Source organism: Vigna unguiculata, chromosome 5 (genome assembly GCF_004118075.2).
Source record: "Vigna unguiculata cultivar IT97K-499-35 chromosome 5, ASM411807v1, whole genome shotgun sequence".
Lineage (NCBI taxonomy): Eukaryota > Viridiplantae > Streptophyta > Magnoliopsida > Fabales > Fabaceae > Vigna > Vigna unguiculata.
This window is the reverse complement of record NC_040283.1, coordinates 44,704,865-44,822,299: the sequence shown is the minus strand read 5'-3', so window position 1 is coordinate 44,822,299 and position 117,435 is coordinate 44,704,865. Positions and strand designations below refer to the sequence as shown.

Sequence of the window (117,435 nt, the reverse complement as noted above, 5' to 3'; positions counted from 1 at the left end):
TTCATGTAGAATTATCTAAATTTGAGTTTAAATATAGTTTTGACAGCTCTAATATATATTTTTATTTATTGTTTATATTTTGTTTAAACTTTATTTACTTGTGTATTATTCTTAATTTTTTTAATTTTATTTTTAATAAATATGGAAACATAAAACAAAATAAAAAACATAAGTTAAATATAATTATTGAGTATAAAATTTAAAAAACTGAAAGTAACAAAACCACACAAATAAAAAAAGAACTTCGATATAATTATTAAATAATTTAAAATAAAGTATAACTAAAAACATAACAAAATTTTAGAAAATTTTGACTAAGAACCCTTTGCATACCAAATTTCAAAATTTGTTGTATCAAGAAATAGATTTCACTAATGTATTTTGGATTTTGAAATCCAAGTTGTTTTAAAAACGGATCTCACTTCCTATATCGGATTTCAAAATTTCATTAATGTTTTCAATGGATTTGGAAATTTGGTTACACTTGTTGCCGTAGTTTGAAATTTGATTAGTTAAAAAAATGACTAAGAATCTAAGCATATCGGATTTCAAAATTCGGTACGTCCAAGAAATGAATTTAACTAACGCATTCCAGATTTTAGAAACGAATTTTACTTGTATCGGATATCAAAATCCGATTAACGTTTTCGACGAATTTGGAAATCCGATTAACGTCATTACTGGATTTTGAAATCCGGTTTGTACATTGTATTTTTTTAACTATTTTTATTATTTTTAAATGTTTTATAATTATTTTAAATTTATTTTTTAACTTTTATGATTTTGTTAGTTTTAGTCTTTTACTTTTAATTGTTTAAAGTATGTGTTTTTATTTATTTATTTTTAATTTTATTAATTTGTTATATATTTTAATTATTTTCTTAGTTTAATGTTTATTGTTTTATTAATTTATTGTATTTTTTTTGTTTTAATTCTGTTTTTAAAGTTGCTTTTATTTTATATCATTCAATTTTTATATCTTTTTTAAGAAAAAAAATTAATTAAATTTTAAATATTATACATTTATAATTTTAAAAAATTTTGTTATGTAATGTAATATGTGATTATAATCTTTGTATCTATGACAAAAGATTTTCCTTTAAATTTTTTAAAATCACAAGTAAATTTGAGTTAATGTCAGATTTCTCTTCGTTTATTAATATGTGCATATGGGTGGCAAAACGAGTCAGCCTTGTCCGTTTTGGCCCACCACGCCTTTGGCCACCATAAACTATAACATGTCCTGCCACATGATAGATCGGCTGGCTGGGTTGTCACTTTTTTTTATTTTAATTTTTTTAATATTTATTTATAAAATTTGTTGATAATATATATATATATATATATATATATATATATATATATATATATATATATATATATATATATATATATATATATAAAGATATTGGAAAATGAATTTGTCATAATTGTTATTTATGTAGATGACATAAACATGGTTGAAATTCCTAATGAACTCATAAAAACAATTGATTATTTAAAGAAATAATTTGAGATGAACAATTTTGGAAGGACAATTTTTTGTTTGGGACTACAAATTATGCACTCCAATGGTGGTAAGGTCGTTATATGTTGATAGAATCCTTTTTAGACCTCAAGAAAATGATGAAGAACTTATTGGTCTGGAAGTACCGCATCTTAGTGTTACAGAAGCACTTATGTATCTTTTAAATTATACTCGACCTGATATATCATTTGCTATAAATTTATTAGAAAGATATAATTATTCACCTACAAGAAGACATTAGTTTGAATAAAACATATACTTTGTTACCTTAATTGTATTACGAATATGACTTATTTTATCCAAATGATTCAAAATCATATCTAATGGGCTATGAAGACGCATCTTATTTATCAGATGCTCACAATGATTGATCACAAATATGATATTTTTTCACATGCGGTGGCACAACAATTTTATGTCACTCTACGAAACAAACCATAATAGCTACATCGTAAAATCATGCAAAAATTTTAGCATTATATGAGGCAAGTCGTGAATATGTTTGGTTAAAGTCTATAATTCAATATGTGCAACAAACTTGTGGTCTATCATCATGATAAAATGGAATCAATAACCATATATGAAAACAATAGTGCGTGTATTTCTCAATTGAAAGAAGGATATATTAAAGGTGACAAAACAAAATACATTCTTTCAAAAAACTAAAAATTTACTCATGATCTTCAAAGAAATTATGATATAGAGATCCAAAAGATTTGTTTATGTGAAACTCTGACAAATTTACTTACAATGTCTTTGCCAATAAGAACCTTTGAGTAATTGGTTCACAAGATTTGACTCTATTACCTTAATGATGTAAGTATTCACGAGGGAGAGAAGTAGAAGATGAATAAAGAATGATGTGGTATTTTTTTCTTCAATAGGTTTTTATCCCAAAGGGTTGTTCATAGTAAGGTTTTAACGATGCACAATCAATGGACACTCAAGGGAAGAGTGTTATGAAATTAATGAATGTCCATTTACTTGCTAGCAGATGCTCATGATTGATCTCTATTGATATTATCATTAACTATTGTAATCATTGAGTTGTATCCTTTGGGTTGGGTTGTCTATTGTACCCATAAATAAGGACTTTTCCTAGTCTCTACTATTTCTTCTCCTTTATTTTGTAACACTCTATTAATTGTAAATTTATGTTTGGAAATAAAATTTAATTTAATTATTATTAGTGTCTTTAAGTTTTATTGATATTAAAAATGATATTTAATGAGTTAAAACTTTTTTTTAATAAATTATACATTTGTTTTAAAAAAAATAGTTATCTTTGTTTTTTTGTAGTCATTTTTTATTATATTTTTTTCCTCTTATCTCTCAAAGACTTCAGTTTTGATTTTATTTTATTTTCTTATCTCTATGTGACTTTAAATTTGATTATATATTTTTTTATCTCTAGGTCAATTAAATTTTGATTCTATTTTTTTATATTTTGATGTGATTTAAATTTTGATTCTATTTTCTTCTTTTATCTTTCCATGCCTTCAATTTTGATTTGATTTTATTCTTTTATCTCTCTTACTTCTTATTTACTAATTTCACTCATTGTATCTCATCCCTTTCTTCTATTCTAGAATTCTTCTTGTGCGAATTTTGACAGATTTCATTTCTTGAATTGAATCTCATATTGTTTCTATGTACCAATTTTTTTATTCTCATTTTTTGTTAGTATGTTTTTTTTTTTTCTATTTGTGTTGATGTTGTTTTTATTCTATTTTTTGAATTTGTATTAGGCTTAGAAATGTGTTTGTTTTGCCTATTATTGTTTATGGATTAAGGTTTATGGTTCAAGCTGAAAAATAATAATTTATTTTATTTTTTTATTAATGATTATTCTCAAAATAAAATTTTCAAGATTTATGAAAGAGTTGAGAGTTGAGAAAGAGAAAGAGACTTCAAAATATACTTATTTTTAGTAGTGTTTTACATATTAAAATTTTTTATTTCATATAAAAATATATATATATGTCAACTAGAAAATTCGAATGAGACTATTAAAATATTCATAAAAAAGAAAAAGTTAAAACTTTAATTGCATCACAAAAATGAGTTATGAATAAATTTATAAAAATAAATTAAAAAAAATTAAAAAATACAATTAAAATTTATAAAAAGATTAAACAAATTAACCTTATTATTTATTAAAAATAAATATTAAATAAAATTAATTTAGACAGTTTAATAAATATTTTACATAAAAAAATTCAAAATAAATTTGAAATAAAAAATATTATTCTTAATTTTATTTTATGCCTCTGAAACTCTTGATCCCACCCTCTAAAAAATAAATATCAGTAACAATTAGAAGTATAACAAAATTATAAGAAAAAGTTTCCAATAATTTTAAAATCAGAAATTTTATAGAAAGAGAAAACGTTGATCACGTGCATGCTTTTATCCAACGAGTTATCTTTCTTCTTCTCACTTTTAATTATTATAGCAATAGATATTTATAGGTATGGACAAATTTATTTTGGATTATCATAATATAGTATTATGTGAACGGTGTAATTTTTCTATTTTAGGTCACTTCCATTTATATAATAGATTTTCTACACTTCGAAAATTCTTTTTATTACGAGTTAAAGTAATTTATTCCTACACGACCTACTCCAGTGGGGATGTGTCTAAAAAATGGCTAATAACTATTTTGTTTTAGGAAAATTATGGTGCAGTAAAGTTTTTTTTAATAAATTTTGACAAATTATCTATTTGGATAAAAAAATATATTTTATTACTTCATTTTGATTGAAATATAAAAAAATATTTATTTTAATTTTATTTATAGAAGATTTGTCAAATTTATCAAAAATATATTTGTGAAAACATAAATTTCCTTTGTTTTAACATGTAGTTTATTTACTTTCATATATCAGAAGCTCTATTTAACATTAAATTTCCAGGAATTAACTCCCCCACTAATATAATTTTAACATTTTCAGAATAAATAAAATATAGGAGTCGAAACCATGAATGCAATTTTTTTTTATTTATTTAAATGAAGTGAAAAAAATGTTTGCTTTAAAATATAAATTATTTATTGAAAGTTGTAATGGACAAGAAACTATAAACGTTATTTAAGGATAAGAATCTAGTTTAATTAAGGTTAAAAGTATATTTCTTTTTTAACATTTTATGGGTATTTTTAATATATATAAATAAAAGAATAAACATTATTTAATCTATCATTCCAATCACTCTTCAATAATTTATTTTGATTTTTTAAAGTAATGTGATGTGATAACTTAAGTTAAAAAAGAGAGTTAAAATATCACTATTCTATATATAAACTTATTATAGTGTCTATTTTCATTGCAAAATAATTAAATAAATGTTTGTGTAAAAACTATATGCATTGATAATATATAAATTACACTCCATTTTCATTCGGCATAACTTATAACTTCAAAGTAATGAAATTTATTTACGTATTATGGTTTTGTCCTGAAAAAAGATATTTTGCTACCTGTAAAGACAAAAAAAAAAAATAATAAAATCATATAATAGAGAACAAATTATATAAGTACAAGTTACATTATCTTTTGTAGTATCAATAATTTATATATGATTTAACTTTTATTAATTCATGTTTTAAATTATAATTATACATTACGTAAGTGCTGCGTTGATTTTTATTAAAGTTGAATAACTAAATATATTATTTCTTTGTAATTTTTAAAACTGTATAATTGAATTTGATTTACTGTAAGAATAAGATTTAATAAATATAATTTTTAATGCTACAGTAAATTTTAAAATAAAATTCTTCAATCAATATCAAATACTGCAAATTACTGAAATACTGATCGTAAGGTATCTACACGTGCTCCTGGACCCATCCAGGCTGTATTTCTTCAAAAGAGTTAAATATTTTTTAAAAAAAATTAAAATTAATTTCTCTTTTGAAAATTTTAATTCAATTAAATTTTTTAATTTTTAAAAGATATGAATTTAATAATTTTTAATTATGTTAAATTTATTTTATATTTTAAATATATTTTATAATGATATTTTAGTTTATTTATATTATTTGATATATTTTTACTTTAATATTAACGAAAAAATTTGTTTAAAATCTAAAATAAATATTAAGATTTTGACTTAAATGATTAAGTCCACACATTTAAAGAAATAACAGATTAAATTAATTTAAAATTTACAAAAGGAACTAATTATAATTTTTACTAAAATTTAAAAAACTAAAATTATATTTATCCCTCTTCAAACTTATAAAAGAAATATTGAAATTTATTTTAAATTTTTTTATGCTAATTTTTTTTTATCAAATACTATATTTCATTAGTCTGAAGAAATGGTCATTCTGTATGCTACAGTAAATTTTAGAATAAAATTGACTAATCAACGTTGTCACATGCTGCAATTGTGGAAACATGGGTTGAAACTAAGCTATCATACACGTGCTGGACCACATCCAGGTTGTATTTCTTCAAAATTATAAGAAAAATATTGAAATTTATTTTAAAATATTTTTATGCTAATTTTTTCATCAAATACTATATTTCATTAGTTTGAAGAAATGGTAATTTTTTATGCTACAGTAGATTTTAAAATAAAATTGTTCAATCAACATTATCAAATACTGCAACTATAAAAAAAATTATGGAAATATTGAAAATAAGCTATCCTACACGTGCTGGAGCCCATCCGAGTTGTATTTCTTCACAATTATAAGAAAAATATTGAAATTTATTTTAAATTGTTAGCAAATATATTGTATACATACAAAAATCAGAAATTAACCATCTAATATTTTATTTTATACAAATGCATATATTTAACTGTGAAGTGGTAAATTTTCTTTATACACATACATATTTAAATTTTTGTTTAATCCGTTTTCGCTTTATGGCTTAGTTTTTTGTTATGTGTAATTAATTTTACGTATTTTATTTCCTTCCACTACAAAAAAAAAATTATGCTGGAGAGTTTTTTCTTTTAATTTGTGAAGGTTTTTATCCTACAATAGACGTTTTTAAAATCTTTGCAGGAAGAATCACCTCAACCTATTTGTAAAATTTTGGTCGATTTGTGATATCTAAGTTACATTATGAAACTTTTTGCGTAAATGATTTTAACAAATTTTATTGATGACTATTATTTTGTGGAAATTTAAAAACTTCTTTTATTTAAAATTATCTTATTATAAATATTTAAATCTCTATTTTTTCAGTTTTTTTTTGGTAATTCCCTCTTCAATAATTTTGCTTTAAAAATATTAACTAAAATAAATTACGTTATGAGAATGATTAATTATGTTAGTAGATTAATTGTTAATTAATTCATTCATGTATTGTGGCTTGTAAATTTTTCATATAAGCAGTCAATTTTAGAAGTTACATGATCATTATATCGAGATCAAGTTTTTTCTATAATAATATTAGTAAAGACGATGAAATTTTAATAATTAAATTTTGAGAACTTTTTATTATTATTTGAGATAAAATTTTTTAGGTGGTTTTAAAATATAAAAAAATAAAAAAATGAAAAAATAAAAAATTACTAAAAAAATGTCACCATTAAAAAGAAGTTATCAAAATTTAAATTGTTAAAAAATAATTTTCTATTAGCAATTAAGTGAAAAGGTAAAAGGAGAAAAGTTTCTTCACAATTGAGTTCATATACCTTCTTTCTTTTTTCATCTCTTCTATTCCTTTAAACTAAAACCCAACACTCTCCCTCTCTCTCTCTCTTTGTTCTCGCTAAGTTTGATACAATAAACCTAATTAATATGTTCATTCCTTTCACGAATTGTCATTGACTACAAGAAAAAAAAGAGAATAATTGTGTGAAAGAAATTGTGTAAATAACTGCATAGTTGTGTTCATATTGCAAACTCTTAACCAGAAAAACATAATATCCTAATGCCAACAAAATGATGTGGAGTCCTGCATCTTCTACAATCTATGCTAATTAACACTCATCACCAACTACAACTTCTGAGGCTAAACGTTAACGATGTTACTGCACCTTTCAGATCATGGTCTTGATGAGCTTCTTGCATTCATCACTGCAAAATCATTCAAATCACACACACTATTAAACAACTACAATCATAAACATCACCCATAGTGAATATTCAGCACTTTTTCACTTCTGTTACAGAATTTACCCCTTTACAGATATGATATAGCCCTTTGAAATCACAATGTGAACACATATATGTACGTACTACTAATAGCCACAAGTAAATAAGTAAATATCTAATTGTTGTACTTGTCAAAATTTTTAAGACCTTCGTGTGAACATGTGAACATGTGAACATTAGGTATTCTAACTTTCTCTCTCTCAAATTGAATCATGAAAAAAAAAAACTAAACTAAAGTTTTAAAATGAAAAATGAAAAATATTAAATAAAATTTTGGTCAGAAATGTAGAAAATAATTTGACATATAGATATTTTTAGATAGTATTCATTTTCAGAAATCCAGGACCACACATCCAAAGTAGTCAATGAAGAGGAACTTATTTTGTCTTTAACTTCTTCCTTTTCTCCCGTGGAAGATTAAGGACACGTGAAAAATGAATAACATTATGATTCATGAAAGTGTAGAATGAAACGTTGCATTGCACCGGAGGAGTATATAAGGAGTATCTTGGGTATGCAATCTTCCACACCAAAACACAAAGAAGCTGCAACCTTAAAGTCTTTCCTTCCTTCACACAATGTTGTCCATTTTCCGTCAATACACCTTCGACAACTCGTTCGAGCAAGTGTACTTCTCGAACACGGTCCTGAAGGAGTATCAGATCGCACTCACCTTCGCCACCGATTACGACGAACTCGACCAACCCACCAACGGCATCTTCCGCCCCGTCTGGAACCTTGCGCAGGTGACACCAGAAGCCATCAAGCGGTTCAAGGAGAAGGCCGGGAGCATGGACGTCGAGGTGAAAGTGTTCATCTCCATCGGCAACCGAGGCAACCGTCACCCCTTCAAATCCCTCGACAGAGAAGCATGGATCGTCAACGCCACCGACTCACTCACGCGCCTCATCCAGGAGGTGAACCTCCAAGTGGACGGCATCGACGTGCTGTACGAGACAATCGATGCCTCACCCGATGACTTTATCTATTGCGTGAGAGGTCTGATAAAGAACCTGAAGGACAATGGGGTAATCACCGTAGCTTCCATTTCCCCCACCTTTAGCCTCAACACCGACTTCTACTCTACTTTGTACACTTCCGTGCCGTCCTTGTTTGATTATGTGGATTACCAGTTCCAGACGGAGCTTGATCGTGTTCCAGACCCTACTGCGCTGGCGCAGAGGTACGATGAACTCACCCAGATTTATCCCATAAGGAAGCTCTTGGCTGGGTACAGCGCAGAAAACGCCGACTGGGCCACTGTTTCACCCATCGTCTTCTTCCTCGGTGCCATGGACATTCTCCAGCAGAAAAATGCTCCTGGTGCTTCCATTTATTACCATAATTTCTCTGCTCCTCAATGAACATCATCTTATTCACTATTTACACCATCTGCTTCTTCACTATTTGCACCCTCATCGTCTTCTCACTATTTACACCATCATCTTATCCATTCCCCACCTATATATGAAATAAAACGACATCTTTTATGTCCCTCTCTTTACCTTTTTTTTTCTCTCTCATTTAAATATAAAATGAGTTACTCATTTTTATCCATAAATAATTGAATTAAGGTTATTTTTCAACTAAATGACCCGATGTTGATCCGTGAAAGAGAAGTTCAAATAGAACCCAAACCACATAATTAGAAACACATCTATTATTACTGCAAGGTAACTCTGCTTTCTGATTGTTTTTTCTCTTCAGAGATTTTCATGATGCATTTGGTTTTGTATTATGTGTTAACTTCACAGTGTGTAATGTGTTTGAAAAGATAATTTTAAGAGAATCATTTGTTTTTAAAGAGAATTATAAATGTTTCGTAAGTACTTTCGATAAGAAATTAGAATTTTACAAGAGATATTAAATTACTTAAAATCATATATTATTTAAAATTTAAAAACATAGAATTTTATATTTTTAATTTTTCAACTTAATTTTAGTCTGGTGTCCATCACTTAATTGTTGGTTTTCCATTAGAGTTGGTGTGACGTATCTTTTAAATAGAATAAATCTATTAAATAAAACATCACATAAATATAATATAAAAGAGCACACGACATGAGATATATAGATACTAACCATTAGAGTTATCTCGATATACTGGAAGGAAAAGTTAAGGCACAACACAATGTCAAAAACATAACACAAAAGTTAACAGTTGGCCAGAAGGCTTGCTCATAGAGCATTGAATTACAATTGTTCTTCAAAAAGAGCTCAATAGCAAGCCAAACACTAACTCTTGACCAACTAACTGTAGCATTCTCATCATTCTGATGACTACTAGGGGTTTCCATATTTGCTCACACCAATAAATTGGTAATCATTGCAAAAGTAAAAATCATATAAGAAGACAAACACATGCAAAAAGGGTAAGTTAGAGTAATAAGAAATTTTGAACATGTTATAGCAAACACATCATTAAAACAGATTATAAGCATGCAAAACAGTAGGCATTCAATCATGTGATAATAGCCAAACATGACTCTATGACTTAATTATTCAGATACATATAATAAGATCGAATTCACTGGATGTTTGCACTTGTGGTGGTCTCTACTGCTATGCAGAACCATTGCGAATGGGTTTCATCCTACCACGCACAAGATTAGCCTTCAATCATCTAGGGCCATTATCCTGCCAAAGATTAGGACCTCTTGCTACTCTCACCACTTGAATCAGTCTGCTCTACGTGAGACTAACTGATTCTTTAGAGCTTCAGGATCCAACCTTACTTGAATCCTTATCTAATTATATACACTACAAGACCACCATGAGATCTCCCCAAAAGGCCCATGGAATTACGCCTATCTCATACCACAACCATATTCCTCACACAAGATTCACATGATATCTCAACACATTTCATTCTCATGTCCAAGACCAACTAACCAACCAATCCATTTATCATTTCACACCAAATATAGTAAAATTTCGGTTCCATTAAAGCATACACAACATGCATGATCACATACTTTGAGCTTGAGAGGTAAATAAACAATCAAGGAACAATTTCAGCCAGTATAGTGTTTTCTTCACAAGTCTGAGTCCCACCCAAGCTAGAGGTACTCACTCGGGCGAAAGAGAATCTCTCGCTCAAGCGAGCCCATCTTGCCTAGGCGAGGGCTCGAACAGTGAACACTGCAGGTTTCTACGGGTTCTCGTTTAGGCAAAACCTTCTCACTTGAGCGAGATGACTTGTCGCTCAAAACGGAAGCTCGTCGCCTGAGCAAGAGTTCGAGTAGAAACTAGGGGCGAACTTCTGCTATTTTCGTCTAGACAAAAGTTGTTTGTTTGGGCAAAAACCACATAGTTCTTCCCTGCTCATGCATGCAAAGCAAAAAAATAGTCCAAAGCAACATCCAGTTCAGTCTCATACAAGCACAAACATCAACCAGGAATTTTAAGCATGAAATAGAAGCAAAACCAAACAACATACTTCAAAAACGTGAAAACTCTAACTTTCCTTACCTGGACAAATGCTAGTAAACAAAAACAGGCACCTAACAGATGAGCAGCACAACTCCGAGAACATATTAGTGAGTTGTAAATATTAACACAAGAACGAAAACATGATAACGAAGATGAACTCTAAACAGAACCGAGGCAACAAAGTTAGAAAGGAGTAAAAAAAGAGTTGAGGTTTAACTTACGTGGAAAAAAATGAGCTCAACTAGCTCAAAGGGAAAAGGAAATTATGCCCTAAAATAGCTCTCTATTTCAACACTGTTAGGAGGAAGAGAAATTTTTTTAGAAAATAAACAAAATGAGTGTTAGAAACTAGATAGAAATTCTGAAGTACTAAGTGGACCGTCTTTGGCCTTTGAAAATGATAAGTCAAATCTTTTTAAAGCAGAAAAAATGGCTTACAGTTGGTTAAAATTAAAATATTTTCGGTTGATATTAATCATAGTTTCAACCAGTTTCGATAAGAGTTATTTATTTTATAGGTCAAGATTCTATTAATTAACAATCAAAGTTTGGAACATTGTTTTCGGTGATGTCAAATAATATATATTTTTTATACATGTTAATAAAAGTTATATTTTATTTACATTGTTAGAATTTTTTTGGTAAATCGATGATATTCTCACTTTTCATTAGATAAAGTTTTTTCAGCTGATATGGATGATATTAGTTTTTTTAGGTGTGAACTAAATTTCTTATTATATCGACATATGTCGTGATTGTTTTTTTTTTTTCGATGTCTATTGTAATTGATTTTATTAAAGACATTAATGTTATTAATATTATTTTTTATCAATAATTTATTAGGATTTTTTTCCACGTTGATAAAAAACTTGCAATCAAAGTCACCTAGAGTTATTTTTATCAGTGATGTATTTTTTAACCTGCATCAATAAAAAAATATAAATAACTCTCACATGGATGTTAGTCTAAATAATTAAAATATTAATTAATATTAAATAAAACCAATATATAAATTAAGAAGACTTAAATAAAAACATGACAAACATTGATAAAAAAAGATAATATCAATAAAGATGGATCATAAAATCATCAATTTTATTACTTATTAACTATTAATACCCGTTTAATATTTAAATATTTTTTTGTATTAGATGATACAATTTATCCAAAAAATTAATAAGAAAATGTTAGTTTAATGAAATTACTATATAGACCTTACCAATTGATTGACATGTATTAAATTGAGGGTTTTTGGTCTTTCTTCCGCTCATTTTACATTTAATGCCTGATTGACGTTGGTGAGAGAAAATTAGCATTCTTATTCTCCTCGAAGTCAAGAATTTGCATTTTTCATTTTTCCATCAAAGAGCAATTTGAAGAGTAGAAAAAACCCTTCCGGTTGAAGGTTAGGTATGCTTTTCTTTTATGAATGTTTGTTCGTTTTAGTGGTGTTCTTTATTTATTTTTTCTTTATTGTAAGTTTGGATTTTTTTTTCTTCTTGGGTGTCAAAGTTTTCTTTTTGTGCTTATTTTTCATTATCCTGTGGCAGAAATCATTTTTAATTAGTCGCGAAACGGGTTTGCTGTTTCAACGGAAAGGAAAACGATGACAACGAGCGGTGATGGTTCCCGTCGTGAGCGATGGTGGTGGCAACGACATCAGTCGCTGTTGATGGCTTCGACGTTGCGGTTGGTGGCTGGTGGAGAGACCTTGGTTCTATGGTAGCAGTGATCCGAAGGGGAAGAGAAGAAAATCCTAGGTTTCTGATTGAAAAATTTGTGATTTTTATTTTGAGAAAGAAATATGTTCTTTTCGTACTATTTATTTCTCTAATACACCTTTTCTACTTTTATTTTAATCGAGTTCGGTTTCTCTTTAGTCTCTGCAGGTCTCCTTCATCAAAGGTATTAAATAGTAAAGATATGAAACCAAATTGAGAATATCGAAGCAAACTATAAAGCCGACGAGAGATTAAAGGCAAGAATATTAAAGGTAATTTAAATATATAAAGCTTTAGATAAGATATGTTATTGTGTTCTATGTTCTTTCCAAGAATTTTTATGCCTGTTGGTTATAATGTAAGTTGCAACTTATAGGTGTTCTGTTAACTATAATTATTTGTATATTTTACAATCGGAAATGCTTTGCACAAGACCTATTGTATCTATAATATGTTTGTTTTATCCACTCAGATAAATATATTAACGATTTTGAAAGTTGCGCCATAATAAGGGTAGACTTAGAAGACAACCTAATATCCTCAAGGGAAAAAATTGGAATCCAATGAAAATATGGACAGTTGCTTGACAATGATTTATAAGGAATGAAAACAATTGTAATTTGGCAAGGTATAAAGAATGTCAACATGGCTTTCCTGCCTTCTCATTTGTTTTTTCTTCTTATTTGGTTTTTAATTTCTAACACGGGGAAGTATGTTGTACAAGGAGAAGCAAATAAGGGCAGTCAAGGAGAGATTATTGGAGTTTTATGTATCTAGAACAACCAATGAGTTTAAAAAGTTGTTTCAAAGCTCACCCAAGTTTTATCTGGATCAATAACATGGATTTCATGAAAATTTGTTTTTGTTTTTTACTTCTTTAGGGTTTTTTTTGGAGAAGTTATACATATCATAAATTAGTACATTATTATACTTTATAGTTATTTTGTGACTTTATTTTTTTGTTGGGTTTATTGTCGTCTGATTGTTTGTTCTATTAAATTTCCTTGATGTGTTGTATTCCAGATATATTAGAAAAGCTCATGTTTTACATTAAATCAGCATTTGAGGATTCATGTTTGATTTTTCCAAAGCTCAACTAGGGCAACTGATAACGTTGTCGTTGACGCGATCAAATTAATACTACTTATCTATAACAACTGTAATATTGTTAAGAAAATAGTCAACAAAATAGTAAGGGTAAACTAACCTAAAGTCGTCTCCCAACGAACACGGAATTGATTTTTAACAAATTAGTTCTTATAAAACTATATAAGAGTTAGTCAAATAAAATTATAAAAATATGAGGGATAAGGATAAAAAGATAAAATAAGATAGAAAAATAGTAAAGAAAATAGATTGATTCTATTGTTTTTTCAAAATAGATTCATCATCGGTTATCTAAATATTATTGCTCAATTAATTATTGTTGTAGATTTACAAATTAATCAATGTAAAGTCTCAATTAATTTGCTGGCGTTCTCACTTTTAACCAAAGTACAATCTCAATTAAAAGTGAGAAGAACTTTTAGATTATCCACTTGTAACCACAGTCTCAATCAAATTTCACTGTGTCTAATTATGTCTATTCTTTTATCTCTTCACAAAATAAAGAGCTTAATTAATCAAAGTAAAGTCTCAATTAATTTTAGTTAGAGTAAATACGGTTAATCAAAGTAAAGTCTCAATCTCAATTAGATTTAAAAACCCTTGATCTCATATTATCAACATGTATATAGATTTAAAATCATTACTTTTTATATTATTCAAAAATAAAAGACATAGATGAATTAAAACTTCATGAATACAAAATAAAAATAGAAGGATGGAGAGAGAGAAATGAAACGAAATTAGACCCCTTAAAAGTTTCCGAGCTTTTTTTTTTTTTTTACTTTTCCCTTGGTTTCTTTATATACTCCTCTTTATATATAGGAATTGGACTTGGACTGTACTTCCGACAAGGCAAAGATGCAGGGTGTGGTTTAGGGGTTGAGCTACAGCAGGTGCGAGTTACACGTTTTCTGCATCTGTGGAGGTTGCAGGTCCGATCTGGTGGTTCTCGCATGGTGCAGATGCAGTGGTGGCTCGTCAAGCATGGCGGCTACCGGCGAGATCCAGAGCTGACGGTGGTGGCGCAATTTCGCTGGCAGCTTGGTGGTTCAGTTTTCCGGCGAAGTTGGAGGTGATGGTGGATGCGCTGGTCTCGCGTCTGCAATGGTGATTGGATGCGTGATGTTGCTGTGATGTGCAGATGCGAAACGGAGAGGCTGGTTGGTGCGCGTCTCCTCCCCTCTGGCTCGCGCTCTCTGACTCGAAGGTGCAGGTGGATGAATGAAGGGTGAACACTGCTGGAGGATGGCCGCGCCGCTGCTGGTTCGTGAAGTTGCTGTCATGGCTACTGCACTGCAGTTGCGTTCGTGAATGGCGCAGGCATGGAGGTTCTGCTCACGGTGGTTTCCGGCGAGAAAAAGATGGTGCGTTGTAGTTCGTGGTGCAGATCTCGCTGATGGTGGCGCGGTGGTGCGGTGGCTGCCGGCTCGCGTAGGAGTGGAAGGAGGCTCGAACAGTGGTGCGGCGCAGATGAGACTGTGAATGGAGATGGTGTTGCGAACAGGTGCAGGGACGTTGGTTGAAGATGATGGAAGCTTGCAGGTTGCAGGTGCGTGGTTCGAACTGCTGGAGGTGCTGGTGGCTCGCAGTGGTCGGAAAATTTGCTGCCGGCAAGGGTGGCGGCTGCCATGGTGATGGAAGGAGAGGAGAAAATTAGGTTAGGGTTTCATGTGAGAGATGTGAGAGATGGAAGAGATGATGACGTTGTCTAATTGGTGCATACGTGTTTACAAAGATTAATGACACGTGTTAGTTTATGGTTGGTTTGATTTGAAAATTGAGGATTAAGAGGTAGGAGGGGTGTAAATAGACATATTTGGGGGTGCATAATAGGTTTTTGGTGAGACCCATTTAGAAAGAGATGAGTGTATAAGTAATGTACTGGGTGCAAAAAGTGATTTTTCCATAACTTCCTCATTTTAACCTTATTTAAAAGTGTTTTGTAATTTCAATCAATTTATTTTTCCACCTTTAAATAAACTTAATCTTAACTTCAGTTCCATCAACAAACGTTAAAATATTTAAAAATAATTTACACAGCTAAAAATTACTTTTTAAGACATTTTTAGCATAAAGTTCAAATAGTCTAATTATCAGAATTGTTAATTAAATCACTCTTTAAACATATAAATTCAATTAAATACCCAGAATTAAACGAATGAGAACAACAATACACACTCATCACCTCAGTTTTTCACATTCATACAGAAAGAGAAAACAACAATAATTTTCAGCTTTGTATGCATACTGTTTTTTTTTTCTTTTAATGAACATTGAGAAAAGAAGTTGATTTTCTTTTTTTTATGAAAATCAATGTTGTGGTTTGTTACTAGCACTCCAACATTTACTTTAGAAAAAGAATTGTGTGGCACTCAAATGATACAGCCACGAATACTTACATTCAAAAAGAAAAAACTACCTAACATTATTGTCATCAATAATAGATGTCATTTAAATGAGTGATAATATGATGTAACAATTGTATGGAAGATTCACAGGCATTACAATGGATAAAAATGTACATGAACAATTTAGTTTCTGAAATTGTGATTTATTATTACTTTTAGTGCTCTGAAATAGAGAAAATGCACTCTTTTACTCACTTTAATCCAAAGTTATATGAATCAATGTGATTTAAATGATAATATTAACATGTTTTAAGACTTTTTTTGTATTTTGTTGAATCTAAAGAATAAAGTGATTATTAAATTGACCATTTACTCATCAAGAAAATTGGATATTTATGTGAAGGTAGATCAAGAACAGATAAGGAAGATCTGTACCAATCTCTGCTGTGAACATTAGGATCAATCCATTAGTAGTTCATTCAAACAAGTTACTTCATATCGAAAATAAAATTCCCTAAAGTAAATACTCCATGGAAATTTTAGCTATCCAATTTGTACTATGATCAACATTATGCAGAAAGTGTTCAATTCCTCGTTTGTTGATTTGATAGGAGCAACCTTAATGAGATGGAAAAAGTTATTTAGTATCCTTATCCAATCTCATCAACAACATTAACAAATTTGTCATGATTATTTCATTATTCAACCCTTTCAAAGAAAAAAATATTATATAAGAGAGTACTCTTACTTGAGGCATCAAGGACAAGAACAGTCAAGAGTGTATTCACCAATTGTGTGGCTAACTTTTCCTTCCATCTCTATATGTGAACTGTACACTGCAAATCCAGAGCAATCAAGAAAAAGTCCAACTTGAATCATAGAGTTCTCTGTATTCATTCTTGAGAATTTCTTGAGAACCCCATTTGGAGAAAATGAGTATAGGAATCCATCCAATGAACCAATAGATATCCATCCTGTTACATCAACTCAAAAAAGAGTGTGTTTCTGATTCTGTTAGTAGCACTTGTGTTGGTTGTACTGATTTTTAAGATTAATGCAGAGGTTTATACATGATACACACTTTAAATAATGAGGGCAAGTATGAGGCAATATGAATATATATAAAAGTCTAATTTAGATATATAAATTTTATAAATTAGAGCCAATATGATTGCATTTACTAATTGGGAGACCGCATTTAAAGGTTTAAATTAATGAAGTTTGATTTTCTAGGGTAAGGCTTCAAATAATCCAACTTTGCGTAATTGCCCTATACTTCTCTGTCATAAGACATTACCTGAAAAGACAAATAGAGGCAGAACAAGAGTCTTGTTGGAACTGTTACACAGATGATTGTAGTGTATCTAGAGATGTCAAAATGTGTTTCAATCCGTGAGCTAATTCAGTTTATCACGGGTTCGAGCCAGGTTGGTTTGAAAAAGAATCAATTCTTTTTAAAGTGGGTTGAATTCAACCCGGCTCACTTAACCCACGAGTTAAACGGGTTCGAGTCGGTTTGAGGGTGGGTTGACCCACTTAACCCACCAACATTTGTTTACAGTTTTTTTTTTCTAATAATTATTTACCACTACTAATTATATATGTTCACAATTTCTTATTTTTAAATACTAGAATGTTGCTCAATAATATTTGAATAGTTTGACTGTTTAATTAATTTGATTATCAAGTTATACACATTGATACTTACTTTAATATTTAATTATAATCTTTATAGTAAATTACTCAAGCAATTGACTTATAAACAATTTTTTTAAAATTAGCATGACAAAAATGTGAAGTTTTATTTATTTATATTTTCTTGAATAGCATGACAGAAAATGTGTAATATTAGTCATGTTTTCTTGGACTATAGAAACACTTTCTTGAAAACAATTCATCATATATTGGTGGTGAGCATGATGAAAACAATGATTCAGTTGCTTAAAAAATTTAAATACTTAAAAATAAATATATAAATAATTTTTTTATTTGGGTTAAACCCACTTAACCCACCAACCCGTGATGGATTGAACCGGGTTACAAAATTTCTGACTCATTATAAAGTGAGTCGGGTTGGATTCACTCATTTTCAACCCGACTCATAGTGAGCAACCCGTAGTTCACTTTGACATGTCTAGGTGTATTCATTCCTCTTTGGATTTGGATTTATTTATATTATCACCAAATAATTTTTATACAAGTAATATTAAAAGGGATCAATATGATTTAATAAATTAATTTAATATAATAAACCACTAGCCTTAATAAAGAAAAGTTAATGACCAAATTATACGATAAAAAAATCACAAACAAAATTATAATTTGATTCTAATGTGATGAACTTTGAATTTATTTATTAGTAATTAAGCAAATTAATCAAGAATAATAATACATAATACTCTGTTACCGAAACAAACTAAAATTACTATCTTATACAACTATATATAGTTATAATAAATTAATACATCAAATTAAAAAAAAATCTATTTTTATAGTTTATAGTGGAATGACAATAAAATTTCAAAAAACATAAAAACAATTGACTGATGAGTGCTTACGAGATTATATTGCACATATGTTTGAGTTTAAATCTAATAATGACATATAAATATACATTCCATTTTAATAAATTATATGAGTACAATATTTAATTATAAATTTCAATAATATAATCATTTTATTTTATTATGTATCATTAATTAATTGTGTCAATAGAGATTATTTAATTTTATTATTATTAGTATTTGTATTAATTAATTTAACTAAAATAAATTTATAACTAATTATTTTCCAATATAATCTATATTTAAATATTGCATTTATGATTATACATAATTAAACCAATAATAATAATCATTTAAATAATTTTCATATAAATAAATAACAATAATATTTCTTTTTAAAATAAAAATAAACCAAAAAAATAATATATATATATATATATATATATTATTTTGTTTATAATATTTTAAATTTAACTTTTTTTTAATTTCATATAACCAATTCATTTTAAGTGTTTGGCTTAACTTTCATATTTATACTTCGATATTTCTGATAAATAAATTTTAACATCAATTTCCTTTTGCATTTTTTGTTTCTCACAGAATTTAGAATTGTCACACTAACTACATTTTATTTTAATAATTATTTATGTATAGACATTTCATTTAAATATAATATAACTCAAAAGTTCAATGGTATAACAATATTGTTTTACTACACCTAATTATTAATATATTATTCTTTGTATTATTAATATTATTCGTATTAAAGCATATTTATAATTTATTATTGGTAATACTATTATAATTTTATTATTAATATTATTTGTATTATTATTTATTATTAATCTCTCTATACTATTTGTTTTATTATTATTAGGAGTTATGTCATTATTTTACATTATTAATTTCATGTTTATATTATTAAATAATATTCATGTTACCGTAATTTTACCATCTATATTTCACAAAAAATAACATGATTATTTTTAAAATAAGGTTCAAATATACATTTAGTTCCGATGTTTGTTGTTTTTATTCAATTTGGTTCCCATTTTCATTTTGTGTTCAATTAGGTATTTGAATTAACGGTGTTTAAATAATCAACGTTTTTGAACAGTACATATCAGTTCATGGTTTTTTTGATTTTTGAAATTTTTTAATTATTTTAATTATTTTAAAAAAAATATTTTTTTTTAATTTCAAAAAAATTGTTCACGTGTCAGGTTACAATTGTGTCAGGTGTCAATTTGTGTGGTTGTATTATTTCTTTTTGTTTAATGTAGCCCTGATATTCGTTATTTTTGTTCAATTCAGTTTCTATATTCGTTATTTTTGTTTAATTTAATCCAATTTTTTTTAAATGAAACAATTTAATTTTTAAATTGACATTATTATTAGTTATTTTTGAAATTCAATTATAAATTATTATATTTAATTATAAATTGAATATAATTTTTAAATTCAATTGTTAAATAGAATATAATTATTTAAATATTACTAAAGTATAATTATTAAAATTTTAAAAATATATATTAATATTTGTAAAATTGATATTTAAATCTAAAATATTTAATATTTTTATTGCATTGAAATCTAAAATGTTTTATATTTAAATGTTAATTTTACGAATATTAGTGTATTTTTATTGCATTTTGAATATTTTTCCACCTGTTTATTATCGCGTCTATTTTCATTGCAAAATAATTAAATAAACGTTTGTGTAAAAACTATATGCATTGATAATATATAAATTACACTCCATTTTCATTCGGCATAAGTTCAAACTAAGGAAATTTATTTACGTATTATGGGTTTTTCCTGAAAAAGATATTTTGCTACCTACGCAAGTGTAAAGACAAAAAAAAAAAAAAAACTCATATAATAGAGAACAAATTATATAAGTACAAGTTACATTATTTTTTGTAGTATGAATAATTTATATATGATTTAACTTTTATTAATTCATGTTTTGAATTATAATTATACATTACGTAAGTGCTGCGTTGATATTTATTAAAGTTGAATAACTATAAATATATTATTTCTTTGTACTTTTTAAAACTATATAATCGAATTTGATTTACTGAAAACAAGAATATGATTGTAAGATTTAATAGATATAATCTGAATGGTAATTTTTTATGCTACAGTAGATTTTAAAATAAAATTGTTCAATCAAATATCAAATACTGCACTTATTGAAATACTGATTGAAACTAAGCTATCCTACACTGCTACTGGACCCATCCAGGTTGTATTTCTACAAAATTATAAGAAAAATATTGAAATTTATTTTAACATGTTTTTTATGCTAATTTTTTATTTTTATCAAATACTATATTTCATTAGTTTGAAGAAATGGTCATTTTCTATGCTACATTAGATTTTAAAATAAAATTGACTAATAAACATTATCAAATGCTGCAATTATGGAAACATTGGTTGAAACTAAGCTATCCTACACGTGCTGGACCCCATCCAGGTTGTATTTCTTCAAAATTATAAACAAAATATTGAAATTTATTTTAATTTTTTTTATGCTAATTTTTCATCAAATACTAAATTTCATTATTTTTAAGAAATGGTAATTTTTATGCTACAGTAGATTTTAAACTAAAATTGTTCAATCAACATTATCAAATACAACAATTATAAAAATAAAAGTTATGGAAATATTGAAAATAAGCTATACTACACGTGCTGGAGCCCATCCGGGTTGTATTTCTTCAAAATTGTAAGAAAGATATTGAAATTTATTTTAAATTTTTAGCAAATATATTGTATACATACAAAAGTCAGTAATTAACCCTCTAATCTTTTATTTAATACAGATGCATGTATTTCACAGTGAAGTGGTAAATTTTCTTTATACACATATGTACTGTATGGCTTTTCGGCCCATCGGCTAAGCGGACTAAGATCAAGCAGTCACAGACTGCCTGTTACAGACACACCTTACCTTGGACATGCTAAATCAGCTACCCGTCGGTCAGACGGGTTAAATACTTCCTCTGCTTTCAATTCCATTTGAACTTTGTCTCCATCTCCATGGAGACCCTCACCCATAAGGACACCCGCTAGGCCGCACGACCCTTGGTCGGGCGGCCAAGCCAAAACCGAACCAGTAAGTTAGAAATAGATTAAGATAATACAAGTCAATAATGAAATTTAAAAAGCAATTAGGCCATGATTAAGAAACCCTAATCATAGGCCCACATCGAAAACTATAAATAGAGGCCTAAGGTAGGTTGGTGAGGATCTTTAATTCGCATTTATTACAACAGTTACTACTACCTACTGATCGGCCTTAACTAACTTAAGGATCAGAGCCTTTTAGACATGTACACCTATCGCCCGCTTGACCGAACGGAGGAGGAGAAAAATTGTATTGAACGAAGGATTCGACGAGCTAATTGAAGAGAACACAGATAGTAAAGGTTGAAGAGTAACTTGAGTGTTGACAGTAGGTGCTTGATCCCTACACCCGAAACAACATACAAATTTAAAATTTTGTTTAATTGTTTTCGTTTTATGGCTTAGTTATTTGTTATGTGTAATCTAATTTACGTATTTCATTTCCTTCCACTACAAAAAGAAAAGTTTAAATTATACCTTTGGTTCCCATTTTCGTAGCAAAATATCAATTTGGTTCCTCAATTTTTTTTATCTCAATTTGATCCTTATTTTGGAAAATTTAATGCAATCAAGTCTTTTCCGTTAATGGTGTAGTAACGACGTTAAATGGAGTGACATGTGTCAGTTCTTGGATTTTTTGATTTTTTTGAATATTTTTGAATTATTTATTTATTTATTTAAATTTTTTAAAAAAAATTAAAAATTTAGCCACGTGTCAAGCTGACATCGTGCGATGTGGCATTGATAGTGTCACGTGTCACTATTATGCCATGTGTCATTCCCCTATTCTCAATTTAATAAAAATGTTTGTATAACATTTATATAAAAGTTAATTTTTGTTTTCATTTGGAGGAGACGAAATTGCATAATTTTTACAAAAATTGAGACTAAATTGAAACAAAAATTAAAATGATCAAATTGAGAATGAGAAAATGACACCTGCCATAATAGTGACACGTGACATTGTCACTGCCACATGGCAAATTTTTTAATTTTTTAAAAATTTATAAAAAATAAATAAAAATAAAAGAAAATTCAAAAAAGATATAAACAAATAAAAATAAATAAAAAAATTCAAAAAAGCCAGAAACCAACATGTGACACCCCATTTAACACTGTTACTACATCACTAACGGAAAGGACTTGATTGCATCAAATTTCCCAAAATAGGGACCAGATTGAGATAAAAAAAATTGAGGGAGCAAATTGAAAATAGGGACAAAAAAATATAATTTATAGTTTGTTACGGAGGTTTTAAAATTTCCACATTTAGAGTTGTATCAACCAATTTGTAAAATTTTGGACGATTCCTATTACATGAGTTATATTGTGAAGGTTTTTGTGTGGAGAGTTTTAACATCTCCTATTGATGATCATTATTTTGTGGATATTTAAAATTTATTTTATTATAAATATTTAAATCCTTCTTTTTCTTAGTAATACTCTCTTCAATAATTTTATTTTAAAAATATTAATTAAAATAAATTTTGTTATGAATATGATTAATTATGTTAGTAGATTAATGGTTAAATGATCGATTCATTTATGTGCTGTGATTTGTAATTTTTTTTTTCTATAAGTACTCAGATTTTAGAAGTTATATAATCATTTTATCAAGTTCAGGTTTCTTTTATAATAATACAGGTAAGGATAATGATATTTTGATAATTTTTTTTTATCATTTGAAGTAACATCTTTTAAGTGATTTTGGAATATAAAAAATGAGAAAAATAAAGAAAATAAAAAATCACTTAAAAAATATCATCTTATAAAATAAATTTATCAAAATTTAATTGTTAAAAAATAATTTTTCTATCGACATTTAAGTTAAAAGGTAAAAGCAAGAAAAGTTTCTTCAGAGTTGAGTTCATATACCTCTTGTTAATCTCTTTTATTCCTTTAAACTAAAACTCAACACTCTCCCTCTCTCTCTCTTTGTTCTCCCTAAGTCTGATACAATATTTGAATGTAAACATAAACCTAATTAATATGTTCATTCCTTTCACAAATTGTCATTGACTACAAGAAAAAAAAAAAAGAATAATTGTGTGAAAGAAATTATGCAAATAACTCTAGTTGTGTTCATATTGCAAACTCTTAACCAGAAAAACATAATATCCTAATGCGAACAAAATGATGTGGAGGCCTGCATCTTCTACAATCTATGCTAATTAACACTCATCACCAACTACAATCTAACTTTCTCTCTCAAATTGAATCATGAAAAAAAAAAAACTAAACTAAAGTTTTAAAATGAAAAATGAAAAATATTAAATAATATTTTGGTCAGAAATGTAAAAAATATTTTGACATATAGATATTTTTACATAGTATCCATTTTCGGAAATCCAGGACCACACATCCAAAAGTAGTCAATGAAGAGGAACTTATTTTGTTTCTTAGCCAGAATTATTGAAATCGTAGCATCACACTAACCCTAACTTTGTCCTTAACTTCTTCCTTTTCTCCTGCCTCAATTCAAATACTCACTATATCTACTCATATATATTTTTAATTCTACAATAATAATAATAATAATAATAATAATAATAATTTCATTCTTATAATTTTAATATTTGGAAGATGAAGGACACGTGAAAAATGAATAACATTATGAAAATGAAGAATGAAACCCTGCACTGCACCAGTATATAAGGAGTATCTTGGGTATGCAATCTTCCACACCAAAACACAAGAAGTTGCAACCTTAAACTCTTTCCTTCCTTCACACAATGTTGTACATTTTCCGTCAATACACCTTCGACAACTCGTTCGAGCATGTGGACTTCTCGAACAAGTTCCTGAAGGAGTATCAGATCGCACTCACCTTCGCCACCGATTCCGACGAATTCGGCCAACCCACCAACGGCATCTTCCGCCCCGGCTGGGACCTTGCGAAGGTGACACCAGAAGCCATCAAGCGGTTCAGGGAGAAGGCCGGAAGCATGGGCGTGGAGGTGAAAGTGTTCATCTGCATCGGCAACCGCGGCAACCGCGGCAACCCCTTCATAAACCGCGACAACCCCTTCAAAATCCTCGACAGAGATGCATGGATCGTCAACGCCACCGACTCACTCACGCGCCTCATCCAGGAGGTGAACCTCCAAGTGGACGGCATCGACGTGCAGTACGAGACAATCGATGCCTCAGCCGATGACTTTATCCATTGCGTGAGAGGTCTGATAAAGAACCTGCAGGACAATGGGGTAATCACCGTAGCTTCCATTTCCCCCACCTTTAGCCTCAACAAGGAGTTCTACCCTCCTTTGTACACTTCCGTGCCGTTCTTGTTTGATTATGTGGATTGCCAGTTCCCGAAGCAGCTTCATCCTATTGAGGACCCTACTGCGCTGTTGCAGAGGTACGATGAACTCACCCAGATTTATCCCATAAGGAAGCTCTTGGCTGGGTTCAGCCCAGAGAACGCCGAACCCTTCGTCTTCTTCCTCCGTGTCATGGACATTCTGCACAAGAAAAATGCTCCTGGTGCTTCCATTTATTACAATCATTTCTATGCTCCTCTATGAACATCATGCTCCTAGTACCATCATCTTATTCACTATTTACATCATCTGCTTCTTCACTATTTGCACCCTCATCGTCTTATCCATTCCCCACCTATATATGAAATAAAACGACATCTTTTATCTCCCTCTGTTTACCTTTTTATCTCTCTCATTTAAATATAAAATGAATTACTCTTTTTTATTCATAAATAATTGAATTAAGGTTATTTTTCAACTAAATGACCCGTGAAAGATAAAGACATGGGTCATAGAACCCAAACCACATAATCAGAAAGACTTCTATTATTACTGCAAGGTAACTCTGCTTTCTGATTGATTTTTCTCTCCAGAGATTTTCATGATGCCTTTGGTTTTGAATTTTGTGTTAACTTAGCTGTGTATAATGTATTTGGAAAAATAATTTTAATAGAATAAAACGTGCTTGAAATTTCAAATAAACTTAACAAAATATTATTAAAAAGATTAAATTTACACATTTTTAAAGATAAATAATTAAATTAATCCAAAATTTCAATAAAAAATTAATTTTAAATCTCACTAAAACTGGAGAGACAAAAATATATTTAATCCTGATATAAATAACTCTCACATGGGTGTTAGTCTAAATAATTAAAATATTAATTATATTGAGTAAAACCAATTTCAACCTATATAAATTAAGAAGAGTGTTAATTAAACAAAAACGTGATAAAAATTGATAAAAAAGTATAATATCAATAAAGATGGAATAAAAAAACATCAATTTTATTATTTATTAACTATTAATACCTGTTTAATATTTAAATATTTTTTTTGTTATATCATACAATTTATCCAAAAAAATAAAATTCAATAAAGTTGAATTATCTTATTCAATTCAATTAAATGTAAAATTTAAAATAAGTTGAATTCAAGTTAAGGTACTAAAAATTATGAAATTTCTTATTAATATTTTGTTAGTGTTTAATTGGACTAGAGAATTAGAAATCATAAAGACATAAACAAAAAATTTCTTTAATCTGTAATACAAATAACGGGATCCAGGAATATCCTAAATAGTTTTATTTTGATACTCATAGTGTAGTGGTATATATATATACCCTTTTCTAATTCATCAACATTAACAAAACTATTGAATTGTGTAACGCTATAAGTGTAACGTCCCATTTAATTATTAAGCGAAATCAAAGGAAACGTCACACAATAATAGTACTGTAGCGTAGTCTTGGGATCCTGAACACAACCCCTACAGTCTGGGCACACCACGATGCCGACGGAAACCATATACAAGTCTAACAAAAGAGAAAATAGTAGAAATGCATAAAGCGATACATGGGTCATAGCCCTAAAGAAATCATGAAGTAAAACTCCAACCCAGATGGCTAAGCAGCGAAATCACCATTTCTTTGTTGACCACGAGAACCTCGCTCATATGCTCCCATCAATCGAATTGATGATCATCACAAGAAAGAACAACCACATACAATACAACCATGCAACAAAACGGGTAAGTTAGAGCCGATAACATATTCATCATACAGTCAAATATATCTTCATCATCCCATATCCATATAACAACCAAGCATGTTACGACTCTCAATCAATACACTGCGACTCGACTCGACTCATCCGGATACGCATAACTTGATCGGATTCAGCGGACGCTTGCACTTGTGGTGGATACCTCTGCTCACCCTCGAGCTGCTCACCCCCGAGCTAAGTGTTACAAGTGTTACGATGAATCAAATTTCCCTCACCACAAGGTTAGCCCTTAATGAATTTCAGGCCTCTTGCTACTCTCACCACAGGAGTCAGTCCACTTTAAGTGAGACTAACTGGCCCCTTAGAGTGTCAGGATGTTGTCCTTACCTTGAATCCTTACCTAGTTATACAGATGGGGCACCACCATGAACACCCACTAACAGGGGCCATGGAATTACGTCCCGACCACTGAAGCGCGACCCTGAAAGTCTCACCTAGAGACCCCAAGGAATTATGCACTGACACCTACAAAACATAACCACGCAGCCAAAATGACATTCACCATGCATGTATACGTTAATTGTACCAACCATTAAGCCAACGCCTTTCATGTTCCAGGCCCAACTCATTTCATCTCATCATAAACCAACTCATTTCATCTCGCCCAGCACCTCGCTCAGGCTGAAGGGTCTCGCTCAGGCGAGATAGTCTCGCCAGGCGAGCCCCCTTCGCCTAGGCGAGGGCTCGAAAAAGGCAGCAGGAGCACACGCGGGATCTCGCTTAGGCGAGACCCCTCTCGCCTGGGCGAGATGCTCGCTCGCTCAAAAAGCCAAGCTGATCGCCTGGGCAACCTTTCGCGCAAAAGTCCTGGGCAAGCTCCCTGTTCATCTCGCCTAGGCGAGACTGGCTCGCTTGGGCGAGATTAACAGGTCTCGCCACTGTTCTCCTGTAACAGTCATGCTTCTCAACCAAACAAATCATACAAGACATTCACACACATAAAAATGAAAGATCAAGCCATAAGATCAACAACCAACTCAAACGCAGTTCAAAACGACTCGAAACTAGAAACCCTAACTTCCCGTACCTGGAAAAAGGCTAACAGAACTTCGACGCAGGACCTCGGAGCACGACAACTCGAGTGATGGACTTGAAGAACTGGTGAAACAGTAGAACAGTGGAAGAAAACGGGATTAGTTCGAACCCTAAACGGTGAAATGCGAACAACTTAGGAAGTAAATACGGTAGGGTCAGAATCACTTACGTGGAGTTGGAATCACTACTTGAGCTTTAGGCAGACTGGTTCGAGGTGGGAAACGAACCCTAGCAGAGCTCTAGCGGCACAGTGGAGAGGAAACGGCTGAAGGTTCTACGAATGCAAGGAAAACGGGGCATTAGGGTAACTGAAACAGGTTTTATCAGTTGGGCCAGCTCTAAGCCCAAGCACAAGGGGCAACCCTTTACTCTAGGGCAGAAAAATTAGTAAGCCAAAATTAATGGGCCTTACAATAAGTAATCTAAAGTGACACATCATCTATGTGTGTTAGATGAAAAGTAAAACTTAACATAATTATATAATTTTTAATAAATTTCATCTTACAATAAAAGCTGTATTCGAAGAGTTTTTTAGATGTCTTCCTTTTCTAAATATTAGAAATAGTTTTAATAAAAAATATGTATGTTCTTTGTTATTATATATGTGTACTTAGCTTGAAATAATAATAAAAATATTGACAAAATTATTTCTCTATTAATAGGGTGATGGTAAGGGATTTTTTCCAATAATTGGAATTAGAGTTAAGGTCACGAGTTTGATTTCTGGTGGGCAACTGTTAAGAGAGAGATTGTTGTGGGTTGCACAATTGTCCCGTGGTGGAGACCAGATGAGCCAAGTCAAAATCCAAGAGTAAGATTCCCTAGTAGGACAATTGCTTCGAATTATGGTACTTTGGCAGTTACACTCTTAAGTAAACAAAATTACGATCTAACTAATGGTTATAACATTTGGCATACTGATAAACGCTTGATCCTAACACTTCCATTATTTCATTTAGGTTATTCCGCACAGGTATGTATAGTTTGATGTTTTCTACATAGTTCATATAATGGTAATTGATGTTATATTGATGCATGGTGATATGTTTATATATGAATAATTTCATTTTCGTAAAATAACACTAAAAAAATGAAAAAAGCAACAAAAAAATATGAGAAAACATTTATCGGATTTAGACATTTGGTTAAGAAAGTCAATGAATTTCGAAAATTGGTCAATTAAATGACGAATTTCGAAATCCAATTAAATAAATGACATTTTTAGGTATCAATTGAATATCAAAATCCGATTTTAAATTTATTGGATTTCGAAATTCGATTAAGGAAGCCAAATTATTTTGAAATGCGGTTCTCCCCTCCAACAGATTTATAAATCCATTTTATCCTCTTACATATCTCATTCTTGAATTGAATCTTATATCGTCTCTGAACACCAATATTTTTATGTATGTTTCTCTTTTTATTTGTGTTGATATTTTTTTTATTCTATTTTTTTTGAATAATATTAGTGAGCATTATAATTGAAACTGCACATAGAGTAGACTCCTGATAAATGTTTTAGCAGTAGGAACAAATAATTGAAAATGCAACATATTTAAAACCTCACTCTCATTTCAATACCTATTAAGTACAAACGATTATGTGTTTTATGTCACTATCAAACATAATGAAAACAATTTAAAAATACGAAGGTTCCAACAATACTATCAAATGTCATTTCTCTACTTTATCGTAAGTATTATTTGTGATGCAACCAAATTCTTCCACTCAAGGAGCACAAATTTCTTCATATTTTCTTAAAAATCCATGAGAAAAAAAAACATGACAAGCGATTATTTAACTACAAAAGGTTTAATAAATTTACAACACTAAAATATTAGCAACAAAGAAAACGTTACATGATGTGATGTTGAGAGGAGTAGCAGAATGTCAGCTTTCTTGCCAGATGACCACAATCTTATATTTCTCTAATGCTTCTCTCTTTGTATTTGTCCCTTCCATAGAAACAACAGAACAATCTATACATGTTATGAGATAAAAGAAATAGAAGTAAAGGAATGATTTTAGTATGAGTCAAAGTCACATATTTTACAAAGTAGAAAATTTCAGTTTCTTTAGAACATAAGAAGACATGTTAATTTTGACTGAAATCGTAACCTGATTCAACTTTTACTCATTTCTAATCACAACTATTTGGTATAAACAGACACAAATCAACCAACAATTAAAAAATACTAACTACAAGTACAACAAAAATTATATTTAACTTCTACTATTTAAAAAATCATGACATATATTTTAGAAAATATATATGAAAAAGTTTAAATGACACAAATAAGCAAACAATTAAAAAAATGAACTACAAGTACAAAAAGATCATATTTAACTTTTACTATTCAAAAAAAATCGTATGAAATCATATTTAATATATATATATATATATATATATATATATATATATATATATAAAGTTTAAATCCGTACAAATTTTAGATAAATAAACTAAAAAACGTACAAATTTAAATTGAAATATTGAAGAATCCAAATATATTTTAGAATAAAGAGTACAAAAAACATCTAAATGTTCCCTATTCATAGAGGTTTGAGATAAATCTCACTTATTGTTTTGCTCATAACTAAACTTGCTAACCTGAATAAACAACTACAAACAGAAATGAATAGCAAATAGAAAAATAAAAGTCATTTATCAATTAATATCTACAATTTTGTTGTCTGATAAGGAAAAAAATAACACTAAAATATAAGTCAAAATATACCTTCAATAGGAGAATAATTAAAGATCACTAACAATTATTTTCCCCTAAACAACTAACTACCTTACATTTTGGCAAACATATGAAGCATAAAACAAAATAATCAAACTTGGTAGAAGAGTGTATTATATAATTGAATAATATATTGATTAAAAGCTTCACAACTATGTATACAATAATGTCTCTCTTGAAAGACATCATGTTCTATTCGTCGTAAGATATTATATTAGGCTTAGACATGTAACAATAAATTTCTTATCATTATTATATTATCATCAAACTTTCATGTTAAATTTTAATGCATAAAAATAATGTCTCCTGTGAAACATCTAGAAACAATGTCTAACAAAACTGCAAAACTTTTTAAAACATAAAAAAAAATTTACAAACCATATTTACTAATCATGCTCAAGAGATTAGATTGGTCCAGTTTTCATCCCAACTACAACATGGAAAAACATATAGAACCATGAAACATAACAATATACCAAACAATGCAAAATACACTAACAGCACAACTAACTACTAGTAAAATAACTTTAAAATCCAAATAGCTTCCAAAAGTTAAATGCGTACAAGTTTTAGATAAATAAACCAAAATACGTATAAATTTAAATTGAAATCTTAAAAAATCCAAAGACATTTCAGACTAAGGAGTACAAAAAGACAATTAAATGTTCACCATTCTTAGAGGTTTAGCACAAATCTCACCTCTTATTTTCTCTTATTTTTCTCATAAGTAACCATGTAACTTGAAAAAACAAATACAAACAGAAATCAATAGAAATGAATAGAAAATAGAAAATAAAAGTCATTTATCATGTATACAACAACAACAACCTATAACTGACTCAACCAGAATATTTATTGTATTTTTGTCCGTTAAGAAAAGAAATAACTCTAAAATATAACCCAAAATATACATTTAATATGAGAATAAATAAAGATCATAAACAAATTCTTAACCCTCAACAACTAACCGCATCACATTTTAGCCAACAAATGAAATATAAATCCGAACAAACAAACATGTTAAAAGAGTCCATTAGGTAATTGATTAATAGTTCTACAATTTCCATCAACAAGATTATGCTTTTATAAGACAACAATAAGGAGATAAAATAAGAATTGAAGTATCTCATCAAGATAGGAAATAACACTGAAGAGAAACAAAATAAAACCCTCTTAATAAACAAATAGAAAACAACAAAACACTAACACACAAAAAAGATTTAAACTTCACTACCACAAAGAGGAAATAACACAAAAAGCAACCAAAACAACATCGTTAAAAAAGAAACAAAAGAACAACTACACACAATACACAAATAAACTCATCAACGCTGACAACACAATACATCACCCATAATCATGTACATATTTGTTTCGCAAAAAAAATAAAACAAATAAGATAAGAATAATACCAAAAAACCTAGCAGAAGAAAATCAAAAGATGGAGATATAGGACTTAGAGATTACAACATTGACATCCCAAAGAACACAAAAACACGAAAATCCTAGATGTTGAAAAGAAAAAAAACTTTCAAAAAGAAAATAAAGAAAAAATTCAGAAAAACAACTAAAGAACTTGTATCCAAAAAATCAACCAATAAATAAGAACAAGGGAAAACAAAAGACTTGTATGACAACAATATACAATGAACTGATGAAACTACTTGAAAAGAAAAATAGAACCCAAACAATATGAAATTCATAGATCTGAAAACGAAAAAGAAAATAATAGAGATAAACACAAAAAAACACGATTATGTTAGATCTCAAAAAGAAGAAGAACCTAACCTTCATCCTTAATCGAAAATAAGGAGAAGAACACCAACATAAATAAGGAGAATATCACTAAAAACAAAAGTGGGTTAAAACAATCTAACTTGAACCTTATATGGAATGAATAAGAAGCATAACACCAACAGAAAATAAGAAATAAGGAGAAGAACACGAAAAACAAAAATGGGTTCAAAAAGACCTAACCTGAACTGGGACAAGTTAGAAGTAGGATATATGAAGAAGAAGAAGATGAAGGAGCAGGAAACTAAGTTGGGCACATCCATCATCATTTCTTTCTGTCCATCGAGTACAGTGATATCAAACTCAAACGGGGAAAGGGAAGAAGCGCCAAATATTAAAATACAAAAATACCACCACAAATAATGACATCAGAAACGCAAAGGTGAGGATTAAATGGTCCATTAGCTGGGAAACATTGAGATTGACAGAAAACTCACACCTAAAAACAAGTGTCACAATATTAGAATAGATATTAAAGGAAAACGAAAATTGGAAATGAATTAAAAACCATTTATTTGGACAGCTATCCAAATTTTAAGAAAGGGTAGTTAGATATATTAATTCATAATTGTTTTTCTTATATCGTTAAAGATTGATATTTATAGACATGGACAAATTTATTTTGGATTATCATAATATAGTATTGTGTGAAGGGTGTAACTTTCTATGTTAGGTCACTTCCCATTTATATAATTAGATTTTCTACACTTCGAAAATTCTTTTTATTACGAATTAAAGTAATTTATCCCTACACGACCTACTCTAATGGGATGTGTCTAAAGAATGGCTAATAACTATTTTGTTTTAACATGTAGTTTATTTTCTTTCATATATCAGAAGCTCTATTTAAGATTAAGTTTTTAGGAATCAATTTCCCCACTAACATAATTTTAACATTTTCAGAATAAATAAAATATAGGAGTCGTAACCATGAATACAAATGTATTTTTTTTAAATGATGTAAAAAAATGTTTGCTTTAAATTATAAATTATTTATTGAAAGTTGTAATGGATAAGAAACTAGAAACGTTATTTAAGGATAATATAATCTAGTATAATTAAGGTTAAAAAGATATTTTTTTACATTTTTTATGGGTATTTTTAGGGAATCACTTTAACAAAGTTTAATTCAAATATATATATAAACTCTATTTTCATTGCAAAATAATTAAATAAATGTTTGTGTAAAAACTATATGCATTTATAATATATAAATTACACTCCATTTTCATTCGGCATAACTTCAAACTAATGAGATTTATTTACGTATTATGGTTTTATCCTGAAAAAGATATTTTGCTACCTACGTAAGTGTAAAGACAAAAAAAAAATCATATAAGAGAACAAATTATATAAGTACAAGTTACATTATTTTTGTAGTATGAATAATTTATATATGATTTAACTTTTATTAATTTATGTTTTGAATTATAATTATACATTACGTAAGTGCTGCGTTGATATTTATTAAAGTTGAATAACTATAAATATATTATTTCTTTGTACTTTTTAAAACTATATAATCGAATTTGATTTACTGAAAACAAGAATATGATTGTAAGATTTAATAGATATAATCTGAATGGTCATTTTTTATGCTACAGTAGATTTTAAAATAAAATTGTTCTATCAACATTATCAAATACTGTAATTATTGAAATACTGATTGAAACTAAGCTATCCTACACTGCTACTGGACCCCATCCAGGTTGTATTTTTACAAAATTATAAGAAAAATATTGAAATTTTTTTTAACATGTTTTTTATGCTAATTTTTTATTTTTATCAAATACTATATTTCATTAGTTTGAAGAAATGGTCATTTTCTATGCTACAGTAGATTTTAAAATAAAATTGACTAATAAACATTATCAAATACTGCAAATATGGAAACATGGGTTGAAACTAAGCTATCCTACACGTGCTGGACCCATCCAGGTTGTATTTCTTCAAAATTATAAGCAAAATATTTAAATTTATTTTAAAATGTTTTTTATGCTAATTTTTTCATCAAATACCAAATTTCATTAGTTTGAAGAAATGGTAATTTTTGATGCTACAGTAGATTTTAAAGTAAAATTGTTCAATCAACATTATCAAATACAACAATTATAAAAATAAAAATTATGGAAATATTGAAAATAAGTTATCCTACACGTGCTGGAGCCCATCCGGGTTGTATTTCTTCAAAATTGTAAGAAAAATATTGAAATTATTTTAAATTTTTAGCAAATATGTTGTATACATACAAAAGTCAGAAATTAACCATCTAATCTTTTATTTAATACAAATGCATGTATTTAACTGAAGTGGTAAATTTTCTTTATACACATACAAATTTAAAATTTTGTTTAATCCGTTTTCGCTTTATGGCTTAGTTATTTGTTATGTGCTGCAAAGTTTTTTTTTTTTTTTTTTTTTTTTAATTTGTGGTGGTTTTCATCCTTGCAAGAAGGTTTTTAAAATTTCCGCAATTAGAGTCGTGTTAACTTATTTGTAAAATTTTGGACAGCTTATGTTATTTGAATTATATTGTAGAGGTTTTTGTCTGAAGAGTTTTAACGTCTCTTATTGATGATCATTATTTTATGAAGATTTAAAACCTATTTTATTATAAATATTTAAATCATTCATTTTTTCACTTTTTTTTTTGTGGTAATACTCTCGTCAATAATTTTGTTTAAAAAAATATTAATTAAAATAAATTTCGTTATGAATATGATTAATTATGTTAGTAGATTAATGGTTAAATGATTAATTCATTCATATATCGTGGCTTGTAATTTTTTCCTATAAGCACTCATATTTTAGAAGTTACATAATTATTGTATTAAGATCACATTTCTTCTATAATAATATTTGTAAGTACAATCATATTTTAACAACTAAATTTTTTCAATTTTTTTATTATTTGGGATAACATTCTTTAGATGATTTTAAAATATAAAAAAAATGAGAAAATAAAAAATTATTAAAAAGATGCCACCATTTAAAAAGAAATTATCAAAATTTAATTGTTAAAAAATAATTTCCTATAACAATTAAGTCAAAAGGGAAAAGCAAGAAAAGTTTCTTCAGAATTAAGTTCATATACCTTCTTTCTTTTTTCATCTCTTTTATTCCTTTAAACTAAAACTCAACACTCTCCCTCTTTGTTCTCCCTAAGTTTGATACAATGTTTGAATGTAAACATAAACCTAATTAATATGTTCATTCCTTTCACAAATTGTCATTGACTACAAGAAAAAAAAAAAGAATAATTGTGTGAAAGAAATTATGCAAATAACTCTAGTTGTGTTCATATTGCAAACTCTTAACCAGAAAAACATAATATCCTAATGCGAACAAAATGATGTGGAGGCCTGCATCTTCTACAATCTATGCTAATTAACACTCATCACCAACTACAATCTAACTTTCTCTCTCAAATTGAATCATGAAAAAAAAAAAAAACTAAACTAAAGTTTTAAAATGAAAAATGAAAAATATTAAATAATATTTTGGTCAGAAATGTAAAAAATATTTTGACATATAGATATTTTTACATAGTATCCATTTTCGGAAATCCAGGACCACACATCCAAAAGTAGTCAATGAAGAGGAACTTATTTTGTTTCTTAGCCAGAATTATTGAAATCGTAGCATCACACTAACCCTAACTTTGTCCTTAACTTCTTCCTTTTCTCCTGCCTCAATTCAAATACTCACTATATCTACTCATATATATTTTTAATTCTACAATAATAATAATAATAATAATAATAATTTCATTCTTATAATTTTAATATTTGGAAGATGAAGGACACGTGAAAAATGAATAACATTATGAAAATGAAGAATGAAACCCTGCACTGCACCAGTATATAAGGAGTATCTTGGGTATGCAATCTTCCACACCAAAACACAAGAAGTTGCAACCTTAAACTCTTTCCTTCCTTCACACAATGTTGTCCATTTTCCGTCAATACACCTTCGATAATTCGTTCGAGCAAGTGTACTTCTCGAACACGGTCCTGAAGGAGTATCAGATCGCACTCACCTTCGCCACCGATTACGACGAACTCGACCAACCCACCAACGGCATCTTCCGCCCCGTCTGGAACCTTGCGAAGGTAACACCAGAAGCCATCAAGCAGTTCAAGGAGAAGGCCGGAAGCATGGACGTGGAGGTGGAATTGTTCATCTCCATCGGCAACCGCGGCAACCGTCACCCCTTCAAATCCCCCGACAGAGAAGCATGGATTGTCAACGCCACCGACTCACTCACGCGCCTCATCCAGGAGGTGAACCTCCAAGTGGACGGCATCGACGTGCAGTACGAGACAATCGATGCCTCACCCGCTGACTTTATCTATTGCGTGAGAGCTCTGATAAAGAACCTGAAGGACAATGGGGTAATCACCGTAGCTTCCATTTCCCCCACCTTTAACCTCAACACCGACTTCTACTCTACTTTGTACACTTCCATGCCGTCCTTGTTTGATTATGTGGATTACCAGTTCCAGACGGAGCTTGATCGTGTTCCAGACCCTACTGCGCTGGCGCAGAGGTACGATGAGCTCACCCAGATTTATCCCATAAGGAAGCTCTTGGCTGGGTACAGCGCAGAGAACGCCGACTGGTCCACTGTTTCACCCATCGTCTTCTTCCTCGGTGCCATGGACATTCTCCAGCAGAAAAATGCTCCTGGTGCTTCCATTTATTACCATAATTTCTCTGCTCCTCAATGAACATCACTCTCCTAGTACCATCATCTTATTCACTATTTACACCATCTGCTTCTTCACTATTTGCACCCTCATCATCTTATCCATTCCCCACCTATATATGAAATAAAACGACATCTTTTATCTCCCTCTCTTTACCTTTTTTTTTTTTTTCTCTCTCATTTAAATATAAAATGAGTTACTCATTTTTATCCATAAATTGAATTAAGGTTATTTTTCAACTAAATGACCCGTGAAAGATAAAGACATGGGTCATAGAACCCAAACCACATAATTAGAAAGACTTCTATTATTACTGCAAGGTAACTCTGCTTTCGGATTGTTTTTTCTCTTCAGAGATTTTCATGATGCCTTTGGTTTTCTATTATGTGTTAACTTAACTGTGTATAATGTGTTTGAAAAGATAATTTTAAGAGAATCATTTGTTTTTAAAGAGAATTATAAATGTTTCGTAAGTACTTTCGGTAAGAAATTAGAATTTTATAAGAGTTATTAAATTACATAAAATTATATTATTCGATCATTTATTTAAAATTAGAAAAAAAACACAGAATTTTATATTTTTTATTTAACTTGATTTTAGTCTTAATTGTTGGTTTTCCATTAGGATTGGTTAAAATTAAAATATTTTCCGTTGATATTAATCATAAATCTCAACCTGTTTCAATGAGAGTTATTTGATAGGTCAAGATTAACCGTTAATTAACCATCGAAGTTTGGAAGATTGTTTTTGGCGATGTCAAATAATATATATTGTTTATATAGATGTTAATAAAAGTTATATTTTATTCACGTTGTTAGAATTTTTTTGGTAAATCAATGTTATTCTCACTTGTCATTAGATAAAGTTTTTACTACTGATATGGATGAGATTAGCTTTTTGTAAGTGTGAACTAAATTTTTTATATGGACATATGTCGTGGTTGTTTGTTTGTTTTTTGTCCGATGTCTATTATAATTGATTTTTCTAAAGACATTAATATTATTAATATTATTTTTTATCAATAATTTATTAGATTGTTCTTTTTCCTTGTTGACAAAAAACTTTCAATCAAAGTCACCTAGAATTATTTTTATCAGTGACAGCGGCGGACCTAGAGGGCCATGTCTCCCAATTTTTTTTTTATCTATATATTTTAATATATATAATTTTAAATATATCTTTTTTTAAAATTTAATATTTTTAATATATTTTATATTTAATTTTTTTATATATTTATATTTATAAAAAAAGTTTTTTTTTCACATTTTCAATTATATTTTTTTAATATTTTTTTAAATTTAAATAATTATTTTATTAATATTATTTTTTAAGTGATTATTTGTTTAATTTAATTTTTTTTATTTGACTGTTTTTTAAACTTAATTATTATAAATGAAAATTAATTATAGTAAAATTATAAAAATTATTTATATTTAATTTTATAATTATAATTCTTTTATTTTTTTATTATGATGAAAAAAGTAAATATAATGTTTTTATTAGTGTATATAAAAAATTTGGATATTATTCTATTGATTTTTATTTTCGTTCAAAAATATTAAGTTGGTCTTCCAGTTTTTTTAATCTTAATTTGATTTTTTTTAAATGATGCAATTTTGTTCTTTTTTTGTTAAATTTGTTTATGAGATCAAGGTTTTTTATCAAAATTTAAAATTCTGACTAAGGATGATTTGTTTTGTTTATGTAATTAACATAATCCTAGTATCAATTTTTATGAAAAATATTTGCAATGCTTTAAGAAATTTAACGAAAATGACTAAATTTCATCAATTTTTAAAAAATCAAGACTAAATTGAGACTAAAAAAACTAGATAACCAACTTCACTTTTTGGACAAAAAAAAAAAACTAAAAGAAAAACTAAAAGAAGGAATTCAACTAAAATTTTGACAGCCCAAAATATTGGTCGAAGATCCCTCGTGAGTTAATATATTTTTTAACCTGTATCAATAAAAAAAAGTCATTAGAAAAAACAACTAACCATGGTCATAAATAATTAAAATATTAATTAATATTAAGTAAAACCAATTTCAACCAATATATAAATTAAGAAGAGTAAAATAAAAACATGACAAACATTGATAGAAAAAGGATAATATTGACAAAGATGGAATAATAAAATCATCAATTTTATTATTTATTAACTATTAATACCCGTTTAATATTTAAATATTTTTTTGTATTAGATGATACAATTTATCCAAAAAAATAAAGTTCAATAAACTTGAATTATCTTATTCAATTCAATTAAATTTAAAGAATAAAATAATTTAAGTTGAATTCAAAGTCAACGTACTAAGGATATTAAAAATTATGAAATTTCTTATTAATATTTAGTTATATAGTGTTTAATTGGACTAGAGAATTAGAAATGATAAAGGCATAAACAAAAAAAAAATCTGTAATACAAATAATGGGATCCAGGAATATCATAAATAGTTTTATTTTGATATGTAGTGGTATATATAGACCCTTTTCTAATTCATCAAATTAACAAAACTATTGAATTATGTAACGCTATAAGTAATATAAAGTGACACATCATGTATGTTTGTTAGATGAAAAGTAAAACTTAACATAATTATATAATTTTTAATAAAGTTCTTGCATTATATATGTATTCGGAGAGTTTTTTTTGCTGTCTTCCTTTTCTAAATATTAGAAATAGTTTTACTCAAAAATATGTATGTTCTTTATTATTATATGTGTACTTAGACCCAAATAATAATAAAAAATTGAAAAAAAAATATTTAAAATTTTATTAAAATATTTGCAAACTATCAAATTTCTTGATATCCATAACATAGAAATGAAATTTCGGTTATCTTATTTTAAATATTGCAATTATTATATTAACTTCTTTATTATTAGGGTTAAGTCATCATTTCCATTTTAAGTGTGTTCATAGCTATTATGCCACTATAATAATCACCCATGAAATAGATGTTATAATTTCTATAATTATTAGTATTAACGTACAGGTCTATACTGATTGCTATTATTAGATACCACTTTCTTTGTAAAACTTTATACAGTTATTTTCAAATGAAGAAGAAAAAAAAAAGTTTGAAACCACTTGAATAATAATTTATAGATAAGATCGGTTCAAGAATAAAGTGATAAAACGAGTGAAACACTTATTTTAGGTCTAAGAAAAAAAAACCTTAAATTTTTTTTATTTTCTGTTAAATTAATTTTAAAATTATGTTTAACAAAAAAGCCTCAAAAACCTTTTCTAGTACTAATTTATCTATATTAAAATAATTATAAAATTATGTTTAAGATAAAAAAGGACTCAAAAGTATTTTATTACTAATATATCTCTATTAAATTAATTATAAGTTTATGTACGAGAATTAATAAAATTATTATTAATGTCTCTTAATTTTTATTGGTATTAAAAATGGTAATTAATGAGTTAACACCAGTGTGGTAAGGGCTTTTGGCCCGAGTTTTTTTTATATTTAGCCAAGTTTTTTGCTTCGGGTCTTTAGAACCGAAACATATAATAACTTTTGACACCGATTAATTTTTTGCTTCTGTTTTTACTACAAGTTTACTATCGAGTTTACTTTCTTAACAACTAGAGATTTTAATTTTTTTAATTTATTCATTTTATATATTTATCTTTGGTAGTGTTTTATATATTATAATTTTTTATTTCATATAAAAATATATAGATACGTCAATTATAAAATTTGAATTAGATGGTTCAAAATTAAAAAAAAAAAGAATCAAGACTTTAATTGCATCACAAAAAGGACCTACGAATAAATTTATAAAAATAGATAAGAAAATTGAATTACAAAATATAAATGGGTGCTCTTCGAATGAATAAGATAATTTGGAAAATGATAAACCAATTGACATTTTTAATTATATAAAAATAATATATTCTTTTCCAAATGCAATGCATGTATAACTTATAGACTAATATTAATAATTATAGTGTTATTTGCTTTAGGTGAAACATCTCTCAAAGCTAAAGATAATAAAAATTTATTTAACATCAATAATCTATGGAAAAAGAACCAACAAATTAGTCCAATTATCTATTGAAAAAATTGTTAAATGAAATTAATTATGATAATTGAATAAATAATTTTGCATAAAAGAAATAAAAAAAAATTAAATAAAAGGCCTTATATCTTAAATTTATTTTAAGTCTTCCAAATTCTTGAGTCACTATTGTCTTTATGTCTCTAGATTAATTTAATATTTTTTTTATTAAACGTTAGCTTATTTTGTAAACTTTGCCATATTGTTAAGCTTCAGAATGCATTGAATTAGCAATACCCACAAAACGTCAGAGAGAATATAAATAAAATATAATAAAAACAAAACAAAAATGAGATGGGTTTGATGAAAAAAATAAAAAAAAATAACAACGCATTGTAATAGATGGACACCATAACATACTCAATATAATACATTAAAAAGAAACAAAAACTTAAATATTAATAGCATTTAATCACTTCACAATACTCCTACAAAATAATAAAAATTAATTACATCGGTTTTCTCTTTTCAATTTGTTCGCGACCAAATTATTATTAGGCATTTCTTCCCGCACCCCTCTTTTTTCTTCCACTCAAATAATTTGTTCACCACTCAAATTTTCAACCTTATATTTTTAGATAGTATTCCATTTTTAGATAGGCAAACTAAAGGTTCGGAAATCCAGGATTACATATCCAAAAGCAGCCAATGAAGATGAAATTTTTTGTTTTCACTTAGCCAGAGTTGGTGAAATCGTAGCATCATCACATTGCCGTTTCATTAAGTTCCATATCATTTCACACACTAACCCTAAACCTTGCCTTTAACTTTTTCCTTTTCTCCCACCTCAATTCAAATACTCATTATATCTCGACAACAGCAACAATAATAATAATAATTTCCTTCGTATAATTTTAATATCTACCTATATTTGAAAAATTAATAACATTATGAAAATTAAGAATGAAACCCTGCATGCAGCAGTATATAAGGAGTCTTGGGTATGCAATTTTCCACACCAAAACACAAGAAGCTGCAACCTTAAACTCTTCCCTTCCTTCACACAATGTTGTCCATTTTCCGTCAATACACCTTCGACGACTCGTTCGAGCAAGTGTTCGTCTCGAACAAGTTCCTGAAGGAGTACCAGATCGCACTCACCTTCGCCACCGACTACGACGACGACGACCGCCCCACCAACGGCATCTTCCGCCCCACCTGGGACCTCCAGAAGGTGACACCGGAAGCCATCGAGCGGTTCAAGGAGAAGGCCAGAAGCATGGATGTTGACGTGAAAGTGTTCATCTCCATCGGCAACCGCGGCACCCACCAGCCCTTCAAATCCCTCGACAACAACACATGGATCGCCAACGCCACCGAGTCGCTCGCGCACCTCGTCCAGAGCGAGGAGCTGAACCTCCACGTGGACGGCATCGACGTGCTGTACGAGGAAATCGATGCCTCCCCCGGTGACTTTATCCAGTGCGTGGGAACTCTGATAAGGAACCTGAAGGAGAACGGGGTAATCACCGAAGCTTCGATTTCCCCCACGTTTAACCTCAACACGGAGTTCTACTCCCGTTTGTACAGTTCCGTGCCGTTCTTTGTTGATTTTGTGGATTACCAGTTCCAGAAGGAGGTTAATTTTGTCATGAACCCTAGTGTGCTGTTGCAGAGGTACAATGAACTGACCAAGGTTTATCCGAGAAGGAAGCTTTTGGCTGGGTACAGCGCAGAGAACGAGGACTGGGCCACTCTTTCACCCATCGTCTTCTTCCTCGGTGGCATGGACATTCTCAAGAAGAGAAGAGCTCCTGGTATTTCCATTCACTACCATAACTTCTCTGCTCAATCTTCTCCTCCACAATCAACACCATGATCATCCTGTTACCATATCATCGTATTCACTATTTACACCCCTGTCCATTCCCCATATATTTAAAATAAAACCACGTATTTTATTTTCGCTCTGTCTATTTTTTTTTTATTTCTCTAATTTAAATATAAAATGAATTACTCATTTTTATTCTTCAATAATTAAATGATGGTTATTTTTCAACTAAATGACCCGATGTTGATCAATGAAAAAGACAAGGACATGGGTCATAGAACCCAAACCAGTTCATAATACAAGTTCAGATATAGAAAGAAAGTGCTTCTGAAGCAACTATACCAGATATGGAAAATTCTAAGGCAATACAACATTGTCCATTAGAAAGACTTCTATTATTACTGCAATAACTTTGCTTTCTGATTATTTTTTCTCTTCAGATATTTTCATGGTGCCTTTGGTTTTGTATTATGTGTTACTTAACTATGTATAATGTGTTTGGAAAGATAATTTTAAGAAAATAAATTGTTTTTAAAGAGAATTTATAAATGTTTCATAAGTACTTTCAATAAGAAATATTAGGAGTTTATAAGAGTTATTCAATTACTTAAAATTAGATTATTTCATATTTTATTTAAAATAAAAAATATAGAATTTTATATTTTTAATTTTGAAATTGATTTTCTTCTGGCGTCTTTCATTTACTTGTTGGCTTTCCATTGGGGTTAGTTAAAATTAAAATATTTTCAGTTGCATTAATCATAGTTTTTTTTTTTTTTCAACCAGTTTCAATAAGAATTATTTTATAGGTCAAGATTAACTTATATTTTATTTACATATTGTTAGAATTTTTTTCGGTAAATCAATACTTGTTATTAGATAAGGTTTTTTCAACTGATATTGTCGGGATTAGTTTTTGGTAGGGGTGAACTAAATTTCTTATTTCTTATATTGACATATGTCGTGATTTTTTTTTTCCAATGTCTATTGTAATTGATTTTTTGAAAGACATTAATGTTATTAATGTTATTAATATTATTTTTTATCAATACTTTATCAGGATTTTTTTTCCATGTAGACAAAAAACCTCCAATCAAAGTCACCTAGAATTATCTTTTATCAGTGATGTGAGTTAATATATTTTTTAACCTGTATCAATGAAAAAAAAAGTCATTCACAAAAACAACTAGCCATGGTCATAATATAAAAAATTCTCACATGTTAGTCTAAATAATTAAAATATTAATTAATATTAAGTAAAACCAATTTTAACCAATATAAATTAAGAACAGTGTTAAGTAAACAAAAACATGACAAACATTGATAAAAAAAGGATAATATCAATAAAGATGGAATTAAAAAATCATCAATTTTATTATGTATTAACTATTAATACCTGTTTAATATTTAAATATTTTTTTTTGTATTATATGATAATAATTTATCCAAAAAAAATCAATAAACGTGAATTATCTTATTCAATTCAATTAAATTTAAAGAATAGAATAATTTAAAATAAGTTGAATTCAAAGTTCATGTACTAAGTATATTAAAAATAGTGAAATTTCTTATTATTTACTTAGTGTTTAATTGGACTAGAGAATTAGAAATGATAAAGACATAAACAAAAAAATTTCTTTAATCTGTATAATACAAATAACGGGATCCAGGAATATCCTAAATAGTTTTATTTTGATATTCAAAGTGTAGTGTATATTTAGACCCTTTTCTAATTTATCAACATTGACACAGCATCTATGTTGTTACATGAAAAGTAATACTTAACATAATTTTATAATTTTTAATAAATTTCATCTTACAATCAAAACTGTATTCGAAGAGTTTATTCTGTCTTTCTTTTCAAAATATTATAAATAGTTTTACCCAAAAATATGTTTGTTCTTTATTATTATATATGTGACTTAGCCCGAAATAAATAAATAAAATAGATTGAAAAAATTATTTAAAAATTTATTAAAATATTTGCAAACTATCAAATTTCTAAATATCCATAACATAGAAATGAAATTTCGGTTATCTTATTTTAAATATTGCAATTATTATATTAACTTTATTATTAGGGTTAAGTCATCATTTCCATTTTAAGTGTGTTCATAGCTATTATGGCCACTATAATAATCACCCACTAAATACATATTATAATTTCTATAATTATTAGTATTAACGTACAGGTCTACACTAATTGTTATTATTAGATCTTTGTAAAAAATTATAGTATAGTTACTTTCAAATAAAGAAAAAAGTAGTTTGAAACCACTTGAATAATAACTCTAGATTAATTTAATATCTTTTTTATTAAACGTTAGCTTATTCGTAAACTTTGCCATATTGTTAAGCTTCAGAATACATTGTATTGTCATCTATTTGATAACGAGAATATGAATAAAATAAAATAAAAATAAAATAGAAATGAAAAGGGTTTGATGAAAAAAATAATAACACATTGTAATTTATGGACACCACAACATACACAATATAATACATAAAAAAAAAAAAAAAACAAAAGGGTTTGATGAAAATAATAATAACGCATTGTAATTTATAGACACCATAACATACTCAATATAATACATTAAAAAAACTTAAATATTAATACGAATTTAACCGCTTCACAATATTCCTACAAAATAATAAAAATTGATTTCATCGTGTTTTTCTCTTTTTAATTTGTTCACAACCAAACAGTTATTAGGTCATTTCTTCCTCTACTCTTTTTTTTTTCCTGTACCTCTCTAGTTTAGGAATTTTAATATGTTTTATTCAAGAGTAAGATAGTATAAAATATTTTATGGAGCTGCAGGAAGAAAAAAGATGGTGCAGGAAGAAATGCTCTGGTTATTAATGTGAGTTGAGTTACAAAGGGAACAAAGTCCAAAGCCTAACAGAAGAAAGATAAAAGCCCCAAAGAAATGAAGATTTTTTTCTTACAATAATAGTGTTATGGGGCTTTTAAGCTCAAAGACCATTGGGTGAGATTTGTAAATGATGAGAGTGTTCTTTTACCCTTTAAGTTTCAGAAGTTTCGAAGGTAATAAATTTAAGTACTTAAGTCACAAACGCTCATATTAATATAATAATTTGTAGTCACATTAATTTTATAATTTTTAATTAGTTTATTAAAAATGTAATATTGTCATTAAATTTGTCTTGCCACTACTTTAGTCATGGGTGACTTAGAAAATAGTTAGCGTGTTGAACGAAAAAAAGTTATTATGAGAATATTTTTTAAAGATTAAAGTATTTGTAAGAGTAATGCTAATTGACTCTAAAATAGTGTTATGCTTCTATAAAATTATTATTATTATTAATGCCCTGTGAAGGCCATGAAAAATGTTTTATATAAAAGCAATAACAAAACTATTGCATGTAACGTTGGTTTACCTTTTGGTCTTTGCTTCCAGGTGTTATGTGAAATATCTTGATCAGTACGAGAAAAAAGAGAGCATTATAAGTACCTATTGTAATTTGATTAAATGTGCATGAGAAAAATTATAAAAAAATATAAATCAGTTTTTAAGTTAAAAATAATTTTTACTTTAGAATTCGTTATTTAAAAACATACTTTTCAACCATTCATTTTATTTAATTTACCACGGCCTAAAACTTTTAGTTGAGAAAAACACTTCAACATTGGTATTTAAATTAAAATTCTTAAAATTTGTTGAGTTAATAATCATCATAATAATGTGAGACTAGTGTCCAGTTTAAAAGAAATTCAAAGTAAAAAATAATATTAAAAACATTTATTGTAAAGTAATAATTTTGTTAACACAATAAGTAATTAAATATTTATGTTAGCCTAATATATATTACTACCTTATCTCTTTATTTAATGCCGGCAGTTGACGGCGTTAGGAAAATGAATCAATTTAATTTTAATTGAAAAATTGCAAAATGAGAAAAACGAATTCATTTATGTTTCTTCTCTCTCCAAACTAAGTGGTTTGCTATCAAACTCTACACTTAACATTTTATTTTATATTTATTAATTTATGTCATGTTTATTACTAAAACATAAATAAATTTCACCTATTTATAATTGAAGCTTTTCATTGAATTTAATTATGTTTATATAAATATAGGGAGAGAGATAGATAGATGTATACTTTTATATTTCTGAATTAAAATTATTATTGATGTTACTCTTATTGGAAATTAAGTGTTATGGATTATGATTAATTTTTTTAATTAATATAAAATTAGTTAACCTTTAAATGTAATTAGTTCATTGTGAATTTATTACTATAATACAAATAGTTTTAATTGAATTACATAATTAATTTCAACCAAAGATAATGTGTGTGTGGTAACCTAGAATAGCAAGCCTTTTCATGTAAAAATAAAAAATAAAAATCAGGTGAGGGTATAAATTGAGAAAAAAAATGGGACCAATTTTTCTTTAAAGTGTACATTCTGTGTGTTAAAAAGATGTTAGCACATGGAGCACCATTACTCAATTTACATATTTGTCCCATGAAACCCATGCTTCCAACTTCATCAACTTCTTCCAAACCAAAATAATTGAACCAATACTTTTTTTTTAATGTTACTTATTGTGTTTGTGTGTGTCCCTTCAATTGCAATTTACCTGGTCAATTTCAAATAACCCTTCGATTCTATTCTATACACCAAATACTTATTTTCAAATAAAATATTAAACGTTTGTGCAAAGCCTATTCATGACATTAAATTTTAACATTACTTTTATTATTTTTAATATTTTGAACGCTACTAGTATTATTGCTCCACGAAATAATATTTTCACAGTATTTGTGATCGTGCTGTTGCCATAACAGAATAAAGTTCAAATAAATAATAAAATCAAAGGCTTAGTTTCCTTGTATTAAAAGTTTTGAGAAAATTCTAAGGAGTCCTAGTTTATTCTTAGAAATATCTCTATGCATTCTTTTGGGGTGTATTTTTAATTTTATTGGCAGGTTATGAGAATTTACGTTTGTAGTACGGTTGAAGTATTTTGGAAAATTTACTTAATAACTATCTTGCGTAATTTGAAGGAATACGGGACATTGTGGTTGTTGGTATTGATTTGGGAACTTTCAGAGAGCAAACATGACATTGAAAGTTTGGTTATGTTTGCAAAAATGGCAAAGGGTAGAGACCAAATTTTGGAGGAGGAAACAATGAGAACCTGGTCATGTGTTCATGTCAGAGAAGAAGCATCTACCTCTTCAGCATATTAAAAGGAACAACGCCGTACATACCAAGCATAGACACAGATAGAGTATGTTTCAAGTTTAAATATTTAAGGATAGTATTCTTATACATAATCGTATCACTTTAGTACTTTGGTTGGGAATAATGGACCATGTTCTAACCAGAAAAAGTGGTGGATTCTGCATCAATATATACACACCTTTAACTACACATGAGATAACTTTATGCTGTAACTTTCCTTTTTTTCACATGATCTGATTTGATTTTTGTTACAAATGGTATCAATTATTTTGTCACAAAGATCGAGTGGAATATAATTGTAGCGTTTGAACTCTTAGACTCTTACATTATATTCTGATTATTGATTATAATTTTTAATTTAGTAATAATTACTGGACTATAATAATTTCTTCGACCGATATTTATATATTTTTTGTTCTTTCTCGATCTCTGTATTCATAAATTAGTTTTATAAAATTTAGTTAGGATTATAATTTGAGTTGAGTCAACCTTAAAGTTTTTGGGACTTTGAATCAATCTTAATCTTAGGTGTGAAAATGGTCCCTCCCTTGATGGTTTGGAGTCATTTTCGGGATAAACAACGTTGCAGGCCGTGTTTTTCTTTTGTAGGATGCAGGCCATGATAATGTCAAGTTAGACTGTTACAATAAGGGGTGACAGTTGTTCGATAAGCATTAATTTCATTCATAAATTAAAGTATTATAAAGTGAAATCAATAAACTAAGTAATATTTATTACTGAATAAATAATAAATAAAATTGTATACATTCTTAAATCATCTATTTAATATACCGAGACAACTAAAAATATATAGAAAAGTATTTAGTGTGCATTTACCAGTTTAGTTGTGCCCATGTTTTCGAGAAAGGGAAAGGGTAGGATAAAAGGGAAGCCATAATTGTGATTTGTTTGGACGATGATTTACTTTGAAACATAGTCTGAACATTGTGAATGAAAGAAACATCTTTTTCTTTAAATTTTTATCTAAATTTTCAAATGATGTGCTAGCTAGACACAAAAATCTTAGTGATTGATATGAATTTGGTGTGAAGCAACAAAATTAGAAGGAAGTATAAGAAACGAAAAGAAGAAAAAAGGAATGGAAGATGGAATCACATAAACCAAATGGCATGTGACTCACTCTATCAAGTGGGGCAACTTGTATCACTACTATACCTCAATACTAACCCCACTCTGTCTTTTCTTTCCTCACTCACCAAACTTCCTTCTCCCTCTAACATTTTTCACTTTATCTATGCATTCAAAGACAACATTTCAACATTATCAATTACTTAATTATATTTTACTACATTATCTCACGTTAATTAAAGATAAAATCAAATTCATACTACATAAACAAGTATAATATATCATTCTATAAATTTGTTATTCCACTTACTATAAAAAACATCAATAATATTTATAAATATATGACTAAGTATAGACTTCACCTTCCATTGATTCTTAACTTTCATATTGCTATAATTAATGAAGTGAATTAAATATATGAGGTGCAAAGAGGATCAATACTTGAATAATGCACCATATTACTTTCAGTAGTGGAAAGGGTTAATAATTTAGTTTCCTACTGCTACTTTTTTACACTTTAATTTGGTCCTTCGTGTAACAAGTGTATCAGTTACATTGAAAATGAATGTTTTATGGTCTATAATATTATGTTTGAAATCGGATACTTTCTCTTCAATTTTGAAAAATAATCACTGGGTAATTTAATTTCCTTGTAAGCAACCAATCATGCAGTGGGTCCATGCGCATGTCGCGTGCTTTCCTCCTCAGTGATAGGAACATTTTTTGTAGAATCATATCATAATACTAATAATAACTTCACGCAATAAGCGCAAGAAAAACCTACTTCTAAAACACTGATTAAGGGACCTACTTCTTCTTAAAGCAATTGTAATCCCCAATCTAAGCGCACTTACAAAATAATTAGAAAGAGAAATTTGTAATTCAAAAAAATTCAAAAGAAAATGTTAATAATTTTTCTCTCCTCTTTATAACGGTCGGATGATATGATACCAGAAACGTCCCACATAGACGCCGTCATCCCCACTCTTCCCCCGGTAACTTTCCGTCACTTATTTTCAAACGCCCCTTAACGGTCTTCAAATTCAATTTCCATTTTCCTTTTTTTAATATAAATAGTTTACTTTTGTTTAATTACACCACTTTTTTTTTTTTTTTTTACTCCCAAAATAGATACTCTCTCTTGATACTATCAGATATATACATTAAGCATTAAAAAAATAGTAAGAAATATCTTAAAGGCATTGGTTGTGTTGTGTGTTATGTGAACAGTCTTTGACTCCACGATTTCTCACGTGAAGTTCCGTTTGAAACAGAACACACTAGAAGGCCGGCACACTGTAAGTTCCGATTTCAACTCCGCAGCAGATTACACTTCCTTCTCGATCCGCACATTTCACTCTTCTCTTCGCAGCCTCACTCTCACACATTCACTATTCCGTCTCGCGGATCGCACCGGAAATCGCACGAAGCGAAAGGACGCCGGGAGAAGTGTTTCACTGATCGCGATTCGCCGCGCCGATTTAGAAGGTGGAATTGCAATGGAGGCGCAGCAGAGAAGGGGAGGAGGCGGAATGATACCGTTGTCGCCGTCGCAGACGCCGCGTTCCAGCGATAAGCCGGTGCGAGATCTGCGATCTGCGGATTCGAATTCCAACAGTCACAACAAGTATGATAAGGACAAAGGCGTCAATGTGCAGGTCCTCGTACGGTGTAGGTGAGTTTGACTCGCTCTAACTCGGCGCCGACTCGGTCATTGAGCTTGTTTAGCGTTTTACGACTCCGAGAGTGAAAAATGAAATAAAATGGAATCGATGTCGTTTTTGTAGGCCGTTGAGTGAAGATGAAATGAGGCTGCACACGCCGGTTGTAATATCGTGTAACGAAGGTAGACGGGAGGTTTCAGCTGTTCAGAGCATCGCCAACAAACAGATCGACAGAACCTTCGCGTTTGACAAGGTTTTCTGCGTTTTTCTTTTTTCTTTAGTTATTGTTATGTTCTTTGAATTGAAGATAAGAAAGTGTTGTTGTAAATTGAATGGCTTATGAATTGAAGGCTCGAGTTAGGAGAGAGAATTTCATTAAATGTACTTTCAGATTTCCATAAGACAACAACGTTCAGGAATTAAATTTTGATTTTGAAGTTCTTTAATTATTGTGACATTATTATGCTCCTACTCTCTTATCAATCGTAATCATGATTCATGATATGGATAAGATTCTACCGTGCGATTATACTGATTTTGGTTTATTTTGGCGTAGGTGTTTGGTCCTAACTCTCAACAGAAAGAACTGTATGAGCAGGCCGTGTCTCCTATTGTGTATGAAGTGCTCGAGGGTTATAACTGCACTATTTTTGCGTATGGACAGACCGGGACAGGGAAGACTTACACAATGGAAGGAGGTGGAAGAAAGAAGGTTATTCATGTCACCTAATAAACTCTATGTTATTTTCTCATTGATTTGTATTGAAATCTGTTTCTTTCTTTGTTGCTTGATTCTGCAGAATGGTGAATTTCCGAGTGATGCTGGTGTCATCCCGAGAGCCGTGAAACAGATTTTTGATATATTGGAAGCTCAAAATGCTGAGTATAACATGAAAGTAACGTTTCTAGAGCTTTACAACGAGGAAATAACTGATCTTTTGGCCCCTGAGGAGACAACAAAATTTATAGATGACAAGTCTAGGAAACCAATTGCTCTAATGGAGGACGGGAAGGGGGGTGTTTTTGTTAGGGGTTTGGAAGAAGAGATTGTTTGCACTGCAAATGAAATTTACAAGATATTGGAAAAGGGTTCTGCAAAGAGGCGTACAGCTGAGACTCTTCTCAACAAACAAAGCAGTCGTTCTCACTCCATATTTTCTATCACAATTCACATTAAGGAATGCACGCCAGAGGGGGAGGAAATGATTAAATGTGGGAAGCTAAATCTTGTGGATCTTGCAGGCTCTGAGAATATTTCACGATCTGGTGCGAGAGAGGTACAGATGATTAAATGTTGGCACATGCATATAAATGGTAAAAATGTGAAAAACTCCTTATTTGGCATACTTCATGCGAGATAACTTATTGTTGTCAGGATGTAAGAATATTGATAATGTCATAATTGTGTTAATATTGCTTCACTGTATATCTGAAGTTGAATTACCATTTGGGCCTTGTCTATTTATTTAGTGTTTTTCACTGCTGGCATCACCTCTGCCTCTTCGTTCTATGGCATTTGTCTGAAAAATCATAAATTTGGAGCTTCACTATGAAAAAACAAAATACTTGCAGAGTAGAGCAAGGGAGGCTGGGGAGATTAATAAAAGCTTGCTTACACTTGGTAGAGTGATTAATGCTCTAGTTGAGCACTCAGGTCATGTTCCATATAGGTATGAGTAACTGCAACTTTTCTAGTCAAATCTCTTTCATTTTTTGATTATTTTTGGTTTTATTATTAAGATATATCTTACTATATCAGGGATAGCAAATTAACCAGATTGTTGAGGGATTCCTTGGGTGGTAAAACCAAAACATGCATTATTGCAACAATATCACCTTCCATTCACTGTCTGGAAGAAACCCTTAGTACCTTGGATTATGCACACCGTGCAAAAAATATCAAGAACAAACCAGAGGTGATCTTTTATAGTTGCTCCTTCGTTTTTTATCAACCTTTTGCTCCTTTTAGCAGGCAGCAGATAATTTCTAATAGTTTAACGTTGATTGTTTTTTCAGATTAATCAGAAAATGATGAAATCTGCAATGATTAAGGATTTGTATTCTGAAATTGACAGACTAAAACAAGGTTGTTGACTGTTCCATATTAATGTAGCTTATGTCTCTTTGTTTTTTCTTTGTGCTCTTTTTCTCTAAATAGAGAAATAGTCTGCTGGTTGTTTCTCTCTCTTTCTTTCCCTATCTGACGGTTCAGTGCTGAAATGTAATGTTTTTTCTTTCTATGTTAAACAGAGGTGTATGCAGCAAGAGAGAAGAATGGAATCTATATACCACGTGATCGCTACCTTCATGAAGAAGCAGAAAAGAAGGTTTCCTTATAAGTGTTTAAATATGAATTCTGTTATAATTCTGGAAACATTCCTAATCTTAAATTTTTACTATGTTTTCTAGGCAATGGCTGAGAAGATAGAACGCATGGAACTAGACGGAGAGTCTAAGGATAAGGTATATGCCATTATTAATTACACTACCACATTTGTTATGTCTATTGATTACTTAGCTTTTGAAGCATGAACTGGCCATATGTGTGTAGCAATTGATGGAGCTTCAAGAACTCTACAATGCTCAGCAACTTTTGACTGCTGAATTAAGTATTAAACTTGAGAAAACTGAGGTAAAAGTGACTGTGCTTAACTGCATTCTTTAGTTCTGGACTTTTTATCTAATCAAGAATTGAACTTACTTCTGACATCTGTATTTTCAGAAAAGTCTAGAAGAAACTGAGCAGTCGCTGTTTGATCTTGAGGAGAGGCACAAACAAGCAAATGCAACAATTAAGGAAAAGGAATTTTTGATATCAAATCTCCTAAAATCTGGTTAGTAATTGTGCCACTTGTGTTCTTTACGTTTTCTGGGTTGGTTCAAAATGCTACTTGTTTCATGCCTTCAGTCATAGTTCCAATCTTTCAATACACGTGTAGAGCATTAGTTGAATATTGTTACACGTGTAGAGCATTATACTTCCAATCTTTTGATTTTAACAACTTTTCATGCCTTCTCCAGAGAAAGAACTTGTGGAGCGTGCTATTGAACTACGAGCAGAGCTTGAGAATGCTGCATCAGATGTGTCAAACCTGTTTTCTAAAATTGGTGAGTACGATTCTCTAGTGGTTTTCTAAAATTGGAGAAGCATGTGGTTCTGACATCAGGGATGAAATTGCCTTTTCCAACCTTCAGAACGGAAGGATAGAATTGAAGAGGGAAATAGAATACTTATCCAGAAATTCCAGTCTCAGTTAGCTCAACAACTTGAAGTTTTGCACAAGACAGTTTCAGCTTCAGTAATGCATCAAGAGCAGCAACTGAAGGACATGGATGAAGATATGCAGTCTTTTGTATCAATGAAAGCAAAGGTGGGTTAACAAAGGATGCACTTGTATTCATTTGCTAAACTTCAGTTTTCAGATTTATGAATTTCATTTTGGTATGATTTTGAAGGCTACTGAAGATCTTAGAGAACGAGTAGGAAAGTTGAAAAACATGTATGGTTCTGGTATCAAAGCTCTGGATGATTTAGCTGAGGAGCTTAAAGTAAATAACCAGTTAACTTACGATGATCTGAAATCTGAAGTAGCCAAGCATTCATCTGCCTTGGAGGATGTAAGTTGTCTTTGACCTTAAAGTTGATTAATTAAGATTTCTGGCCCTTTTTAACTTAAGTTATGTGGTTCAGCTTTTTAAAGGAATTGCCTTAGAAGCTGATTCGTTACTAAATGATCTTCAAAGTAGTCTTCACAAGCAAGAGGCCAATTTAACAGCTTATGCTCGTCAACAACAAGAGGTTTGTTATTTTTAGTTTTTTGACTGAATTTCTGTGACAGAGATCCTGAATTTTCTGCTATTTTTAATTCAGGCGCATGCTAGAGCAGTAGAGACTACACGTGCGGTTTCTAAAATAACGGTGAAATTTTTTGAGACAATAGACAGGCATGCATCTAGTCTGACGCAAATTGTGGAAGAAGCACAATTTGTAAATGATCAGAAATTGGGTGAACTTGAGAAGAAGTTTGAGGTGATTGCAGCACCTTCTTTTCTGAGAATTGCTTAAAGCATGGTTTGATATGGTTTACACTCATTTTCTTTTCCAACCTTTGATGATTCTCATTCTTTGCTGGGTCTTAGGAGTGTACTGCCTATGAAGAAAAACAACTATTGGAGAAAGTGGCAGAAATGCTAGCAAGTTCAAATGCAAGAAAGAAACAATTGGTAACCTTTGCTTTTTAAACATGCTAAATTTACCTGTTAGGACGTCCACGAGTACTTACAATGAAACGTCTCTTTTGATATTTTTCATGCCAGGTTCAAATGGCAGTCAATGATCTTCGAGAAAGTGCAAACTGTAGAACCAGTAAACTGCGGCAAGAAGCATTAACCATGCAGGATTCCACTTCTTCTGTGAAGACAGAATGGAGAGTTCATATGGAAAAAACAGAATCCAACTATCAGGAAGATACATCTGCTGTAGAACATGGGAAGAAAGACCTTGTGGAGGTTCTTCAAATCTGGTATGTATGAGCTAGCAGAATGCATATTGTATTTCCAGTCTACAATTCTCTTCTATTTAGCGATTCCTGTACTGAACAAAAACTACTGCAGCCTCAACAAGGCAAAAGTAGGTTCACAACAATGGAGAAAAGCTCAAGAGTCTTTGCTTGGTCTGGAGAAGAGAAATGCTGCTTCTGTGGATACTATTGTTAGGTAGGTCTTGTATTCCCCAATAAAAATGTAAACAGTCAAAAGACAACACATTTTTCTAACCTATTTTGACATTGCTATATGGCCAGGGGAGGAATTGAAGCTAATCAAACTCTACGTTCTCGTTTCTCAAGTGCCGTGACAACTACACTTGAAGATGCAGGAATAGCAAACAAAGATATTAACTCATCCATTGATCGTCAGTATTTTGCGTTATTAATGCATCATCATTGTTGCCTAGGTTTAGATAATACCATAAATGTCATCTGACAAGTTAAAAACACTTGCAGATTCGTTGCAACTTGATCATGAAGCTTGTGGGAATCTGAACTCTATGATTATTCCTTGCTGTGGTGATTTGAGAGAACTGAAGGGTGGTCATTACGACAAAATTGTAGAGATAACTGAACATGCAGGGGAATGTCTTCTCAACGAATACGTGGTAAGAAAGAGACTTAAGGACCCAAGTATAGTATGTTTTAGCATCGACAATATTCACTGGTTACTTCTTTCTAATTTTTCATGTTTAAATAACTGCCATACAGGTCGATGAACCATCTTGTTCAACACCAAGAAAGAGACTCTTCAATTTGCCTAGTGTTTCTTCCATAGAAGAACTAAGAACCCCATCGTTTGAGGAGTTGTTGAGGGCATTCTGGGATGCAAGATCTCCAAAACATGCAAATGGAGATGTTAAACACCTCGGGGCATATGAAGCCGCTCAATCAGTGAGAGATTCCAGAGTTCCTCTTACTGCTATTAACTAGGGACAGTCGGAATTCTGTAAATAGCATATTGTTCAGATGTAATTGCATACAAATATATATTCATTTATTTTATTTTTTGAAAAATAGATGAAAAAGGAAAAAAAAAGAAGCCGGAATATGTAAAAGGTTACCCTTTTCTACAGTAACCTATGTCATTCATGTCATTTTGAGATTGGTACGCACTACATTAATATGATTTTTGGGGGTGTTTGTATTAGTTTTTGACATTGGCACACCGATGGATTTTGTAATAAATTAGTAGTGGGAGACACGCAGTACACAAGAGTACGCTGAGACAAAGCAGGATAAGATGAGCATGAGGGTAACATTTCATATGTGGGTGCCTAAACAGATAAGGGAATTTGCTTTGGTGGTTGGCCTAAATAGGGTTTTTGTCAGGAATGAGAGACAAAAACCAAAGCTAGGGCTTGTACAGGCTGGTAACATGTGACCAAATAATTCTCTTCATAATTGAGTGTACGGTCAAGGGAACAACTAACTGTCCAAGGTTGTGTTGGGTTTGGTACAGATAACTGGGTCCCAGATTATGCCTGTCTGTGAAAAAGCTGCAGCTTCTGGTTGGAATACTCTGTACCTTTTGTTTCAGGTTAACAAACTCCACGTTACCTTACCAAGGTCTACCACAGTTAGTAGTAGCTGTTTGTTTTTAGGCATCTTGTGTTCATTCTGTTTGTGGTCAGTTAGGAGAAGACTTTTTGCTGGAAAGAGTAAAACTTCTTTGGTTAATCTTTATGTTACGGAAAAATTAATTTCTATCTACGGATTAGGAAATATTTTTATGAAACACTGATTAGCCCTTTTTTAACACTCCATAGAACTTTAGTATATATACTTTTCTATACCTCTGTTTTTCTTTTTTAACACTCGTTCATTTGACAGGTGTGGTAATCAACTAAACTAATTGGTGTGAGAATTATACACGGACAGCATATTCACTTATATTTTGAGGCATCGTCAAATATGCTTAGGTAAACTATTGTCAAATATTGACTTATATTTAATTTGTAATTGATATTAATGTTATTTAACACTTAATGTTCCTTTACATATACACGATGGCGTCCTTCTCGTCATCCTTCTTATTAGAGCCTCACATTCTTTTCACTAGAGCTTAACACTTCACGTCAAATACCCGCAAAAAAACTAGTTATGATTGCTTGCTTCCCTATAAATGCGTCTCCTATCTTTCAATAAATAAATAAAGTTATTAATAATAAATTAATATAAAAAACGTTATTTTCTTAAAACAATCTCTTTTTCTTTTCAGTTTCAATTACTTCCTGACCCTCTATCTTTTATCATTACCACTTACACACTAGAGAAAACAAAAGATTAGTATAAATAACTTCTTTCGAGTGACGAGTAGCTTGATTTCTCCTTATATTATATACAAAATAAAAAAAACATAATGTTGTGGCAACTATTTAGCTTCTCAAATTCGATAAGAATTGTTTTTCGTTTGTAAATTACCATACAGGTCAACGTTTTAAAATTAATTGTAATCAGAAGCCCATGATAATTCAACTATACATTAAACTTAGATCTAAGCAAAACATGTTCTACAAACTAAAGCATCCGTACCTTTAATAAAAATAATGATATTTTGATCATTTTTTTTAATCACTTTTAATTCATCACTCCAATCACTTTTCAATTATCTATTTTAATTTTCTTCAGTTATCTATTTTAATTTTTTGTAATATTATGATATAATGATTTAATAATAATTAAAATAATAAATTAAAAATAAATCAAAATATCATTCATACAGTTGAATTTGTGAACAACCTAACACGAAAAGTTATTATCCCGCCATCTCTACTTGGTAATTTGAACGGCATAGAAACTATTTACATTCATATGGACACCTGAGTGCAAATACCAGTGTTATATTCAATATGTGAATCTCAAGACAAAATCATCCAAGCAATGAAAATACGAATCAAGCAATGAGAAATAACGTCTTATGTTTTCGATCTGAGTGTAATTAATATTTTGTCCTGTTCATTTTGATGAACAGATTTATTGGATGTTCTGACATCATGTCTTAATTGAGTCATATCTACAGATAAAATAAGAATACTGCGATGCAATACAACAACGCCACATCGCGCTCCTTGATCCATCACACAAGAAGCTAACTTTAAATCATTAGAAATTTAAACCCAAAAGGTATTATTTATGGGGGATGTAAAGCCGTTAAAAGCATCCAACTAACCTAACCAATTCTACGATCTTCAACAAGATCACATTCTATTCTATTTCTTTGCTATCAAATCAATATACAAAGATACTGTGCCTGCATTATATACAAGCAACAGTGCTACAGCCAGGATGACCGAACTCAAGTGCCGGAGGACCAAAAGCCTGCACAAAGAAAAAGGCATAGATGGATGAATATTTGAGGAAAAAATTGAATATCCTTTATGTAACAAAAAATACCAAGAAACCGTATTCTATTTCAATTTTATTTCTCTCAACCAACCCAATAAACATCTCTAATGTCTTTTATCTTTAAGAATAACTAATGTCTCAGTGTGCCATAGACAAGGGAGTTATGATATTTCAGAAAACAAGTAGCCAAAAGGCAAAGAGGAATATACAACCAAAATAATGTCAAAACGAGGTAAACAATTACCTGTATAATTCTTCACAACAAGCTTGCACTTAATAGTCCAACAGGCCTTTCTCTACCAAAGGATTCATCATCAAAATCTTCGTTTGTTGAGTTTTCTTGGCATAATTCTCGAGTAGGATTTAAACCAAGAGACTCCCAGGCCATTGAATTACCATCGCAAGCGTTGCCTTCTTCAGAAGCAAGATTGACATCAACATGGGCCTCTTCATTCAGCCTTGCATCGGCAGACAAAAGTTCCATTCCCTTATCATCATCAGTGCATGGTGGTGGATCCACATTGAGATCTGAGCACAAATCATATCCACTTTGTTCCGCAATCCCTTGACAAGCGACAGTTACTGTTCCTTGATCAGATTGATCTGCGGTATCCTTTTTCTGCCTCTTCCATTTCTTTGTGGATGAAGTCCCATCATCCTCAAAATCTTCTTCTTCTCTTTCTCTATGCAAGTAAACCCATAATTTCCTTTCCCCATCAAATTGTACGCAAGGATCACGTTCATAATGCAATCTATCCAAGGCTCCACTAACTACTTGGTTAATTTGAGCATCAGAAACATCTTCAACAATGTATTGAGAATCTCGAATCAAAGTACAAACATCTGCTCTAGTGCCAATACTTCCAGGTAACCTAGCTGCTGCATCTCTTACAAGGCAAAGAATTGTGACATGGGGTGGGCGATCACGTTTCAACATAAAATGGTCTCGGGCTTTTGATGTTGGCTTACCACCACCTCTTTTCAAAGGTGCCACAATAGATTTTTTACCATCAGCTGCTGTATAGGAAAATGCTCTGTCGGGAATCGAGTACCTAAGAACCTCCTCCTTACGAAAATAAGCCCTAACTTCCTCTGAACTAGGGCTTATGGTGTTGAGACTCTTTTGAGCCCTCAGATCCCTAAACCTTTCCTTCTCATCAAGGTTGACTTGCATCAATGCCAAAGGTGGAGCTGGAAGACTTCCTATTTGTTGAAGAGTTTCCTGACCACATTTCAACCAATTGGCAAAGGAATCAACCAACTTGACAAGCATCTTATGAGGAAGACCCCAAGCTTCGGGAGAAGTCACCTCCTCAATGGTATCATGGTCAGCTGAATTATGAATAACTGGGCCAGTCCATGACCAACTTTTGGAAGATTTTTCATAAACAGCTAAGACCTTCCAACCCTTTGCTCCCAAGGGTGCTGTTTTTGAAGAAAATATCTTCAGAACCCCTCTGACCAAATCCTGAAGTGGTTCTTGTGTCTCGAGAATGCAGGGATCACCAGGATTTGATCTCACACGATTAACAATCTCCTGAACAGTAAGAGACAGCATGCTCAGAGGGTCACCAGACTCACCATTGGCATCAATCTTATTGTTAGAAAGATCACCGTTCGCAGTGCCTTCCTGTGCTTTGTTCAGTTCTTCTCTAGGTTTCCCAACTTCTAGACTGTCTTCAGCATGTGGACTAATCATTGCCAGGCGAACTGCTGAAAGAAGATGTACGATAGAAAACGAAAATCCAGTATGCACTGTTGGTGTGATCAAAGTGAATGTCTTTTTCTGTGGCTTGGTTTCCTGTTCTCTCTCTGCTGTCCCCATATCAGTAAGACGCAAATCAGAATTATCCATTTCTGAACTAATCCTCTCAACCTCTATTTTTTTCTTTGATTTTCTTTTTGAGTATGTCAAATCATCTGTTAGGGTGTTTGACAGAAAATTGCCATCTTCATCTCTTCCACCAATATCTACATCATCCTTTATTTTTCGCTTCTTTGATGCTGAGTTGCAACCAAGCAATGGTGCCTCAGATCGCTCATTTTGATCACCCTTATATGAAGCAACATATTTCTGTCCTTTTCTTCCATGCCTACTTTGTCCAACTTCATTACTATCCACAACCAACCGTCTTTCAAATGAGTCATCCTCATCACCAACATAATCGTGCAAATATTTAGATCTCACAATGGAATGATCGAGGTCGGTTCTTCCTTTTTTCTTTCGCTCAGCTGCATATGGATTTGATGAGGGCATGTCAAACCTTCCAATAGGATCCCCTCGTATACGGCCATTTTTGCCTGCTTTGTATGCCTGCCTCCAATCATCATCACCATCATCAAGCATGTCTGATCCTAAGGGATAGCTCTCTTCAATAAATTTACCAGCCTGTTTATGAAAAGGGCCGCCGTTGCGTATTTCACCCTTCTTCTTTGCTTTAGAAAGGTAATTATCTACACCATGCATCTGCCCCCGCTCTGTAAAGCCACCCTTCTTTTTGAAGGGTGCTACTACATTTGGCTTCAAATCTGTAACAAATTTGGCCTTCTTATCTAGGTGAGACTTCAACAATTTTGAGCGAGAGCCAGCAGCAGTACCCACCATGTAAGCATATTTGCTGTGTAACAAAGGAGTGTCATCCTCCTCGTCACCCAACTGTTCTGATGAGTCTGATTCAGTCTCTTCACTTCTTAAAAGCATCTGGTTACCCCTCAAAGGCATTGTCTCTTTACCTCCATTCTGCATAGAAGCCCCCCTGATCTTCTCCTGCAATGATTTTGCCCTGAAGTCAGATGATAGAAGTCTATCATTAACCTGTGGGGAGGATGATCTGAAAGGAGTGTAACTAAGATCAGGAGACTCTCTCCCTGCTTTCCATTTCTTGCCCTTTTGATACCAATCATCATATTTAAATGAAGAATCCATACCAAATTCCTGTCCCGGTGTTTCATTGCTACCAAAAAGTTCATCATAATCTCCTGAGTCAACTGTACTGCCTTTAAGTGGTAACTGTGAACTCCTAAATCTGGACTTTGCCTGTTCACTACCAACAAACTGTTGAACATTTTCTGGATACTTAGCATTTCTAGAATATTCATACAAACCTCTCTTAGAAGATGGCTTTGCAGGGAAGACTTTTAAATCAGAAGTTTGGTGGGCATTTCTAGTGTATCCATGCAGATCAGTCCTTGAAGACAGAGACAGACCCATCAAATTGTCAGTATCCATCTCATCACCTCTCAGAAGGTCATGCCTCTTTCCCATTTTCCGGAAACTAGATTTTTCAATCATGTTGCTACGTAATAAATTGCGATCTTGAAGGGCAGTTGGTCCATGTGACATCTCCTCATTGTTGTCACCATTCCACTGCGGATCTCTCATCCTGAGCATTGACCCTGAATCATAACCAGCTGACTTGTTCTGATGAGAAAGAGCAGAAGTTGAACCATTTACACCAGGGTTCACATCCAAAGCATGGTAGGGAGAAGATATGCGACCACTTGGGTCCTTGACTGAAGGTGGCTTTGAACCAGCCAACTTGAGTATGCCTTTTGGGTTTTGCTTCCCAAACTTCTCTTGTTCAACAGCAGCTGACCGCACTCGTGGATGGATATCTGAACCAGAACCCACCCCATGAAAAGGATAGCGACTCATTTTCTGTGAAATTTTCCTATCCTTGTTTTTCCTGTTCCATATACCTTCACCAGACTCCTCATCTGAAGATTCAACTTCCAAATCTTCCTTCTCGTACATCAAACTCTTTTGACTTCTCATAATGTTCAGGACACGGAGCCTTTCTTCAATACTGTATCCCCTACAGTTAAGCCAAGCATCTCTTATCTGACAAAGATTGCTGACCATGTTGTTCTGATGCTTCCTCAACAGATGATAGTGTCGTCGCTTCTGAAAAGAATTCATGCCCTCCCTGTAAAGCGCAACTCTCGGCTCACATAAGCCACCCTTCAACATGTCAAACAACTTCTTAATGGGACTCCCAAAATGCAAGTTACAACCAGTGAAAACATCTTTCAAGGTCCGCACAAAAGTCTCTTGATCCATGTCAGGAAGATACTTAGCAAGTTCAAACCTCTCCTCCTCACTCAAGAAGTCATTCCACACATCCACCGACAGCACATCTTCAAGGCCAGTAAGATCGTACAGTTCCAACGGAATGCTGCAAGTCTGGTTCCCAATCTGACAAAACTCCGCCCCAGTCTCACCCAATTCCAGCAAATCAAAATCATCAGACCCCGCCCCAGAGTCAGCATCATCAAACTCATCGTCGTCGTCCGATTCCACGGCAGAGTTACGCCGCCGAATCACCTCTTCGTCACTGGACATACTTTCCCTACTTCGAGGAGAACACTCGGAATCAAGCCTGGACACCTTAAAGCTGTTCTTCTCAATTGCCATGAAACATAACACCACAGTGCCGCCAAAAACGCGTTCACGAACCGACCCAAATTCAAAAACTCGAACCCCCGACGGACAAATCTCAATCAAAACCCTAACAATCGCAATACCACAAATTCAAAAACAAAAAACAATAGACCAGTCTCGACTTTTCCAAAACAATAACACCACCAATAACAACAACAATCAAACGACAAACACATTTGAGAGAACCTAAATTAGAAACAATAATCACGGAACATGATAAGCAATGAAACACGAGGGCGAGGGACAAAATACCTGAATCGCGATAGAAGAAGCGCGGGAGGATAAATTGAGGCAGAGGCGGAGACATGGTGGGAAACGGAAGAGGAAAAGGGAAGGTTGCGCAGTGCGATATCGAAGAATGGCTTTTGGAAACCCTAAAATTGTTATATAGTGAGAAGAAGGGGAAGACAGAGGAAGGTGGAGAAGGTACGAAGAAGACGTAGATGACGTGGACGGAGATGAGCCGTGTGATTGAGAGATTGATGATGGGGCTGCGAAAAGACCAAAATCTCCCACCGCACCAAACAGGGATGAACGCAACTCAACGCAGAGAAAGAGGCCGCACCAAGAAAAAGTGACTCAGTGAATGAGTTACAAAAAATAAAAGGTTTGGTTTAGTTTTTGGTTCGGTTTAGGAGATAGAAAGAGAAAGAGAGAGAGTATGTGTGTAAGAGAAGATGACTGAGTGAGTGAGTCAGCGAGCCAAGGAACCAGGTAGACCGTTGTATTGTGTTGTGTGTGTGAATGAGTTGCCACTCTATCATGGGCCCACGCCACTCCAATTTCTCACCGTTCGATCATTCGTGTCAGATCCAGATTAACCACTACAATCCTCTTTGCATCCGTCGTCGTTTACCCCCGCGTCTTTTTCTTTTTCCTAAAATGTCCCTTAGTGTAAATACCTGAAACCAAACGGAACCTCACTCAATTACTATAAACTGCAAAATGCTAACTAACACTGTTTTTTGCGCCGTCTTCAACACACCTATTTTCTGTTTATGGTTCTTTCTCAGTTCAATTAGGTTTCTTAAAATTAAGTATTTTAGGTTTTTCAAAATTAATTATTTTATTTTGTTAAATTTGTTTACTTGGTATTACGTTATTAATAACAATGTGAAATATTATTTTTTGATATGTAGATAATGGACTAACCGGTCAAGTATTCAACGTTGTTGATTGATCGATCAATCAAATATTTTTTCTCACACTAGTTTTCATAAGACCAACATACTAATCAGAATGTCACGTACTAATATAGTAAGGTTGAACAGTGAGATATTAGATACAAAACATGCCATGAATCAGGGTTAGATTAGTAGTTATGTTTAAGCATGTTTGACTCGTAATTAGGTCAACTTTAAACAAAGGTTTATTATGAAAATTATAAATGCATGTCAAAGTTATTGATTTTTTTTAAATATAAAAGATTTCAAAGAAGGAACATTATGTTTTAGAATATTTGTGTTAACGGTGTACTAACAAAGTTAAAAAATACAATGTGTCACTTCGTGATTTTTTTAATTTTTTATAACATATATGTATTTTTTATTTAATTTTTTAAAATAAATTTTTTTGTCACGTGTCAAATTGACGTTGTGTCACGTGATAGTGACTGTGTGATGTGACACTGATAATGTCATGTGTGATGTGACACTGATAATGTCATGTGTGATGTGACAGTGTCATATATCATTGTCTCGTCAGGTATCATTACCTTAGGGTGTGTTCCCTTGGAGGGATGGATATGAGAAAGAGTATGAAGATGAATTTGTGTAGATTTGGGTGGATGAATTTTTGTATTTTTTTGAGTAGATTTAGAAGGTAAAATGAATGGATTTGGAGATAAGTTTTATGAAAATTAGTGAGAGATTTGATTGATGTGATAGATAAAATAAATTGTAAAACTAGATAGAATTGAAAAATTACCAAAATACCCCTAATAAAAAAGAATGATTTTGTAATTTGATGTTATAAAAATAATTATAAATAATTAAAACAAATTAAAAAATATATTAAAATTATATGAATTTTTAAAATAAAAAAGCTTAAATTTTTATGAATGTGAAAAAGGTTAAACAATTAAATTTAAAAAAAAAGTTATACAAAAATTAATAATGGTAATTAATATAATATTATTATATTTTAATAATATTTTAATTAATATTAATTATTGTACATATTTATATATAATTTTTATTATTATTAATTATTATATACTTAAAAATAATAATTATTTTATATTTTAATTGTGATATATTAATATATTAATTAATATATTTTTGACAATATTTTAATTATTATATATTTATATATATTATTAATGATAATTATTGTTATAGATAATTAATAATATATAATAATTATTAAAAAAATGATAATTCACATTAATAATTTAGTGGTTTTTTATTTTATATATATAGGAATATATTTGTAAAATAGTGATGAATGCACTCAAATATCTGCTGTTAAGAGAGGATGAAATAAAGAGATTATTTTCATTTTCTGAATCCGTTCCTTCGTTCTCTTCCAATTTAGTGCATGTGAACATGATTTGACTCACAAATCCGTTGCAGCAAATATGTGTTAACAGTACTATCATCAAAAGTGAACACAGTGTTAGTCTCACTTTGATCGTTATATCTTTATTGTCTTAATTAAATTCAAATTCTTTTAAATTTAAGCAATTTTATTACTCTTCCAATTAAAATCAAATTTAATTTTTGTATAAATGTTACATAAATATTTTTAACAAAATTAAATTTGTTTATATTTATATTTAAATTTAAACTTTATTTAAAATTATTTTCAAATTGTAAATTTGTTTGTTTTAAATTGTTTAAAATTTGTTTAAAATTATTGAATTATTGAATTTTGTACATTTTAAAAATATACAATTATTTAAAAAAATAAAAAACAATATAAAATATAAATTTAAATAAACTTAATCTTATTAAAAATATTTAATAAAAGTATTTTTATAAATTTATACAAAAATTAGATTTGGTTTCATTTTGAAGAGAAAGATAAAATTGTTTAAATTTAAAAGAAAAAAAAGGACTAACTAAGACAAAATAAAAAGTAAAGACTAAATAAGAACTAAATTAAGACTAAACATGAACATTTGACAAGATATTATCACGTAATACGATGTCAGTTTGACATTACAAATATTTTTATTTACAAAAAATCAAAATTAAAAATTAAAAATTAAAAAAATTACAAACTAACACACATAAAACCTCATTGCCGATTGACAAAATTTTCAAAATAGAAATCAAACTAAACCAATAGAATAATTTAACGATAATAAAGCAAGCAACACAAAAACACTATTTAATGCACGGCGATTAGATTATAGCTTAGATTTATGATAATAAACGATTAAGTAATAGTTTGTTTGGTTTTTTAATATAATATTATTTATTCACTATTAAGAAACAAATACACTTTTTTCTCTACAAATTAATTATATTCAAGAACTTTTAACGATTATATTAACTTAAAAAAAAAGATCATTGAGATATATAAGAGAAACACTATTTTTTTTTTCAAAAAATCATTTAACAATACATATTTATTATTATGTTACAATGCATGTTTTTAAATTATTCTTAAAATATACACAAATTCCCACACTAGACTAGACTAATATAATTTGCTTGATGGTTTCAGATCCTAATCCCTCCCTTGATGGAAGGTCAAACAGCTTAAATCTACTAAAATTACACTAATTTTATATCTTCCATTGGTAAATCTCAATGATCATGATCAAACTTTGAACCACTGAAGGGAGGGAATGAATTCCTTTAGTTGTTCAAAATTGCAAAGAATTCATCATTTCTTCAATGCCATATCATATATAACTTCATCTTCTAATCCTACAGGCCACAGTATACAGTCAATAGTATGAAATATAACCACAACATATACACAAGGATGAAGACAATACCTTTCAGAAAACATTTGTCTGTAAATCCTCCATATCTTTGTCTTCTTTTTCTTCTTCAGTTTTCGATAAGAGAGGAGCATCAAGTTCAGGAGGTTTCTGATAAGATAATCACAAGTTTAACTAGATGTTGAAGTAAGCATTGTCATAATAATCCAGATGTAATTTCTTAAATACCTTTTGATGTTTATATTCGCTAATTAAGCAAGAACTTACATTGAAAATTAAAAAAAAAATACTAAGATGAAGCTTTGACCTTAACAAGTGATCAGCTAAATCACCTAAAGAAATATATTTAAGTTTTATTGAAAGTTGAATTAGTATGTTACCATGCAACGAACCAGTGCCCAATTTACACCTTTGAAGAAAGAATGACGTTTAATTTCATTTGCTCCTTCACGTGACCCCAATCTGTCTTTGGGATCTCTCTGCAATAACCAATAAATTAGCTGCTTTCCCTGGAGACTTACCTGCATCAACACTTTTTGCATGTTAAAACAATATTCTCATTCATTCCATTTGTGTTTAGAGTGCAAATTCAGCATGTTAACACCAAACTCTGGGTTTTTAAAATTTGTCCAGAAATTACGAAAAAAAATAGTAAAAAAGTAATTACTTGTCATGGACTAAGTTAACTGACTCAACAACGACTTCAAAAGCAAAATCATTAGAAATCTACATTCGTGAATTTTTGAAAAAGAGACGTTGTTAGGAGTTATGACAATTTCGGTGTTAATATTTTATACTGTTATGACTCCCGATAACTTCATTATAAAATATATAATTTTTTATTTTATACTGAAGTTGTTATGACTCCCGATAACTTCATTATAAAATATATGATTTCTAATGTGACTTCACTTTTTAAAAAATTAATATTAGCAATTAAAATTTTGAGAAATTTATGAAGAAGTTGTGTGGAGTTTCACGATTTTACTTTTGAAGTTATCATAAATACACACGATTTAATTCATGACCAGTAATTATTTCTTGACTTGTCTATTTTTGTAATTTTTGAACAGAATTGACTGAGATATGTAAAAATCCCCAAACTCATATACGGGCGGAGTAAGATTTTATTAGACTTTTACGTGAGTATGACTTATCCTGTAATTAGAGACATTTGAATATACTAGCATAAATATATATTTATCATTTTTTTTATAAATGTTATTAGTTTAAAGTTCCATTTCCCAATTAGATCACAATTGAAATCTAGCTAAGGAGAACACTTACCGGTTTACTTTTGGGAAATTTAAGATCCTTGTGAAGAATATTTGCAAATGTTTTTTGTCTTGTCTTTCCCCTGAATGGAGTATATCCATAGAGCATTTCATATATAAGAATACCTAAAAAAGAAGACTTAAGCCGTGTGAATTATGTGATATAATTTAAATTTGGTTTCACTATATCCATAAATTATGATGTTGGTAATGATTTAAATTAATCACAATATTTTAACATGGGATATAGTTATGCTTGACTTGTTAATCAACAGAAAGACAATTAATTTTTTTTGAAAATAATAGAGATCTAACGACATAGAGATATGCATAAAAACTGATTAACACTTATTTTGATTCACAGTTTTTTTTTTTTTTAAATCAGAATTACCTAGAGCCCACCAATCAACAGCACTAGTATGACCAGAACCAGTTATAATTTCCTGCACAAGTTGAACTATCAGTTACAATAAAATCTAATCAATGCATCAAAATTTCCAAAGTTCAAATTCTATGAATAACAATAAAATAAGACTCTGAATGTCAGAAGAAAAAAGTTTTACTATTTTATCCAATAAAGCTTTTTCTAAACAAAATGCGAATACAAAATGAATCTAAATTGATAATAAAGTATAATAATAAAGTACATTCAACACAAAATGATGTATTTGAATGAAACATATATTGAACCATAGTTTTTGGTACTCAATAATATAAAAGAAGTGGAGTAATAACAAACCGGAGCTATGTACTCTTCTGTGCCAACAAAAGAATTTGATGCTCTCATTGGTTCAGCCATAAACACTGGAACCTCCTGACTTCTGTGTTTCTTCTTCTTCTTCTTCTTTTTTGAATTGGAAGCTGGAATTATAAGCTGCAAAGAGACAGACATAAATACAAATATAAAACTGTTTGAGATACATGAAATTAAACTTAAAAAAGTATTGTTTCTAATCAAAACTACAGTATAAAGTCTTGTCTCTGATATACCTGTGGCTTACTAGAAGTTAAACATGACAAATCAAAGTCTGTTAGGGACACATGCCCATTGCTCTGGATTAACACATTTTCAGGCTTCAAATCTCGATATATTATCCCTGTTAATACTCACCAAACAATGTCATGTTAAACTTTGTTCTAATGAAAGTGTATTATTTAACTGGCAAGATTTCTTTCATGGAAAGAAATTTGAGTAATAATAATATTGCAGTAAGATAAGTTCATCGATGTGATTCTGAAATATTTTGTTACTAACCTCTCCCAGGTTGCAAACAGTTTAAAAAATTAGAAAAGAAGACAACAATGGTTATATATCATGATGCTGTATACTATATACGTGTATATAAGGCGAATAAGAGCCTACCTTGGCAGTGAAGATACTCCAATGCAATCACTACCTCAGCTGCATAAAATCTAAAAGAAACATGTAAAAATAAATTTGATCAAAACTCTTTTCCATTTCCTTCATTCCATCATCTTAAAAGAAACTCTAATGGCGCCCCATATGTATTTGTATAAATTCAGTATGAAGTAGTATAGTATACCTTACAGCGTCTTCCTTTAGAACCTTAGTTGGTTGCTGGTCAAGAACCATGAATAATTCTCCTCCAGGACAATAATCAGTTATCAAACAAACGTGTGTTTTGGTCTGTAAGTTAATCAAGTAAACATAATCACGTGAATATCCTTAATACTTTGCAATTCATGATTAGATGTAACAGGAAATGAAGATATTAATTCAGGTTAAGACAATGTAATTGTTAAATTACTATCCCTTAAACAATGATCCCATGGTAAAAGGTTGATATGACGTATTTTAACTTATGATAGTTGATAAAAAATAATCAATATGCTTCTTATGTAAAAGTACTATTCAAGTTTCTAACCTGAAAGGAAGCATATAATGCAGGTAGAAAAGGGTGGTCCAGCTTGTCAAGAATTTCTCTCTCTGCGCAAGCTCTATGCACCTGTGGAAAGTGTATAACGGTCAATCTATTACAACAACAGGGGTAAATGCTGCTATAATATTTACACAATTACAATTAATATTTCGATGCTGAGAAATCCTTATTCACATAGTAGAAGTTAGATACCAAAAGGAAAAGAAAACAAAGCCAATACAATATGTAATTAAGGCTGGACAAAATAAACTAAACTAAACTGCACTACACTACCAAAAACTGCACTAAACTAAAAAACTGTTCGCATGAACTGCACTGAACTGGAAAACAATTCAGATGAACTGAACTGAACTCTTATTCTTAAAAATAAACTGGACTGAACTGCACTGCAGTATAATATAAACTGAACTGAACTGTATAAACTGAATTGTTTTATGAACTGCACTACGTCAGAACTGAACTGCACTATTTTTGGACTGAACTACACTAATTTTTAACTTAACTATACTGTTTTTGAACCATTTTTGAACCGAATTGCACTGATTTTGAATAAACTTCACTCTTTTTGAACTGAATTGTACTATTTTTGAACCAGATTGCATTGATTTTGAATTAAATTGCACTATTTTTGAACTGAATTACACTATTTTGAATCGAATTGCACTAATTACATATGATTGTACTATGCAATAATAATCTAAAGTTTATAATTTGAAAATACTTAGAAAATAATACTTGAAATATGCATCATACTTCAATACACCAATTAACATTTTTATAATTTTTTTATTTATATTAAAGTTTTTCGTAACTTAAAATGTAATTAAAATATTAAAATTAATATAATAAATATAAATATCGGTATTAACTTATTTTTTATATTTTAAAATCTTATGTAATATTACTTTTTAGTTTTACAATGTTTATTATGTTGCGTAAAATTTTTTAAAAGGATTTATTTTAGAAAATTCTCAAAATTAATATTTTTTTTTAACATTTGTATTCATTAATATTTGTGTGAAAAATGTTATAGAAATTTTATGAAGTTCTAAAATTAATATTTTAAGAATTTTTTAAAATAAATTCTCTTTAAAAAAGTTGATGCCACATAATAAATATTTTAAAACTAAAATATAATATTACATAAGATTTTAAAATAAAAAATACGTTAGTACCAATATTTATATTTATTATACTAATTTCAATATTTAATTTACAAAAACTTTAATATAAATAAAAAATTATAAAAATGTTAGCTGTCATAATTTAATTTTTAAAAATAACTTCTGTAAAATCATAACATAAAAATAACATTACATAGTAAAATTCATTCAAAATAAAATAAGATATTGAATTAATTTATAATTTTTTTTAATAAATTAATTATAAATATTTTATATTTTTCTCAAAGAAAGAGTAAAGAAAAAATTAAGACAAAATAAAATAAATATTTCAATATGAAAGAGAAAGAATAGAAGGTAAGATATAAAATACATAAGTCCGATTCTTATCCTAATACTAATATTTTATTTGAGGTATTTTGCTCTTTCAACCTACTATAGTTCAATAGTTAACTTAGTTAACTAACATAAGTTTAGTTTCTTAAAACTGAACTATTTTATAGTACAGTTCAATTATTATTATGAATAGTTTAGCATATTTTAGTTTAATATAATACAATTAACTATAGTTTAGTATAGTTTAGTAAATTATGTCCAGTCCTATATGTAATGTTTACTTTTACAGAAAATATGTCGGTATAAATAGATCCAGAAGTTAGAAAAGAGAAGCTAAACGGAAACTTATGTTAATCACAAAATTCATATCAGAACAGAACCTTGTTACGATTGAGCATAACACTCTTATCCATAGCCTTCATGGCAAAATATTGACCTGTTCCACGTAGCTCCACCAGATGCACACTGTAAGCCAATAACATATAATAATATCAATGCCAGAGAAGCTTGCTTTGTAAAAATAATGGAACAGAAATGAATAGTCTATCATACAAATCAGCAAAGAAAGTCTAATGAACATCTTACATAATTAGCTCACTTTAATTTTCGGTTAACTAAAGAGAGTAATGAATCCATAAGGTTTTTTTTATATATATACAGAAATGACACCAGTAGATCTGACGAAATCTTCAAATGGTAAGTTAATTAAATGTGGTCAATTCATTTGATACCTGACACTTAATTTAGCCCCCATGTTACGAGTACAACTGTGAAAGAGGGAAATGGACTAGAGGAATAAGAGAAAAACCTGCCAGTATCTCCTGATCCTAAAGGTTTAATCGGCCTAAAGTGCTTTAAGCCTATCTGTTCTCCACTTTGTAGGACCTGCAAAAACATGGTAACAGAACCATTTCAAAATCAACATAAATTCCAAAAAATTGATAAACACGACGCATTCTCAAATATGAAAGTAGTACCTTCTGGATAGATTTCCATGCAGGGTTATCCTTCCTATGAGGTTTGGGGTAAACTGCTTTTGAATGATTTGTCCATAAATCATCTGGTTTCTGGGGAGTGCCAAAAGGGTGATCATTTCACCATTGAAGTCAAAAGCTCTTCGGAAGAAAAAGATAACTAATAGCTGTAGATGTTACCGTATTAGCATCCGGAAGATCTCTCACTGCCACATCAACATTTTCTGCAGTTTGTTTGACCTGAGGATGGATTTCAAATGTACTTGTTATATGGACAAAAGAAAGATCTCATAATAGATGATGTAAAATGTATGAATTCGTGTAAGGAATTTAAAGCCTGACTTTTTGCATTGATGATGACTTGGGATAATGTATGAATTCGTATAAAGAATTTGAGTAGGGACCTACCATTTGTTCTCCCTCCTTTGCAGTATCTTCCGCGATGCAGTTCTGAAGAGGCTCTACATGTTGACTACCATCTAGTTGAACACCAATAAAGTACTGCACTTCTCCCTGTTAAACCAAGAAGGAAAAGAGACAAAAGCTAACACTCGTATTCTGTTATGTTAAAATACAGGTGAAAAGAATACGATCTACTACCCAAAACAAACTTTGTAGGCCAAGATCTAAAGGATGTAACATCTTCAGAGGACTATCATACGATGTACCTTCTGATCACGCATAGGTTGCAAATGAAACAGGTTCCAGAACTTCTTTCCTGGGTTGAACAGAGAAATCTTCAATAGCAAGTGGAAAGTGATGACAAAATTATTGATCTTCAAGTTAAATATATTTCTACGTATCCTTTGTACTCTAAGAAAAGAAATCAGGATTCTAGAACAGGAACTTTATCAAATGTTGTGAACTTTTTTTTGAATGACCAGTACTAGAGCAGATAACAGTAGTTTTATTTCTTTATAATTAAAAGTATGATATTGAATACCTTATAGCAAACATTCCTTATCATTCGAAACTTAATTAGATACAATAGTTACAATCCAAATCTATAAGAAATTAGCCCAAGGAAATTGTTTTCCTAGGAGAGAATCAAACAAGCTTACCACTCTTTGTATAATTAATCAGTTGCACAGTAACTTCTGTTTGGTTGTCAATTGCCTCTCTAATTTTTCTCACAGTTGCCGGATCAGTTTCAGGTCCTTGTAGAAACCTAAATAGCCAAATAGCACATTATGTACACACATGAATCGTCACATGATAAAACGACTTTTTGATCATTTCATGCTGGTAAATCAAAATTATTAAATTTGAGTCACCAGCAACTATCTAGCATAAGTATACTTGGCGTGTAATAACATTCAATTCAAAGCATACCTGCAGTTCCTTCCCAAGATTTCTTCACGGCTATATTCTGTAAGCTCTAAGAAGCTATCCGATGCAAAGATCTGAAAAAGCAAAAAACAAGTACAAACGTTACAGTGTGACATGTTTACCTACAGTACAAGAATCCAACGCAGAAGGGAAACACTTTTTTCACTGTAGTACAAATGATACAGAGAATCTTACTATTGGATTGTCTGGAAGCCTTGGATCAGTAATGACAAAGTTTTTCTCAATACGTTCAAGCGTGGTAGCAAGATCAAGACCTTTTCTCTTTTCCCTCTGCTTTTCTTTCTCATCTACGTCAAAACTATCAGGCCTCTCACCATCCTCACTGTCAGAGCTCACATCCTCCATAACTTCATTTTCCACGCTTTCGTCGTTGGACTGACTTTTCCGCCTGAACCTGTAGCATGCAAAATATGTCACAGTGAATTGTGTTATGGGATGGATGAAGGTTTTAAGAAACTGTTCGCAATCACAACTGTGACAACTTTGGAATCTCAGAAAACAACAGTATTGTTACAGCAATTGCAACCACGTTTGTCTAACTTTTCTTTTGCAGGGCTAAACTCGAATACAGTTTCATAAGTATTTTTTGTGTTCTTCTCTTGTCTGAATTTCGCTTCGGTAATCTACGTTGACCTCTAATAAAATCATTTATGGCGTGGATTAATACTAAAGTGAAATCTCAATTCTAATTAAAAAAACTAAATCACAAGTACTTACACAACTACATTCAAGTTTTGTTCTTTTCTGCACTATCAAGGATCATGGATGGATGAGACATTAAAAAATTAGAGAAGAGAGTAATAATAACATAATTAAATAACAATATATACCCCATGAAAGAACGGCGCTGAGATTTTTTCAGTTTATTTTCAGCTACTTCACTGATTCGTTGCATTGAAATTCTATTTCCTCCTTCGGCTTTGCGTCCAAATGAAACTCCACTCTCAGATCTTCTTCTCAATATTTTTTCTGCTTTCTCTTTCTCTTCTTCCTCCTCCTCTTCTTCTTCTTCTTCATGGAGTGACTGTTTTTCTTCCTCAGCAAATCCTGATTTTCTGATGGAGGGTCGGCTTGCGGATTCACTCAATGCTCGGGGACGCTTCATGATCTGCACCAACTCAGATAATGAGTTTGTAGCCTTCTCTTTCTGGCGTGCTGCAATGCAAAGCAATCCAATGCACTAGCTGTTAGAACTGTTACTTAAACACATTGAAAATTCTATAAACATATTCAGAATTTCACATTGCAAATTGGTGCATGCTGAATCTTTATTACCATTTTTTGTTTGTTGTGTACGTCAAAAAAAAAAAGTCCGTTTCGTTTATAAGCGTCGTGTATCTGTAATAAATGATATTCTCTTCCTTGCAGTACCATAATTTACTTTTTTGAAGAATAATATAGGTCATTCTTGACTTCAAATGAAAGTAATCCTTTTAAATTGTATATATTTTTTATTGATATTATTTTATCTTACATTAATTATACATAAAATTTAATAAATATTTAAATCTATGGTTTGAATTTGTATAAATTTAAAATAGTCATGCAATACATACTTAATATATTTGTTAGATAAATTTAACACTGTCTATTTTAAGATGTTCGTTGTTGATATCATATTTTTTTACATTAAAACAAAGTTACTTCCGTCAAATCATATGAGTAATTCACACATTATTTTAATTCAATACTAAAAATTAAATCATTTTTACATTTTTTTTGTATTTTCACTTAATTTTGTTTTAAATTTAAAATTAATTTAATATTTTTAATTAAAAAAATTGAAGCAAACATGTATTACAGAAGATACCAAATTTATTTCTTAAAAACCCTTCTTTATCATATACACTTGATCAGAGAAAACCAAAAAATTAAGATAATGTGTCTTAAAATAAATAAAAAAAAAAACATGAAAATACCGATGCTATTAGTATATTGCTATTGATATTCTAGTACAGTTTCTTAGCTTACTTTTCCACTTCTATTCTCTTTTTAGTTTTTTTTTTAATGCCAACGTGTTTTCAAGCAAAATTAAAATTTACATTTTTCCGGATGATTCATCCTAATGTTATTATATAAAATAAAGGAGAAAGTGAATTATTTTCTCTTATTTTTTATCATTTTATTTTATTTTTAAGAATATGTATTCTGTAGATAATTTTTTTTTAAGTGAAAGCTATTGAAATATTAATTTTTTTTCGGATATTTTTTTTTTATCAATCAAATAATGTTATCATACTAATAGATACATTTATGTACAATAAAACTATACATATTGTAAAAATTGTAATTTAAAATATGTGCTATATTTTAAATATTCATCTTAATTTGTGTATACGTGTATAATGTACAAAATATTTATTTAAAATAAAAAATTATGTAAATTAAATATATTTATTATTTGATTGCAATGCTATTTTCTGATAGGTAAGTTAGATTGTTGATGTATCTTCTTGTCCTGTGTTTTTCATTAGTTATGTGTTGTTGACTTCAGTTGAATTTATTTTCATTGAATTATTGTATGTTTTGAGTGATGTTTGAAGTATGATGAGTAATGTATGTTTTGTTGTAATGGAAGATGTGTGTATATGAAATAGCATACCATCGTATCGAATCAAGGATTCCGGCAATCCATTGGGACGTAGCGTCTTCTCCTTCAACCCTTCCGTGTGCTTGCTAACCTCCACTAGCATCCTGCGATCATCCTCACATTAACAAACATTCCACAATCAGAAACTACTTTCATAGTTTACTTTATCAAAAGTGTTCCGATCCGACCCAAACCACTTCGACGATCCGATCCAAGTCAGTCTGACAGGATCGTTAAGAACAATTACTCTCTTCTTAAGAAATTTTTGGTTTTGGAACATAGAACTTCGTCACAATTTTATCTTTTAAAAACACATAGAAAAATAAAAGAAAAAATGAGTATTTAAACCATGTTTAACATCGACTCTGAAATAATATAAAATTTGTTGGATGTACAAGAAAAAAAAAATACAAAGATGAGTTATTGGATTTTCAAGAAAAATTATTTGTTTACACGTACATTTTGATAATTCATTTTTAAAAGTAATATAATTATTAAAAAAATGTAAATTGTTATATTTAAAAAGAAAAAGAAAGAACAGAAGATAAAATAATATACAGTCAATTCTCATAATTTATATATCTGGAGCATTCAATTGAAAGACCAATCTGCGTGATTTTAATCCCTCAAATTGATTTAGACCAAATTGATTAGTGTTTTGAACAAATATAATAACAGTTAAGCTTAGGCTTCCACATAAGACAATTTTTAAATGCAAAGAGAGAGTGGTCCTGTGAGTGGTGAGAAAGGAAGGTGAAATGCATGCAGGTCTCACGCCCCACGCTCTTTTTTCTCAAAATGTGACGCAGACACCACGGGTGCCATCAACACAATCTAATGACTCGTCAATTTCGGTCCCAGCCAACTAAGATGAAGGTGACAACAACACAAACTTACACCACAAAAACATTACACATGTTAATCTAAAACCAAACAACAACAAAGGTAGCTTACCCGATAAATTTTAGGACCTTCCCATCTTCATCCTTAATCGGTGAAATCGTCAGAAGGTTCCAGAAAGGTGTTCCATCCTTCTTGTAATTTAATAGCCTTCCGCAGTAAATTTTCCCAGCTTCCAATGCTTCTCTTATCTTTGCCACATCAACAGGATCAGTATCTGCACCCTGTAAAAATCGACTGCACATTTTTTCATAGTTTAGTCCAAACAACAACATGGACTTTCTTTGAATCAGTTATAAAATTAATTTAATTAAGACTAATTTTACTTAAAAATTAAAAGGCTTAAAAAACGTTTCATCATTTTTTTTTCTATAGTTTTGAGTTAAAATATAATTTTTTGGTACAGAATCAATTATTTTAAGTATGTTTTGTGCCTACACAAATGTAATGTAAAATTTGAAAAGAATTTAAATTATCATGAAAAAATAAGGTGCTTACCAGTTTCTCCCGATAACTTCCTTCGACGTATAACCCGTCATTTTAAAGAACCCGGCACTCGCATACAGGATCGGGTAATCGGGTCTGGTAGCATCCGAGACCACGAAAGTTTGTTGGAAAGCCGACAAAGCCCCCATCACGTCCTCCGAAATTCTCGGAATCCCACCCACGACGCCGATTTCGCCGTCGGAGTTGGAGTCGCCGGAGGTTCTGGCGGAGTTCTGAGAGTTCTTCCTGGAAGACGAAGCAGCAGCGGCGGCAAGTTTGGCAACGTTGGGTTCCTCGCCGCCGGAGTTCCTCACCGCCACGCCCTGCGGCTTGCCGGTCTCTGTGTCGGTTCGGAGCACCAATCCCCACTCCGCTGCCCGCTGCGCCGCCGCGCCGCATTCCGAGTCCGCTTGTGGTGCCGGATTAATGGCCATCCACGACGTGGCGGTGATTTCATTGCGCGGCTCCTCCGACTCCGTCCACGGTTTCCAAAGCGGCTGTGAACGCACGCGCGAGTTCGTAGCAATTGAAGTGTTTGGGTTGAACACTTCGAGTGAGCCACGTGGATCTCTCGGAAATGATGATCTCACTGAGGATATTTTCTTCGGCGATTTTTCTGACTGCTCCATCGCTACCCACCTAAGTCTCTCTCTCTCTTCCCACTTTGCTATCTATATATATCCAAACTCTGCTACAACTATTAAATCTGTTAATATATGATTTCATAATACATCAAATAAATAAACGAATAAATCATTCCTTATTAAACTTTTTTTTGGTTCTATAGAAAACATTCTAAATGAAGTTCTAAATTGGATTACGACTTGAAAATATATGGGGAACAAGAGTCTGGGGTAGTCGTGTGTGTCGTAATTGCAATGGTGACTTTGGAGAGTGACGGTGTTGTGTAGTGTGATACATTGGAAACGGACTTGCACGGCAAGTAATTACTTGTGCGGGGTTTGTTTCGTCATTTCAAATGTTCATTCAAGTGATTTGTGTTCTCTGTGCAGGTGAATCATTGCAAGGAATTTCTAATACCCGCAAATTTTTAAGGGCAGTTTTGGCGTGACAACGAGATTCTGTGTGGGAAGAGGTGCGTGGAATTTTCTGTCATTGGGACCTCAATGTTGTTTTCTAATATTATGGCAATAATAGCAGTTAACTGCTTCTGGCTAGGCTTTACAACACGTAAGGGAAACGAAATTAATGAAGCATATTATCTAGGATGAAAATCAGCGATAGTATGAAAGTGAAATTCAAGATGCAACGCAAGCATATATGTGGAACAATATTCATAGAAACTTTTCAGCAGCAGGAGAATTTGCAAAGTAATCTCACAGTTAATAGTTTCTATAAACAGTTAGTTCTTGTTTTCTAAGTTTACTGGTTTAGAAAAATCTGGCTGGACATGGCAGAGTGTATGATTAACACAAGCTGGCGCCAGAAAACATATACCTTAAACCCTGTTCCGTGTTCTGCTTGATGGATCAGAAAGATCGAAATATTGAGCTGGTTGTTCTGATCGATGTTCTGGTGTTAGAGTACACTTGGTTAAATGATGAGAGATTGACTTTTGTAGAATATCAACAGTGTGTAGTTTGTATGAGCGAAAGAAAACATAGAAAAGAGGACCAAAATCATTGTGAAAAAGGTTTGGCCACACAACCCAAGCACTGTTTTTCACATGGCTCCTACAAGCCCTCTTGACTTTGAAGTCCTGAGTAGTGGGTGTTTTGAATAATTTGTTGGTACCATATGAGAATGAAGAAGTGAGAGTGCGAAAAAAACAAGAAAGCGCAGAGAATGAATGCGGTTGTGTTCTGTTTCTGAGTCAGGCACGTTGGTTTTGCATGTTCTCCCGACCGGTTTGTTTGTAGGGAAGGACTTGTGTGCGTGTGTGTCTGCGATGGTTAAATTATGGCAAAGGATGAAAACAAAAAGAGACAACCTAAAAATGGATGAATAAATAAATATCTAGGAGTGAATGTACGTGGATATTGAGAAAATAATTAAGTATATGATTGATGAGAAGTGGTGTGCTTGAATCTTATTAACACCTTGCAACCCCACCCCACCCACCAAAATGACAGGCACGGAAAGTGGACACGTGATGCCATGTTGGTCGATGCTGGACGATGTACTTCACCACCACAAATTATCGTCAAATAATCGAAAAAAAGGATAATAATTTCCCTGTAAAGTAGATGGAAATGGAGATTTGACGTTTCCCTAATTCCTTCTTTGAGGTGGCTGGCTACTCCATCAAATTCGTAAGGGCAAAATTTAATTAGTTATTAGTAGCTGTGTCCTAATCATTCTGTGAGTTCAAGAAACAGAAATGCATCTTATCAGGTTGGTCGCATTTAGGTGAGCGTGAGACTACTGCTATATATATATAGATTTTTTTTTCATCTAAGGTACATTTCCAAAATAATTATTATATATTTGAAAATTTAAGTAAGTATTTTGGGAATGTGTGATAGATGGAAAAAAAATCTAGATATATCCATTAAGGTTAAGTTGAAACTCTAAGAGGATGTGTCCTTGGCATAGCAATAATCGGTTTCACCATTTACCATTCAGAATAATGGGTTGTCTTTGGGTTAATTGTGTGTGTTATATAGCTATCCTTCACCATCATTTCACCCAGTACTTACTCTTCCTAATTCATCTAAAGAGAAACAAGATGTTTGCAGTATCCCTTTTTACGTAGTGGCCCCTTCACCCTCTGATATCCATGCCACCCTAGTTGACCCCAACAAATTGAAATATAAAGGTAAAAGACACCACCCACGTGGACCACATATACGTACCAATGGGATGTAAGAAAGTCTTCCCATTTATTTTAAATGCATTATAGAAAAATCTTGTATTTCAATCAGATATATACGGGTAATCCGTTTTGGCTAGACAAAAACGGGTCGTGCTGTCACTGTGATATTCCATTTAAATAGAATAATCCACTTAAAAATATATCACATGGTCATAATAATGAGAGGCAATCAGATGAACACAAAAGATAAGAAAGGTAATTATTACAGTCATCCCAGAGTGTACTATGAAAGCAAACTTGGGCATACCACCATGCCATAACTACCACAAAGGAAAGTTAACAGTTTTACAAAAGACGATGCTCCTCTAGAGCATGATATTACAAAAAAAAAAGGCACTTAGGGCCATAGACTGCTCCTGAGAGTCACACAAACAGATCCCCTAAGCTGCACCACTACTACCACCGGGCCTACTTCCAGAATTTCCTCTATCTGCTCCCACCAAGGGTGATCATCGCAAAAGAGAAAACACAACAGGAACATAAACAGAAATGCAAGGGTAAGCTAGTGCAATTTAATCTTATCATGATACAATGGACAAGTACTTAAACATTCCTTAACACGCAACACAACAGGCACAGAGCATCATGTTATAGCAAACAAGCAGGACACTATGACTCAATTATCCGGATAACTATACTGAGATCGGACGCTTGCACTTGTGGAGGCCTCTACTGCTCTGCAGAGCCATTACCAATGGGTTTCACCCTACCACACACAAGGTTAGCCTTTAAGCGTCTAAGGTCATTATCCTGCCATGCCATAGACTAGGGCCTCCCGCTACTCTCACCACTTGGGTCAGTTTGCTCTACATGAGACTCACTGACCCTTTAGAGTTTCGGGATGCGGTCCTTACTTGAATCCATATCTTAATATACACACTACACGCCACCATAAAGTCTCCCCACGAAACTCATGGAATTACGCCTATCTCACAGCAATCTCATGTTTCGTATCTCATAACCACCACTTATTATCTCAATCATTAATTTCTCATGCACATTCTCAACCAACCAAACAAAATTCATATATTACTCATGCTAACATATAGATTTCAGTGCATACAACTCATACAGCTCATGCAATCACACCATAATCTTGCATGTTCGAGATAAATAGCCACACCCAAGGTAAACAGGAATCCAAAAACATAAATCTGCACCATTCTCGCCTGGGCTAGAAGCCCTCACCTAAGCTACAGCGACTGTCTCGCTTAAGCTAGGCCTTCTCGCCTAGGCGAGGCCTGGAACAGTGGCACTCTGTGAGCATCTCGCTTGGGCGAGACCAGCTCGCCTGGGCGAGATCACCCTTCGCCCAAAATCAAGTCCTTCGCCTGGACGGGGACACGAGCAAAGTACATCAGGTTCTTCTTCGAGAACTCGCTTGGGCGAGTCACTCTCGCCTGAGCGAGACAACGCGTCGCTCAAAGACAAGGGCCCTCCACCTGGGCGAGTTCCTCAAGTAGAACCTGGGCGAGCCTCAAACACTGTCGCCTAGGCAGACAAGCTCGCTTAGGCGAGATTGATAGTACTCACCACTGTTTCACGCATGCAGCAGGAACACACACACACAAGAACATACCAGATGCAAACAAGACAAGTCTCATACCACCAAAAACCTCATTCATCATTCCAAAAGCATTCAACAACCTAAAAACAACAGGAGAAATATTTTAAACGGTAAAAAAACAAATACTAGCTTCCCTTACCTTGCTTAGACGCTAACCAAAACGCAAACAATCTCAAAATTAAGGAGTACTTCAGCTCCAAGGCCAGAGCAGCGAACTGTAAAAAGAAGATTCGCACCAGACAAGGTTAGGGGACTTAACCCTAACTTGACCAACGTGGTCAAACAGTGAGGAAAAGGAAAAGAACAGACCAGAAGCTCTAAAGCTCAGCTTACCTGTAAAAAGAGAGGGGGTTTTTCTTGCTCTGAGACGAACAGACTTCGTGCCCTAGCTAAACTCCTAGCAGAAGACAAGAGAGAGATGGCAGGAAAGCTATTTTTCTGAAACAAGGTAAAGTGAGATTGTGAGGGGGCTGGCAGGGTATTGGATTCTTCAGAATGGCTGGTCTTGGGCCTACGAAGAGGCCAAGCCCAAACACACACAAGACTGAAAAATGGGGCTTACAGTCATGCTACTGTACATATATTTAAATTATATTTAATCATATAAGTTTTTTAAATATTTTTAATTAGATAAATAAAAATAATTATTATATTTATATGTTAAATTATTTTATTATATTTAATAATTGAAAGTTAGTTTGTAATGGTTAATGATTTAAGTTATAATAATATTATATATTTATATCTTTATAAATATATAATATAAAAAGATTAATATTTTTTATTATTTTTTATTTAAAAATAATTGAAAAAAAAAATTGGTGGACTAGTCTGTCACTTTGACGGACTAGACGGATCGAACCAAAGTTGACGAGTTAAAAATGCTAACCCACTTTGACGGACTAGAAAGATTGAATCAAAGTTGACGAGTTAAAAATGCTAATCCATTTTATCAGACTGACGAACTAATTTCTTAGGTCCATCTTATTTTATCACCAATAAATATATACATATCTTATGTGCATATGTCTTAAGTTAACATGAATATAATTATTCTTCTAAGTTTCTAATACAATTTTTTTAAAAGAAATATGAAATAAAAAGTCAAAATATGATTGGAGATATTTGAATTTAATGAATCATAGTTAACCAATATATATCCAACAAAAAACTTTAAAGTATAAAAGTCGAGGATCTTTCTCCTTAATGGTATTCATATCATTCATCTTCAGTTAAAGTGAAACTTTCAAATTCCCACTTAAATTCTTCACAAAAGATAATAAACACTAATTCTTTTTGACTTAAAATTCACTTGGAACTTGAGTGACATGACTTACACTAGTCACCAAGTTCTAGATCTCACATAAAATTCTACCTCTTCAATTCATATCTCACCGAATTCTAATGCAAAAAAATATCAACATCATTATATAGCATTCATTACATTCTCAACTTATCTTAACTAAATGAATTGAGTATATATATAATATGATTAAATTCCTTTAAGGTAACTTGTATGAGAAAAACTATTTCCAGAATTTAAAGATGTTCAAGAAAGTTGACATTAGTTCTTAAAATTTAAAATATGAGTATTTATATTCAAAAAGTGGATATAAAGTTTGATACATTTGTGGGTATTAATGTTCATTTCTTCCTTTAAAAAGAAAATTCTAAAATTACATTTTAAAATATAATAGGTCATATGTGATAAAATATGTAATATATATGTATATATTTTTTTCCATCTTATAATGAATTATGTAATATTATCCTTTTATGTTTTTGAACATTTACCTAACTATTTTTTATAATTTTATATAATGTTAGTTACCATATTATACAATAAGTTATGTCTTTAAATGCTAAAAATAATTGTTATATTATACTAACTATCATACACACTAAAGTTACGTTTCATTATTATTTTACAATGAAAAAAATTCCAATACTGAATAAGTTCATGAGCATATTAAATTATTAGTTTATAAAAATATTATTTTTGTGTTTGTGCATTAACACAAAAATAATAGGGGAAATAATGATAATGAAGTTAACCTTTATTCTTTTAATGTATAGTTACTCAATTCAAACTCAATAAATCTCATTATTTTATTAAACTAATAGGGGGAAATAATGATAATGAAGTTAACCAATATATATACAATTAAAGAAAAATTGTATTGGCCAGTATAATGCAATTGTCAACTAAACATGCATTAAAATCGCATTCAACTTCGGTTCTAACCATAACAAATTTCACTTAGAAGCACTAATTAAGACAAAATAGTAAGAATGGTGCCTTGTTTATGTTTCTACGATCCGAACAATTCTGAGCTTCAAAGTCCTTCCCTCCACCACCTACAATCTGAAAGGAAATTGAAAATCTCATACTAACAAAACTCTCAATTCTAATTGAAAACCAGATGTACTCTTCTTCCCATCAACGCATGCTCCACACAAGCTCCAAAACCATCATCACTTGGTTGTTCTTAATCACCATTGTTCTCTACACCCTTTATTCTTCCAACATCATCCTTTTCCACGATGATCAAGAAGACTGCACCACTCCCACCACCAAAGAAAACCTTCAGATAAGTAATACTTCCTCAGAAACTACAGAAACTATGGATACCACCGATGAAGGCGATGAAAATAAAAAACCATTAGTAGATAAACTACCAAGACCAAGAGAGGTTGTTGTTGTTGATAATGATGGTGATGGTGATGATGATGGTGGTGGTGGTGGTGGTGATGGTGAAGTTGAAGCTGAAGTTGAAGCTCATGCAGAAGAAGAAACAAACAAAGAAGGAGAGGAATATGAAAATAATTCTCCTGTGGTACTTAGATTAACTCCGAAACAAATGTATGGGAGACAAGAAACTGATGTTAAACACATCGTTTTTGGGATAGCTGGTTCATCAAATTTATGGCATATAAGAAAAGAGTACATTAAGATATGGTGGAGGCCTAACAAAACTAGAGGGGTAGTGTGGCTTGATCAGAAAGTGAAAACTCAAAGAAATGAGGGGCTACCTGAAATTCATATCTCTGGGGACACTTCAAAATTTAGGTATACAAATCGTCAAGGACAAAGATCAGCTTTAAGGATATCAAGGGTGGTGACAGAGACATTGAAACTTGGGATGAAGGATGTAAGATGGTTCGTGATGGGGGATGATGACACCGTGTTTATGGTGGATAATGTGGTTAGAATTCTTTCTAAATACAACCATAAACACTTTTATTATATTGGAAGCTCATCTGAAAGTCATGTCCAAAACATGCATTTCTCATATGCCATGGCATATGGTGGTGGAGGATTTGCCATAAGCTACCCACTCGCCCAAGAATTAGCAAAGATGCAAGATCGTTGCATTCAACGATACCCGTCTTTGTATGGTAGTGATGATAGAATTCAAGCTTGCATGGCCGAGCTAGGTGTGCCTTTAACAAAGGAAGCTGGCTTTCATCAGGTAACAAATCATACTCACACATTGTTTGCTTTAGAGGTCAAAAGATTTGTCATAAAAATGTTAATGATTATGTCTATAAAATAATGTTCATAATTAGTTCATAAATAGACTAAGAATATATTTCCTAATTAAGGATAAAATAAATAACCATAATGATAACATTTTGATGTGCAGTACGATGTGTATGGAGATTTGTTAGGGCTTTTAGGGGCACATCCAGTGGCTCCATTGGTATCACTACACCACCTTGATGTAGTGCAACCAATATTTCCAAGAATGACAAGAGTATTAGCCTTAAAACACCTTATGAGATCAGTGAATCAAGACTCGGGCAGCATAATGCAACAATCAATATGTTATGACAAACACAATTATTGGTCAATATCTGTTTCATGGGGCTATGTGGTTCAAATCTTAAGGGGAGTATTGTCTCCTAGAGAAATGGAGATGCCATCTCGAACCTTTCTTAACTGGTATAGAAGAGCTGATTACACTGCATATGCTTTCAACACAAGGCCTGTTGCTAGACATCCTTGTCAGAAGCCCTTTGTTTACTACATGAGCAAAACTCATTTCGATCCCGCCACAAAACAAGTTATCGGTATTTATAATCATGACAAATCCAAACCCCCTTTTTGTCGATGGAGAATGAATTCACCAGAGAAAATAACCTCTGTTGTAGTAACAAAAAAACCAGATCCTTCACGCTGGAAAAAGGTACACATTCATAAATTTGTATATGGGTTAAATATGTTTTTAGTCCTTAAACATAGACACGGAATTGGAATTAGTTCATATCCTAAATTTTAATACATTTTTGTTTGTAGACTTCAAAAGTGAATGAATACAAATTTTTTAACCCAGTGCAGTCAACTTTTTTTGTTTACATGTTAAACACTGCTACATGATTGCATTTGAGTTGGAATAGATCAAATGGTATAAACAACTCAAGCGCTAGTCTATAATGTTGTTTAACAATATGATTTCACTCAGTTAGATTAAAAGAACTATATTTAAAATTTGAAAATAAAAATGTATCAAAATTTAATATATGTACAAATTCTTATATATTCACACATGCACACTCACACTTAGATGAAATCTTAAAGCGAAGCTGAAAAGAAAAAACCAAAATTTTATTATTTTAAATAGGATCCTTCTAATATCTAAAATTTTCTTGTTTTGTAGTCACCAAGGAGGGATTGTTGTAGAATATTATCACCACAGAAGAAAGCAACTACTCTATACTTATGGGTGGGCAATTGTCATGAGGGCGAAGTCACTGAATTGTAGCATGTGAAGCCTCACATTCTTTTCTCCTTTCTCATTCTTATTTTTAATACACACAGAAATAAATAATAGTATAGAAGAAGACGAAAATTAAACCTTAAAATCTGTTTCTAATTTTTAGTCTTTAGTTACACCAAACTACCCAATTAACACTATACAACTGATTTATTTTACAAAACTTTTGTCATCTTATGCCTTCATTTATTTATTTTTTGTATGTACATTAGATAAAACATTTTAGCAATTGTAGCTAAATGTAATATAACATGTTCAGTATTGTTTTCAAATGTTAATAGCACAATATTATAATTCTTCAATTTTAAAATTGTTTGTGTACTTTACTTTTAACTTACATTGTAGTTGTAAAAAAATTTACTATTTTTAGATAAATATTTAAATATTAACGTAAAATAGAATAACATGATATTTTATATTGTCTGTTAAAATAAGATGAGCTTAATTATTTAAATCAAATAAGGGTAAAACATCATACTTTTGGATAATAAAATTCAAATTAGATTCTAACTTATCAATATAGAATAGGAGCATAAAAATTATCAAAAAGCAATACCATGAAAAATACGTTGTTTTTTTATTAAATTAGAAGTTATTTACCTTTATAATCTCATCTAATTTAGAAATACTTCAATTCAGATTTCAGAAATTCCTCGCTTTTCATATAATTCAAATTTCACACATACGTATATTTAAAAGTCCATTCAACCTAATAAAAATTATACTATGCATCATCCAAATTAATCTTTTAACCAATATATTGACATATTTAAATATATAAAAAATATATAACGCTTAACATTAAGTTTTTGTCACAATAAATTACATGTGTAAAGTGAAACTAAAGTGGTAAAATTTGTAACTTCCTAATTATATTCTTATTAATCATTAAAACACAATTAAAAAGACATACAAACACGTACAAACATACATATACACACAACAGCAGACAAACACACGAATCAATATTTTCCATTAACCTTCACAGCATAAAAAAACTTGGTTAATATATCAAAATTATCACATTCACATACTTTTACATTTCCAAAACATACAATTCCCATCAAAATATATATCACCCTAACCAAGTTACACCTAGATAACCCAGATTTTCTACCTTAATGCTATCACAATTACGGGTAGTCATGAATGAATTGAATTTTTTCAAATAGATGAAATAGATTTAATCTATAATTCACGTCCATTTTATCTACATCAACAAGATTTGGATTTTTTTCAATCTAATTTAAATTAGATTAAATTTAGATTGAATTAACTTTTTCAATTGGATTAAATATAATGATATTGATCTAATATACCTTACTATTACATATATTAGATATGGGTCAAACTGACTCGACTTCACCTAAACATAGTTTAAATCATGTCGATTTAGGTCTAGTTCACTTAGCTCGACTTGAATTTGGACTGTCTCACCTCAATATTGGTCAAAGCTGAGTTGAGTCATCCTAGGCCTAGCTTGACTTGAGCTCATGTCAAATCAGTTCCACCTAGGCCTAGGCCAACTTAACTCCACCTAGACCTGGATTTACTAGACTCTACCTAGGATTGGGTTGACTCGTCTCGATCTTGGTCTCGAGATGACTGAACTAGACATTGGTTACAAGATGACTCGACTACACAAGTCAACCTAAGTCAACTCACCTCATTTTTTGGTATGGACCGACGCATCTCGAACTTCGATCGGGTCCAACTTAGCTTGATCTTTGGTCGGGGCCAACTCGGCTTAACATTCAGTCGTGATCGACTTAACACAATTTTCAATCAAGATTGACTCGATTCGACCTTTGACCTAGGCTAACTCAATTTGATTTGGGGCCTACTCGGTTTTATTTTCGATCAAGACTAACTCAACTTAACCTTTGAGCGAAACGAACTCGACTCAACCTTCGAACTTGGATGACTCAACTTAACTATTCAGCCTAAGATGACTCAACTTAACCTTCAATCTTAACCTTCAAATTTACCTTCAGGTGGGACCAACGAATCGACTTTTGATCAGGGTCAACTTAGTTTGAATCTTCGACCTGAGCTAAATCATTTAGACCTTCATACTAGGCTAACTTAGCTTGATTCTTTAGTCTAAGTCAACTCTATTTAATCTTTAACACAAATTGATTCATCTTGACCTTTGGTTCAGATTGACTTGTCTCAATTCTTTAGCCTGAGTTGACTCATATAAACCTTTCTTTTTTGGTCCACTTAGCTTGATTCTTCGACTTAGACCAACTCGACTCAATTATTCTATTCATATTGACCTTGTATTGGAAACCTCATGCAAAGCCCTTTCCTAAACATGCAACTCTTCCCCAAAAATGAATTCTTGAAAAAAGAAATAAAGGAAAACGTATTCAAAAATACTTTTGACTAGATAAAAAGTGTTTTACACTCCACCAAGATTTCTAAGGTGAATTTAAATGTAAAAGAATAAATGAAATTTTAAAAATTTAGAAAAAAAAAAGTACTTTGAAGAAACAGTCAAGGTGTGAAATGAAATTTGAATATTCAACTTTTTTTTAACTTAAATAATAAAATACTATTACTTCATCTCAATCAAAACACTTTGCCTCTTCTATAATTTATTTCGGTCCCTAAAAAATTCCCTCCACTCCAACCAATAAACCACATCTACCCTTAAAGCAATTTAACTTTCGTCCTTACAAAATTTATTTCACTCTAAGAAATAATGTCAACATAATAAAATAGAATATTCCTATTCTTTCCACGATAAAATAGAAATACCAGTGTACGTATTCAGCATATAAATATGTGACGTATATGTGCTTCAAAGTATATAAAAAATTAAAAATTGCATAAATTAATATATATTTAAAAATATATAAAAATTCTTAAAACACAATAAATATATAATTACAACTCTCTTGTACCAAATTAAAATTACGTGTTTCAGATATTATCAAAACGAAAAATATTATAAATTATTATTTTTACGAGAAATATCAATGTTTTATAAATTAAGTAATTCATTAATATTAGATCTAGTTAAATTTTATATCTACATATTAAAAATTATATAAATTATTATCATCACTTTTTATGACAGATCTAGAAGATATTTTATGATAATTCTCTTTAACACATAGTTATAGACAATATAGAAAGTTTAGACTTTCTATAATGATTAAAAAACTTAATATAGAAAGTCCAACTTATTAAAATCAGTATTGTTATACAGATATTGAAAATTTTGATATAGTAAATCTAACTTATATGATAAAGATTAAAAGATATATAATAAATCTAATTTATTATGACAAGTGTTTAATAACCTTATATAACAAATTCAACTTACTTTTGACATGAATTGTTAGACCTGATTATAAAAAATATAATTTACCACGAGGATTATAACTATAATCGATATATTCTTCAAATGTTTTTCCTTCATCGTCCACACCCACCAAATTGGTTCCCTGATTGGGTTAAATGTTCAAATACTATGTCAATCTCACCCTTGAGAGACAATGAAGTATGGTGATATTTTACACTAAAAATACATTTTAATGAAGATCTTAATAAAAATAAATACATCATATTCTAACAATAATGTAAAGAGTAGAGATGGCAAATAAACCCGTTCCCGTGGGTATTATCCGAACCCGTCCCCGTTTTGACGGGGAATCCCCGCATTGACTGGGTATGGGTATGGGGAATCCCCGACTTTTTCAATTGGGTATGGGGATGATTATGGATATGTACATATCCCCGCCATAATACCCGTCCCCGCCATATCTCCGGTCATTATTTAAATGATTAAAATATTCACAATTAATTAAGTAACCCTATATATATATATATATATATATATATATATTTATTTCTCAATTTTTTATTTCTTCTAATTATTTGGGTTGTCATGATACTCATTCACATCTCCAATATATTTTTCATCTTATCATAACATTTATGTAATTATGTTAAAATTATATATGTCAATTACAAATTTTTTATATCTCATATTTGAATATTTCTATTATTTTTTAATATTTTTATTTATTGTATATTTTTCTTTCACATGAGTATGTTCAATACTCTCAATTTAAGTGTTTAATAGCCTAAATCTTTCATTTACTAGGTAATATAAAAAAAATTCTTTACTTATTTTTATTAATTTTTGTATCATTTGAAAAACTCTTTTGTTTCGCTAAAACAATTATTTTTCAACTATTGAGTATATATGTTGATATTTGAAAAGTGTTCGTAGATGTCTAAGATATTTTTCATTTTATCATACCCTTAATTATACAATCGTTTTCCTTTGTGTGATTTCTTTCAATAGTTTATCAAATTGTTTCTAAGACATACATTCGTTAATTTTTTAATATTTTTATTTGTTGTTTATTTTCATCATGTAGAATACTATTTCAGTATATTTTATCTAATTATTTTTATTTTTTAACTCATTATATCAATCATACTGTAATTTTTCACTATAATTGTATAAATAACTTTTATTTACTACAATATCAAAATTTAATGTAATTGTCATGAATATTTTTTTATCGCCATCCAACATATATTGAAGTTCAAAATATACAATAATCATGTTAAATTTGTTTTATTATGTTTATTATTTGTTAGTTGCGTCATTTTGACTAAGTGATGTATTATCATTTTTATTAGTGTATAAAAAAAGAGATTAATTAGAATTTAAAAAATTGAAGTAAACAAATATTTAAAATATATGTTAATTTGAATATTTGTTTTCCTTTAAATTTTTTTAAAAATATTTTTAAATTTTATCAACTAGGTTTCATTAATGTTTACAATTTGCAAATTTAATAAATGTTTTAGTTCTCATGAAATTTTATTTGGTATTCCAATCTAAAATGTAAACAATTATAATTTATTTCAAAGTATTTGATATCAAAGAAACAACCATCCTTCTAATATTGAATATTTGATAATATTATGTTTCCTTTACCGTAATTTATAAAAATTAATTAAAATTTATATTGAAGTTAGTAAGGAAACGGGTACGGGTATGGGTACGAGATTATATCCGTTACCCGGTGGGGATGGGGATAGGATAAAACTTTGATACCCGTTGGGTTTGGGTATGGGGATGGGGATGAATTTGTTTTACGGAGATGGGTATGGGATAGTGAAACCCGTCCCCGCCCCGCCCCGTTGCCATCCCTAGTAAAGAGATCTCACAGAGTTATTCAATAATAATTTATTTTTAACTTTGTATATATTGAATTCATTTTTCTTCGTTAAATCACTCTTCATGTTATATTTTCTCACTTTAATTTTAATCTCTCTTTTCATTAAAATAAAAATATCAAAACGTCTCATTATAGAATCCGAGAATTCATTTTATTGATAAGTATACACTATAGAATATGAGAAAGAACTTCACAAGTCATGACACATTAGTGAACCAAATAAGAATTCAAAGTCTAATTGAATTTTCAAAACAAATTAATTATATCATTTAAATGCTACTCATCCAAGTTATTATTCATCACCGCTGTTTTGTTTTCTGAAATGAATTATTAATACACACATATAAGGGTTAATAGCATAGGAAAGATATTCATACAGAGGCATCTATCTAAGCATGCTTATTTCATTTCAGTAACTAATAAAGATGAAAAGATCATCAAGTGCATTCGTTTTCACATCTTTATAGATGAAAATAAAAATAATAAAAGATGAAAACATTATTCATTCAGTTCAGAGAAAATTATTAAATAGAAAAATGGCCAAACTTCAAGACAATGGCTAAAATTAAAATCATTTACTTTTGGAAGTTTCACCTCGACCGATGATAAGATTGTGAAAATCTCACTTTTACAAATTGATTTCGTAAATTTAACTTAGATTTACAATTTACTAACATGGTATTAGAATTATGATTAGAAATTATTATAATAAAATTTATTGTTTGTCAGATTTATTGTTCCGGTCGTATCACTTATTATTGTCTAGTCTCACCATCAAAATGTATATGTCTCGGCGTGTAGGATTGAATTAGATTTAAAATTTAAATCTTTAATATACCTTTATAATCTAACCATAAACCATAATACTATCTCTATTGAGCCTGCCCATTGCAATGACAGTGTCTTGCATGTATAAAAGCATAAGATATAGAGTATGCAGATTATAATGGCCAATGAACTGAATTGAAGTTATACTTTTTCATTAAAAAAAAAAAGTATATTATTGTAGCAGAGGAGAAATTCTAACATACGGATCAACTACAAATCTCTAGAAGAGGAATCCATGTTGAGACAAGAAAAGCAGCTCAAATATACAGCAGAGGAGCCAAAAGCAAATAACTTTTGTTATTTGATAGCTAAGCATTTTACGGTATGAATGTCCCAAGACGCAGCACTTTTCTAATCTGCAGAACTGTCAGTCTCGGAATCATTATTGGTATAAAAATGTTGATGACCGTCACTTCGTGTTCTTGGAGAAGATAGACCTTTTACATAGATTTCTGACTCCGAACCACTATCACTAACAAGTAGTTTATGACCACCTGTGCTCGGTCTTGGCTCAGAGCCATAGCTAAGAGTTGATCTAAGATTTTGGTGGGTTGGTCTTGAAGAATAGTAACCAGTTCTAGAGCTTTGAATTAGATGAAATTGGGGATCGTACTTCTGGCATTCAAGGTAATTTAGAGCTGTAACCACATCAGCTATGACAGGTCGCATACTAGGTTGTTCTTGAACACACATGGCAGCAATAGCAAGAACTTGGTACAAACCTCTTACTGGATACTGACCTTGAAGCAATGGGTCAACCATCTCACAGAATCTTTTTCTGTCTTTGAACAAAGGTCTTGCCTGTAATAAAACATATACAATGCATTATGTGAGTTTGGAAGACAATGGATCAACAACCTTAAAAATAAAATAAAAAAATTCTCTTCACCAACAACATTTCCATATGTTAAGTTGAATGATATATAAGGAGAACGATACTCACAGACATTAAACCTTAAAAGGTTTTATGTAGGAAGTGGTGTCAGATTCATATCTCAAAAGTAGTCAATCTCCCCGGTTTATCCCAGCAAAATAAAAAAATTTCAACAGTGATATCAAATTCAAGGGTTTCTTTTGGTATCCGACTCACCTGAACACAAGTATGTCCCGTTATGATAAGACCTAACTCTACCTAGGGTCGATGAAAATGTGTTGAGATAAATGCTGGGACAAGTATACCTATTGTGGTAGAAAAATGTGTGATAAAACTCAACTCACACTTTGGAGGAGACTATTAAGACAACTCATAACTCGAGGTATCAATCTCTTCGATTTATCCCAGAAAAAAAAAATTCGAACACCATATTCAATCTTAAGGAAGCAACTTTGACCTATCTTAATCTGTAAGTTTATGATAGAAATCTTAACTAATATCGAAGTTTATTAAATGCATTAAAAGTAGATAGATGTGTAGCAACATTGTGAAGAAAGTTGGATGAAAGAGCATATTGACATACCCATGCAACTAGATTTTGTTCTTTAGCAGGTTTCGTGTTGTCAATGGCCTTTCTGCCTGTGATGATCTCCAAAAGAACAACTCCGAAGCTATAAATGTCAGACTTGAACGTCAATTGACCCGTCATTGCATAATCTGGTGCACAGTACCCATATGTTCCCATAACTCTTGTTGAAACGTGGGTGTTATCACCACTTGGTCCTACTTTTGCCAACCCAAAATCTGATAACTTGGGATGATAATCCTCACCTAATAAAATATTTGAGCACTTCAAGTCACGGTATATGACAGGAGGCTTCATTTTATCATGCAAATACTCTAACCCTCTAGCTGCACCAGCTGCAATTTTTATTCTCGCGTTCCAATCAAGTGCTTTTCTGCTACGTGGAAGATCTGACAAATTAATCAACAAAACAACAACTTATAAACCAAGGACACACAAAATCACTCCCCACCCCAAACATTTTGTTCTAGGTGAAGAAAATTAAGATATTACGAATATATATATACCGTGCAAACGGTTCTCCAAAGATCCCAATGGCATGTACTCATAAACCAATAGCCTCTGCTCTCCCTCAGCACAAAACCCAATTAACTTTACCAAATTAGGGTGATCTGCCAAACTCAAAGTCAATACTTCAACAACAAATTCCCTAATTCCTTGATGCCCGTAAGGGTCTAGTTGCTTTACTGCCACAACCTACGTACACAATAACAAACCTCAATATCACCAAACCTTTACCATATATAAAACTCAGTCCATATTATTTGCTGGTTTTTCTTATTGTACTTTTATCGAACATTTAGAATACAATGATGTTGATATATTTAAAAAGTGTATATTTTAAAAGCACGACAGAAAGACAATATAAAAAACTCAATACAAATACTATGAAAGTAGAGTGATGTCATATAAATATGTAAGACAAGATATTGATTTTGGTATCTGAGTACCTGATTTATTTTCTCTATGCACCCCTTGTAAACCTTGCCAAACCCTCCTTCGCCCAGAAAGCAATCTGACCTAAATTTCCTTGTTGCAGCTGCAAGCTCGTCAAAAGTAAATGTTTGTGCTCGGTAACTTCTAACGTTTACCTCATCAGAAACCTCTTGTAGATTCAAATTCTTCACGTCCAGAGATAGCTGATCAGGCTTACGATGATTATCTTCACTTTTACCATTCACTTTCAAATTAATTTTGACAACTACGAAAAAATGGAGGACACACACATGCATACAAAATCAACATCACGTGAAGGTGAGAGATCAAACAAAATGATGCATAGATTCATCTAAGGATACCACAAATGATAAAAACCTATCGCTGTTAAAATTTAAAAGGAAAGAAGTACCAGTTGGATTATGGATCGCATCATTCAATCAACACGTTTATGGTTCATGGAACGACGAACAATTAGAGAGTTTATATTTATATTTATATAATCCACATTCAAAACTCACTCTGAAATTTCCAGAAACCAACAAAACAATTTGCAATATCAAACAAATCAAACAGAAACCAGTTTCAAATTCTTTCTTCCATATGTCAAGACCAAACAAAAATTTCTTGATTCTTAGAATGAAAAAAAAAAATACCCATATACAAAAGACAGACCCCGGATTAATTCACGACAAACCCAAGTCCAAATTTTATATCTTTTCCATTAACGAAACATTAAACGCGATCACAAATAACAGATGAACCTGTTCCTTAATGCATGAAAACATTAACGTATTGCAATCCGTTTGTAGAGTTTACCGGCAGCAATGTGCTTCTGCGTTCTATTAACGTTGTTGGATTTTTTGCTTGGTTTGCCTGCGCAACGAAAGCAACCCATGTTTTTTTTTTTTTTCGTTTTCTCTCCGTTCAAGGCTTGAAGCAAACAAAGCCCAGAACGGAGTCCCTAAACATGAAAAAGGAGTATCACGAAGTGTGTATGAAAAAGAAAGAGAAAGAAAAAGAGGATGTTAACGTTGTGTTGTGGTCATTTCCTGGGTAGAAACAATGTGAACACTACATGGGTTGTAGAAGAAAAAGGAGAAAGTGTTACGGATTAAAAGAAGGCGTGAGAAAAATAAAGAAAGGGCCTTTTCGTCCTTCGAAGGGATTGCGAAACATTATAATCTGAAAGGCCTGTTTGGTAGTTCAGTTTGGGCATCACTATAAAAACATGACACCTTCTATGCTCATCGGTGGTGTTAACTGTTGACATATTTAGTATCAACATTTATTGTCTTGGCCAACACGTGTGTCTGGCCCTTACAACTTCCCAACTTCTAACCATTCTCATCTCAATCTACTTTTACCTTTCAACGAAATTATTTATAGACATTCTCCTTATATTTATTATTATAATTTTTAAATATAAATATTTATAAATGTAAAATTTATGTTTTCGATTCATATCGCAATATTCATTGAGAAAATGCCGTGAATTTATTTTAATAATAATAATAATAATCTATACATTTATACGTCTTTAAGTGTTCTGTGTATTTGTAAGACATGCTTAAAGATAATTAATATATATTAAATAAAATATAACATAATAATTATTAATACATTTTTAAAAAAATGTTGGCTTGTTGATATTTTAAAATATCGAAATATTAATAATAAAAATTTTAAACTAAAGAATTTTTTGTTTGTTATTTTGTCATTGAATATCGGACCTATTTTCTGTTTTCAGGATTTTTTTTTTTTTCCCTGATATGGAAACCATTTGCGACGCGAGGCTCTTAGATGTAAAACCGGTAGAAACAACTTGTTGGGCCGGTGATATACGAACGTTGGGCTGAAAACACAAGCGAAGACTGGGCTATTGCTTTCTGCATCTATATAATTACAAACTGCATCCCTTAATAAAAGGAAAAGACTAAAATATTATTTCCTACTGCACCATAGCCGCTGTCCCACCACTGCCATCAGATCTGCTGCTACAAAGAAAGAAAAAGAGTAGGAGAACACACAAGAGAAGAGAGAAAATACAAAAAAAAAAAAAAAAAAAAAAAACTGATTTTGAAACTTATTTCATGTATTTTGAAAAACTCTTGAAATATATTTTACGTAAAAGTGTTAAAAAAAACTCATTCCAGAAGGTTTATTCTAGAAAACATTCCAAAATACATATTTTATATATTTTGAAAGTTTTATTCCAAAAATTGTATTATGAAAATTTTGTTTCAGAAATTTCATTTTGAAAGTTTCCTTCTGATTGTTTCATAAATTTCAGAAATCTTGTTCAGTAAACTTTCCGGAATATGTATCTGGAAATCACTCTCCCGGAGGCAAAATTGTTATTTTAAATACTTGAGGGTGCACGCGAAGAAATTGTGGGGTGAAGAAAGTAAAAACCCGAAGCCTACTACAAAAGAACAATGTATTCTCGGCCCAGCATTTTCAGTGACTACACCGCAGCTCCCGTTTTCCCCAAACGATGTCGTTCCAAAGCGCGAACGAGTGACCGGAGCGAGAAAGCCTGGGACGGAGTGAAATCGCAATGTTGCGACAGTTGGTAATGCACGCGCCGCGTGTGTTCAACTACAAGTCGGGGAGGTTAGCTCACGGTGGCTGCGGCCAAATATTAATCACACGAGCATTGTCCTCCGCGGCCGTGTCGCCGCCGTCGAAGGCGATCGTGTACGATGTGCACGGGCCACCGGACACGGTGACGAAGTTGGTGGAGGTTCCGGCCGTTGATGTGAAAGAAAAAGAGGTGTGTGTGAAGATGCTAGCTGCTCCGATCAACCCCTCCGATATCAATAGAATTCAGGGCGTTTATCCTGTGCGGCCAAACCCACCGGCAGTGGGTGGATATGAAGGCGTTGGAGAAGTTCTCTCAGTGGGCTCCTCGGTCACCTCACTCTCTCCCGGTGATTGGGTTATTCCCTCTCCACCCTCTTTCGGTACTCTCTCTTTCACTTCTTTCCCTTTAATTTATCACCTTAATATGATCAAAAGAACGAGCTTCTCCATTAATCGTGTAAGAAAAACAAATAGTAAGATAAAAATGATATGGGAAATTAGCTTGTCAAAGTAGTTTTCAAGTGAAAGCAACTCGCATTTAAGATTGAGTTGAGTTCAAATCTAAAAGTTTGAAATGGCATAGAGCTTATGTTAGACTACCCTATGTATTGGACCATTGTCATACTTCAACACTTTAGATTCTTATTCTCCAAGCTTCTAGCTCAAGTCTTTTGGTATTCTGAATGTGTTAACACTGACGGGTAGTGATATGAGCAAATTAATATCTCTAAGTTGTGCAATTCGTGCCTCTTAATTTTTCGAAATCCAAGTTCTAAGATCCAAATCCAAATTCGTAGAACTTTGCGGTTTTCATGTCATATTTGGAATTCTTATATATTTATTTATTTTTGGCATGCACAGGGACTTGGCAGACGTATATTGTGAAGAATGAGAATGTTTGGCACAAGATAGAGAAGGGTGTGCCTATGGAATATGCGGCTACAATTACTGTTAATCCCTTGACTGCACTTCTCATGCTTGAACACTGTGTTACTCTGAACTCTGGTACATTTTTCTTTTACTGGCTGAATTTCCTTTATTTTTTATTTGTGTTTAAGTGGATTGGAATTTTGTTTTTTCTGGATATCAACAGGAGATGCTATTGTGCAAAATGGGGCTACCAGCATGGTTGGCCAGTGTGTCATTCAGCTTGCCAACTCTCGTGGCATTCACAGCATTAATATTATTAGGGACAGGTGCTCATTGGAAGGTTCTTTGCTAGCTTTGTTATTAGCTTAGCTTTTTGAGTGTTATTTCAGACTATGGTTTGTTTATTATCATTTCAAGGTTTGTTTAAATATAATTTGATTAACATGTCCTTATTTTTGCTTCTGGCATATTAGTGAAGAATCTTAACTTTGCATCACAAATCATTTTGATGCAGGCCTGGGGTCAATGAAGTAAAAGAAATGCTTAAGAATTTGGGTGCTGATGAAGTTTTCACTGAGAGCGAATTGGAAGTGAAGAATGTCAAGAGTCTCCTGGTATACCTAGGCGTATTATACGTGTCTATTTTTCAAATCAATGATAGTCATAGATTGAGCATTTGGGAAGGGTGTTTGGATGTATTCTAGCTATCTTATTTGAGGTTTTGCACTTGCTTTTATGTGATGCAGAGGAAGCTGACAAAAAATTGTTTTGAAGCATTATTTATCTATATTGAATTCAGATGACTTATTTTGCCTCACATTGACATGGTAGGGTGGTATACCTGAACCGGCACTGGGATTTAACTGTGTTGGTGGCAATGCTGCTTCTTTGGTACTCAAGTTTTTGAGGTATGACATGAGATATTGGGTGAAAAATTTAAGAATGAAATATTTCTCTTTTATTATTATGATTTAAATGAGTTCATATTTTCCAGACAAGGAGGAACCATGGTCACATATGGTGGAATGTCTAAAAAACCCGTCACTGTGTCAACATCATCCTTCATATTTAAGGTCAGCCATTAATTCTCTCTCTTGTAGTTTGTTACTTCAGTTTATTATGTAGGAGATAGAATTAAAGTTGAAGGGGACCAACGCATGTTTTCTTTCTAATGGGAGGCCATAAAATATTTTTATGTGAGACTTAAAAGGGATTTAAAATATTTGGGGGTGATCATCCCCAGTTCACCCATTAGCTCCGCCCCTGATCTTGGCAACTGATTGAAACTAAATGAAGAATAAGGATAATATATACTTGAGAGGGCTCTAATCAGCCCTTAGAACTTGGAAGTGAATCTGATTAAGAGGGTTTCAACTTTCACGTTAAGAAGTCAAGATAACTACAGCGCCCTGAAATATTGGTGATGTTGTCTGAATGTGCTGAGCCCTCTATCATGAGTTTCTTGAAAACCTGATGTCAACCTTTTGCTATGGAAGTTTAAGAGCTTAACGAGTATTTGTTAGTTCATTGAACCTTCTAATAGGTCCATATTTTTAGTTTATAAACCTTGTCTTTCACAAACAAGATCAAATCTAGCAGTAAAGAGTCAAAAATGAATTTTAGGTGTGTGCTACACATGCAATTCTGTCTAGAAGTTCATTGTAATTGAAGTTCTGGTAACACCTTTAAGACACCATCATAGAGTCATTGTTCTTTTATGCTGCGAATATGTATAGGGTGGTGTCTATAACGTAATTTTTGATGATTCAAATTAGAAAATGAGTGGGAAAATAGCAAGAAAAACTACTCATGTTGGACCGAGAACCTAGGGAATTGAGATTCCTTAATTTCATAACTTAGTTTTGGTCTAACCTTTTCAAACGCCTATATTCTTAGTAGAGTAGCATATTGATCTTTTAAGAACCACATTGGCAGGATCTTTCCTTGAGGGGATTCTGGTTACAGAAGTGGTTGAGCACAGATAAAGCTGAAGAGAGCAGAGGAATGATAGACAGACTTTTGAGTCTTGTACAAGAAGGAAAGTTAAAATACAAGTATGTTCTCTTCTCTACGTGTCAGGGGGGTTTGGTTTGGGTTATATTAATTCCGTAAGTTCAAATTGCTTTTAAAAGTTCTTGCATTTCTGTCTCATAATTTGCATACCAAATTCATATGATGCTGACTCTGGTTGCAGAATGGAATTGGCTCCCTTTGACGATTTCAGCACAGCATTGGATAAAGCATTAGGAAAACTTGGGAGCCAACCTAAGCAAGTTATCAAATTCTAAATGTGTGGATGTTTATACTGATTTCCGTTGAATAAAAAAAGTATTCTGGAATTTCAGAGAAAAAACAATATATCAAGGAGTTACTCCTACAAAGGCATGCAGAATAGATTTCTAGTGCAAGGAATAAAAAATAGACTTTAATTGTGGTGCATTGTTAATGTGAAGATGTTTACATTCTCAATCAACCAGGTATCATACAAACGTGACTTTTTATTGGGTGTGTGATGTTGTAAACGTATTTTACATTTTTAATGCGTTCCCATTAAATTCTAAGAATTTCCGAAAGAAAAGAACCGCATAAAATAAATGTATATTATGATGAAATAAATTAGAGAAACTTAATTTAATCACAATATTTAAGATAACATACACCTAATCCTTCTGAAATAAACATGGTCTAGCAATTTGGAGGTAAGATGCTTGCAGTTACTACCGAAAAAATCGAGTATTTTGTGCCTGTAAGTTTTGCATGAAAATATAAATTATGGAAGAAATTAATTTTCTATATAAAGCAAACAAATCCTAAGTCGCAAATTTGATTAGTACACGATTACCGAGAGTGATCTCGAGATAAATTTGTTTTAAGAAATTGGATTGCAAGGTCTCATTCTTAAGATTTTTAACAACAGATGTCACCATTTTAAGTATTTAGTTGCCATCTATTTTGTCACTGCCACGTTTTCTTTAACGTTTAACATGCTTTAAAATTGTAAACTTAATTGTTTTAAACTGTAATAACTTTGTTTTTATCCAGAATAATTTTTTGGTTTGTAAGCTCCCAACGAAAGCTAATAGTGAAATCCAATTCACTCTTGACAGAAGTTATCAGCTCAAGAAAGTGTAGCTAAACCAATGCTTAGAAATGCAAAGAAACCTGAGCGGATAAAAAGAATTAAATAATTTAATGAAGTATACCATGATGAATAGCGGGAATAGGCCATAAATTATTGCATTATGTAGAGATCACAAAATCACCTATTACTTTCAAATATTATTTTAGAACCCTTTCCATAAAGAATAAACGCTTTGGCCATATAAAGCGGACAAGGCTATGAACCGCATTCCTTTGCCAGTATGTAGTCCACAGCTTCTTCAACAGTGTCAACCACCTGCGAAAGCGAAGTTGTATTGTAATCACCACAAGGTACTTTCCTTCACAATGGCAACGTTAGTCAAAAATTTAAATCATCCGTTCATCACCACAACTACCCACAAATTTCAAACTATGGTTTGGACAATCAATCCAAGCTGCATTACAATCGTGAGCACATTCCTTTAGAAACATACGTTCTCCATGGGTACGGAGACATGACGCCAGTAATTCATAACCATCAGCCCTGTACTTTTTTCTAAAATGTGAAAAAAAAAACCTGAAGACCCAAAACAAATAAGAATGTTGTTCATCCCGGTTCTTTTTTGTATGTATAATCAGGCTATCACTACTTCCTGTTGTGGGCACTACCAGCGCAAGTAAACAAATGCATTTCCCTATCTTACACTACATCTCCAAATATTCATGACCACCGCAGTCCCAAGAAACTTAAAAGTGCAAGAGGAAAAAGGTTGACGTATTTGTGAGACTTTTCTAAAGGAGAAACACAAGGAATTACCAGATCTGCTGAAAATTTGTCATGATTTTCCTTCCCCTTGAAAACTCCAGTTCTGGTGAGAATAGAAAACCAAGGATGCCCAGTCTGAAATGCGACATTTTCATTAATATTATCATTTGTCAACAAACAACTTTTAACCATCCCACAAGTGAAATCCAACTCCATGAGGCATACCTGTCGTGCACCTCTGATATCAACTGCAGGATTATCTCCAATCATGTACAGTGTTTTAAAAGATGAAGTCTTATGATTTTTATCATAGAAATCTTCATAAAGTGATGCCACAAGTTTCTGTAACACAATTTCTGCATTCTTGAATACTGATGGATGTGGTTTGCCAAAACATGTATACTCCAAGCAATGAGGGTGAATCCTGCACACAGAGCAATTAATGGCATAGATAGATGAAGGTTCTTAAGAACCAAAATATGAATTTAATCAGAGCAGCAATGCCACTAAACTAATTTAGATTCTTTTTTCATTTTCCATGTATTCCTCTCAGACTAATGTGACAGTAGCTTCCTGTATTTAAATGAATGTACATATGTATTCAATTTAAAGGAACCAAAGTAGAGAAGGCCTATTAACAGTTAGATAATACGCAATCTCACCTATTGAAGATGGATTCTAATGCAATCCTGAATGCTCCCATGCCCAGACGTTCAGAAGGAAATTTAGTCTACCTTTTGTGGGACCTTGTCAGTAAGTATGTAGTATAGAATTTTCAAAAGGCTCCATATAACCTGTCTTTCTGAAAAAATGAACCAACCTGGTATTCAAGGTCATCATTTGCAAAATATATATGTGGTTGTGGTCCAACATTTCTTCCAGGAAGGCCTCCTGTTTTTAAGATGTCACAGAGAACCTGAATGAAAAACCTTGGTCATTCACCGGTCCATCAAATCCAGACAAATAAAAAAACAAATATAAGAATTTCTTAAAACCCTAAGTGTAAGGTCCATTAAAATCTTTTTATTCTTTCTGCCCTAAAAATAAAGGGTTGCCCTTGTAATTGGGTCTAGGGCTGGCCCAAGTGATAAAACTAAACCCTAATCTGCCCTAACACACTCACCCTCACTCTTCACAGAATCAGCCGTCACTCTGTCTGCTCCGAGAGAGAGCTCTGCTAGGGTTCAGCCGCCTATTCGCATCCAGTGAGCTCGAACCAGTTTTTCCGCTTCTCGTAAGTCCATTCCAACTCGTGCTCGTACTTCATTCGGTGTTTCTTCATGTTCGTTTTCAGCTAGGATTCTGTAGTGAGCTTATCTTGTGATTTGCTCCATTGTTTTTCAGTTCATAAGCATACTCCTAGAGCTGTGGTGTCCATGGTTGTGGTTGAGTTCCTGTACTAGCATATTCCAGGTAAGGGAAGCTAGAACCCCCTTGTTTGGTGTGATTGTGATGTGTACCCTTTTGGTTTAATGATTTTTCGAGTGTGATATACTGTCATGGATGTCTAGACTGGCTGGTTTTCCTGTTTGGGATATGTTATTGTGTGTTACAGGCGTGAACAGTGGCAAACACTGTTAATCTCGCCCAAGCGAGCTTGCCTCGCCTAGGCGAGATGTGCAAAGGCTCGCCCAGGGCTTTCTGCGCGAGTGGTCGCCCAGGCGACCAAAACGCGTTTTGAGCGAGCAGATGTCTCGCTTAGGCGAAGGGGATCTCGCCTAAGCGAGATTGCGCAGGGGCTACTGTCCTCCTTGTCAAGCTCTCGCCTAGGCGGAAGGGAGCTCGCCTGAGCGAGAGTCATTCTCGCTTGAGCGAGACCCTCCCGCCTGAGCGAGGAGCTGGGCGAGGTGGCATCCCGAGTTGTTGTTTTCTCTGTGCTTGGATGTTTAAAGTATGCTTATATGGGTTATTGTATGATGGCTCAATGGGAATGAGTATGCATGATTGGGAGGGGATTATTTGTGGGGGATTGTGAGCTTGGCATGATTTCTATATAAGCTGTACATGAGAAGTTGGATACATATATATGTGCGTGTGGTCACAAATTTGGCATGAGCAACAATGGACCTTGATGGTTGGTAAACCAGTGGCATGGTATTGGTATGAGAGGAAATGTTTTACTCATGTTTGGAAATGACGAGTGGTATTGTTTTAGCCGTACGAAATGAGGATTGGTTGTGGATGTTGGTATGAAATTTATGTGTAATGTATATGTAAATTCTTGGTGGTTATGTATGTTGGTCCGTGTCAGTGCGTAATTTCTTGGGGTCTCTAGGTGAGACTCTCAGGGTCACGCTTCAGTGGTCGGAACGTAATTCCATGACCCTTGTTAGTGGGTGTTTCATGGTGGTGCCCCATCTGTATAGTCTAGTAAGGATTCAAGGTAAGGTTGCATCCTGACACTCTAAGGAGTCAGTTAGTCTCACTTAGAGCGGACGGACTCCTGTGGTGAGAGTAGCAGGAGGCCTGAAACTCATTAAGGGCTAACCTTGTGGTGAGGGAAAATGATTCATTGTAACACTTGTAACACATAACTCAGGGGTGAGCAGAGGTATCCACCACAAGTGCTGAATCTGACCAGACTATATGTATCCGGATGAGTCCTTCTTCCTTGCGATGATCATCAATTTAAATTGGTGGGAGATGGACGAGCTTCTTGTGATCAACAAGGAAATGGCAATTTCGCTACTTAGCCATTTGGGCTGGACTTTATTTTCTTCTTGGGCTTTCTTTAGGGCTATGGCCCATGTATTGCTTTATGCTTTACTATTCTACTCTCATTGGTTAGACTTTTATCTGGTTTTCCGTTGGCATCGTGGTGTGCCTAGCTTGTAGGAGTTGTGTTGAGGACCCCAAGACTGCGATATTGTACTATCTTGGTGTGACGTTTCTTTTAATTTCGCCTAGTAATTAAATGGGACGTTACACTAAGTACAGATTTTGATTATATTTGCTCTCACTTATCAGAAACACAAGTCAAAAATAATTCAAAATGTGATTACAGCAACTTGGAAGTCTCAGAGTGTCAAATTAAGTTGTATACTTCTCTTAATTTTTTATCCTTGAAAAATGCAAATATACATTTACTTATCCCGTCTCTCTTTTCTTTCTTTTCTTCTTTTAATTTCATTTCATTTCTTTTGATCTAGCTGGCAAGTGAAGACAAATCCCAACTCCCATGAACAATAACCACTCTCAAATACTTTTCCAAGAAATGACTGAGTATATCTAGTCTAGTGTATTAAAATCTAAATGTAGTATAACACTCTATCTCATTTTTCTCTATTGAACATCCACTAAAGTGAATGGCTTTTATCACTGACGTAGTCATGAGCAATTTAGTTTCCCTCTAAAGAAGAGACCAAATCTACTTATTAACTACTAATTGTGATGTCTAACTTCATATACAAGTCTTTCTTCGGTATAAAGAAGCAAACAATAGTACAGTGGCTAAAGTTTCCATTAACTTTTCAATGCTTTCAGTTTAAGCAGTTTGATTACGTTATTGATCTTCCCAACAGCGGGATTCATGTAAACAAGCCACATAATTTTTGTACTTGTATAGACATCACTATATATGTAGCAAAGATAAAATAAAGACAGTTCATATGGATCACTGATCAAATCTCTGTAACCTGTATATCCCTGCTCCAATCGACAGGGTCACTAACTACAAATGCTGCTTGAACCCTTTTAGAGAGGACATCATTCCTTGGAAAACTCTCATTAAACTTTGAATTCTCCGTAGCAGCCAGATTGGTAGTCCATTTCTTGTATGGAGCCAGCGGATCAATGTTCTCAAAGCACGAGGCATATTCATCAATTGAAAGAACATGTCTGAATACAAAAATAAACACCATAATGATAAGACACTGAGGATGAAGTCAGATTGCTAACTCATCATTTTCATAAAGTATCAAACAAGCCAGTTATCCCAAACCTTACTTAAAACCATATTCCGTCATCACAGCTGCAGGTTCCCCTTTTCCCACAGCAACAACGAGATCATTCTCAAATCTGTAAGTGGCGTGAAAATTCTATGAGACAAGGACACTGAAGTGTTGTCAAGCATATTGGTTTCAGCGTGTACTTGCGCAAAAGACAGTTCAGCATGTAATACTCAAATGAAACCTGATCAGAAGATGAATAATCATACCTCTTGACCAGTTGTTTAAATGGTGAATGGCCTTGTAAAACCTGTACACCAATCAGATTTGGTTTAGGGAAAACATTTTTTATTTCAACAGAATTTAGGACACCAACGTGGCAAGGCAAAGGCGACTACTTCTGACTTTCCAGTGACACATGCATACAGCAAAGAAACCAGGAAATAAAACCACACACGTATACATCACTATACAGGGAAGAGAAAGAACGGTCAGAGACTGTAGATTACTTCACACAAAAATCAACAATTCTAAATCCTCATAACCAGTCCTCCTAATTACTAAATCCAGAATTTCTTATGTTCATAAAACATCTACTTTTACATTATGCTTTCAGAGGATACAACAAGACTATTCGAATATACCTGCGAAGGTGAGACATTCACACCCAACAGTTGACTTAGTTCAAAAGCTCTTTTAGCTTCAGGAAAGCCACCACCTACACGAAAACATAAAATTAACATAAACAAGCGGCGCGTCATTTTAAACAATTTATCAGTGTGGGACCGGTCATCAATTGAACAACACGAATGCAATCAGGAAAAATCAAATATCCGTCTACACCAAACGACACAGATAAGCAATAGTAAATTGAATAAAACAAAATTAGAAGAAGAACTCACCATTGGTGAGGAAAACGTACGGGATTCTCAATCCACCTAACGACATAAACAGATCAACAAATTCATGAGTCGGTCACAGTGAATGAGAAATGACGAAAACGGAAACAGAGAGTTTTTCGTGTTTTTTTTTATTTTTGTTTTTACCATCAGCGCCGTATAATTTTCTCAGCGCTCCAGGAGAACCACCGACAGGGGAGTTTCCGAGCAAAATGACACCGTCGATGTCGAACGCGATGCCGAATGAAGGCCTGCTAGGTCTGAATCAGTTAACATAATCGGAACCGTGAAAATTAGGAGCGTAATTATGCAATGCGAAAAGAGGATGAACAATGTGAGATTTCACGATTGACGAACCGTTGTGGTCCGTGAGAGAATGCGCGTGAGATTAGATACGAAAACACTGTTCGGTTTCTGGCTTTGGTTAAGAGATGGAAGCTCATTGTTGCAGGATTTCCCTTCTACAACTTCTGAATCAGAATCAGCAGAGTCAGAGAACAAAAGTTAGTTACTCACTTTCCCATGCTTTAGCTTTAGCTTTAGCTAGTTACTTCCTTTGTGTGGCCCAATATGTCAAACGGGCTCGCTTTTGGGTCAGTTTAGATTGATAGGCTTAGCCTGAAAAGTGATTAGCCCATACAGCTATAAAAAATATCTTAATTTTTTATTCATTAAACAACTATTTTTTTTTCATCGAATCAACTTATTTTGAAGATCTACGTAAGGACGGATTCGAACTTCAAACACTGTTTAAGAGATTTTAAAATAAAACCACTTGTATAAAAAAAATTAACACATCAATGTTACAATATTATAAAAATATAATGGTTATAGTTAGAGAAAAAAGAGTATGAAAATAATTTAAAATACCTAATTATATTTATGCTGTTGTTTTATATGTTTACCAAACTTTTTAGGTTGATTCTACATGTATAAATGTGAAAATTACTTTTACGTAATAGGTTCGATTTGGTTCTATATCTAATACTATTTAATTTGATTGATATTAGAATTTTAACTAATTTTCTTAATTTGGTGTTTTATATTATATTTGATAGTAAGTGTGTCTTATGAAGCAAATTATAAATTTCACTTGATTTTACAAAATTAGTTTGTAAAGTAAAATTTGTATCTATTTATATACTTTAAATTTGTTTTATCTTGAAATTAGACATTAATGGATAATCTAATAACAATATGACACAATAAATCTAATAAATAACAAATATTTAAGAAATAATTTTGAATGTTTTTAATACTATCTTAATAAATAAACTTAAACATAACTCAATCTTACAAAATTAACTTATAAACTAAATAAATTTGTTTTATTATTTATGCTGTTGTTTTATATGTGTGGTCCTATGTATGTTTTACCAAACTTTTTAGGTTGATTCAATAGGTATAAATGTAAAAATTATTTTTACGTATTTTGTTCAATTTGGTTCTATATCTAATACTATTTAATTTTATCAATCGAAAACTTTAACCAAATTTCTTATTTTGGTATTTTTGATTGTATTTGATAGTATTATGTGTCTTAAGAAATAAATTATAAGTCTCACTTAATCTTATAACATCAACTTGTAAAATGAAATTTGCACTCATTTATATATTTTTAATTTATTTTATCTCTTTCAATGAAATTAGACATTAATGGATGATAACAGACACAATAGACATAGTAAAAATAAATATTGATGGGATAATTTTGAATATTGTCTTAATAAATTAACTTAAACCTAACTCAATCTTATAAAATTAACAAAATTAATTTATAAAATAAGATTTATGGTAAATTTGTCTTATTGTGTAATCCATATTCAATATAAAACCTACAAGAATTTGTACAAATTGACAAGCGGCTAAACTTAGCTAATTTAAAAATTAAAGGAATTAATTAAAATTCTTAATTATATAGAATCCAAATAAAATAAAACTTACAAGTCTCAAAGTTGTAAGTTACTAGAAGTAAATATTTCCATAAAATATACTATGATAAATTTAATAAATTTTTACCGCAAAATCATGATAATATATATTAAGAAGTGGATTTAAATTATTGGCATCTTCAATATATAAACATTTCAACCAACATATTTAAATAATTAAAATATCATGTGGTATTATTATTTATAAATGATGCAAAATCAAGCACACAACACAGGTCTTACCTCACAAACTGAATATTGATATCATTGAGTGATGACTATTTTGACGTAGAACAGAAAATGCTTAGTGAGGAAGGTAGGACTGAGGCTGAAACTTTCTTCCGATGAATCTAGAAGAGGCATATGCATATTTTATCATTTTATTATTTCCAAGTTTTTTTCCCACGTGAAGTAATCATCACGTACATTCTTTTTGCCAAAAATCTGCATAGTTTAAGAAACAAAAGTTTAGATATCCACAAGTCAAAAGAACTATAAAAGTAGAAGGAATTTGGATAATGTCGGCGCCTGAGAATGGAAGGATTTTTCCATAAACCAGCAACTTCTACGTCATTACAATGGTGAAATTCGTGTTATATATGCGCCGATTATCATCATAGAAAATTCATGTTTTGGAAATTTTAAAGCTTGTTCTACCTATGACTTAACATAATCCAAAGATAAATAAAAAAATAAAAAAAATAAAAACGTGCCAAATAATGAGGGCTGCTGAACTCGGTAATTAAGAATGTTGTAGTTATCAATTTGAACATATATATTGATAGAAGATTATTTCAGTAACGTTTACCGACAGGAATTCATATAAGTCGTTTTTTATATTTGAATTTGTAGTTTTAGAAGAAGAAAAACAAATCATTGTGCAAAATTTGTCCATGTAAGACGGATTATGAAGTTGAACTATTGGTATTGGGTTAACGTGGTAAACCATTTAGTTACAAGACGATCATGTCTTGAAAACTAACTCAAAAATATTCACATTAAGATGCTTGTATTGGGATAATATTTTTGTTTTCATCCTAACCGATCATGATGTTGGATTTGAGATATTTCTTAGATCAAATTGAAATAATAAAATTATGTTTATTATTATTTATTTCATTGTCTTATTTATTGAATTCATATGATAAGGTCTTTGATTAAAATTAAATATTTGTTGTTATAATATAAATTATAATAATGAGAAATAAGGATAGGACATCCTTAACCTATATAGATCAATATGTGTAATGGTTTTTATCTCTAATGGTTAATATTACCTTTGAATTGTTAATAGGAAATTTTTTTGAAAAAATATATATAATTTTAATAGATTTGAGATTATTATGGAAATTAACAAATTATTTATCATACTTTTATCTCATACATCTTCGTGTTGTTAGTTGAATGATTATTGGATATGACTAAATTCTAATGGGATTAATGATTAATCAAAAAAGAATCCATCAATTCTTGGTAATGAGTTCGAGCTTTGTATAAATAAAGACATTTGTCAGGGTATTATAAATGAAAGAAGAAAGAAGTTAGTCATTCATCATGCGTTAACTTATTAGAATTTGACAATTATACTATATTATACAGTTAATCTTCTAGTGATTATAAAGTAAAAGATATTTCATACTATTCGGTTATTAATGAGTGTTACTGAATGTCAACCTTGATTAATAAAAAAATGAGTTAATTTATTACCGGTTTAGTGATGAACCTACGGTGTCACACACTTACAAGTGTTCTATCTTTATTGGACAATAAAATATTATTAATTAAATTAAATAATTTAATTTTATTGATATTTTTTTTTAAGTGAAATATTATTATATTTTTTTATAACACCAAAAATATAATTAATATAAGATGTGAATATGTAATTGATTAAGTGAGACTTGATCAATTAAGTTAATAACTAATAAGATATATTTTAAAATATAATTTATTATTGAAAATGTACAATAGGCATGAGAAAGAAGGTTTTTATTTTAATATAATAACGAACATTATATGGGGTGTGTAGTTCCTATGAGATAGGAAAATAAAATATTAAAAAATCCCATACCCAATCTCCTAATGTATATAGATGCACTTGTTCACTATTTTAAAGAGATAAAAATGTGATCGTTATAGAAAGTCTTTTCTTTATAATTTTTATTATTAGGTTACTAGCATAAACACAGGCGATATCGTGCCTGTGTATATGCATTTTTTAAATATGTATGATATTATATTAGTAGGTGATAATATTGTAATGTTATTAAGTTAATATATAAACTAAACTTATATTTATTAAAAATAAAATAAAATATATCAGAATAGATGAAAGAATAATCATTGATAAATAAAGAAGAAGAGAAGAAGCAGAGACATCCGATTTTATAAAAAGCTTGTAAAAGTAACGGTCAATTTTTAAAAATTTAATAAATTATTATATTTAAACGATAAAATTGGTATTTTGAAATGTGGACACAAAAAGAGGAATCCCCTTTATATATTGTTATAGATATTCTGATAATAAATTGGGGATCAATGCGTCAAATGTAAATTATTTTGTAATTTTCATACAATAATAATTTATTATAGAAAACTATTATAGGATCTTAAGATCCATGATTTTCACATATTCACGTACATAAAACATAATAGAATATTAACCCTTTAATCCATGAGAGATTCAATAAGAATCCATTCTTCAATCTTTGATTTTCAACCTCAATTTCTCAATTTATCTCTTTGACTTTGTTTCTCCTCTCACACTCCCTTTTTTGATGGCTTATTGTGAGAGAACCTTATGGTCAGAAACATTACAATACCCTTTTATAATTCAACGTCCATCAAGTTGGGATGAACTTTATTTTATTTTATTATGACTTCTCATAATAATCCATAGGTCCTCATATCTTATTAAATCACAATAAGACCCATCATAGTATTTCAAATAAGTTACATAAATAAATTAATTCGTGAATTAATTCTAACAGGATTGACACAAAAAACCTAGTCTCGTATGAATATACGACGATCAGACCGTCATAGTTTGAAGGATAAAATTTTCTAAACCTTAATAATAATTTTTGGAAGCATTTCTATACAAAATAAAGTTGTGAAAATATTATTACTTTTGTTTTATACATTCATCATCCGCATGTTTTGGCTTGTAAGTGAAGGAAATAAGTTTAGGAAGGAACATGAAAACCTAAATTTTCTTAACTTTTTAATGGTAACATGAAACATTTTGTTTACATTTTATAATTGAATTTGACCTTTGCAAGAGCAGCCGTGCGAGTATAAAACTTGATTGCTATCGCGGATGAAACTTTCATTCATCTCGTAAAACAGAGGGAGGGGAGAAATAATGACAAATCTAATTTATAATTTCAACATTTTAATTCTAAAAATAAATTACAAAATAATTTATTTAAGTAATTTTAACCCCTGAACCCCCTTATCTTTTAATAATTATAACTAAAATTTAAATATATAAATAATAAGTCATTTAGCCTCTAAAAATTTATAAGACGTATAAAAAAAGGCAACGTTCTTTTCCCCGACTTTTTAAGTACTAAATACAAAGCCTTTACGCGGTGTAAAATAAAACAAGAAGTTCAAATTACATATGAGCCCTGCAGAAAATACCTTCATTCCGGTTCATAAATTTAAGAGAACAGAGAAGACAACAGATATTTCAAGTTCCATTTCTATCCCTTCATAGTTGATTCACATGGAAACTCTTGAATAAGATAAATTTAATATCTTAAAGTATCTTGATTTTTCATATAGCCTTTTCTTTTTAATCAATGTTATCGAATATCTCCGAATAATAATTCATACTCATTGGAGTTAAAAATTCAACATAAATAAAAATTTCATCGTAAGATAAAGTTTGTATATTATCTTATTTCTAATTATTATACAAAATCGTCTTATGACATAAAATTTGTATTTTATTTAAAGATTATGAAATTGTTTTATTTTTAGTTAATGTACAAACTTATAAAATAAAATTTCCATATCGTATATTATAAAATTATTTTATGTTTAGTTCATGTAAATCTTTGAAACGTTTCTTTCGAATTTTATTTTTTCATGTTTTTATTTGATCATATTATCGGGAATTCATAAATAACCAGATAACAATCATTGATTCCAATTGCTTTAATCTTTTTCTTTACTTGTTCAAAGAAGGAGACGCCGATTTTTAACTCACTCAAATGGTCCGATGTAGGGTCAGTCAATGCAAAGGTATTGAAAATTGGAATCATATGGTTAGAAAGGAAAATAAAGTAGAACTGAAAAAATGAAAAGGTCTAACAGTAACTAAAAACCAAAACATAAAAAATAAACCAAGAAACCTTGTATTTACAACACCTGTAAATTGCAATAAAGTACAACCAAACAAAAATGGGTTACACCCTAAAAAAATTAAAGCAAAATGTGCTCCAAAAAATTATTTACAGAATCAACCACTGTGTGGGAGCAATTCAGGTCTCTGCAAAACTCTTCGAGAACGAAGTTATTACAAGCACGAGATCACTGATCAATTCCCAAGTGATGAATAACTAATTTTTTGAATAATGAAAAAACGATTAATTTGTCATGTAAAAATTTAACTGGACCAAATTATAATACTTTTGACGGAGAGTGTGTGGGGGGACCCAGCGTTAGGCTTCAGAAGAGTAGCCACTTGGAACAGGTGGGGTCGTGGAAGCTGAGCTGAGAGGAGCGGCGCCACCACTCTCTTGGCGGCGCTCCTTGCTTTTCCGACCAGAACACGACAGCGCCGCCGCGATGCTCTTTACCACCATGATCATGACACGCCCTCTCTTCGGTGGTACCATGTAAGTGCCCCTTTGTTTCGCGTATGTTAGTTCCATGAGGAATGAAATTGGGACAAAGACCGAGGCGAGTGGAAGAAACAGAGAATAGAACGGAGAACAGAACAAGTGCTATGTTGTGTTGTGTTGTTGGAAAGTGTTTGTTGTGTGTGAGGACTGCGATTTTGAGTGACATATATAGCGAATGTGCGACATAGTACTGTAGCAGTCTTGGTACTCACGCTTCGGGTTTTTATTTTATTTTATTTCTTTTTTTTTCTTTAATTAAGAGTGGTGTGATGACTCATCATTGATTAAATTGTGCTTTCGTGGCATGTTTCAGTTTTCGTTTCACACTGCCAGCATTCATACAGCTGTTTGAAAGAATCCCAAGGTCAAATCCTTAACTGGTTTATTTTTCTATCATAAGTCACTCAAACTCACATTTAAACTTTTAATATTATAATTTTTTATAACTTTCTAATGACATTTTAAAAGCTGCATGAAATAATTTTGAAAAATAGTTTCAAAATGTTTTGTGGGAAGGAATAATTGGGTGGAGCTGAGGTTCTTGGCAGTGAGTTGTGGGGTTGAGTTTTGAGGGTGAGATTTTTTATTTTCTAAAGTCAAAAATTGAACTTGATATTTGATTTTGAAATGAATTTGTGTTGAAAACAGGTTGGTCTCTTAGCAAAGAGGGGTTTTGGTCTGGAGGTGAACCTTGTGGCATGACAATGAAAGTCATTTTTTAGAGTTTGGATTGATTCTTAGGTAATTGTTGTATGTAATTGTGAAAGATAATTTTGATTAGAATGCAAAAAGAATTAACTTGTTTTCTAAATCTACTTAATAAAGAATTGAAATACAGAAAAATAGAACATAAAAAATTTAATAAAAAATCTTAGAGTCTACTTATGACATACTCTAATTTACAATTTTCTTTTGATGACTTCTTTCTTACCTTAAATTAACTATACACAATGTCACTTGAGCGATAAATAATTTGCATGAACAATTTAAGACAATTAGTGCAATGCATATACACCACTTGAATCTCGTTTTACCGATTACACGTCACTCAAATGATACTTAGCCTAAGTGAAACCTCAACAAATGATTTCTCAAAGTTATTCTAATTTGTACATGAATTCCTCTACTCTTGCATTTATATATGAGTTTATTAAGTTTTCAATCATAAATATATCACAAATATTTCACAATATCAATTAATTCTCACGTGATTGTCATCACATTCAATTCCGCGTACTTCATACAACCAAAAAGTCATAACATTGTACAAATAATAATACTAGATTCTTTATCCTAAATTTAAATGCGTTTTTATCTAACAATCGTTTGAAAACATCTTCCAACAACTCAACCAATTAATACAATCTTCTAGAAAATTAATCCCACCACTAACACAAAATGGGCCTATAACGTCACCTATTTGACGTCAGTCCCGAAGTCAAAAATGACCGGTGGCGTTTTTCTAATTAAAAGACAAAATTAACGTCGGCCCCCTAAGGAAGAGACGTCTTTATTCAATTTGACATTGGTGTCGACAGGTTAGACGTCAAAGGACGTCGGATTTCAAATCCCTAACATCAAATGACTTCTGTTTTTCAATTCCCCAACGTCAAATTACGTGTATTTCTCGATATCCCGACGTTAGACGTTATAAAAAAACCAGAGGCAACGCCAACAACACTGTTCCTTCGCACACTTTAATTTTTAGGGTTAACTAGCACCTTGTTGATGAGTGGGAGGACGAACGAAGATTAGTTTCTGGTCATGAAACCTCTAATGCAAGTAAGAGGATGAGGATGTGCTCGCTTGGGGTTTTTTTGAGTTTTGATCCAATGATTTTCTCCTTTTCGTATTGCAGCAGCATGATTCGTGCTAGGCGGCAATGCGATGACGATCTCCAACACTTCCAGCAGATCAAAGGGACTCTTTCTTAATCTCACTCTATGTTTTTCTGTTATTATTAGCTCAGGGATTTGGGTTCTGGTTTATGAAAGTGCAGCCAAAGGACGTCGATTTCATTTATAACCGACGTCAAGGGACGTCGGCTTTTTCCTCAGACGTCAATTTTGACGTCAGCCAATAAGACGTCGAAGTTTGGACAGACGTCAAAGATCGAAAATAACGAACGTAAAAAGCCTTTTTTGTGTTAGTGCACATACTATTTTGAACATCCCAATAGTGAGAGGATAATAAAAAGATTAAAACAATTGTAGAGTATTGCGGGGTGCATCAATTATCTCATTATGTAACACAAGTGGATAAAGTCATAATTGAATCACAACACTGAAGCTAGTATGTTACATTATCAAGTGGAAAGAGGTGTCTTTACTATTAGACATAACTTTTAGTCCATAGTTAAACACTCAATACAATAATCAATGTTTGAGTCATGTTACATAATTATCTTAATGCTTGAACTCATACATTTTTAAGTTTAAATAATTATATCGAAATTATCAATCATAAATTTTAGCCTAATGATAAATGTTCAATCCAAAACAAGGTTAAATATATTTATCAAAACCTAATTTCAATTTATTCAAAACAATCTATATTTCACCAAATCCACGATACCTTAGTATAATAAAGAATTGAAGTTCAAATATTGTTTAGCGTTAAAGACAATGTAGAGAAAGAAATTGTTTTGAGAAAATTCTTTTAAAATTGAAGATATAAAATGAATTAAGATACGAGTTTTAAATTTTACTTACAAATTTCATCTTCTATTAGTTTTA

The 117,435-nt window shown here is 31.3% G+C and overlaps 11 protein-coding genes and 2 long non-coding RNA genes across 16 annotated transcripts; 8 read left to right on the top strand and 5 right to left on the bottom strand.

The window, feature by feature from the left end:
- Positions 1 to 8,160: 8,160 nt before the first annotated feature.
- On the top strand, positions 8,161 to 9,145 carry LOC114184640 (ruBisCO-associated protein-like). Its single transcript, XM_028071956.1, has one exon. The coding sequence runs from the start codon at positions 8,228 to 8,230 to the stop codon at positions 9,011 to 9,013; it is 786 nt and encodes a 261-aa protein (XP_027927757.1). The 5' UTR covers positions 8,161 to 8,227; the 3' UTR covers positions 9,014 to 9,145.
- A 3,245-nt stretch (positions 9,146 to 12,390) lies between these two features.
- Positions 12,391 to 15,837, top strand: LOC114184074. Of its 2 annotated transcripts, none has more exons than XR_003604543.1 (4): positions 12,391 to 12,486; positions 12,632 to 12,841; positions 12,962 to 13,074; positions 14,732 to 15,837. It is a non-coding gene; the product is annotated as an uncharacterized LOC114184074 (long non-coding RNA). The 2 variants fall into 2 exon arrangements; XR_003604542.1 differs by having other exon boundaries at positions 12,391 to 12,491.
- Positions 15,838 to 24,628: 8,791 nt separating this feature from the next.
- On the top strand, positions 24,629 to 25,423 carry LOC114184770 (ruBisCO-associated protein-like). Its single transcript, XM_028072079.1, has one exon. It carries the CDS (start codon positions 24,629 to 24,631, stop codon positions 25,421 to 25,423), a length of 795 nt encoding a protein of 264 aa, XP_027927880.1.
- Positions 25,424 to 36,389: 10,966 nt separating this feature from the next.
- Positions 36,390 to 37,376, top strand: LOC114184492 (ruBisCO-associated protein-like). Its single transcript, XM_028071801.1, has one exon. It carries the CDS (start codon positions 36,465 to 36,467, stop codon positions 37,248 to 37,250), a length of 786 nt encoding a protein of 261 aa, XP_027927602.1. The 5' UTR covers positions 36,390 to 36,464; the 3' UTR covers positions 37,251 to 37,376.
- Positions 37,377 to 42,276: 4,900 nt separating this feature from the next.
- LOC114185645 (ruBisCO-associated protein-like) lies at positions 42,277 to 43,399 on the top strand. The gene has a single exon (XM_028073502.1). It carries the CDS (start codon positions 42,315 to 42,317, stop codon positions 43,125 to 43,127), a length of 813 nt encoding a protein of 270 aa, XP_027929303.1. The 5' UTR covers positions 42,277 to 42,314; the 3' UTR covers positions 43,128 to 43,399.
- Positions 43,400 to 50,582: 7,183 nt separating this feature from the next.
- Positions 50,583 to 57,255, top strand: LOC114185127 (kinesin-like protein KIN-5D). The gene is made up of 22 exons (XM_028072660.1): positions 50,583 to 51,060; positions 51,173 to 51,302; positions 51,606 to 51,761; positions 51,850 to 52,326; positions 52,622 to 52,719; positions 52,809 to 52,965; positions 53,066 to 53,135; positions 53,300 to 53,376; positions 53,459 to 53,512; positions 53,601 to 53,681; positions 53,772 to 53,883; positions 54,071 to 54,157; positions 54,245 to 54,420; positions 54,506 to 54,667; positions 54,741 to 54,848; positions 54,921 to 55,079; positions 55,190 to 55,273; positions 55,367 to 55,572; positions 55,664 to 55,765; positions 55,852 to 55,961; positions 56,053 to 56,204; positions 56,308 to 57,255. The coding sequence occupies exons 1-22, from the start codon at positions 50,885 to 50,887 to the stop codon at positions 56,527 to 56,529; spliced, it is 3,156 nt and encodes a 1,051-aa protein (XP_027928461.1). The 5' UTR covers positions 50,583 to 50,884; the 3' UTR covers positions 56,530 to 57,255.
- Positions 57,256 to 58,500: 1,245 nt separating this feature from the next.
- On the bottom strand, positions 58,501 to 64,053 carry LOC114185398. The gene is made up of 3 exons (XM_028073101.1): positions 63,638 to 64,053; positions 59,189 to 63,452; positions 58,501 to 58,917 (listed from the first exon to the last, which is right to left on the bottom strand). The coding sequence occupies exon 2, from the start codon at positions 63,356 to 63,358 to the stop codon at positions 59,201 to 59,203; it is 4,158 nt and encodes a 1,385-aa protein (XP_027928902.1). The 5' UTR covers positions 63,359 to 63,452; positions 63,638 to 64,053; the 3' UTR covers positions 58,501 to 58,917; positions 59,189 to 59,200.
- Positions 64,054 to 66,910: 2,857 nt separating this feature from the next.
- Positions 66,911 to 80,156, bottom strand: LOC114185796 (phototropin-1). Of its 2 annotated transcripts, XM_028073715.1 has the most exons (24): positions 79,671 to 80,156; positions 78,225 to 78,900; positions 77,781 to 77,963; positions 76,839 to 76,930; positions 75,067 to 75,391; positions 74,411 to 74,630; positions 74,219 to 74,289; positions 73,948 to 74,054; positions 73,555 to 73,604; positions 73,295 to 73,399; positions 73,067 to 73,126; positions 72,890 to 72,979; positions 72,721 to 72,797; positions 72,293 to 72,377; positions 70,441 to 70,521; positions 70,099 to 70,202; positions 69,918 to 69,967; positions 69,545 to 69,651; positions 69,294 to 69,428; positions 68,946 to 68,997; positions 68,568 to 68,680; positions 67,661 to 67,801; positions 67,335 to 67,430; positions 66,911 to 67,263 (listed from the first exon to the last, which is right to left on the bottom strand). In XM_028073715.1, exons 2-23 carry the CDS (start codon positions 78,839 to 78,841, stop codon positions 67,338 to 67,340), a joined length of 2,958 nt encoding a protein of 985 aa, XP_027929516.1. In that variant the 5' UTR covers positions 78,842 to 78,900; positions 79,671 to 80,156; the 3' UTR covers positions 66,911 to 67,263; positions 67,335 to 67,337. The 2 variants fall into 2 exon arrangements, with proteins under 2 accessions (XP_027929516.1, XP_027929517.1); XM_028073716.1 differs by lacking the exon at positions 79,671 to 80,156 and having other exon boundaries at positions 78,225 to 79,152.
- A 1,021-nt stretch (positions 80,157 to 81,177) lies between these two features.
- LOC114185797 lies at positions 81,178 to 83,048 on the bottom strand. Its single transcript, XR_003604898.1, has 3 exons — positions 82,949 to 83,048; positions 82,755 to 82,830; positions 81,178 to 81,478 (listed from the first exon to the last, which is right to left on the bottom strand). It is a non-coding gene; the product is annotated as an uncharacterized LOC114185797 (long non-coding RNA).
- Positions 83,049 to 85,476: 2,428 nt separating this feature from the next.
- On the top strand, positions 85,477 to 87,428 carry LOC114184769. Its single transcript, XM_028072078.1, has 3 exons — positions 85,477 to 86,088; positions 86,263 to 86,805; positions 87,277 to 87,428. The coding sequence occupies exons 1-3, from the start codon at positions 85,477 to 85,479 to the stop codon at positions 87,379 to 87,381; spliced, it is 1,260 nt and encodes a 419-aa protein (XP_027927879.1). The 3' UTR covers positions 87,382 to 87,428.
- Positions 87,429 to 93,570: 6,142 nt separating this feature from the next.
- On the bottom strand, positions 93,571 to 97,029 carry LOC114184104 (probable serine/threonine-protein kinase PBL5). Its single transcript, XM_028071347.1, has 5 exons — positions 96,647 to 97,029; positions 95,842 to 96,092; positions 95,398 to 95,587; positions 94,889 to 95,280; positions 93,571 to 94,232 (listed from the first exon to the last, which is right to left on the bottom strand). The coding sequence occupies exons 1-5, from the start codon at positions 96,723 to 96,725 to the stop codon at positions 93,783 to 93,785; spliced, it is 1,362 nt and encodes a 453-aa protein (XP_027927148.1). The 5' UTR covers positions 96,726 to 97,029; the 3' UTR covers positions 93,571 to 93,782.
- Positions 97,030 to 98,299: 1,270 nt separating this feature from the next.
- Positions 98,300 to 101,784, top strand: LOC114183423 (enoyl-[acyl-carrier-protein] reductase, mitochondrial). Its single transcript, XM_028070439.1, has 8 exons — positions 98,300 to 98,793; positions 99,275 to 99,418; positions 99,507 to 99,609; positions 99,798 to 99,897; positions 100,115 to 100,191; positions 100,278 to 100,356; positions 101,219 to 101,337; positions 101,478 to 101,784. The coding sequence occupies exons 1-8, from the start codon at positions 98,388 to 98,390 to the stop codon at positions 101,569 to 101,571; spliced, it is 1,122 nt and encodes a 373-aa protein (XP_027926240.1). The 5' UTR covers positions 98,300 to 98,387; the 3' UTR covers positions 101,572 to 101,784.
- Positions 101,785 to 102,448: 664 nt separating this feature from the next.
- Positions 102,449 to 108,473, bottom strand: LOC114183380 (uncharacterized protein YKR070W). 2 transcript variants are annotated; one of them, XM_028070388.1, is made up of 12 exons: positions 108,274 to 108,473; positions 108,064 to 108,176; positions 107,920 to 107,955; positions 107,662 to 107,735; positions 107,287 to 107,327; positions 107,076 to 107,147; positions 106,766 to 106,967; positions 103,951 to 104,046; positions 103,793 to 103,860; positions 103,356 to 103,554; positions 103,182 to 103,265; positions 102,449 to 102,680 (listed from the first exon to the last, which is right to left on the bottom strand). In XM_028070388.1, exons 1-12 carry the CDS (start codon positions 108,357 to 108,359, stop codon positions 102,621 to 102,623), a joined length of 1,131 nt encoding a protein of 376 aa, XP_027926189.1. In that variant the 5' UTR covers positions 108,360 to 108,473; the 3' UTR covers positions 102,449 to 102,620. The 2 variants fall into 2 exon arrangements, with proteins under 2 accessions (XP_027926189.1, XP_027926190.1); XM_028070389.1 differs by having other exon boundaries at positions 108,064 to 108,167.
- Positions 108,474 to 117,435: the final 8,962 nt, after the last annotated feature.

Coding starts and splice junctions, on each gene's coding strand:
- LOC114185127 (XM_028072660.1), top strand. CDS start 50,885: ATGGAGGCGCAGCAGAGAAGGGGAGGAGGCGGAATGATACCGTTGTCG. Junction 53,682..53,771: donor TTAAACTTGAGAAAACTGAG/GTAAAAGTGACT, acceptor CTGTATTTTCAG/AAAAGTCTAGAAGAAACTGA. Junction 54,668..54,740: donor ATTCATCTGCCTTGGAGGAT/GTAAGTTGTCTT, acceptor TATGTGGTTCAG/CTTTTTAAAGGAATTGCCTT.
- LOC114184104 (XM_028071347.1), bottom strand. CDS start 96,725: ATGGGTTGCTTTCGTTGCGCAGGCAAACCAAGCAAAAAATCCAACAAC. Junction 96,093..96,646: donor GCAGAAGCACATTGCTGCCG/GTAAACTCTACA, acceptor ATTTTTTCGTAG/TTGTCAAAATTAATTTGAAA. Junction 95,281..95,397: donor TTTGGAGAACCGTTTGCACG/GTATATATATAT, acceptor TTAATTTGTCAG/ATCTTCCACGTAGCAGAAAA.
- LOC114185398 (XM_028073101.1), bottom strand. CDS start 63,358: ATGGCAATTGAGAAGAACAGCTTTAAGGTGTCCAGGCTTGATTCCGAG.
- LOC114184492 (XM_028071801.1), top strand. CDS start 36,465: ATGTTGTCCATTTTCCGTCAATACACCTTCGATAATTCGTTCGAGCAA.
- LOC114183380 (XM_028070388.1), bottom strand. CDS start 108,359: ATGAGCTTCCATCTCTTAACCAAAGCCAGAAACCGAACAGTGTTTTCG. Junction 107,956..108,063: donor AAAATTATACGGCGCTGATG/GTAAAAACAAAA, acceptor TTATGTCGTTAG/GTGGATTGAGAATCCCGTAC. Junction 102,681..103,181: donor ACAAATTTTCAGCAGATCTG/GTAATTCCTTGT, acceptor TCGCTTTCGCAG/GTGGTTGACACTGTTGAAGA.
- LOC114183423 (XM_028070439.1), top strand. CDS start 98,388: ATGTTGCGACAGTTGGTAATGCACGCGCCGCGTGTGTTCAACTACAAG. Junction 99,419..99,506: donor CTGTGTTACTCTGAACTCTG/GTACATTTTTCT, acceptor GGATATCAACAG/GAGATGCTATTGTGCAAAAT. Junction 100,192..100,277: donor TTGGTACTCAAGTTTTTGAG/GTATGACATGAG, acceptor CATATTTTCCAG/ACAAGGAGGAACCATGGTCA.
- LOC114184640 (XM_028071956.1), top strand. CDS start 8,228: ATGTTGTCCATTTTCCGTCAATACACCTTCGACAACTCGTTCGAGCAA.
- LOC114185796 (XM_028073715.1), bottom strand. CDS start 78,841: ATGGAGCAGTCAGAAAAATCGCCGAAGAAAATATCCTCAGTGAGATCA. Junction 73,400..73,554: donor AACCTATGCGTGATCAGAAG/GTACATCGTATG, acceptor TTGGTTTAACAG/GGAGAAGTGCAGTACTTTAT. Junction 69,968..70,098: donor CTAAAGGAAGACGCTGTAAG/GTATACTATACT, acceptor TGTTTCTTTTAG/ATTTTATGCAGCTGAGGTAG.
- LOC114184769 (XM_028072078.1), top strand. CDS start 85,477: ATGTATGGGAGACAAGAAACTGATGTTAAACACATCGTTTTTGGGATA. Junction 86,089..86,262: donor AGGAAGCTGGCTTTCATCAG/GTAACAAATCAT, acceptor TTTGATGTGCAG/TACGATGTGTATGGAGATTT. Junction 86,806..87,276: donor ATCCTTCACGCTGGAAAAAG/GTACACATTCAT, acceptor CTTGTTTTGTAG/TCACCAAGGAGGGATTGTTG.
- LOC114184770 (XM_028072079.1), top strand. CDS start 24,629: ATGTTGTACATTTTCCGTCAATACACCTTCGACAACTCGTTCGAGCAT.
- LOC114185645 (XM_028073502.1), top strand. CDS start 42,315: ATGTTGTCCATTTTCCGTCAATACACCTTCGACGACTCGTTCGAGCAA.